The sequence below is a fragment of the Mugil cephalus genome, chromosome 8 (assembly GCF_022458985.1).
Source record: "Mugil cephalus isolate CIBA_MC_2020 chromosome 8, CIBA_Mcephalus_1.1, whole genome shotgun sequence".
Taxonomy (NCBI): Eukaryota; Metazoa; Chordata; class Actinopteri; order Mugiliformes; family Mugilidae; genus Mugil; species Mugil cephalus.
In genome coordinates this window covers 1,152,654-1,256,835 of record NC_061777.1, presented here as the reverse complement: position 1 = coordinate 1,256,835, position 104,182 = coordinate 1,152,654, and the positions used below count along the sequence as shown (strand labels likewise).

Below are 104,182 nucleotides of genomic sequence, written 5' to 3'. Positions count from 1 at the left end.
TTATAAAAATATTCAAAACCACGATGGTGTTTGTCTCTGCTTTGGTTTTACCAGGCTGGTGTTTTTAGCCGTTGTTGTGGCTTGTAGTATAACAGGGAAAATCCTGTCTCTACGACCGATTTAATGCAACAAAAACTAATCAGAAGAGCTGATAAACAGAATGTTACACAGGGGGCGGCCATCTTGGTAACTCAGCTCGGGGGCGGTGATGATTCTACGACTTTCTGAGCAGAGAATCAGACTTTGGGGGCGTTCAAGACTCGTAAAGTTGGAATTTCTGACACGCACCATAAAACCAGAGTTAAAGCCTCACCAGCGGCCCCTAGAGGCTGCTCTGTTCATTACAGGTTGCGATGGAATACACATCGTTTTAGTTTTTTTTTAATCTCCAACCTAAACTCTACAGCTACTACTAGTATTTAGTAATATATCTGTACACTTCTCAGTGTTTACAGTGGGTAATATGCGATTGGTCCACTTTTCTTCCGCTGCTTCTTCATCTCTGCAATTTTTGAATTCATCGTTTCGTGTGAATAAAGATGGAAGACGTGGAGAAAAGATTAACTGAGGAGATGAAAACATGTGAACGACTCGTCTTTGGAAAAACTTTGGGGAAAGTTTCAGAAGCCGTTTTGGAACCAGAAAACAGGAAGTAGAAACAAAAATAGATCCGACTGGTAAAAAGGACACGGTGCCACCTGGTGTTTGGGAGGAGTTGTTACAGAGCGAGACGGACTGATGAAGCACGAGTAGAAACGGCTGCTCGTTCAGGTCGATGATGTCTAAGAACAAACCAGACAAATCCACATCATTTCTGACATGAACATCAATGGGAAGTTTTCTTGCACACGTCTCTGCAGTTTTAGTGGATTAATCAGCGTTTCCCATCACTTCAGAGCTGTGACCGATGATCCACAGACTATTTTTAGATGTATTCTAAAAACTTGGTTGTTATTGGTAGTTTTTTTTAGCTTAAATACTGTTGTTTTTTGGTTTTTAATAGGTTACTATGATGACATGTTGTGATGTGACTCTACACATAAATAAAATAAATAAATATAAAATAAATAAAAATACAGCGTCTGCATCCTTAAATGAGCCTTTAGTTTACTTTACTGTATTTATTTAAACATTCATCTCTGGGAACTAATGACAAACACTAAACAATTAGAAATAGTTTTATATGAGTAACTTAATTAGACGGACGTGCTTCAACTCATCAGAAATAATTGCTGTGAATATTAAGGACTGATTCTCATCATGAGTCCGTATCCTAAACGTATCTGGGTCAAATATGTCCTGAGATATGCAGATGTTCTGGTCGTTCTGGTCGTTCCTTTTCCTGGTTTCACGTGTCCCGTCTTTTCTGTGATAAACCGTGAGAAAGCTGCAGATTTGCTGCTGGTGGTGAGATCAGCTGGTGATGTGTTCAGGAGCGCTGCGATGAATGACATGAGGCCTCGCCTTCTTTTGTTGTCTGTGAAACGCCACCGTGTTCTCTCTCAGAATGTGAAACATCTCTGCTATTGTGTCAGCGGAGCGATGAAGTCATCTCTCATTGAGCCGAATGAAGGACAGGTGCATGACTGTGCACCTGAATGCACTTCCGCCCGGCCGGCCTCTCTGGGCGTTTCCCACCACACGAATACCTCACATTCTTAACCAACCCTTTGTTTCTGTGCAGCAGGTTAAAAATAGCTCGTTAATGATTTACAGAGGAGTTACTCATGGATGAAGACACTTCTCTTTATTCTGATTATGCAGGAGCCTGGACTCTCTTCTTCTCTCTTTGAGTTTCATTTATTTTATTTTCATTCTCTTCAGGCTCATGGTTGTGAACTGGACTAGACCTGTTTCTGCTTCCTCCTCTGATGCAGACGGGGAATCTCCCACCTCCTACGACCCAGCTTCCCTGTGCTCCTCTCTTCTTTCCTCTCCTGGATCCAGCTCCCTCCCTCCCCTCCTCCTCCTCCTCCTCCTCTCTCCGGTTTGTTCTGGTGAGAGTCTCGATGTTTCCTGCCAACACAACAGTGACTCACTGTGTTGGTATGAGCAGAGATTGAGCAGGAGGAGGAGTTTACTCAGGTCGCTCCTCCTCCTCTCAGCTCCAAGAAAAACTCTCCAGCTTCTACATTTCTTTTCTGTTTCTTTCTATTTTGTGTGCAGGCGCGAGGAAACACGTCAGCGCGGAGCGGACGACGTGGCTGAAACAGGAAGAAGCTGCAGAGTGAAAAGAGAGAAACTAAACAATGATGTTATGTAACGAGGCCGAAAACACTCCAGATATGTTTGATTTAAAATAGAACGATTTCAGTGACGCAGACATTTTACTACGGCTGCTGATTATTTGGTTTTAAACCTGTGACGTACGTTTACATGTGACAGCAGTCAGCCACAACATTATGACCACGGACAGGAGCCGTGAACGACAGTTAAACCATCAATATAACGACACTTTAGGAACAACTCAAACATGAAGAACAGCTCAAAGTGTCGACCTGCCTCCTAATCCGTAACCAACCAGTCAGATTTTACAATAACCAAGAGTTACCCAGACGACTTTACAGCAAAGCCATGAAACAACACATAAACACACCAAATAAGAACACAGTTAAGTGCTTCAGTGATAGGAATAATAAAATAGAACTAAAGACTTCGACAAGCTTCATTTGTTCCAGAGTCAGTGAAAAGAACGATCGCCCTGATATTTATGAGGAAGCTGAAGACGATACGATCATGGAGAGTTCACATCTCTGACCGGTAGGAACCAGGCTGTTAATCAGGCAACTTAAAGGTGTGAAACTGAAGCTTGGCTGAGGCCAACGTGAAGCGATCACAGGTGTCCAGTAGAGCTTCACTTCAGCTCAGAGACAAACCTGAAAAAAAAAACACACAAAATGTTTCAGGTTTTCCTGTAACATCCACGTTACAGCTCCAGGTGTTGACCAGAGACCCCTCCCCTCACAGACCCCCTCCTCCTCACAGACCCCCCCACTACAGCGATGTGCGATACCACTATTTTACCTTTCAATACCAATGATATCACGATACCTCGTCTACATGAAAATGACTTTTACAATGAACGTTTGTGAACATCTAATACGTCCATAACAGTTTTTCTCTCTTCATAGTTCATCTCCAGCGCAACACATACGCAGCATTCGTTTCACCACAGATTTATTTATTTATATGGAGGTAAACTGTGGTCATGTAGTAAACACATCACAGGATACACAGAACTCACAGCTGGTTTTAAGAAAGAGATCAGAGGAGTGAACAGAAACCTTGAACGTCTGTATGAGAATTAAACAAGCTGCCAAATGTCAGAGCAAATCACATTTAAACAAAATCTCCCTCAAACAAAAATGAAATAAAGAACATATTTATTATCATATGATCCAGGATGTTTGACTACAAAGGTCTCATTCCACTTTCTCTGTCATTTATTTCCATGTTGCACGCTGCCGTGACCTTCGTATAAAAGTCTGGGCTGGAGTTTCCTCTCTGAGTTTAGGGGCTTCCATCGCAGACGTCTTCCACTCTCTCACTTCTTACTTTTTCCGAACTGATTCAGTGCCTTCATGAGAGTATTTATATTTCTTTTCACTTGGTTTCGATATTTTAGTTGATTCTAAAAAACACACGTCTGATCCAAAGTATCGACATTTCTGTATCGATACTCAGGGTCCTGCCCCGCTAACACCCTCCACACCCTCCACACCCTCCACACCAGGTTTTATAGGTGAAGAAGTATCAGTTTCCAACAGAGAGACTCCAGACCAGCGCGGTTTAAACCCTCTGGGCTCTGACTGGTTGCAGGATTATCCAGTCACAAAGCTTCCTGCTGAGTTGTGTGGAGGTTCATTAGAGGAGGAGCAGGAAACTGAGCAGGTCTGAACCTGCGTCCAGGTTTGGCCTCAACAAACCAAACATCCAGGCACACGACAAAGAAACGGCCCCGGACGCCGTGTTAGATCATATGGAGTGTGTTTGGAGTAACCGCCTGTTGTGTTTAAGCTGCTGTCACGCAACCAAGAGGTTTTCCTTTACGTGTGTGTCAGTGTGTGTGTGTGTCAGTGTGTGTGTGTGGTGACCTCAGCTTCAGATTAGCAGCTTTTTAAAGTTTATTTTAACGGATTTAAAGTCAACTCTAGTGTCTCTGCAGCTGTTTGTTGAACATGTGGAACACGTGTACTGCTGGTGTGTGTGTGTGTGTGTGTGTGTGTGTGTGTGTGTGTGCGTGTGTGTTGACCCTCAGCAGATACAGGCCGTGACTCAGACGCTTCACAGATGATCTGACAACGAGACGAACGGAGACAACACAACAACGCCTGCATCATTATCAACACAAACACAAACACACACATCTTCCATATGAGCGCATGCAGCTGCAACCAAACCTCAAGATGCCGTAAGACGTCCTCTGTTTACAACACACGGCTCAGAGCTATTTATAGCGCCCGCCTCGCTTCCATGTTTCCACGCTGCGATTACAACCTGTTGTCTTCATCATGCATCAGTGTTTGTGTTCTGGCTTTAGTGTCACCCTTCACTCTCTGGCTCCAAATACTCTTTAAAAACCCTCTAAATGAATCAAAACTCTGCAGAAAGAGACATCATGTGACTCCAGCCTTAGCTTCTCTTTATTTAATTGAATTTAAGATCCTCCCCCTGACATACACGGCACTGAGAGGCCGAGCTCCATCGTATCATAGAACCAGACTGTCCCAACGGATCACTACAGAGTTCAGGTCTGCTTGTGGTTCCTAGAGGTTCTAAAAGTAGAATGGGAGGAGGCTCCTCTCCTGTTTGGGTTCAGGACACAGATCCTCTGATCTCTTCCAGTTTCTGGTCTGTTCCTGGTCTGGCTCTAGAACAGAGCCTCCAGACTCTCTACTCACATCCTCTCCGATCGGTTCTCCAGAAACACGGCATCCCATTTCGTTTTTACGCTGATGACTGTCAAATATATTTCCCACTTAAACAAGCTGATAATTACTCTGCAAAACAACTGCTTTGCAGAAATCCAGGCATGTCTGGCCATGAACTTTCTGCACCTAAACGAGGATCAGACCGAGGTCGGTGCTGATCTGGGGCCTTGACACCAACAAGCAGAAACTGACCTCAAACTTGATGCACAGATTAAATCAGAGGTCAAGTCCAGGTTTTTCCAACTCAGACAACCTTAAGTGAAATCGTTTCTCTCTCATCACATCACTCTGGGATTTTATCACGACTCGTTCACATTGTTTAACTGGAACCAAAAGACAAGAACACGTTTCTGAACTTCACTGGTTTCCAGTTGGTTTCCAGGTTCATTTTAAATTTCTTTTCTGTCCAGTATCTGTCCGACCTGCTCAGGCCTCCGCTCCCTCACACTCCCTCAGATCTCAGGTCACACAGAGTTTTCTTGTTCCCTAAACAAACAGGAAGCTGAGAGGTGACCTCGCCTCTTCAGTCGCTCCTCAACCATCTGCCGATATCACACAGAATGACTCACTTCTTCTTCTTCTTCTTCTTCTTAAATCCTCCCTTCAGTCTCTTTTTTTTCTCTTAATCTTTTAATATAGGTTGAGATGTCAGCTCTTATTGTTTTTATTGTTTGACTGTTTGATGATTTCAGTCTTTTTATCTGAACTAATGTCTGCGTACAGCGCTGTAATGTCTGCTTTTATTGGTCAGCTGTGTTGCTTTTAAAGTCCTTTATAAATAAAGGTTGATTGACTGATTGACTGATTGATTGATTGACTGATTGATTGATTGATCATGTGGTCTCTACCAGGTGAGGACACAGAAGCAGTTTGTAAAGTCTGAACCTCTTTCTGCTGCAGCGTCGTGAGAAAAAAGTCCATGAAATAATAAAATAATTATATTAAAACCCATTAGAAACTTAAAAGCTACAAATATGTTTTGTTGTAATTTCAAAGAAAACCTTCAGGTACGTCCCTGCTTCTGCTTTATTACAACAAACGCCAGTTAAACTCTTTTCTTTACATGTGATGATTAAATGTTGAACTAAATAATGAGTGTTTTAATAAAAGGTGAAATCATAATGTTAAAAAAGCTTTTAAAATCCAGAGCCATGTTTCTCATTTAAATATATTTTTCCAAACTTTATCCTGAATAAATCCATCGTCTTGGCTTGTTGTGAGTTTTGTCTGTGGTTCATGTTCATTTAACTCGTGTCTTTGAGATGGAGAAAATGAAGAAGGAGGAGGAGAAGTGATGGAGGCGGCCTCCATTTTCATATTTTGTAATTAATCATAACTATAAAAAGGCAAAACCTTTGACACAATAAAGGGATTGAACCTGTATTACAGCACAGATATCGGCACATTAATCCTAATAGTTGGGTGGATTTTAGAACCGGTTTCTCTACCGGGAATAAAATAAATGTTAAATCACAGAATGAACAAGACGAATCCGTCACATGAACTTTAAAAGATGAGAAATGGAACTGAAACATTAAAATGTCTCCTGATATGAATTCAGTTAAATTGGTTGAGTTGTTTTAATTTAAGAACTGATCGTTTCTTTTTTATAAGGCAGCTCTGATCTCTCACTCTGATTTCTAGGTTTTTTTCTTTTTACACTTTTTAATTTTCCACTAAAGAAAAATAAAAACACAACGACAGCAACAATAGAAAGAAACAGAAGAACCATTACAATGATGCAACAGACACTTATTCCATGGGGCCGTTGGCTTATTTTCATGGTCTTTCAGGGTTGAAGTGTCTTTATCCATTGACAGTGGGTCTAGAAAGTCCTTCAGCCTCTTATATTTACTGTAGACGTGTCTGAGTATCTCCCAGTTCATAAATATCATCGTCTTCACAGAGAGAACAACTGCAGCAGTGACTGTGAGTTACTTCAGACCAGAACTGTTCCACTGTTCGCTGGATAAACCACGATGGATGCGCCAGGTTTTTACCTCTTTAGCTCTTTGTTTGAGTTTCATCCGGATCATCGGTGTTTCAGGAGGAGCAGGAGTGAACCGGTCTCTGCAGAGAGGAGGAGCAGCGTGGCCTCAGGACTCAGGGGCAGGTTGGATCCAGATCATCCTGAACAATGACAGACTCACACACAGGAACACACCTTCAGGGCTTCAGGGAAACCGAGTGAAATAAAGAGAAAGTAGCAGCGGAAGCTCCTCACATGGTCACGGCTCAGGCCTGCTCCAGGTCACCTCCTCCTGGCTCTAAATAGCTGAGGCTCCTGGTGGTGTTGTGGTGGCGCTGTGAGTCAGTGTGTTATCAGAGCGAAGGACAACAGTTTGTTGAGTAAACTGAATGTGTTCGACCTTGGCTACACAAACACACACTGATCTGTGCAAACAAACAGGAAGAGGAGGAGGGAGTGAGATTCGACGGCAGCTCCTTTAAACTGACCGACAGGAAGCAAAGGACACAAACACTATGTGACAGATACGCTGGGTTAGCTTTATTCTTTCATTCAGTGTTATTTGAGTTCATTGTGTTGTGTGTGTTTGAAACACACTCACCGGCCAAAGGTTGGACCCTTTATCCTTCAGATCTGCCTTAATTCTTGGTGTCAGACTTTCATCAAGGTGTTGGAAACATTCCTCAGAGAGTTTGCTCCATGTTGATACAGTTGATATCTGATCACATCTATGATGAGAATCTCCCGTTCCACCACATCCCAAAGGTTCCTCTGTTGGACTGAGATGTGGTGACTGTGGAGGCCATTGGAGAACAGTGAACTCATCGTCATGTTTGAGATGATATGAGCTTTGTGACATGGTGCATTATCCTGCTGGAAGTAGCCGTCAGAAGATGGTCCACTGTGGTCATAAAGGGATGGACATGGTCAGCAACAATACTCAGGTAGACTGTGGCATTTAAACCATGACCAACCACCATTACACCACCACCACCACCATTACACCACCACCACCACCATTACACCACCACCACCAGCCTGAACCGAACAATATTCCACCTTCTCCACCTTCTCTTCTTCTACTGTTCTATTTCCAGTAGACGTGACTCTCACATCATTTTATTATCTGCTCATAGATCTTGTTCATAGAAAAGTTTGGAGACGAGTCTTTGTGTTTTTTGTATTTTTACCTCTTCGTACATCATCAAACACAACTTGATATTTATCAGAGCTAAAAATAAAAAGCCAGAGCGTTCAGGAGCTGAATGAATTCCTCTCTGAGCTGAACGTTAATAAAGTAACTTTCCACTGTGTCTGTGTCTGGATGAAAACCTGATGAGATAACGAGAGTCGGACACGTTCAGACACGACCGGGTTTTTATTATTTAACATGTGAAGGTGGAGCTGGAAGAGGAGAAGCTTTAAAAATGTTCACGCTTCATCAGGACTCATGCTCCACCTGCAAGAAACTACATGTCACAATAATGAAGAATATTTATTAAGTTAAGTTTCTTGTCAAATTCAACAGGAGGATTTCGAGGGAAAACTTTAAGCTGCAGTGTTTTCCAGTGATTCCAGGAACAGTTAGTGAGCTCAGTGTTTTACTGGCAGATGCTTTTAGTTTGAGGAAAATAAACCACTAACCACTAAATTTTTTTGCAGGATGAAAATTAAATTTAGCTTCTTAACGGAAAAGTCTGCAGAGACTCCGGCTAAACATCTGAGGAAAACACTCAAACACTTGTCTGTAACAAAACAAGAAAATAAAAGCAGACATAGAAGTGTGTAAAAGTGTGTAAACGTGTTTCATTTCTTTCACACGTTTCTTCTGAGTTTGGACGATTCAGATTAAATCTCTGTCTTCACCTCCCTGTCTCTTTGTTTGTTTCCACTGATAGTTTTAACATGAATAAAAAGCGAAAGTTACAGACGTGTTTTGGACTGACACTGTTCTGCAGACGGGAGCTGAGTGGTGGAGATGTGGCGGCAGCTTCAAGCCGGTTCTACTTGAGGATTTGTTGATGTGTTCCTGGTTTCCCTGTAAACGCGGGGCAGGAAGGAGGAGAGAGCGTTACGGTTCACCTGAGCTCCGGCTTTAAATAAACTTAAAACAACGTCACATTCCTGAGGCTGTAGTCAGCCAACGTCCACGACCGGGACCGGAGACGTTAGGACGCACCTTCACATTCATTCTGCTTTATTCATTATGAGACAGGAAAACTGGTCATGTCAGAACAAACCACCATATGTTCCAGCTTTTCTCTCAGGTCATTTACACATGATTAAATATTTAATCTTTATATATCTGGATAGTTACTCACATACTTTCCTCTATATCATAGATTTATCCACTCACTTTATATCCTTTATTTTCTGTATAAGATCATTTGATACTGTTTCCAGTGTTTATATATTTTAAATGATCACATTATATTTTCTCATCCTCGCTCCTCTGGTTCCTCTCCCGCTATGATGGAGTGATGTTTGTTGGTGGACCACTCCTGTGGAGGGGAACAGTCGTCTTCAATCTGTCTGACTCTCTGTGGATTATTTGTGGCTTCCTGACTCTTTACAGATGGTTGTGGAACCTTTTCCAGCCTGATGAGCAACAACAAAACTCTTCAAATTTATAGAAACTGAGCAAGGAACTGAGTCTGATCACGTTGATGGAAACTCTTCTGGACTCATGGACTCTGGTTTGATCCAGGAGGAGCTCCTCTCTGATATGTAATATTGGCTCATTTTAACCTCCTGAGACCTGAGCTTTTATTTAGGAAAAAAAAGCATCATCTTTGAACAGGAAGTAGTAGTTTTTGAATAAAAGCTAAGTCCTCATATGTGGACACGGGGAGTATTTCATTACTTATATTATAATAAAAGAAAGAAATGTATAAAGCAGTTTATTTCAGTACCTGAATATGACTGAGCAAAACCAGAACAATGAAGTCCCAATGTCCTCAAACGAGTTCTTGCTAATTAGCGACGTTGTAGCTTGTTGCTATTGATAAAATGTGTTAAATTTACGAATCATATCAAACTAGAAACATTAACAAACATAAATAAATAAGTTTTAAGCTTAGAATTTGATGGGGTTTTGTTCCTCACCTTCCTAAAGCGTCCACTAACGAGGACACTGGGTTTAAATGAAGCAGAATAAGCCTCAATAAAAGCTAAAAGTTGATCCAGGTCTCTGTTCGGCTGCTCTTCTAATCCACATTATGGTGAGAACCACTTAACGAGGTTCCCTGACATCCACTAAAACCTCCCGAAGAGCTTTTCATGTCACATGTTGACTGGTCAGGAGTGTGTGAGGACTGGGCCTCCCTCCAGAACCAGTGGTTCCCAGTGGTTAAAAAGCTGCAGCAGGGCAGAAGAATAATTGGAGATGTGGACGGATGATGAGGTGTGACAGCAACGCCTCGCTGGTTGGTTGAAGTGGAAAGCCAAGGGCCGAGCTCCGTCTGACGATCGAGCCAGAAACGAGGAGAAACAATACGGGAGAGTTTAGCCCACATTCAGTCTGGTGGGGAAAATGTGATGTTAAACTAAACCCAACAGAACCCACATTAGACCTGGGAGAGTGTGGAGGTGGATTATGTGAACACAGCAGGAGTTCCCACGCCGCCTCTCATACCTGCTCCATGAGCCGCACACGAGGACGTGACTTCTACCTGGCGACGTCTGCATGGCAACGTCCAACACCAACATCAACAGGTCTTCCCCAGACGCCCCAGGGTGGGGGAGTGGGGGGGTGAGGGGGGGACACGTCGGTCCTCAGCCAGAGAGTCACAGTCACTAGAACCTGAGCCAAGCATGAGCTCATCTACTGTACATCCACAGAGAAACGTGTTGCTGTGAATTAATCATAAGAATAACACAGAGTTTTCAGACGCTGCTCATCCGTGAACGATGCCGTGATGCAACCTGTCGCTGCTGCAGGTCATGACTCAGATTCTTTAACCCGGAGGATGAACGCAGGAAAAAATGAAAGTTTTTAAGAGAGAAATGAGTCTGAGCTGATGCTGATGCTGGTCGACATATTATATGTGTGTGTGCAGAGACTCATCTATGGCTCTTTGTGTATTTACTGGTCGTGTGTTTCCTTCTGTCTTCCAGGTATCAGAGGATGTTTCCTGCAGAGTCAAAGCTCAGAGTCAAAGCTCAGAGTCAAAGCTCAGAGTCAAAGCTCAGGGCCTGTTCTCATAACCTACATCACCTTTAATCATCCTTAACCACAGTTCACTCAGTTCAACCTGCTTCACCTGCATCTCATTTTCACGTGCTTTTCATTTATTATTATTCTCATGTTTTATGAATTGCACTTTTTTGTAAGATGTTAAATTAAATGAATCATTACTATTATTAAACTCCAATCATTTAATTTAATCTAATTCTATTTTAATGGGAAAAAAATAAAAATGTTTTAATATATTTGCAGCTGTAGCGTTTATTCATTTTCAAATTCTACTATTTATTTAAAGCTTGTACATGATGCACATGTGTTGATATTGATCCGGTGCAGTTTATGTTCTGACCTTATTATTATAATACATCATGTGTATTTAACCCAACAGAGAAGAGAAGAGAAGAGACGGGCAACAGAAAATTCATTGAGATGTTTTTTTATTAAAAAATATTATTCAATAAATAGCAAATAGAATAAATAACTAAATAAGACATGTAGACGAAGACAACAGTAATAACAGAAGGAGAGTGTCAGTATCTATAGTAGTGACAGTTTCTAATAAGACACATTTCATCTGGTTGATCGTCCAGTCTCCAGCTGACGCAGGGTCACAAAGTTCAAGTTTTCAAGGATTCAAGTTTGAGTCTTTTTGTTTCGTTTCAGTTCACAGTTCTTTCTTTCTTTCTTTCTTTCTTTCTTTCTTTCTTTCTTTCTTTCTTTCTTTCTTTCTTTCCAGTCCAGACCGCTCCGCTCTGAAGGGGGCTGCTGGCTGGGAGAAGCCGGTGCATGGAGCTCCCTCCCCGGCTGCGCCGCGCAGGACGCACCGCTGCTCCAGAATCTGCTCGGGATCAGCTCCAGGTCTCCGGTCTCTTTCACCGTGGATCTCGGGCGCCCAGACTCGGGCAGTTAAAGTAGAGGGCGGGCGGATTAGTTGTCGCTGCCCAGCCTGTGGTAGACCAGCAGGGCCACCATGTAGCTCTTGCCGGCGCTCTGCTCGAAGGAGCCGCTGGTGTCGGTGTCCAGGCTGGACTCGGTGCAGGTGGTGTTCGGGACCTGCTCCTCACAGTCGCTCTGAGTGGTCGCCAGCAGCTCGGAGTCTGAGAGCTGCCGAGCCTGCTCCTCGGCTCCCTGGAAGCGGAACCCCTGGTAGTCGCTGATCGGGCTGTCGGTGCTTCCCAGCGGAGTCTCCGCGCAGGGCTCCTCCGTGTAGATCTGCCACAGCACCACCAGGCACAGGATGACCAGCCAGCGCTTGGCCCTGCTCTTCTCAGGGGGTGGAAGGTGCATGCGGACCTTGGCGGGGTACATGACCCGGGTGGCGCGCTTCTTGGGCCGGATGGGGACGTAGGAGCGCACGGCGGTGGCCTGAGCCGGGATCCGCTCGAAGGTGAAGACCTCTGGCTCCGTCCTGCGAGCCGCCATCCGGGAGAAGCCGAAGCTCTCCTGCTGAACAGTCACGCTGTTTGTCCGTGAGTACATTCTCTCTGGTTGAGTTTCGTTTAGTCTCGTTTAGTGTGTCTCTCTGTGGTTTCTCCTCGGCTCGGTAGAGTCAGATAAGTCCAGGTTGTCTCTGAGTTCTCTTTTATAAGGCTTCTTACATGAACGCCCATAACCGCAGGCCACTCCCTGACTTCAGCCGACGCATCTTATTGCACAAGTGGGAAAATAACAGAGATATTTGCATACCTTTTGGTTTGCGGAAGCCGCAGAGAATGCGGACGGATCAGGCTGCGGAGAGAAGCTGAATCACAAGACTCAAACCAAATCAGCTCAATTACAAATGATATGAAAGAATATGCAGGTTTTTTTTTTTAGTTTTGTTTTGTTGTTTCTGTCTGGTCACATGTGTTTGCAGTAAAATCAACTTTACATATGATTCTCCAGTTTACTGTAAACAGCTCACACGGTGCAGGATGTGCTCAGTCATGTGAGAATTACTCTGCTGGAAACTTCCTTCAGATCAACTACAGGGTGCTATTTATTTATGCATTATTATTTATTTATTCCTTATTATTTATTTATTATTTACTCGTTATTATTCATTCATTTATTTATTTTTACTGGACACAGAATCAGCGCACGGGCCGAGAGAAAGAAAGAATGAATAAACTGAATGTGATCCTGTTTGAGTTCCGCCTGCAGCCGGATGCTCTATGTGTCACAGATGATGTAAAACACATAGAATATATAAATAGGGTTCAATATAAAGGATGCAAAAACTTTTAATCATCCCTGAGTGGGTAGATTCTCTGACATTGAGAGGAAATCTCCTTAAAAGCATTAGTTTAGTTCATCTGGTTTTATTTTTTCTGGCATAAATATCAAACACGTCAAAAAGGAAATTAACACATAACAAACATTTAGAACTAAAAGGTCTAAAAATATCTCCACTTACCTAAAAATGGACGTGGAGGGGATGAGGTGATTAGGGTGGAGGGGTGGATGGGGAGTTTTGGGGTTTGTCCAACATGTGATTAGATTCTTCTTCTTCTTCTTCTTGTCCCTGAGCCGTGTGGTCAGTCCAGTGATGAAACCAGGTGACGTGAACGTTATGAAAGTTTAAACCTCCGAGCGGAAGACGTTGCATCGTCATGTGTAATCTTCACATGTGAGAGAGCGAAGGCAGAAATGGAACTGGTTCTACTGATACTCAGTTATTCATAAATTTGTGCAGCACATTCACCAGTTCAAGATTCCCATGAAATCGACCGGACGGGAACAAAAGCAGAGGCATGTTTGTGGATCCTGTTGCAGAAAAGACGAGGTGAAGAAGAAGAAAATGTATTGTTTGGAAATGAAGGGAGCAAAGAAATAATCGATGTAAAGAGTTGAAATAGAAGAATCAGAACCTCAGCGTTCGTATTTAATGCTGCGCTAAAAGGAATCAGCCTGGGTTCAGTATTTTTCCTCTGCTTCTTTCACTCATTTGTAATAAAATCATGTTAATTGATTTCATTACGTGACCATCATGATGAAAGTCTGTAAATGCTGCCTGTGGTTCGCTGGAATCTCTGTGGACTCTGCACCAACACGTCTGGTTTCACTTCACCTCGCTGCCAAGAGCTGTTGCAATAACTGATCTTTATTCTGCCCTGAAGGGAAGGAATTTTGACTTTTCTCTCTGAGGAATTCCACTTCAATCAGATAATTATTCATGTCAGAGCTCCCTGTAAATCTGGAAGCTGCAGTGTTACAGTTAATAGTTTTTTTTAGCTGCTGCATTTTTAAACACATGACAAAGACCACAGTCAACAACCAGCTGATGCACACACTCGTCCCCGGTATTAGAGGAATTTACTCTCCACACCAGCAGGTGGCAGTAGTGTCCATTCATATCCACCATTTAAATGAGGAAACTGGAAGAGCTACTGTTAGCTCGGGGGCTAAGGAGCTAAGAAACCTAGAGCATCAGAGCCGTTTCGTTGTCCACTGTGTTCAGAATCGCCACATTAAGCCCCGCCCCCAAACGATCTGATTTTTGCAGGAGCAGAATCGCTTCCTAACGGAGAGACTCCACATAAACTGTTCGCCCTCAGTGAATTTGTCGGTGGGGAAGTTGGTTCGAAGATGAAATAGAAGAAGAAGAAGAAGAAGAAGAAGAAGAACTTCCTGTGTGACCTTTGAACTCTGTAGTTTTTTTAATGTTTTCCGCCCCCTAGTGGCCACATTGGTTCTGATGCAGCTTTAAAACTTCCTCCTCTCCTCTGCTTTCAGGATTCAAGGATTCGAGGATTCAAGGATTTGTATTTGTATTTGTACAGAAGCGTGACATGCAATGAAACTATTCACTCGGGTCACAGGTTATTTCTCACACTAACTGTAGTAAAACAGTTCAGATGAGAATAAACGGTAAATGAAATGCAGAGTGACTTGGTGCCAGTTTTTCTGCAGATGCGGCTGCAGGGAGAATCAGTGAGAAGCTTCTGAAACGTCCTTTCTGTTCCTGAAACCTTGTGCCCTCATCAGCCGCGTTGGAGCAGTGAATCACCTCTTTATCTGTATTTGTAGAATTTGTCACGTGTCACTGCTTCCTGCTTATCAAGGCACACAAACACTTTCATGTTTCTGCTTCAGTCTGAACATTATTGTTTCATAAAAGTGCACGAGTAAGGAATTAGTTTTCAGATATATTGAGTCTCTGGGATCTTCCTCTTCGAATGTGAACGTGTGCTGCAGGTTTGCAGCTCCATCAGGAGGTCAGTGGAAAACCAGAAAGTCTTTTCTAAATGGAAAATGTGCTGATTCATCTAATCTGTTCAATCAGAGGCCGTAAATAAACTGTCAAAAGCTTCGTCTTGAGCCCTTTTCCACCCTCGTATCCGCTAACAGCGCTGCAGCGTGACGCAGCCCAGATCTGCTCTGAACGTGTTCTTAAAGAGATCAGAAAGTAAATGATGCACGAAATGAATCACATCTTTTCTTTTATTTCCCTCTGATAAACGCTTCTTTGGAATCCACTCTGACAAAACTCTGACTGGATTTATTACCCAAAACCAAAACAATCAAGCCTTTCTTTGATTCTACTGGGTGTAAAATGAAAAACTCAAAGTCAATATTAAAGTTATTATTTTAAAAGTTCAACAAGTAAAGAATAAAAATAAAGTGAAGCAGGATTAGTCGCTGTGCTCTGGTTCTTCTTCTACCAAACCATCTGCTTCTGCATGAATCTAAAAACCTCCGGTTTCTCCTCTGCTTCTCTTTCTTGTCTCTGGTTTCATGTATTAAAAGAAAAAAGGTGAATGTACTTTGTTGTTGTTGTTGTTGTTGTTGTTGTTTACAGGTTTAGTTCAGGATCGGACATTAAAGCTCCGTCTAAACACAGATTCTAAATGTTTGATTTGAGGCTCGACATCAGATTTTCACTTCACGATTATCGCGGACAAAAAACATCACGATAACGATATTATCACGATTTCAGAAAAGAAATGTAAATAATGATCCATTCTTTTCTTTATTTATGTCGTTCTGTCTCTTTTGGGATTTGAATCAGACTCTAATACTAAAATTTCATTTTTTTTTTTTTTTTTATTATCAGCAGCATGTTCATACTGTAGCTGGATCATATGAGGAAAGAGTCGTCGTTTCCCACCAGCTGCAGACATTCGACACTTATCCTACAGAATTTCTTGTGAAGCCGTTAGACGCTTCACTGACTCACGCGGGGACGTCTTACAGGAAACTCACCAGAATGTTCCTTTATGATTCCTCCGCTGCAGCATTTCTGGGCAGCACTTTTCTTCTGAGACGTCCAACATCAGGGACCCTGTTTGACTTGGTGTCTCCGGTGGAAAAGAAGGAGGGAGGGTCATTAGGAATCAGGGTCTAGTTGGATTTATCGGCAGGGATGGAACATGATTTGAATGATTAGTGTTTAATCGTCTGAACACAGGAATAGTTTCTAGTTCCCAGGATTTAAAACATACGTCTGCATCACGTTTCACTGAGGCCATTCACAAAGCAGCTCTAAACTAAGACTTAGTTTATTTAATGAAAGCAGACCTTTGGTTTCTTTCTATTTAACGATGTCTGGTGTCAGGAAGAACAAACTACAGCCAGCGAACGCTCCACTGATCCACAGATGAACAGATGCATGAAGAGGTTTTTCTGTTTCTGCTGGAAAAGACTCAAACACGATGGAGACAAACCTGGTCCTGTTTCTGTTTACATGGACGAACAGACGCTCGCTGCTCAGACTGAAAGACGAGAGAGAAGCAGATCTCTGACCTAACGTGAACCTTTAGAACCTCTGCTCAGATTTATAAATCAAGATTCTTTCACTGCATCATGTCTTCATGTCTTTAATTCCTTCAGTGTGAAGGAATGTCGCTGTCAGCGGTAACAACAATGAACAGTGAAACTATTTCATAACCGATTGACACACATCAGTGTTAAAGCGCGCGTGGCATCTTCTTCCTCTGGCGTTTTCTCTCCGTGTGAAAGTGTCCTTCTCCTCCCTCATGTTTCCGCTCCTTTTTTTTCAGCGTGAGCTTCATGTGCAACAATCAGAACAATCTGAAGCATGTGAAACATCTCAGGTGTTTAAGACGCGTGAACACCATCGACATGGCATCACACACCAGCGGGACGCCCTGCAGGGCACGAGGCTGCAGCCTGAGCACCGAACATCAAGTTCCCACAGTCTGGACCAGGACAGAGGCAGGAGGGTGTGAGATTCACCCTCAGCAAACATGGACGAGACGAGACACCGGCTCATCGTCTGAGGCTGCGTTCAAGAAACATCAGACAGACAGACACACAGACAGACAGACAGACAGACAGAGGTCTGAGTTGGAGGAGGAGGAGACGACGACAAGATTCAACAAGTTTATTTGCATTTTGCACACAACCAAATATAAAGGAATAAATACATTTAATATATCATTAGCCCAAAAAACACAATCTTTGACAGCACATTTCACTGATATTTTATTGATGCTGCAACACTAAGTCAAAATATGACTATATATATGAATAAATATCTACGTCTCTACTATCAATACTAAATAAAACCATTTACAGAAAACATGTTATTCTGCAAACTTCATACAAGGATATAAAATAAAATAATAAAAGAGAAAAAATCACCAGAATCACAGTCAGAATCACTTTATTGATCCCAGGGTTAAATAGTTTCATTACAGCAGCTCCTACTCAAAGTGTAAGAATGCACACATCTAAAATATATGTACGAGTATAAGTGATAACGACACTGACACACCGAGACATTAGGCTTCAGACAGCGTCATGGATGGTGTCACATGGTGTTTCCTTGTCACTGAGGGAGGGATGTAAACTCAACACTGTGCATGATACAAATATAAAGAAATATGCACAAAGAAAGTGAATATTAGTTATTGCACATCTCAGTGTAAATACAAGTTATTACACAGAAGGAATTTATCAACCGACTGACTCAGAGCGTCTGACGTGAACAATATGAAACATGTTAGATACTTCATGTAAACTCCAGCTTCGCTCTGTTTTCACACTCACACCTAAAAGATTAAAGGCTCAAATGAAAGGCTCCACAGACATCACCTCATGAAAGAGCATTAACGGCCTGAACATGAGCCAGCGCTGGCGAGTTTAGAGTCTAGTTTAATGTCTGTGTTTCTTCACTCTGTACCAGCGCGCGGGTCGGAGGGCGTGCTGGCTGGGCGAGGACTGCGTACGTGCAGGCATCGATCAGTGGAACCGGTTGTGTCAGACGTCTTTCAGGGATTCTCTGGAACCGTTGTGTGTTTGTCCAGGAAAGAGGACGCATCATTTACAGGTCAGAATAAACAGAGTTTATCTGCTGGAGGCCGTCGACGTGCTCCGGCTGCAAGATGAAATCTGAAGAGTTCAGTTGGTTTAAGCTTTATTGTCTAAAGGAGATTAAAGGCTTAAATTAGAACGTTCACCTGCACAAAGACGTTTCAGCGTGTGATCAGATGGTCGGATGGAAAAAGTCGTCTCTGCGCGACATATAAACAGTGTTTGTGTTTGGTCATTCGTCCGTAGATAGAGAGAGAGAAATGCATTTATCTTTCTATTTTTGCTGTTCTCTCAGCTGTTCTGTCTGCTGTTCTGTCTGCTCATCTCTCTGCTGTTCTCTCTCCTGTTCTCTCTCCTATTCTCTCAGCTGTTCTCTCTGCTGTTCTCTTGGCTGTTCTCTCAGCTGTTCTCTCTGCTGTTCCCTCTGCTGTTCTGTCTGCTGATCTGTCTGCTCATCTCTCTCTGCTGTTCTCTCTGCTGTTCTCTCTCCTGTTCTCTCAGCTGTTCTCTCTGCTATTCTCTCAGCTGTTCTCTCTCCTGTTCTCTCTGCTGTTCTCTCTCCTGTTCTCTCTGCTGTTCTCTCTCCTGTTCTCTCTGCTGTTCTCTCAGCTGTTCTCCAGCCTTTGGTTCATCTGTTTCTGGTTGTTCCTCCTCTGACTGAGCGTCTGCAGCAGAATGATCTCACAGCTCCGTCTGCTTCCTCTGCCTCTGTTCGGCTCCTGCCTCCCGCTCTCTCCTCTCTGTGTTTTCTTTTTTCCGCTCTTACTGTAAAGGATGACATGATTTCTTTTTCTAGGCTGCGTCATGTTTCTAATGGGACCCACATGCTGCGTTTTCACTTTCTTTCATGGAGACTCCCCCTGTGCAGACGGTTTGATCAGCGAGGCCCCGTCAGGCTCTGATGGGGCTCATTGTTTCGCTGTAATCCTCCACAAAGGAGCTCTTTATTGGCCGGGTGAACTCGCTGCTGGCCCCCGGCCACGTGAACCGGTCTACGTGCTGGACGGAGCGGCGTCTGGCCAGAGACCACCGGCTACAGAGGGAGGGTGGGATGGAAGAGGGGGGTTAACGCGACCACACGGCCCCTTATTTTACTATGTCCACACACACAAGCCCCTCCCACTACCTGGTCACATGTTCATTCCTAGATATCGGTTTTAGTATTTCACAGAGAGCTGTTTGCTCTGCAGGTTTCAGGCTCTGAGTTCTGACGCGACCGGCCAGAACCAGTTCACTGTTGGAATAAAAGATGGAAATAACTTAACAGCGTTAACAGAGTTAACAGCGACTAAAGCTGCCATTTTATTTCTTCCCTGTATGAGTTTAATAGTGTCACTAGACTGAGCGTCTACATGTGAAATGTTTATTTCTGTCTAAAGAGGAAATGACACCACATGAAGTTCTCACGCTTTTAAAGAGGTCTGAGGTTTAATTATTTATGTGTTGTGTTTGTGTTCGTCTGTTAACGTGTTAAATCTGAACAGAACAACAACTACGAGGAAATAGTTTAAATCGATTCCAGATTTAGATCATTCTCCTTCCTACGCAGTGTTTGTGTGGCAGCATTTAATACGAGTTTTGTTCCTGAATTCTCTTCCTTTTATAACGTGTTCATGTTTAAAGTGAGAACCAGCACAGCCCTGATTATTTCCAGCATCTTCTCATCTTCATCTGTTATTGTCCAAATGTTGTCATTGTTTTATTGTCAGTCACACATGAAAGTCTCGTATTTACCTTAAATTAAAATCTACTTGTTTCTACTTGTAGTTTTTTAGTTCTTGAACATATGTGGAGGCTCTTTGAGGCTGTTTCTCTGGTTTAATAAACTGTGTCAGGTCAAATGTTCTTGTTCTGTTTATTGTTTTTTTTTTACGGTGCAGATGCTTCTGGCTCCGTTCTCTACGTTTTGTTGTGTCGATGTGATTGGACGAGCAGCTCAGAGAGGCTGAGGGAGGGGCTGAGGGAGGGGCTGGGGGAGGGGCTTGGGGTCTCTGTGGGTGGGAGGACGTCTGTGGACCAGTTCCAGCTGTTCCTGTTTAGAGGTCTGACGGACACGCTCCAGAAACGTGCTGCTTGTCACAGCTGATCTCCAGACTGACCGATGAGTAACTCCGGCCTTCGTCACGGACGTCAGCAGCCGGGTCCTGACGCTTCATCCCAGTGGAGAAAACTCCACCGTGTCACTGCTTTGTTTTCACTCTTTTCCTTTCAGAGCCGGAAAATCCCAGAGGTCTGTGAGGTCGAGAAAGTTTGACCTGTTCATCATCTGCTCTGACAAACACATTTCAAACCTGCGTGTGCCGGTTTCTCCACTGTTACTCAGGAAGTGATGAAAACTTCCCTCTGAGCCCGACTTCCCCACAAAACACCGAAAACACAAGGAACTCCTCAGCTCCTCGGCTCAGCTCCTCAGCTCATGTTTGTTTTAACATTTACAGAAAAGTGAAAGTGGTGCAGTCTAATGTCTGGTTCCGATCCACTGACACAACTAGAAGATTCTCCTCCAGATATTTATGTGCTAGATATAAGCACATAAGTAAACGTAAAGTTTTCAGTGTTTTTAGTTCAGAGGATCTGGACAGAAGAAGAAAATTTCATTTTTAATGTCAAACTACTCAAAAACACATTTCAAGGTTTCAAACTGTGGAGTCCATTAAAAAAGTAGAAGATGTGTGTAAATGTTTTTTAGTTTAAAAAAGGTGTAAAAATAGAACATTTAGACTGAAGGTGTGTGATGAACGTCACAGATCATCTGTTTGTGTGTTTATGTTTAACAGTGACTGAATTTGGGTGTTTTTTATTTAGTTATTTATTCTGATGGATTTTATCTTAACAAATAGCCTAATGGCCTTAGAGGGTTACGAAAGGAGCAGGTATTATGAGGTTATCTTCTTCCTGCTCCAACTCAAAACTTAAAGACTTTAGTTAAATGAACATCGACCACTCAGACAAAACTCACAATAAGACAAGACAATAGATACTTCAGAAAAATGACTCAATCGAGTTCCATATCAAAAATATGTCATGATGATTGGACTTAAAGAGAAGAAACTCCTTTACATAACAGAGCTGTAATGTTTGACTCATTTAATTTCCCTCCAAATTTACCAAGCTGAAATCGGTTCGTCGTGCTTTGAAGTTGCATCACGGTCAACGGATGCAACACAATGAGGAAACCACTGACTCACATTTTCATCAGTTGTAGGAGCAATTGTCTTACACAACGGATGGAAACCTAACGGCTTCTCCTGGCCTCGAATCAAACCCTAGGTCAGATGTTTTTCTGTTAACTTCCAGATTTCAAAATGTGACCACTGATTTACACCTCCAGCTGAACCTCCATGACGTCAGGTCAGGTGGTTTCAGGATGAACTAAGGCTTCACCTGTTCATCTCACACTGATGTGTTTCTGTGTCAGTTTTCACGGCAGATGAATCGACTCACGTTTTCTCACCGGATAAAAAACATCACCAACTACCTGCAAGGAAGAGCTACCGTTAGCTGGGAGGCTAGGAAGAGCTACTGCTAGCTGGAAGAGCTGGAAGAGGAAGGGCTAGGAAGAGCTACCGTTAGCTGAGAAGCTAGGAAGAACTAGTGTTAGCTGAGAGGCTAGGAAGAGCTACTGTTAGCTGGGAGGCTAAGAAGAGCTACTGTTAGCTGGAAGAGCTGGAAGAGGAAGAGCTAGGAAGGGCTACCGTTGGCTGAGAGGCTAGGAAGGGCTACTGTTAGCTGATAGGCTAGGAAGGGCTACTGTTAGCTGAGAGGTTAGGGAGAGCTACTGTTAGCTGGGAGGCTAAGAAGAGCTACTGTTAGCTGGGAAGCTAGTCCCTGGATCAGCTGATCAGTTGCTCTACACCTTATTGTCCATGTTGTTGCAGAAAAGTCGTCCCTCTGTGTGGCCCTTTCATCACTTCTTCTTTCTCTCTCCACAGAGCGTTTACTTGTTTACCACGTTTACCACTTGGCAGTTGAAGCTTGTAAAGAAAAGTAAGAGGCTCATTCTGCAAAATGCATTCTGGGATACCTGGCTGTACCTGCTAGTTACCCCTCGGTGCCTCCAGCTCTGACTGACCCAGCAGATCAGTTCCCAGTGGAGAGATTCCAGATGACCTTTCCAACACAATGCTGGCAGGGGATTTTTGTCTGGTTTCCAGGTTAATAACTTCCCACGAGGAAAAAAATGGTTTCATGCACAACAACAGGCTGGAGGATTCAGGGCCGTCGGGGGACACCAGGAAGTGGAAAAAATCTTTTTTTGCATAAATCTAATGGGAAAAGTCAGCTTCCATCAGGGTGAAATAGTTGTTGTAGTGTCCACGTAACATGCAAATAAAAGACTCTGTCTGTTTGCAGCCTGTTCAGTGGAGGTGTCTGGTTTCGCCTGGGAGGATCCATGAGAGCAGGATGACATTTAACCACGGATCACTTTGAGAATTGTCACGTATCACTAACAGCTGCTCAGAGAGGAATTAACTGAGGTCGTTCTTGGTTCAGGTGAACAAAGGGAACTCCTGCTGTGACGTGATCCCCCTGATGCCTTTACTTAACTCCCCCGTTCACCTGTTTCCCAACTCTGAGACAAACCCGTACGCCCGCCCACGTGCATGTACTTCCGTCATATGTGGTTTCTATATTTGCATCTCTGCAAACAATGTCAACATTTTTATGATTTTTGCTACTGTGTGATTGACAGTTGAACTGCTCTGCGGGCGCTTTTCTGTGGAAAAGCCTGCAGGCGTTTCCAACTGTTACGGGTTTGCCCGTTTTCACGGAGTTGCAATCAGATAAGTAATAAGTTCATCATGCATTGATAAAAAGGTTGTGTAGTCATGCTTACAGAGTTTATCAGTCTGCAATAAGTAAGAGTTAGTAGTTAGACTTTTAATTTATACAGATTAAAGAAGCTGCATGTTATGAGTTTACAGCTGCAGCAGATTTTCCTGTGGGACTGATCTTCACCCACTTTAAGGACTGATTGGTTGGGGGTTCCCATTTAAATGTCACACTACTGGAAGAACTCCTGCAGTTTACCTGACAACTGGGAATCTGTGCTTACTGTTCTTCTGTTACTTCCAAACTGGTTGGTCTGTAAAAATGTAGATAATAAACACTTGGTTTTATTCTAAGAGCTGGACTCGGTCAGGTCCTGTTTGTGTAGACACACTGCAAAAAAGGGAATTTCAAGAAAGTAAAACTCCTCTTATCAAGTAAATACATCTTATATTTTCTGTTCAGAGACAAGAACTTTGTGCTTATTTTAGGAGTTTTTGTCAAGCAAAAACACCAGATAGTTCGATTGAATATGAAGAATATTTTGCTGCACATGTGAGTATGAGGCTTTCTCTTCATGTCCTTGATTCATCCTTTTCCAGCCTTAGTGCATCGATTTCTGTTGCCTTAATCATTTCACAGTAAACCTTTCTTAAAAAGCCAATTCCACCTGGAACCCTACCAGAGCTGGGTCCCAACCAACAATAAAAATGTGCAGGACATGCAACATGCAAAGCCGGACCCAGAAAGGATTAGAACCCAGAACCTTCTCGCTGTGAGGCATCAGCGCTAACCACCAGGCCTTCTCGTCAAACTGTCATCATGCTCTGGAGTGACGTGATATCTTTGTCTCTTTCTTTCTTTCTTTCCCAGCTACTTGGACTTTTAGTCACTTGAGAGTTTCACTGAGACTCAGACTCTGTCACCTCAGCCTGTAAACCTCTCTGGGCGCGTCCCTGTCGCTGAGCCAACCTCTTGCAGAATACAGCGTTCAGACGTGTTAAGACCTGGTTTAACGGCAACAATCGGATCAATAGAAAGTTCATTCAAATGAAGAAACGTGTACTTGTGAGTGTCTTTGTCAGAATGTGCCTCTGCTCGGCTCAGTGATCGTCTCCACCCGCTACTCGTCTACGGGGCCATTATCAGCTAATCCACTCTAGGGCATCAGCTGATGATGACAACTATGGCGAAACGAAATGCTGCAGGTGTCCGATTCGGCTGAGATAAAGCTGAAGTAGTGGGTCTATTTATAGGCGCTTTGTAAATCTGCTGCTGTTGACGCTCGTCTTTGTCTCGTTGTTTAAGCCTCGTGTGAACTGACGACTAATTACCTGCTGAATGCATCGCTAGCACAACATGCATGCACTGACACTGAAGCAGACTTTTAGTTTGGTAGCAGATTATTTGGTGTGTTATGTAATAAATTTATTACATCCAGGATACGGTATTCGGACATTCACAAAAAGCTGTGCAGATGTGACCGCGGTGAATGTTGATGCATCTGCCCAGATTGAGTGACGTTCAGGAGTCAGGGTGAAAAGTCTGGAGGCCCTGACTGGAGCAAACACGACTTAACTGCACCCTTTTTTGCACAAAAAAAAAAAAGATTTGCATATAACCTTTGGTAAGTGGGAGATTATTCCGTCAGCAGTTCTCTCACGTTAGCGTTCGTCTGTTAGCTCGGTAACTCAGACTTCTGTCTGTTGGTAAATGGTAAATGGTCTTGTTTCTATATGGAGCTTTTCTAAATGTTGGTTCTACATGTGCCACATTGTGGGAATTGAACCTGTAACCTCTCTACCTACTGAGCCACAGTCGCCTCTATTGTCTCCCACAAGAACCAAATCATCATCACAGTCATGTTGTGCTCCTTCAACTCACAATAAATCACCTCTATTAGCTGCATTTAATGAAAACATCGACAAATACTGCACATACGTCCAGAATTATTATAATAGATAATTAAAGAACACTTATGTTAACACATATACACACATAAAAGTACATTTACACCTATTTGAATGCTCTGCAAAACCTTAGTATGGGAAAAATGTGATAAATTCATTGGAACAGTTGCAGAGAGAATCTGAGTTAAGATGTGATGAACCCAGGCCAGGATCAGTCTGACCTCTCTGACTCTCATGTTCTCCTTCTGCCAATCAGAGCGACCTCTCTGACAGATTCACGGTGATGCAGCAGAAAGCCAGTGACGGGGGTCCGGCCGGTGCAGGGCACGGCTCCAACAAGACACTCAGAGACTCTCAGCAGACGACCACGCGTTGCTTTAATGGTCGCTGAGTCAGACCTGAGGACGTTAGGACTCGTGTTTCTTTGCCAGAGGCTGGAAACACTGAGACTGAACCAGAACCAGGAGCTAAAAGAGTCAACGAGACTCTGAGTGTCCTGGACGAGCGCCACATAAATAAACATGATCCAGTTCATGTCGCGGTTACAAAGTCTTAAAACGTCAAACAGTGTCGAGGGTTTTTCTTTGCATGTCTCGAAAGTAAGAACAAATACTGTCCATCAGTGCTGAGACGACGTCATGAAGAGTGTAAACATGGCTGACGCAGCGTGAGCTCATGTCTCATTACATCAGCAGATTCATCTCGGAGAGGGAACCGTTCACAGACAGGACCCTGGTGGCAGCTGCTCCATTACAGACGTGAGGTTTGTGATCAAACTGCTCAACAACATCGTGACATGAGACGACTTTATGTGAGTGACACATTAAAGTGTCAGACAGAACGTCAGCGTGAAATATTACGCATCCATACGTACTGACATCATTTCGCCTGGAGGCAGAGTGGAGGAGCTTCTTCTATTGGGGAGTCTCCAACCCTCAGCCTGACGATCCGTCAACGCCAAGATTTATTCATCATTAACTTGTGCTCAGGTTGTCTCTAACGCATCAGGTCGTCTGGAGAAACTTTTACACAGCTCTTATCTTATCTAATCTGACCACAAGTAATCAGTGCAGGTGTGAACGCACCCAGGAAGCGTTGAGACTGCATTCCAGTGGCAGGAAAAACTCTGGTACATGAACCACAGATCAGTTAGAAAAGCCAGCGTTTATTTCCTGATAATCAAGATTTTCCTGCAAAATTAGGTTTACAAGAATGTAGCGCTGAGGACATGCCCTGACCCGATAACATGAACCGAAACAAGGTTAGTAAAAAAAAGTGTAAAAATACACAATAATAATACAGTAAAACAGTAAATGAAAATCACTGCCTTCCATTTTTAATCTTATTACCGGCAAATTATTCCCAATAGCCTGTTCCCTCCATTTCATGTCATATTTTAACCGTCACGTATCGATGTGGTTGCAGATCTTTTTAGAAAGACGTTTTCATGGTGAACTTTGAAGGAAAAGACCGTCCAGCCCCGGTTCTAGCTAAACTGACAGGGAGAGGGAGACTTTTTCACTTGACCTTTCAGGAGGAGGCTCCATTCACAAAATGCTACATGAAAGATAAAAAAAACGGAATAAGTGTAAATGGCCTGTTGGGACGCTGTGTTCAACGTTGATGTAAACTGATGAAACATAACGTTAGAGAGAAGCTCCCATCACTATGGAGACATCCCAGACCCAACGCGACAGCTAACGTTAGCTAGCTAACGTGAACTAACTGAAGTCAGTTAGGCACTAATATTGCTAACATTCGTACATACCCGATTCGACGTTGCGCAGCCTGCTACAGTTTACCACAGACCGGGTCGCGCATAGCGTCCTCGGTTGAATTGAATAATTTATGGCGTAGACCGGGAAGTAGCGGAGCTATAAAAGCGCCATTTTCTGGTTTTGGAAAACCAAGGTGTTGGATGTGTTGTGGACCTCATCATTTAACCTGTCAGAGTTCGGCCTTGACCTCGACCTTGCTTACTTAGTAACGGTTGCTAGGGTGCATGATTGGACAATGACCGTTTGGGGGCGGGGTTTTGCGAAAGGTCAGTTGTTCGAAGTGAGTTTCTTGCATCAGTAAAGACATTCACTGCTGTGTGAGATACCAGTCTATGATGCAACTTTTACACAGCGTTGTGTATTATTGTGTATCCGTGTGATGTTGATGGTTTCTATAGCAGTGGCATCATTATGAGGTCAGAAAACTGAAGGCGGGCAGAGCGTGGAACATGCAGATTGTCCATGATGGAGGGCAGCGCAACGAGTCCCTGATTCAGAACGAGATATAGCTGCTAAGACGTCAGCTCTTTTGTCCCAGTGCTCCTGATAAAGTCATTAAGGCTTCTTTCTGAAAATCAATCATCCACCAGCGTTTGAGTGTGTGTGTTTACTCATTCTTAGGGCCGTCACAAGGAATGCACCGATAACACGATAACGCAAATCCCCTTTAGCAACACAATGTTTTTATAACATGCCACTAATGTGTTTAATGTTGTGCTATTATGAGCTCAGGCTGTCTCATAGTTTGGAATTCAGGAAGGGAAGGAAGCAGCAGTGAGGAAAGCAAACAGAATCTGAAGTGTGATCGTAGCAGCAGGGCAGTAATTAATAGATCCTGCAGCGTAGACAAAGTAGAAGAAGAAAAGGAGCAAAATTACACTTATTTTCAGTCCTGTCAGATGGTTCTCTGAACAAGTTAGGAAGGAAGGAAGGAAGGAAGGAAGGAAGGAAGGGTACAGATTCACAAGAAACATGAGGAAATGCACACTGGGAGTAAGATACAAAACAGGGGTTAAAATCCATTTTTTTAGTTACACTTCTAATTTAGGATATGTCAGCGTTAAAATAACTTTAGTAATAATTGGTTGATGTTTTCATTAAATGCAGCTGATAGAGGTGATTTATTGTGACCTGAAGGAGCAGAACATGACTGTGACGATGGTGATTTGGAGAGAATAGAGGCGACTGTGGCTCAGTATTTACAGAGGTTACAGGTTCAGTCCCACATACTGAAGTGTCTTTGAGCAAGACACTGAACCTCTGTGACTGTAAAGACCAATAGGTAGAAAAGCTCCATATAAAAACAAGACTATTTACCACCACCGGTAGACAGGATTAGCGAGCTAACAAATGCTAACAGACGAATGCTAACAGACGAATGCTAACATGAGAGAACCTGACTGCAGACGTCTCAACACTAATGGAACGTAACAGAATCATCTCCAGGTCAAACTCTGCTTCACAAACTTATTTGCTGCCTCCACAGATAAGATTAAAAAATATATATTTGACAAAAATAGTGATGCAGTTAATCATGTTTGGTTCATTCAGAGCCTCCTCTGTTACAGAGTCCAGACTTTTCACGCTGACTCCTGAACGTCTCTCAGTGTTTGTCTTCTTCTCCCATATATACACTCATGGACAAAGGAGTTAACGAGACACAGGTGCAACTAATGAGGACGGAGCCATGAAGAGGGATTAATCAAAGAGGAACGACAGCGAGTAAAACAAGACAAGAAGCGAAAAAGGAAACCAAACAGGATGCAGAAGTTTTATTAATAACCTAGATTTGCATAAAGCAGCATATCTGTTCATTCCGATCTTAAGACGAACATTAAAACCTGATTAATGTTCCTTCTAAGTGTGATTCACCTGCATTAATCACAAGTTGCCTATGAAATGAAGCCATTAATCACGATTACATAAGTGAATCTGGTGACAGCCGACTCACAGCGCTGCTTCCACCCATGCTGTTTGAGTATGTGAAATATTTGCACTAATGTTCTTATCTCTATTTTAATCCTCACTCATCTACTTCAGCTACATTGAAGTATTTCTATGAGGGTTAATCCCTGTGACATGTGCTGACACACCTCCTTCCTCGCGGCCAAACCGGCCGCTCTCATTACCTCTTAGGATGCGTAGGTGGAACGAGGGATTACCTCCTCTCACTGAGTCACAGCCCACATCTAAAGACCCCTCTGCTGTAAGGAAACACCCACACACTCAGGCCTCGCATACTTTCCCACACTGAGAGGCAGCGTTTCCAGACCGGAGATCAGGTTGAACCAGGAACCAGGAGTTTCTACTGTACCCCAGTGGAGAAACAAGAACTACAACTCTTTAGATAAACACACTCTGGTTCAACGCCAGAGAATCAGACGAATATAACACACAGAGAAAAACTGATTTCTAAGTAGAAATATTTCTTTATTTCTCATTTTAAGCATCATTCAATTTCTGCAAAACCTTCTACAGTTAAAACATATTTTACGTGTTGAAATGAACAGCAGACTTTCTGCTCTAGAATCTGAGCACGTCCTCATCTGCACCAGTTCACACGAACAGTTTGAGAGTTTTAGAGTCTCCAAAAAGCTCCAGGCACCATCACGGCGTCACGTCACAAAGCCGAGGCCGTTCGAGTGCGTAAAAGTCAGAGGCCGTTCACTGGAGGGAAATCTTCTCAGTGTCCCGTCTTTCTGGCCTGATTCAGTCTCCAAAATACTGTGCAAATAGAAAAGTCTCTCTCCTCTCCCTCATGCGACGACACACTCCATCTGAGGCTCTGGAGCTCCGTTCCCTGTGAGGAGGATCCAGGGCTCCTCCACTGTGCATCCCTGAGCCACGTCCTGGGGATGATACGCCGTCGGATCTGGGCACTGGCTCTGGAGCTCTGCAGCAGGAGAGAGGAGTTATTTACTCAGACTTTAGTCCAGGACATGCATGAGTTACTTTTAGAACAGCGTACGCTTGTCGTAGCTGTTGGAACTTGCTCATAGACTCCCCACCCACAACCCTTCCCTAAGAGAGGAGCCCTCTCTGCCCTGAGCCCTGACACATGAGGAGTGGGCCATGCGTGTCCGTCAAACCCACCTGTGCAGGTGAGCGTCTCCTCGGTGTAGATCTGCAGCAAGACGAGCGCCGAGAGGAGCTGGAGCCAGCGGAGAGCCTGGTCTGGAGCTTCTCTGAGGGGGGGCCTCCTGCTCCTGGAGGCTGGGTACAGGACTCGACGGGAGCGACGGAGCCGGGTGGGAGTGGGAGGCAGGGAGGGAGAGCAAGGAGGGGAGGCCTCCAGAGGCCCCAGGGCCACGGGCATCAGTCTGCAGGGGGAGGAGGAGGAGGAGGAGGAGGAGGAAGGCATGGTGGATTCTTCAGGACGTTCTGTTGAAGATGCCTTCAAACACATTTCTCCTTTCATTTCTCTGTTTGGGTTTTCATTTCATTTTATCTCCAGCTGAGTGTCCAGATGTTTTTGTACTCGGTCACCGTTGGCTCATGTGTTCAGTCCCTCTGCAGCTTCAGCTCCAGGTCCTCCACCCAGGATCAGACTCTCAGACTCTCAGACTCGTACCTCCACCCTTCAGTCTAGTCTGGTCCTGGATCCGTCCTCACACTCTTTAAATATGTGCAGAGTAGGTGTTGTCAGCTTGCCTTTGGCCAGTAGGACTCCACCCACCTTTGGAATTATTGTTGTTCAAATTATTTTTAGATGCACGCAAACTCCTTCTCCCCAACAAACCTCCTCCTCCTCCTTCTCCTCCTCCTCCTCCTCCTCCTCTTGTCTCTACCTTACATCAGGATTCACAGCTGCAGGGGAAACCCCCGCTGCTCCACTCATTCCTGGCTCCGTTTATCTTTCTCCATCATCACGATTCCTGCAGCAGGATAAAATGTGTTTGCTGCACGATATGAAAACAGAACGAGGAGCTGCAGAGGAAACATAAGAGACAACAATCAAGCTTGAAGAATATCTTTGTACAGGCTTCAGGCATCACGATAAAATCCTCCCTCCACCTCCTGAACCGTCAGCACCTGTGTGAATACGTTAATAAAACAGAGAACTCAGGCGCTAATTAGAAGTTTTCATCAGTTTTCATTTCATGAGACATGTGAGCACTGGCTGGTTTTTAAGGTGCATCTCTGCTCAGCTCAGTGACATTACACAGTATTTCCTGAGTGTGCAGCAAATAAACAAACACTTGAACACAACTGAAATAAATGGAAATGCTGCCGAGAAGAGAAAAAATTCTGTTTTAAAATGTGGTAAATGCGCCTCTCTTGTCTTTACTGCAGCACTGGTTCACAGGTTTAGAGGAGAAACTTTTTATTCATCATCCAAGATAATCTGCTGCACAGAGGAGGAATGTCTGCACTTAAATCTAACCGAGATGAACCATCTTAAATCAGAGCACACTGTGTTTTATCTTCTGAGATAACTCCTCTCAGGTGTTTTTTTTGTGTGTTTTTGGGCTTTTGACTCGTCTAAATTCTTCTTATCAGCTGCATGAAGTTGTTATTGAGTTTTTCTTCCTGGTTCTGTTACGTTGATGCTTAAAATAAGAACCATCACATTCCTGAAGGCTTTAGATGAACATGGACACGTGTGGCACGTAATGACTACTTTGTCAAAGCTTCTTATTTGAAGCATCTGATCCGTTTCATCTGTTCTCTTTCAAAACCAGATAATGAACAAATGGAATCCATTGGTTTATTGTCAGTGCACAGACGTTACATCATTTTAAAAGGCTTTTAAATGTTTTTTTTTTTTTAAATAATGTAAGCTGGGTTTTTACAGTGTCACAGCTTGGTTCATTCTTTAGAGGGAGCTGCTGCACAGAACACTTAGATTCCTAGTGTGTTTTTGTTTATTGTGAATGAAGCTGCAGTAATGAAGGAGAGGTCAAAGGTCTCCTCCTCCTCTCCTCGCTTCTCCTCGCCTAGCGTGAGGAGGTGACTCTTGTTTTTCTCGCGTCTCCTCAGGCTTCGACCACATAAACTCTAAGTAAAATCTCTGGAATGTTTTGGAGCCGCTTCCACTGGCTGCCTTGTCTCGTACCGCACGCAACTCATTCAGCTGTGTGCATTCAGCTCCCTGCACAGGACGGTTACCTCATAGCACGCCGTGCACGGGGATTTAACGCTCTGACAAAGAGGTGCATGCAGCGTGCAGTAAGAGGACAGCCGTCATCAGACGGTGGTTCCAGTAACAAAGACACAGCGCTGCCTGCTAAATGTCAGTCACAAACACACGCCGCGTGTTGTAAGTAAACAGACTTTCACCTCCATAGAAACTTTCCGTTTCTGCTCCGTTCTGAGGTCTCTGGGTTCAGGTTCTTTAAAAACACGATCAGTGGATGATCGTGTTGTGTCCACCTGATGCTGGACTCACTGATCCACTCAATATCTCTGTCTCATGTGCAACACATTTACTTCTTAATTCCCTCTTTTGTCTTTGTCGTCGTTCACTTCAGTTTATTGTTGGTGAATGATTCACGGAGCTCATGTTCTGTGACAGCGTCTCACGTTTGGACGGAGCTGGTTGAGAAGCGGCTCCTCTCTCTGCTTCATTAAATCTGGATTAAATCTGGACTCCAGCCATCACAGAGATCACACGGAGTCCAGACGGTCCAGGCCGATCCGCTCCAGCTGTGATTCACTGAGGGAGTGTCGGAGGTTCAGGCCCGGTCCACACCCACAGTGAATCAGCCTCAGTAAAAGTAAAGTGGTTAAATCAGCCTTGGTGGAAAAGAGTCAGTGTTTGATCTGAAATTTTTTTGTTTGAGTTTGAGGCGTCGATATAAAATCATCTCCAATAAAAAATGAAATATCTGGTTTCTGTGAGTGGCTCAGTGTGAAATCTGAACTGGTTCAGGTTTGGTCCCGTAAACAGAATGTGACTGTAAACGCAGGAAACCCCGCAGTCACGTTACTTTTTAACCGCGTGTGTCGCACACACGCCGATGTGCGTCAGCGTCTTCTGTTGTCACAGCACCCGAGGTCACGCTTTTGTTCACAAAACACGACATTTGGAAACAACAGACGGCTAAAAAACGCCGGCACGTCCTCAGACCAGCGACGTCCTTTTGTTTACCACAAGTATTGTGTGTCGCTTCAGGCGCGAGTCAAGAAAGGAAACACAACAGCAGCGCAACAGTCAAAACGAGGAGCTAATTTTAGCCGAACATTCCTCAGCAGAGTCAGATATAGTTTTACTGGTGGGGTTTCCTTCACGCTTCATTCATGCACACATCGGTTTTCTCTCCTGACACATGCAGCGAGTGGTTTGACTCCGAGTGGGAGCGACTGTATGAGAGACAGAAGCAGAGACTTCATGAATGGACACACTCTGTGAGTAGCTGCAGGGAACCATCACCTCTGACCTCTGACCTCATAGTGGAGCCATGATCTATTTTTACCTTTGACGCAGAGGGAGATCCACTCACGTCAAACCTTTGTCCTGTTCAGGCTGTGACGCTCCAAGCAGGTAGACGCCTGCAGCTTTTCAGTCGACAATGGTGTCAAAAACCACAGAGAAAGAAACAGGGAAATACGCTCACTGGGGCCTTGTGACTGTACTGTGTAATCATGTAGGTCACTCTGCAAAAAGAGGTGTCACTGGGTTTTTTACCTGGGTAAAGGAAGAGTAATTCATCTGCAGCTTCTCCACGTGCATCCCATACACAGTCAATCAAATACACAAACAGGCCGAGGAAACAATAAGTGCACGGGTGCACAATAAAACCATGAATAAATAACTAAGAAGAAAAGCACATGGATAAACAGAATGAATAAATAGATAAAACCGTAAAAGTTTCATCCAAAATGAGTGGGTCTGTGTTTAATAGCTGGAGGAATAATTCAAACTTAAACTAACTGAAACTGAGGCTAATCCACTTTTTCAAATCCGTACTAGTTCATATGGATCATTGTCGAGTCCGATTGGGATTAATTTGACTTGATAATCCACTCAGGGGGCGTGGCCCCAGGAGGAAGCGATGTCAACGTGTACCCTCAATAAAAGAATGCTAAACGTTACGTAGAATAATATCACAGACATTAAAAGAACCCAATTTCCCCATTAAATGAATTCTTTGCTGACCCTGTTTAACGCTAATCTCAGTGTCTCCTTTAGATTCGTCCTGTGAGTCAAACGTTCTTCCTAACTTCTTAGCATCCCAGCTAATAGCAGCTCTTCCTGTTTCCTCTTTTGAATGATGTCTCCACACTACTGCCACCTGCTGGTATGAGCAGTTATTTCCTCTCAGGTGTAGAAGGTATGAATCGTCTGGCAGGTGTCAACCATGAGGAAGTGCAAAAAAAACAGGTTCAGACTCCATGTCATGAAGGGTTTCTCCATAGTATAAACAGTCAATGGTCGTCGACTGTAGCCACTGTGGTGCATTCAATTCAGTTCAGTTTTATTTATATAGCGCCAATAACAACACAAATCGTCTCAAGACGCTTCACAAAAACCAGCCTGAAACCTCCAGAGTAGAAGCAGAGAAGATAGAGAGAGAAGAAGAACAGGAGAAACAAGATAAACTAACTTCAAGTGCAAGTGAAGTTCAAGTGCAAGTTTTTGTTCCACACATGAGACATAAGTTGATGTGGCCGCTGCCGCTGGTTCTTTGACATCAGTTTGGTTTGTGCCTGAGTGACTGAGATCAGAAACATTTTCCCTCCAGGATGAATTTCATCAGTTTCTCTTTAATTAAACTAACTAAACCACAAACTGTGAACAATATTAGGTCACTGTCAGAGTCAGTTTTAGGAATGAACACCCGAATTTGCAGGAAATCTGTTTCACAAAGTGAAAGCGGCCAACGCATCTGTTTGAACTCGTGAAGAATGTGGTGACTTTCATTGATGTCTTATAGGATCAAAGGCCAGATTACCGTCCTTCACTGCGAGGGATGCACAGTAGAAATGTCAGGTTGTTTGCACTGGTGTGGTAAGAGAATACCAAAGGCCTGGTTCACGCCTGCTGAGAGGAAAAGGCTCGGCCTCCCCAGGTACGAGGCGGAGGCGTGTTAGGGCTTGAAAATCACAGTTAGAAGAAGAACTAAAAGAAACAGACTCGTGTCGCCCAGAGATGCCTGAAGAATTAAACCAAATCATATTTTAGCATTCTGTCGCTAAGGAGATAAAGTCCAGCTTTGTTCCATCTGATGTTTTGACCTAGATCCATTATCCAGTTACACCAGACAGCGTCGCTGCCTATAGTTAGACATGAAAAATAAATAAATAAAAAGAGGGAAGGATCCGACGAGAAATTAAAAGTAAACTAGTTTATGTGTTGAGCAAAATGAAGATACTGTTACAATAGACTAAGTAGGAAAAACAAAGAAGAACGGCTAAATAAGACAAACCAAGATGTGGTCAATGCTCAAATAAGAGATAAAGGTGCAGGAGGAGAGAAAACAGGCGTACAGTCAGGCAGGCAGGTCACCAGTCATCCACAGAGAGTAAACCCAGCACAATCTTTACAAAACTAAAATGAATTTGAAAACAAATTTATTCTTTCATCGTGTACTTTGTTTCTAACTAGGAGACATTTAATTTTTCTTGTACCAGTGAGGCCTCCTCTTCCAAACCTGGGTGGTTTCTCCTCGGGAACAGTCTCAGTTTTAGGTTCAGTCTCTTCAAAGTCCTGATGCTGAGAACTAGACTGTGTTTGTGGCTAAAAGAGAAAGGATTTATTCATCATTAAAGTCCCAGACAAAGTCTAGTTTCACCACATTCTGCAGGAACAGTCACATGATCTGGTTGTTATTGTCTCTAAAGGTCAATATTACATTTTATTCTCAAAGTCCACGATGAAAAATGAATCTGCTTCCTCTCTTTTTTTTTTTTTTGTGTGTAGTATGCAGATTGCACAATTAATCCTGACTAAGTGTTTGAATCTACTCACAGCCTTAACTTAAACAAGCAGGAGAAACACAATGGCAGAATGTGTGCAGGGATGGGTGTTCCTCACTAAGCACCGGGTGAGTGTGTGAGTATTAATTATGTTCAATTATACCTGAGTCAGGACACGGTTTCTAATCTAGAGACCAATGATTATGATTAGAACAGGAAGTAGAGCTGTTAATTAAATGTTGACTGTGCGTTTACCTCCAAGCTGCTGTGGAGACGTGAGCTACAACCTCAGACGTTTTAAAGTGAAACGGTAACGTTATAGATGCATGTACTGGGTTTTATTTCAGTCTGCAGGCATCACTTCAGTCTCCAGTCTTAGCAGCACCACGCCTGCAGGAGGAGGAGGAGGAGGAGGAAGAGGAGGAGGAGGAGGAGAGGATTTCTGAAGCTATTTAACGGGCAAATTAATACTTGTGTGTGTTTACAGGTCTAAATGCAGACTGCCATGACAACACAATCATATTTAGTCGCTATTTTGACGACTGTTCGTGTGGACCTGCAGGCTGCAGCTGAGCTTTGTGTCTGTTGATCTGTTGCTGCTGCGACTGGAACAAAACAGTGCAGGAACAACGCCGGCCTCAGACGATCAACACTTCAGAATCCCTCCGTGAGCCCAATGTGATGCAGGTCATGGGACGCAATTAATCAAAAGCCCGCACACATGACCTGCTCCGTCTGCATCCATTCATCACAGGGATGGAAGGTTAAGATGCTGTCATGTATTTGTACAGATTTTGTTGATATCCCCGGCCCATCCTTTCATTATGCTTCTGCTTTTCCTACATAAGCTTATTAGCTGTTAGCCTTAGTTGCTTCTAGAAACAGACGGTCGTCTTGGTAACCATCCCACACTGGTGACTCCCCCAAAACAACCCCAAAAAATAAAACACAGATATTTCATTTAATGCCTCAGACCTGTGACTCTGGTGCCGCATGTTATTCAAAAACAAGTCGCCCGGATACAGAGATGATGAGATGGTGACGTCCGTCCGTAGTGAGCTAACATGCATCGGCCTACACAAGTCACAACAGTCTGGACAGTGTTGCTCTAGGACGGGGGTGGTTATTATTATTATCATTTTGCATTTAATATTAAGCTATTCAAATAATACACAGGTTCAAATATTCATTTTTTTAGTGTTTGAGGGGGAAACAGCAGCACAGAGGTGCTGATACAAGCTTTGGTTTCCCGTCATACAGATTAGTGTAACGCTCTGCTTGAACTTCTCCAGAACTCAGCTGCACGTGACGAGGACCAGAGAACGGGCTCATATTACACCAGGTTCCTGCATTAGCTCGCTGTGTTTCCAGGATTGATTGAAGGTTCTTTTACTCCCTGAGGTACTGACCTTTTAACTGTTCCCAAAGACAGAACAAAAAGCCTCATGTTATTACTATGGAACCTCAGGACCACTGAGCATGATGATGTCATTAAGGGCAGACCCATCGTTTAACTTTTATTCTTTTTATTATTACTTATTTATGCTCTTATTATTTATATTATTTATCCGTCTATTTATGGTGATTTTATAGTCTCACTGCTTTTAATTACAGGTATTACTGTTATTCTGGGGTGTGTAGTACATATGTGTACACCATGCCGATGCTGCTGCCGGCCTTGTTTTAAATTCTGGTGCCGTATAAGCTGCAGGTTGTGCTGTTCCTTCTGGAGAAGTGAAGCCACTTTCAACCGTCTCCGTCTCTTCCCTGTTGTCATTGATAAGTGATGTGAATGACCTGCTTTGATGTAAAGATTCTTCTTCTTCTCTCGTTTTATGGCGGCTTTTAGGAGCATTAACACCGTCTGGACTGGGACGTAAAGACTTGTCTCAGAAAGCATCGATAAACGCAGTGACCTGTTCTTTGAAGGAAACGATTTTCGTTGCCCGTCCCTGGTCAGACGCTGACTTTACAGAACAGGCCGAGCAGTCTGCAGCAGTCTGAGTGACTCAGGGAGGATTAAATGCACTTAGGTTTTGTTTCAGATCAAAAAATTATTAAAATAATTACAGGTCAGCAAAAATTTTGTTCACCTGCACAATGAAAACAGAAACGACCACTGGAGGCAGAGACCTCAGCTTTAACCCCGACTCCAGCCTGGATGGAGTCGACAAATGTAAAAAGGAAGAGAGAATGTAGTATTTTATCTGGTAGATGTAAAAAACTGACAGAAAATCCAATTGATGTGTAAGACTGAAGGTTTCAGTTTCAATCCAGCATGAAGTTGTTCCTGCGTGAGAGCTGAAGGTCTGAGCTCGGCTCCGCGGCTTCTCCTCGCTCCGGCTCTATTCTCGCATCTTCCTCCGTCTGATCCTTCCCTGTCGAGGAAACACATCCCCGGCTCTTCTCGTGCAAAGAGCGCATTATTTCTCTTCTGAAGGCGTCTTTCTCCCAGGGCTTGATGTGGAGGACATAGATGCAGCCAAGAAAAACAGACAGAGACGCGGAGACAGCTGAGTTACAGTAGCAGACGCCTCGGGCTGAATATCTGTGGGAGGCAGAGGTAGCGTGCAGGACACCTCACAGGTTATGACAATGAGCAGAAACCACAGCTATGAAAATGAATTACTGTACCTGGAGGTGTCCTCGGGCGGACGCATGCCGGGTCTAGTGAACTCAGGGTCAACTCACAGGCACATTCTGAATATCAGAAATGTTTTTAACGATCACATTTCGCTGGCATTGACACCAGCGCTGGGTCAGATGCGGGTTGAAGTTTTAGAAGCTTTGGAAAAATGAGGTCAAGCAGAAATAAACGGTTACAAAGGTAAAGGCTCCAGCTCCTGAATAAGACACCGAGCTTCTCTCCAGGAAACACAGCGGGTTCATGCATCTCCAGATTCACTCGGTGGTTGATGCAGGCGTTTTTTTATTTCCACCAGAGATTTTAAAGTATTTTTAAAAGCATTGAAATGTGTTGTTGTGCCAGGAGGAGCGTGATAAAAACAAACCGGAAACACTTCCTCACCAATAAAAATCATTCTGACCTTTTCCTCCGGAGCTCGAACTCTTTTAACTTCTACTCCAGAGCTGGTCTCTGAACCTTTCCTCTAAAACAAGATGCTATCAGCTCCAGTCCAGTCCTGATCACTATACAGCCATCAGCCACAACATTATGACCACCTTCCTAATATTGCGTAGTTTTCCTTTGTGGTGTCTCATCGGAGGATGAACATGTGTGTTGTTATTGGGGGCCTTTAAGAGGAGGGGCCTCTGCGGATCATCCCACAAATACTCGATCAGTTCAGGATCCAGTGAATGTGGAGGTCAACACCTTGAGCTGCTCTTCATGTTTTTTTTTTTTAGTTGTTCCTAAAGCGTTTGTGTGTGTGTGTGTGTGTGTGTGTGTGTGTGTGTGTGTGTGTGTGTGTGAGGCTGCATCCTGCTGGGGACGGCTGCTGCCATCAAAGAGTGTCATTGCTATGATGTGGGAGTGTCTGGTCTGGTCTGGTCTGGTTAAGATGGGTGCTACACGTCTAAGTAACATCCACATCATTGAAAAAAAGTTTCCCAGCAGAGCTGAACTGTCACAAGATGGTTTAAATGTCGTTTACTTCTCCCATCAGTGGTCACAATGTTGTGGTTGATCAGTGTACGTTGATTACCTGCACCGTAAACGTGAGGTTCAGGTTCAGTTGAGGTTGAGGTTCAGTTGAGGTTGAGGTTGAGGTTGAGGTTGAGGTTGAGGCTCAGGCTCAGGCTCAGGTTCAGGTTCAGGTTCAGGCTCAGGCTCAGTGCTGTTTGTGTCTGTCTGAGGCCAAACGCAGTAATTAAAGAACCGTTCGGGTTTGGGAGGGAACTCGTCTGTCTGCTGGTGCAGGTGGAGCTGTGGCTTCAGGAGGGAAAGAGAACAGTGATCTAATTAAAGAATCCTCCTGCAGGCAACGCACTTAAACCTTTACACAACCTCTGATTCCTGCACGGGGCAAACATGTTGTCTAACGTAGCGTCTAACCTCTGCTGTAGAAAGTTCAAATTATCTTTCACACAAGAGACAACCCCAAAGAAAAAAAAGATGTACATGTAAACATGTGAATCTGAAGAGGAGGACTCAAGGACTAAATCCTGGATGACCCCGACCACCTTCTCCACCAGATAATAGACATAACAACTTCTCCAGAAGACTCAGACAACTTCTGTCTCAAAGAACGCTGCAGGAAATCTTTGCAGCCTCAAACCACCAGCCTGAACAACTGGACTGGGATTATTATTATTATTATTATTATTATTATTAGAATTAGAATTACATTTGCATAATTTAGCATGTTTTCTCTCTGTATACTCCAGCTTCCTCCCTCCATCCAAAGACATGCTGGGTAGGTTGGCCTCTCATTTATGGTTAAATAAATGCAACAGCTTTGTGTTGTGTCTCAGTTTGAAGTCACATGTGTCGGGGCCCAGCCTCCTGAAGAGGACTGGATGCCTGATGCTGGACTCACTGCTCCACTCAGTATCTCTGTCTCATGTGCAACACATTTATTTCTTAATTCCCTCTTTTGTCTTTGTCGTCGCTCTGAGATTGTTCACTTCAGTTTATTGTTGGTGAATGATTCACGGAGCTCATGTTCTGTGACAGCGTCTCACGTTTGGACGGAGCTGGTTGAGAAGCGGCTCCTCTCTCTGCTTCATTAAATCTGGATTAAATCTGGACTCCAGCCATCACAGAGATCACACGGAGTCCAGACGGTCCAGGCCGATCCGCTCCAGCTGTGATTCACTGAGGGAGTGTCGGAGGTTCAGGCCCGGTCCACACCCACAGTGAATCAGCCTCAGTAAAAGTAAAGTGGTTAAATCAGCCTTGGTGGGAAAGAGCCAGTGTTTGATTTGAGTGATCAGTAGACGTCGATATAAAATCATCTCAGGAAAAGATATAGTTATAGATTTGGTCAGAAGTGGGTTTCAATTTGCAAGAAATTACACAGAAGTTGCTAATTTTTCCACTGGAAATAACAAACAAATAAGTCAAACTGGGTGAAATTTAATTTTTTAAATGATTTATTTTATTAAATGTAAACTGCTAATTTACTTGTTTTTCCTTTGCACTAAATCAACCTAATGCTATTTATAAATATACATCATTATTATTATCGTTTTGCATTCAGTGTTAAGCTTTACTACAATATGTTTGATTCAAGAAATTTAAATTTGTGGGGAAAATTTAAAAAATATAAATATATATAAAAAGTGTCTAATCAACCAAAGGCTTTGTGACCCCCCTGCTGTGCCTCCGCGGACCCCCTAAGGGCCACAGACCCCCTGTTGAAGACCTACGCTCTTGTCAAAATTCAAATGAAATTGAGTTGAACTAAAATGAGTTTGACCCTCCAGCTCCAGAGGAAAACTGGTTACAGAAAAAGGAAACGAATAATGAATGAATTTATTATAAAATTATTGTGTAAATAGATTTGTGTTTTACTTTTAAAATGAATTGATAGTTGCTGTTATATTCTGTAGAGGATGCTGAGGTCAAACCTTGATCCTGTCGACCCTGTTTTTGAAGGCAGCGTTTCCTAGCAACAACATCTTGGTCTGTTATTGTTTAAGTTTAAATAAATGTGCTTTAACATTAAAACGGTGGAAGTCAACAAGATAAACTAAACCAACTAAACACTGATCCATTTATGGATAAAAAGTCAAAGAGCATGGAAGATAAAACAGCTCCGGACAAAGAGAAGTCGTTGTATTTGACACAAATACGACATCTGGACGAGCAGCTGGAGAGGTACGACCATTAAGATCTCGATATAATCTGTAGATCTGCCTCCATGTGAGGAGCCTAAATATATATTAGTGTTCTTATAATATATACAGCAAGAAATACAACTAAAAAAACATAACTTTCAAAAGAAACTGTGTAAAATGTGAAGCTCCCATCTATTGGCTGAACTGCTTTTACTTTTAATATGTTTCACGTGGAAGTTTTAGTTTGTTTAAAAGTAGAAAAGAAAGTCAAGGTGTGTCCGGCTCTAAATGACTCCTGGGTTTAGACTTAGACTAAGATCGACTTTAATGACTTGTCACAGTAGTTTAGTTGCACATAAAATAAACACAACAAAAAAAGATAAACTAAAATAAACAGTGTAATCAAAAACTGCACAGAATGACAGAATACAGAGCCTGTTAACGACCTAAAACTAATCTCATTTAGAGGTTTATGCATCTTACATCTGGATTAACTGACCTCAGTTCTTTTACTGAACCTTTCCCTGGGTCTTATAAAGCGTCATGTCGTCCTGTGGGTCGTCTCCAGCTGCTGCTCAGTCACTGTCAGTCACTAGAGTCGATCCTCTTCCCTGCTCATCCCTCCTCCTTCTGCAGATGCCAGCGTAAAAGTGACGAGCTGAGGAAACAGAACAAGGACCTGGTGTCTCAGCACAGAGCGCTGGAGGTGGACAAGAGGGACATATCCGAGTACCTGGTGCACTCGGTTCCTGCAGAGCAGAGGAAAGTGGACAAGCTGGTGGAACTTCTGGAGCATCAGCGTCACGTCCACCAACAGGAGCGAGAGGATCTGGAGCTGCAGCACGGCCAGAAGAGGCAGCAGCTGCAGGAACACATCCACAAACTGACCTCTGAGAGCGAGGCACACGGTGAGGAAACGGTTACTGTTAATGCACTGATGCAATGAGGCCGTGGAAACAAGCACGGCTCATTATAGTCAGGGGTAGAACTGCAAAAATAAGAATGAAGCTCCAGCACAGACTCAGCAAATACTTTTCTTTTGCCTTTTTATTAAAGAACAGACAGAGAACTAGATAGAGGAAACACTAACAACAACCACTAAAATAAAATGAAATAAAATCGATAAATGAATCCCATCATTCACACATCCCACTCTGGTTGAGGCAGACATCATCTAATCAAGCATCTACTGTGTTGCGGGATCTTTGGGAATCCTACAAAATAAATTCCACTTTGCTGGTCTCCGACTATTCTGGCATCTTGGAGCCCAACAGCCCCAGGTTAATTAGTTAGTTGTTCACAGTCAACTGAGCAGTTAGTGGAGAAGTGCACTTTCCTGCCAATATGGCGGTGTTGTGGTTAATGACGCAGAGTGATGTCAGCTCCCAGAGTTCCTGGTCAACAGTTCCACAAATGGCAATAAATGGGCAGATATGCGAGTTTCAAACCCTAAAACAAACACATGTGCACAGGAACTTAAAAAACCTAATGATGGAGATGTGGTTAAAGAGATTTCTCCTTCAAGAGCATAGTTTCAGTCCCTGTTTCCTCCTCTTCAGTGGCCAAGATGCAGGAAATCAAGGAGCAACAGAAGCAGCTGAGACAACAGCTGCTCGACATGGAGTCAAGGGAGGAGCAGATGGAGACTCAGAGAAAAGAACAGAGAGCTGCCATCAAAAGCCTGGAGTTAGACTTAACGCAGAAGAGGCAGAGGTAAGGCCTACAGGTAGGACTCACAGGTAGGGCCTACAGGTAAGGCCCACAGGTAAGGCCAACAGGTAGGGCCCACAGGTAAGGCCCACAGGTAAGGCCAACAGGTAGGGCCCACAGGTAGGGCCCACAGGTAGGACCCACAGGTAGGGCCCACAGGTAGAGCCCACAGGTAGAGCCCACAGGTAGGGCTCACAGGTAGAGTCCACAGGTAAGGCCTACAGGTAAGGCCCACAGGTAAGGCCCACAAGCAGGGCCCACAGGTAAGGCCCACAGGTAAGGCCCACAAGCAGGGCCCACAGGTAAGGCCTACAGGTAAGGCCTACAGGTAGGGCCCACAGGTAAGGCCCACAGGTAGGGCCTACAGGTAGAGGCCACAGGTAAGGCCCACAGGTAGAGCCTACAGGTAAGGGCCCACAGTTAAGGCCCGCAGGTAAGGCCTACAGGTAGAGCCCACAGTTAAGGCCCACAGGTAAGGCCTACAGGTAGGGCCCACAGGTAAGGCCTACAGGTAGAGCCCACAGGTAGGGCCCACAGGTAGGGCCCACAGGTAAGGCCCACAGGTAGGGCCCACAGGTAGAGCCTACAGGTAGGGCAGAGACAGGTGGTTAGACTGAACCCGACTCGACTCTGTCCTCTCTTTCAGGGCTGTCCAGGAGTGCTCTGAGGTCATCGACGGGCGGATTAAGGCGACGGTGTCGGCCATCGTTGAGGAGGAGAGGGCCCAGCACAGAGACATGTTTGAGAAGGTCCAGCCCCTTCTGCAGGAGAACGTGGAGCTGATGGAGGAGAAACACATTCTGAAGCGCCAACAGTTTGAGCTCAGCGTCAAAGCCGGCGAGACGAGGACCAAGAACAACAAAGCTGTGCTGGACATCAGTAATCTGACCAAGGTACCAGGACACGGCAACTATGTTTCTGAGACTGTTGAAGGCACATGGACGGAGGAGTAGGGGGGTCACACAAGTTCAGATCTTAAACCCTCCACAGGTCCAGGAACTAGGAAACTTTGTCAGGGTCTAATGTGGTCTACAAGGTCCCCCTCTGCATAAACTCTGAGCAAAACTGGTTTATTAGGAACCATGAAGAAGAACAAGTGTCCTAATGTTTCTAATGTGATGATGTTTACAAGTGTCTGAATCAGCTCTGATGTTCTAATGTGACAAATACATGTTTAGATTACTTTAGGGACTGCAACCAGATATGGGACCAGGAACCAGATATTGGAGATTCATTCACCTGGATTTAATACATGAAGAAAGTCTTCTTACGTCCTACAATAACTTGGAAATGAAATTTAGAAGGTTTAGAAGGTTAAAGTCGACTGTCACCGACTAGTCTCTGACGTTGTCACAGTAGAAAGTAATGAAATCTAGATTATTGATGTGAATAAATACACTGAGAACATAGTTCATGTGCTCCACACTGTGACCTCCGGTTAGGAGAGGTGGAAACTGAATGAGTTGTTTTTTTCTGAGAGAGATCTTGAACTCCTCCACGAGGTCTGAAGATCAAACTCTGACTCAGTTTGTCTTCACTTTCACCTGAATCCGTTTATTTATTTATCTGCAGGAGGAGGAGAAGCTGATGAAAAGGAAGCAGAAGAACAAAGTTAAACTCGGGAAGAGTCGCTTGGAGGACGACATCAGGTATGTGTACGATGGGGAGTAGGTTGTACTTCTAGTTCTAGTGACACAGTCCAGCCCGGATTTACTATAGATGAAAATTAGACCACACCTCCATCTGGGTCAGAACAAAGACCAGCGATAAATACAATCCCCCCCGCAGTCAGTGTTTATTTTGTGTTGCTAGCATTTGTCGGCTGGGAACTGTTCATCAGGCATAAATAATGTGGTAACACAGGTGTCATACCAGGACATAGAACAGAGTGGAATAGAAAACCTTTATTTGTCCCTCAGCGGAGAAACTGCAACACAGAGCAGAAAAGTGGCAAGAATAAAGAGTGGACTGTGTAGAAGATAAATAATAAGATTAAAAAAGTAGAACAGAATAAACAATATGCAATTATTGGCAAATATACAAAAAGTAGTGAATTGCAACAGTAATTGGATTGTGAAAGAAATTACTGCATGACAAACTGAAAGTGTTGAATTGCACAACAGAGAGCTGCTGCAGAAAAATGACTGTATGACAAACCTAAAGTACTGAATGGCAACAAAAAGCATTGAACTGCAAACAGATGTATAACAGATACACGGGACTGTACGCGGCAGAGAGAGCAGTGAAGTGTGAGGAGTAATAATATCACTCATATCATGGATGAAACGAGGACATTTACTCTAATATACGACGTCTGTCATCGAGTCATAATCGTTACATGATGTGAAATGAACGAATGGTGACATGAACGCAGCACGAAGCTCAGCCAACGTTGACCCTTTAGTTAACGGAACTCTGTCTACGGTCATTTCAGTTCAGCATCAACATTCTTTACTTTTTAATATTGTTACTAACAACATTAGCTAATGATAGCATCATGATTTAAAGTGATTAAGTGTTTACGGTCACATCCACATATCGACTGTCAGGGTCCCACAGATTTCCATCATTTTTATTATTTATTCTTACGGCTAGAAGCCAGACATTTCTTTGTGTCCCTCTCTCTTGGGGGGAGCATAGAAATCAGAAGAACAGAACACAGCCCAGTAACTAGTGGTTCTGTGGTGAAATGATGAATCCAGCTATTTGAGCTTGAATCTTGGTGCGACCTGAACTCTCACATGCAACAGCTGATGAATGCATCGAAGCTGCTCCAATAAAAAACTATGTATTTATCAATATCTTTTTTAGTGTTTTAACTTTACCTGTAAAATCCTTGTAAATAAAACCTTCTTTGCACTGAAAAGGAGAATCTTGTTGTACAGGGGGCGTTACTCTCTTCCATAGTGTCAAACGTGTGGCCCGTGGGTCAAAACCGGCCGGCCATAGGGTCAAATTGGATGAATTTGCAAAGTGGGAAAATACAAAGAAGGTTGCAGTTTTCCAATGAAAATGAAAAATTTCTATTTCTGATTTGTAAACTGTTTTATTCAGAGAAGTGACGGAACACAACCCTGAGCAATAAACAGCAGACAGACGTGAGACATTTCATTCTGTTAAAGGAACGTTTATTAAATGTGAACATTCTCCTAATTCCTCTATTTAAAAATATGAAGTTGTCATTATTTATTGGTGATGCTATTATGGTCCTGAGCTCTGGCCCCTGAGCTGAGCTGAGTGTGGCCCCGTGTCGTAGAGGAAAGAGACAAACCTGAGTGTGTTTCTAGACAGCGCCTGGCGTCGCTTTCCGAGGATCGGCGGCGGATCATGAGCGCGGCGGCCGAGCTGGAGGCCGAGCTGCAGAAGGAGAGGAGCAGGAGGAGGCCTCTGGAGAGGGACGTGAAGGAGGCGGTCTCTGTTCTCAGAGACGTCGTCACGGTAAAAACACAAACTGAGCTGATGGTTAGCGGCGCAGAGAGGAGCTCCTCACATGTTCCAGTAAAGGTTCATCCAAATCCTCAGTGACCTCAGCAGAACTTTAAATAAACCACAAAATAGAAATAATGTTAACACCTGCACAACATCTGCAACAACTGAAGCCTTTTCCCAGAGAGTTTGCAGATGGATGTGGGAACAAACTCTGTGGACGATGGAGCCACTGGTGAAGGTCTGGGTGCTTCCTGGTGTTTCAAATGGTTTTAGAGTCTAAAATAACACAGAAAGAAATAAGAGGCAATTTATTTGTTTCAATTTAAAAATAATAATAAAAAATGCTAAACGAGTAAATGAACTCTTGGCCTTTTAATACAGTTTGAAACCAGGAAGAGAAGCTTTGACTTGTTTCACTTTTATTTTTTAAATCACGTCAGTAGAAAGAAAATTATCTGTAATATTATTTTCTTGTTTTTGTTTCAGACAGAATAAAAGGTTTTATTTTGTTTAAATCTAAAAATCAAACAGTTCAGTTCCAGTTTTTGTTTCATTTGAAACCATGTTCAGGTCTGATATTATTTATACTAATGTTACATGAACATGGGAACAGCTCAGGAACATGTCGTCATTTCTTAGATAAAAATAATTGCTTGTTTCTCTGGACCGTGAATCATCGGCGTCACAGGAACGACACAGTGACACGTTATGTGATTAATGTTCATTTTTAGATTTATATCTGGAATAAAAATAAACCAGCTGAGGTCTCCGTCCTCCGCAGAGCTCAGACAAAGTGTCCGAGGTTCAGTCGAAGACCCGGAAGCTGCTGCAGATCCTGGACAGAGACGAGCCCACGTCTGGACCCGACGCAGCCAGGTACCGGGTTCAGAAAAACCGATTCCTCACAGGAGCCGAGGCTTCGGGTCAGATCAGATACACTGATGACGGTGCTTTTTCTCCCGTAGAATGACTTACTGTAAACTGTACTGTAAGAGTTTCTAGTTGACTGGAATGACGTCGTCCTGCTAAGAGGAACTCCTCAGGAAACCAGTAGACTTCCACATCCACTTTTTTAGTTTTTTGGTAGAAAGCTGATGTTTAGACAGAGATGGAGCGACTTGAGTCCCAGAGCAGAAAATGATTTAAAGCCAAATAAGGCTTGAAGTAGGAGTCATTTGAACATATTCACATCAGAGGAAAGAGTGAGGAGTTAAAACAATCTGTTTACACAGTGAACAGTCCTCTACTGTCCCTCATGTTGACAGATCCCTATTTCCAGGAGCTCAGTTTAAGTCCACAATCATTCTACCAATATCTGCTCCTGTGACTGTAAAGACAATAAATATAAGAGATATAAGAGATTTAATGCACCACAAGCAAGGAACAGAGACACAAAGAGACGGAACGTAAAGCAGGAGAACAGACTGAGGACAACACTAAAGACACTAAAGACAGGAACGATGCAACAATGAACAAGACTGAAGATGTTTAGACAAGGAAAAAAAGACAAATAAATAAAAACCGTCAGACTCAAATAAGGTGCAGGAGAAACAAGTTGAATCAAAACCTTGAAACCTGAGTTTGTGAGAGTCCTCTGCTGCAGATCCAGTCAGTGGGAGGGATTTTTAATAAACCGAGGCCAGAGAGGCCAGAGAGGCTGGAGCTAATAAAAGTGAATCCGTGTTCCTGCTTGGTTCTAGCTGCAGAGCGCTGAGTTCCCTCTGGCCACGTACAGAACGTTTGTGTTAAGTTTATCTGTGGATCTTTGTGTAGACACGTGTGGAGCAGATTTCAGATTAGAGTTGGATGTTAATCATTGTTCCCCAGCCAAGCAGAGACCCAGGACCTGGACCAGGAACTGGACCTGGACCTGGACCCTCTGGTCCTGATGGCTCGCTGCAGGTCAGGTGACCTCGGCCTCGTACCTGGACCCTCCTGGAGCCGACCCAGCGGAGCCCATCAGTTCACTGGTCTCCACTGGCTTCTCAAAAGGTTTCAGAACGTGTTCCTCTGCCTCTGACCTTTAACCCTCAGCATCAGTTCTCCTCGTCTGAGAGGAGGTGACGCGAGACTTAAACCAGACTCTACGGGCTCATAAAGTCATTTGTCTCTGGACCCACAGGAAACGCTTTGAGTATTGGTTGTCGACCTGCATCAACGCTTCTGATGCAGCTTCTCAGCAGACTGATGCAGAGGCAGCAGCCGCCTCCTCCTCCTCCTCCTCCGACGCCTCAACAGAGGTCTAAAATAAAAGCTCCTGTCGTTTTAATCCTGCTCTTTGCTTTAACTCCTCGGTCAAGATAAACTTTATTCTGCCCACGGGCCAGTTTGTTGTGTCAGCATAAATAAATGGATAAAAACAAACAGTACACACACACACACACACACACACACACACACACACACACACACACACACACACACACACACACACACACACACACACACACACACACACACACACACACAGTGGGGGAGGAGTGGTGATCTGTTATAAATCTGTTTGGGAGGGAACATCTGGGAGCTGATGGAAGCAGGTTATAGAGGATCAGCACAGTCACCTCAGAAAAATAAAAAAAATTATTTTGTCCAGATTAAGACCAGAAATTTTAAAAGGAAATGAAAAGGTTCAAACTGGTGCAATGAAGGAAGAATAAAAAATCTTTATAAAACAACTGTTAACATTAAAGTTCCTCAGGATTAGCATCAAAGTTATTGTCCACTGAAATCTTTGTCCTGATGTCCCACGTCTACACGGGGGACGGAAGAAGACTTCCTTCTGAAATCAATAATCATTTGTCCGGTTTTAGAAACGTGTGTATTTCATCTGATGTCCATCACATGTCCCTCACCAGGCAATAAAGCCTTACTAGAAGAAGCTAAATATTCTTATAATTAATCAAATCATCTGTCAGTGGAAACAAATCTGCCCGAAGATTCAGCTTCGCTCGCTTCACAAAAAATCTGAAAAAAGGAAACCAAGTTGTTCTCTGAACAAAATACATTTTGCTTTCTTGAAATTCCTTTTTTTTGCAGAGAACAGCCCAAGGTCTGTTCAGGGTTTCATTTACATGTTCTTTAAACATGTTTAAACTTTTAACCAGTAATGTGAAACATGGTTCACTCTTCAGCTGCTGCTCCACTCGACCTCTGACTCAGTTCAGCTTTAAAGGCTGACGTGCAGATTCACTAGTTTGTTTTTTGTGCTGTTGAACTTCAGTTTGGTTTTTACTTTCCAAAAAAAACAGTGTAACAGATATTATCTCTTAATATGATGAAAAGTAAACGAGGCGTCGTTTCTACAGCGTCAGCTGGTTCCTAGGATCTAGAAAGAATAACGAGTCGATCGTCTGATCAGGATGACGTACGTTCAGCCTCCTGCTACTGTAGCTGGTTTCATCTTTACCCGCCCGTCTGTTTGTTCAGGATGGACATACGTCATCCAGCCGACTCTCCTGATCACTCTTCAGTGACTGGTTTCATCAGCAGGTGAGTGATGCCCCCCCCTCCCCACACACTGAATCCACTGGTGTTCTTTGAGGCTCTTGGATCTCAGCCCATCGTTCTGCTGCAGTGGACAGGAACTTAACTCACTGTTGATACGGGTCCTTTCACTGTAAAACATCCTGGTCAGCGTGATGTGACTGAACTACAAAGGAAAACACGTCAGAGGCTTTGATGCAATGTGATGAAGCAGCAGTTCTCAGGTGGAGTGTGTAAGTCTGGATTTTAGTCAAACAGGAAGTTGAGGCCAGTGTGGAATATCCAGCTGACACAGAGGAGACGTGAAACAACTTATCGAACGTAAAACAAGAAGAGCCGCTCCACGTTCCTCACCCTGGTCTCTGTGGACCCTGGTCTCTGTGGTCTCTGTGGTCTCTGTGGTCTCTGTGGACCCTGGTCCCTGTGGACCCTGGTCCCTGGTCTCTGTGGTCTCTGTGATCCCTGGTCTCTGTGGACCCTGGTCCCTGTGGACCCTGTGGACCTTGGTTCCTGTGGACCCTGGTCCCTGGTCTCTGAGGTCCCTGGTTCCTGTGGACCCTGGTCCCTGGTCTCTGAGGTCCCTGGTCCCTGGTCTCTGGTCTCTGAGGACCCTGGTCTCTGTGGTCTCTGTGGTCCCTGGTCTCTGTGGACCCTGGTCCCTGTGGTCTCTGTGGACCCTGGTCTCTGTGGTCTCTGTGGTCTCTGTGGACCCTGGTCCCTGGTCTCTGTGGTCTCTGTGATCCCTGGTCTCTGTGGACCCTGGTCCCTGTGGACCCTGTGGAACTTGGTTCCTGTGGACCCTGGTCCCTGGTCTCTGAGGTCCCTGGTTCCTGTGGACCCTGGTCCCTGAGGTCCCTGGTCCCTGGTCTCTGGTCCCTGTGGACCCTGGTCTCTGTAGTCTCTGTAATCCCTGGTTCCTGTGGACCCTGGTCCCTGTGGTCCCTGGTCCCTGGTCTCTGTGGACCCTGGTCCCTGTGGGTCAGACTTCAGTAACATTGTGTGTATAAACCAAAACGTTTCCCGTTTTTTTTCCTGTCTTGTGTTTCCTCTTGGTGTGATTTCCCTGATGCGTCTCACCTGTGTCTTGTCGTCCCTCCTGTGTATTTCCTGCCTTCCCTTTGTTCCTCGTCGTGTCATTGTGTTGTGCTGCGCTCACGTCTTCCTGCTTTTTGTCTCCATGTCCTCAGTTCTTTCTGATCTTTGGATTTACCTTCCTTCTTCAGCGCTTTGAGTTTCCCCTTTTATTTTCATTAAAAAACCTTTTCCCCGGATTCCCTGCCTCCTCCTCTTTTGTCCTGCATTTGGGTCCTCGCCTCTATATGATCCTTGACACTCATCCATCCACCCCTGGACTAGACCTGGACCCAGAGTTTCCAGAACATCACAAAGCTCACATGTTCTCCAAAGTAAAAACAGAACCAGGTCCACTCTCCATTTGCATCAAAGCAAAGAACCCAAAGTGTTCCTCCTCCACGTCGGGTTTATAGGGGGTTGGATGCCGGGACAAGTTTAACATCGTTTAACCTTCTGAGACCCTTCGTCCACATATGAGGACATCACGTTTTAGGTTTGTAGCAGCTTATTCTGCTTCATTTAGACCTGATGTCCTCATAACGCAACACTTTAGTTTGCTGTAAAAACATGACAGCGGACAAAACCTCATTGAATTATTTTCATCAGTTGAAATTTATTTACACTATTTTTTCTAGTTTGATGTAACAAATTCCATCAACAGTGAGGAGCTACGTCACGTATTAGCAAGGACTCGTTAGAGGACGTTGGGACTTAACGGTTTGAAACTGTGTCTTTGCCGTGATCACACATGAAAACAGTTTTTTAAAAAAAAGATTGTTACGTCTCCAGAGGATGAGGGGAGCAACAAAACACACGAAATACACAAACTAAAATAGACTCACACAAAACTGGAGGAGACGCAACTCTATTACACACTACAGTGGTTTCACAAAAGCTAACACTGGTTACACACACACGGCTCTATGGTCGGATGGTTGGTTGGTCGGTTGGTTGGTTGGTCGACCCACTGGCCAACACTTTCACCTGTGGCCCCGAGCAGCAGGTGAGGCGAGGGGCGGAGTTTGGTCCTGAAGGGTTTGGTGCATGATTTTATTGGAGGGAACAGTTTTCAGGATCACACGGAGTCTACGTGTCCACGCAGAGGAGGGAACACGCAACAACAACAACAACAAGCCCTCTGTGTGTGTGTGTGTGTGTGTGTGTGTGTGTGTCCTGCACAGGCAAATGAAATGAAGCTGCTCTGAATGAGGTCAATGCACTGAGGAAACCCTCCTCCGTCCTCCTCTGTCCCTCATGTTGTCACACGCAACATGACAGAATGAAAAGGATTCAGCGCCGCTTCATAGAACCTGAAGAGAAACACGAGGTTTCATGTTCATGCAAAAGGAAATGATCCAGTAATCTACAGGCAGCGTGGTTCTACTCGGCGGAGAAACAAAGCTGCTGGAAACAGAACAGAAGAAGAAGACGGCTCCCATCTTTGAAGAGCAAGAAGGAGGACGATGACATTCGTCATCCGTCCACCTCAACACTCCTGAGTCACTTTAAAGCTGAAGCACAGTCACAAAGTTCCTGGATGCCCCACATCTTAACTGGAAGCAAGCTTTGTTTTTTTATTCAGCTGAACTGTGTCAGACAGTTGCACAACTTCCCTGTTTCTACTCAAACATGTTGATGTCAGAGCGCCACCTGCTGGTGGACAGTGAAGAATTTACTTTAGATTTGATCGTTTAGGAAACGGCCGACAGGAGAAGGTTCCTCCTCCTCTTCATTCCATCATACATCCTTTATTCTACCACTCAGAGACCGGACATCCCTTCTCATTTAATGTTTGTTTTTTCCTACATTAGGAGGTGAACCCTGAAGACATCAGAACGGTGAATGAAACAAACCCACCTTCAGCTTCACAAGGTCGTCCTCGCTCCTCCGGTTCCACTCATGTTGGTTCAGGCAAAGGTTCCACTGGGCAATGAAAGTCTCACTTTAAAAGTTTCCTTCACACTATTCATCTAAACCTTCTAAACCCGGCCCCGGTCCTGTGGCCCCTGCTCAGCATGTTTTCGATGTTTCCCTCCTCCACCTGATTCAGATGATCAGCTCGTCATCCAGCTCTGCAGTGGCCTCATAAGGAGCCATTCATTTGAATCAGGTGTGTTGGAGGAGGGAAACATTAACAACATGCAGGAGGACCAGAATTAGGCAGCACTGATCTAAACCAAGGAACTAAACTAAATAAAGTGTGGCTGGACATTCAGGATGTGCAAACATTGTCTAGGTTGTTACTTATATGTGCAGATGAACCAATCAGGTTAGGGTTTTAAAAAGATCAAATCAGCTGTTCTGAGAGAATGAAAACATCGTCAGTTCTACATGTGCTCCTTTATACTTTCAATGTCTTAAGTATTAAATCTGAACCCAAACCACAAAACATGAACGTCTTATTCCTAAAGGGAAGAGAACTGATAGTTTCCTCCAAGTCTTCAGGGTTTGATGCCTGGTGGAGGGTTTAGGATTTTATTAGGAACACCTGTGGGTGGTGTCCACCTGAAACTCCTCAAATCAACGACTGGACTCCACCAGCTCCAGGGAACTGGAGAAACCTCTGGGATGAATGAGAATCTCCTCACTGGTCTTTACTTCGTGAGATTTTTGTGCCAGTTTCTCATGTGTAATGAGGATGTGGAGGAGCCTAAGATCAGAGAGGATCCATCAGCAGCACTAAAAAGATGTCATGCAAAACCTTCACAGCTGTTTTTTTAACCTGCAGGAGGCGTTCGCCCACAGATGCATCAAGATTACAATCATTACGGTTTTAAGCAAATAAAAGATTTTTTATATGTTTTATAAAAAAAAAAAGATGCTGCAGACCTTTTATTTTTATGCTTTGCTTCATTTTTCATGCATCAAGAAAAGAAAGATTCCAGATGGTGATAATTCTGTCTGATAAAATGAAAACTGGCCAAAGCGTCTCGTTCAAAAGGAATTTATTCAGGTCAAACAAGACAAACGTGTCGACAGTGCAAGCGTCGCTAAAATATTTGTATAAATATATAAAAATCATTTCATTTATTTTACATTACACAGTAAAAGGTCAGAGCCTAAAACACACACGACATAAAAAGAAGAGAGAAATAAAACAACCGCGGCTTCGTTCTCTTTTAAAACAGCTGGAGATAGTTTCATTTCAGATCGATTTGCATCAGGGAAAGTTTCTACTCGTCACCAGAGCAGCCTCAGACCAGGTGAAGGCTGTTTTACCTGAACATGAGCCGTCGGCTCAGACATGAGACGCTTCGTGGTTCCATTCGTCCAGATGTTCAGAAACGCTCTCGTCCCTGTGGATCATGAACCGCGTGGTTTCCATTTACACTATTCAACACTACCCGCATGCAGACGCACCACCAGGGCCTCAGAGGAAAAAACATCATTTACTCTTCTGAGGAAAACAAATTCCCGCTGTGAGCGTCTGTGAGCGTGCGCCGAACTGTGGCTCCGGGTCATTTGCATGACTCCTGTTGACAGTATTTGGTTAAGGGAGCGAACCAGCGGCTCCAGCAACAGGAAGTCAACAAGTCTGTTACAAATAAACAGAGTCTGAGTCTCATGTTAAAGAGCTGAAAGCTGCCAGAAGACGTGAGAAGAGGAGGAGGACGGCGCCACCTGGTGGCCGGGGCATAAATATTACATCTGAGCGAGTTTGGTGGAAAAGAAGAAGAATGTTTTAGTCCCTGGAATCAAAACATGTCTCGTTTCATTCTGACCTGGTCCTTAAATCAAATGTCTATGCTCTTAGAAAGTAAATCTGATCAAACAGCTTTGTAAGCTGGCACATGTGAAGCAGGTTAAAGTGATGAGAGATGCTGCAGCATCGGGCTGAGGCTGTTCTCAGACGCTCTGGTGACAGTTTGAACTTTTTGGCACAAGTTAAAAGTTAAGAAGCTGATTGAAGTCGCTACATGTTCAGCTCAGGAGTGAGTTTCCATCAGCTTCAGTTCCCAGAGATTTGATTTAAGAGCTTTTGTTGCACATCTGGATCCATTTTATCCACAGCAGGCATCAGGAGTTTTAGTGTCTCGTGTTTTTAAACGATGATTCACAGACGGAGGCGGGACGTGACGGATCCGCTGCGACTCACTGGACGATGAGGAAGATGATGATGCCCGTCAGCAGCACCATCATCATGACCACGGAGGTGAGGAGGGCGGCCCGGCACAGCGGCCGGCCCGTCACTCTGAACAGGAACCCGCCCATGCCCGTCGGCTGGCTGGGGCCCCCTGGAGGCGGGCTGGGGAGCCCCACGTCCAGGCTGCGGTTCATGGACCTCAGAGACGTCATCGACCTCCGACCCCACCGCTGCTCACTCTCAGAAGACCTTGGTGAGGAGAACAGCAGGTTATTGGTCAGACGGAGCTTTCATGCTCAAAATATTAATTAAAAAAAAAAAAATTAGAAAGTAAACACAAGAACTTATCGTGGACGTGGATCAATATATCTGATAAAAAAATCACCTCAGATAAAAGTGAACTTTAGCTCCAATGATCAACTCAGTGTAGTGGCCACATCAATACACTCAGGACAAATACAGCTTTGATAAACAGCCTGTTTTACATTCTATCAAACATCTGACATAGATACATAGATACAGGCCTGTGAGCTCCCTGGTGCATTAAGTTTGGTCTTGGATCAAATGAAGCTTTAATATATTACTAAAGAAGAAACCTGTGGTTATTAGATTCATGTGAAAACATAAGTTTTGTAGAAGGAGAAGTTGTTTCCATCCGTCAGTGGTTTCAATAACCTACAACTCCTGATATTTTACATTTGTTTTGGTGCAAAGAAGAATGTTCAATTAATTAATTAATTATCCTTTAAAACATTAATTTTCTTAAGAAGAAAAAGTGTACTTTGGGCTCATGTCTAGGTCTGGGTTCTGTTCTGTCCAGGTCTCTGAATAATAATTAGATGTAGAGTTTTATGACTGAAAAACCAATGGAATTACAAAATGTAATGTTTGAAAAGTTCATGCTGCGGTTCATAAGTCTGACCCGTGTGGTCTAAACGGAGCAGGGACGTGACTGTGGAACAACATCCAGAAGTAATTTTAGACTTTGACACGAAGGATCTGGAAACAGGTTTATTTAGACCTGGACCAGAGACACGTCAGAGACGTGGACCAGTTCACCGCTGATAATACTTCCTGGTTCATTCAAGGACAAGACATCGCCTCAGGAGAAACGACATCAAGTCTCAGGTTAACTTTCTAATTTACACTAGACGGCGGAATTTACCCATTTCGTTTCCGTTTTAAAGGAAAACTTGTTCAGCCCGTCTCCCTCTGCTCCGTCTACAGGGTTCAACAGGCCGCCAGGAAGCACGAAGTCCTTTAGAAGTTAAAATACTAAGTGTGTATCCTGGAGCCTGCACGGCAAATCATCTGGTTCTTTAGAAGTGTTAAATAATTTGTCTTGTTTTAAGAGTTAATTTATTTCAAGTGTTTAACTTGCTTTTTTCTCGATTTAGTGTTTTTATCTTGTTTTTATCCCCCCTCCCACCCTTTTCTTATGAGTCAGATTCCTTTAAACGTACATAGATGGATCCAGTCTGACCTTTTGACCTGCAGCTTCCCTTTGTTGCGGACGAAGCGGATGCTGTAGACCCTCTGCATGGCGGCCGGCAGGTAGGACAGCACGTCTGAGTCTGTGGTCAGCTTGGGAAGGCCGAGGGCGGGCAGAGGCGTCAGGCTGCGGCACAGCGGGCACTGGATGGCCGAGGGCTCGGTCGACTTGACGTTGATGCGCGCCAGACACTCCAGGCAGAAGGTGTGCTTACAGTGCAGCATCTTGGGGCAGCGGAAGACGTTGTTGAACTGGCTGAAGCAGATGGAGCACTCCAGGTCCGGGCAGGACTCCTCGGAGCACTGGGAACGGAGAGGAGACTGGTGGGGGTCTGGGGACTGGATGATGACGGAGACCTGGTCGGGGGAGGGGGAGGGGGAGTGGGAGGGTGCTGCTGGAGCCGGGTAGGGGTTGAGCGTGGAACCTGGAGCCGGACTGAACTGAAAACTGGATCTGAGACCGAAGCCTGGAAGCTGCAAGCCCGAGCTCGGTAACGGCGGCGCGGCTTGGTCTGATGAGGCCTGACCGGGTGGAGGCGTCTGCCTCCAGGTGGAGCTGTGCCCCGTGGGGATGACCGGAGCAGACGGGACGGAGGATGAAGATGGATCATGGACGTAACCGAAGGGAGCGGAGGGTGAAACCAGAGGGCGGCTTGGTCCGACGTCAGCAGCAGGAACGTCGTCACCGGGACGAGGGTTGGGATCTCCGTAGGGATTCATGGATGGGGGGAGGCGGGGGGGACGGGTCCAGCTCCAAGCAGCAACAGAGGAGGACGACTGGACGACTCAGCAGCCTGAAGGGACAGGAAGCATCAAACGAGGCTTCACAGCAGCCAGGCTGGACTGGAGGCAGGAGGGGGTGGAGATGATCCTGGTTCAACCTCAGCCTTCAGACCACGTCGCCCTGATCAACACTCTAGAGAGGAGAGGACGCGATGAGAGCACTGAAAACCAACCCTCAGTCAGAATTAGGAGAAATTAAAGGAGGAGGAAGCTTTTTTTTTTGTCTCACTCGCTTTAAGGAGACACCAACCCCACCTAAAACCCGAGCGTTCATCTGGAACGTTCCTCGTTGGCGCGTTGGTGCAGGAGCTCTTTATGAGAACAGACACCTGCAGGAAAAGCCCGAAGCAGAGAAGTGTTGGCTGATAGCAGCACACACTTCTGCTGTTAGACAACGCACTGCATCGGCCACTTCGATCGAAAACCTCTAAAAACACAGGGAAACTCAAGATTAAAGAGCTGACGTACAGACCCAAAGAACCCTGAGAACAAAGAGAGACGTCACCTACAGTGGAGGACTCGTCATGTTGCTAACAGAGAGTTATTATTATTATTGAGTCCAACACATCAGCTCTCTGTGCTCAGACCGGATCGTTTTTCCATCGGTTTGCATACGTAAAACTGGACTCTGGTCTGCGTCTGAATGAGCAACACTGTACCACCACACGGGATTTGTGTTCCAATCTAGCGGGAGAGGAATTTGCATTGTCCGTTTTATTTATAAAAGGCAAATAATATGCAAAGCCTGCTGCCTCGTGCTCTGATGCCTGGACGCTCCCAGCAGGGATCAGCTGACAGCGTTCGCTCCTGAGGTCAGCGGTGGTTTGGGTTTGAGTCGGTCTTCAGTATTTTATCAGATATTTGTGTTTGGGGTCACACAGGACTGAGCTTAGGTTGAAAATCAGTAAGAATCACTGGCACATATCATCATCACCAGTAACTGAACATGAAAAAAAACTGAACGCTGAAACATCCACTGGAGCTGGGGCTGCACTGAAGAACGGTTCTGGAAGCAGAGGATGATGTTTTCTTTTAATTTTTGCAAGAATTCAATTGTGTGAGACATTGAAACAGCCTCATGTTGCACTTGTTCTTGTTTTAATCTAAATCCTGAGTCTTGGTCCTGGTGTATTTATCGTCCATGTAGTTTAATGTTGTGTGTGAGTTCCTGTTTGTTCCTAATCATCTTCCTTTGGTAAAGAGGTCATTGTATCTCAGCGGGATCGACCTGGTTAAATAAAGGCTGATATAATTTACCAGACTCCAGGAAATGAATCTGCAGTGGGATTTAAAATAGTGATCAAGTCTGGAAACACTGTCTCTTTTTAAACATTTACAGTTCTAATAAACGTGCCGGTTTAACACATTTATCTTCAGGGTTTCCACAGTGACAACAAGCTGAGATCAAATCAGCCTAAAGTCAGTTTGTTTCACTTACTAGAAACAATTTGTCATTTTCACCTTCATTTCTGACCATTTTAAAATATCCGTTTTCTAAAGTGTTTGAGCACCAGCTCCCATATTCATCTTATTCATCTCTTACTCTGTTTACCCTGAAACGCCGACTCATTTTGTCATAGGAGACAAAAACAACAACACTTTCCAGTTCCTGTTCTAATCATCATCATCAACCCCAGAAGAATAAAATGTTTAAGGCTGAGTTTTAGCCAGTACCCAACTTCCTACGACAATACTTCCACTGCCACGATCTTCTGAGCCTCGCTGAGTACAGTCACCTCCAGAATGTGTAATGTACCCGACTGTCCATAAACTAAACCTGGAACTTCATTCCAACCTTCCTTCCTTTGCACCATTATACTTCAGGGCGTTGATGGAACATGCTGAGGAAGGAACAGGTTGCATTGAAGTTAAAAAAAAAAAAAGATATGAGGCGATTTTCATTGATTTGAAAAAGGCCTTTGATACAATTGATGAGATTCTAATGAAAAAGATGGATGTTTATTTAAAACTATATCCAGAATAGGAAGTAGTTTGAACATGTTGATCTGAGTTTGCCAAGTTGCACAAACATTACCTCTGGTGTCCCACAAGGGTCAGACCTGGGGCCAAAATAGTTTAATGTCTATGTAAATAAGATGTTGAGGGTCTGAGGCACTGAAACTGATATTTTATCAAATATTTTTTATTCTGCACAGGATTTGCAGCAGGTCTTAGATGTGACAAGTTGTGAACTGTTGAAATTAAAATGTTGGTTTAATTCAAATAAGCTACAATTAAAGTAAAACAACAAGTGTATGATTGGAAATTGCAAAAAAAATACAAAAGCTTATATGAAAATTGATTGAACACAAATAAAGAGTTTATGAAATGACATTCCTCACACACTCTGCTGGAAACCTCACATAAGACACATACGCACAAACATCTCCAGAACCGTTGGAATAATGAGAAAAAACAAGACGTATCTTAGATCAGAAACCTTTATAAATGTTGCACTTATCGTCTCCTTTCTGTCCCACTGTGGAGACGTTTAGGGAAATACATATAAAAGCAGGATTTACGCGCTACATAAAGAGCAATAAGGACACAACACTGAGTATCAATCACCTGCTTTAAAAGTCTCACATCCTGACGTTTCCAGACCTGGTACAATTTGATACTGGTCACATTTTATTTAAGCTTTGAATGACGGTCAAATCCAGAACCGCTGTCTGTATATCTGTATACTACAGAGACCGGTTCTCAGATTCCAGTTTGTGGGGTCAGAATATGGAATGATATGGAGGAGGAAATAAAAATGTGCAACGTCATCACAGCGTTTTAAAACAAATGTAGGTTTTTATCTAACAACTATAAGAGCTAGAGAATTTTTAAAACTAATTTAGAGTCTTGCATAGAAATGATCTTAATTATGTTTAGAACGTTCAGAATAATGTATGACTCAGTTTTTTTTGTGTTTAATAACCTGATATAGAGGAAGCAGAAGAAGAAAAGCTTCATCCCTTCTCAAACTAGATTATTATTTTATTTTTTGTCTTTTATATTGTTGTTGGAAACTGATGAAACTTGTACTTGCTTTTACGTGTTGGTGGTTTGAGAAAAATCAAGACAGATCACATGGAGCGCAGATCTAAAAATGTCAGTTTTCATCTTCAAGAAAAAAAACTAAACTAAAAATCAACTATCAACGTGTTTAACTTGTATTTTATTCTACCCATTTATTTCCCTCAATTAACGCTGCATAGAGCTGTTATTGTATATTGACTGAACCAACTAATCACATGAAGCAGCAAACTGGGATTAAAATCTGTCTGTTTGTTGTTGTATGTAAAGATATCTGGCCCAGATTAAAACCGGACTAAGTAGCTTCCTTGGGGTGTCCTGCTTCACACGTTTAACTGTTGCAATTGACCAAAGGTCCCCAGTCTTCACTTAAGACAGAATAAAAAAAAAAACAAAAACAAAAAAAACAAAAAGGGGGATTCAGCATTTAAAGGATTCTTTGTATAAAATGACAAAATAGAGTGAAATAAACTAAACATTTACTTTTTGACTCTTCAGTCTCTGTATCTGGATCCATAACATTTGAACCTGTGCACAATGAATTATATTTAACTGATAATATGCTAAAGACGAGTTTTCCAAGCAGGAACTCTCACCAAACTCCATCCGAAAATCCAACAATTTAGTGGTTAACGCGTTCACTTCATTTATGTTACTCCAACGTGATGGACAACAGGACTGCGTGACTTTACTCGGACATTAAATTCTCCTTGTTGGAAATCACCCAAGCTGAATTTGACTTAAAACACACTTGAGTCAGGAATTACCAATAATTAGTCTTTATCTACCAGCGCGCCATTGCAAACACATGGGAAACACATAATAGTGAGATTTCCCAGTGAGGTTTGGTGCACATGCAGACACGCTCGTCTTACCTCCAGGATCACGGCCGCTCGTTGTCCTCTCGTGCTTCATCGTGAGCTCGGTGTCCCGCTCGAAGCCTCCAGACTTCAGCTCTAACTGTCTGACCTCAGTCTCTCCAGCTCAGCTCCTCTGACGGGACCGAGCGCATTTGGATAAAACGAGGAACAGGTAGAAACGGGTTTAGTCAAATCACCTGCTGGCCGCGCCTCCATGCAGCACACCTGAGCGAAGTGACGCTGATTACCTGAGAGTCAGAGGCCCACGGACACGGAGAGTCCAGACCTCACCTGCCCATCTTAAAATACCTCGTAGACACCTGGACTTAATTCAAGTGTGTCTCCACATGTGTCCCCAGCCAGCATTTCAGATCCGATCTCCGTTTGTGTGTAAATGAGCAGCAGCGCCACCATGTGGTCAGTAGAATATTGTATCAGCTGCTGTCTCTGATGGATCTCTACCTACCACTGGACCAGAACCAGGACCACATGGAAGGAGACTTGGAGACATGATCCAGATTTAGGAACCTGAACAACAGGTCTTTTAATGTAATGCAGTCAGATATTGGAGACATTTATTTATTCCTTATTCCTTTATTTATTTATTTTATTTATTATTCTATCACAGGACTAACATTGAGACAAACAACCATTCACAGTCACACTCACACTCACTCCTAGGGTTAATTTAGAATCAGCCTAACGAGCATGTCTTTGGAGGTGGGAGGAAGCCGGAGTACCTGGAGAAAACCCACATAGACACAAGAAGAACATGCAAACTCCGCCCAGACGGACCTGATCTGGACTCGAACCCGGACCTTCTCGCTGGGAGGCATCAGCGCTAACCACTCAATACTGAATTAGAAATAAAATCATGGTTGGACAGAAATAAATCGTTAAATGTGAACAAAACAAGAATAATACTTCTTGGTGATTACAGAGCGAACATGCAACTACAAACTCAGCTGGAGGAGGTTAGTGCTGAAAGGTAAATGAAATCAGATTCTTAGGGGTGATAATAAATGACAAAATCAGTTGGAAATCTCACATTAAATATGTACAAAACAAAATCTCAAGATTCATCACAGTATTAAATAAAGTAAAACAGGCAGTGGATCATAAATCACTCCACATATTATATAGTTCACTGGTTCTTCTATATTTCACTGCTGAAGTCTGGGCCAATAATTACATAAGTGCATAACATTCACTAATCATTTTACAAAAGAAAGAAATACAGATTATTCATGGGGCAGGATATAAGGATCACACAAACTCACTATTCACACAGTCAAGACTCATAATAAGAAGAATAATTTACTGGAAGAGAAGGGGCTCATTATTTAAGGGGAATTAAACTACAGAACAACAAGGAAACAAGGAGGAGTTTTTGTGTTTCAGTTAGTGGGTTAAACTATGGAACAGTTTGGAGGAGACGCTCAAGGAATGTTCAAATATAAAACAGTCTAAAATATATATGAAGAGAGGATTCAGGTACAGTTTTTTTCTTATATATGTATTTTGTGTTATCTTTGGTAATGTGTGTGTATATATGTATTTAAGCATATATGTATAGAATAAAGACTATAATTATGATACTGACAGGAAGTGAGTGATACATAAATCATTGAACTGTTAAAAGGGGATTAAACAAGTTTATACTTCCTCCTACTCCCTTTAGGACGTGTAGAAGACGGAGTATTTAATCTGATTATTTATTTTCTCATTGACTGTTATGTTTCTATATGATTTTTTTTTTTTTTTTTCGAAATAAAATAAAACTAACCATTTTTACTGAGCTTTTAAACTCAGTCTTGTGTCATTGTTGCACCTGGGAACAAATAAAGTTTTCTGAATTAGACTTAGATTTGTGCTGGAGAATGAGCTAGTGTTGTAGTGGATGGATGGATTGTCCATGATGAGAACAGTTTATCCAGAGTCCTTCCCCAACTTTATGTTATTTTAAATATATTTTAAATAATTCTCCCTGTACCTGTCCTCCTCTCTCTTGTACCTTCACAGTTTTGTCCAGCAGGTGGAGCTCCAACATTAAAAGACCTTTCAGATCCGCAGTGACTTCATTTTTCCTTTTTTAGAACATGAGAATATAACATATATATATTTAATATTAGATCTCATTTTCTGCTGCCAAATGTATTTGATTCATTTATTATTGTTTTTAATCATGTAAAGTAAGAGTTTGTTGTCTTTATAAAATCATTTCCTGTTGGGTGGAGTCAGTCTGTCTTTTTTAGTTTCAGTTTCACTCGATGATTGTCAGCAGAATTATTGTGTTAATACTAGGATATGAATCGGTGAGTAGAATTTGATGATGGAATGTATAGAGTCTTGTATGATGGATGTCTTTATGATAACTGATGGATACTCTCTCCCTGAATGAGACGAGTACTTTCTGCATCTCATGTAAATTTCAGCGAGACACCGCATTTCAGAACCGTTATATTTGTCGTCTACTTGGTCAGTTCTTCAGTCCTGAACTAGAATCCACCAAATAAACCCTTAATGTACTAAATTATTATTTGACAAGCTTAAACTCGAATGAGTTTTTTCATTTTGTAACATTTTAATTTTATAACATATAATCCAGCTGACAGACAAAGTAACATGGTTGACAGAAGTAACACAGTTCACTGGACAGAACAAGAGTAACATTTGTCCCAGATTTCTTCATGCAAAAACATGTAATTTAGTATTAATCTAAAGAGCAAAACGGCAAATCAGACAGTATAAAAACAACAAATTCCAACATAATATATGCATTTTTCCAAGAGAATTATGGGATCTGTTGACTTTTTCTGTATTAAATAAGAGAGAAATGTGCCCCGATGTAAAATGAATCATGGCTTTGAGAGTGAAAAATACAGCCTATGGACATGACATGTATCCCTCATTATAGAATGACCCACAAGCAAGCAAACTTTTTTTGGCTGGCTCGTGACCTGAGAGGAATTTATGGTGGAGAATCCGTCTCATTAGTGCCACTACACCAGAGAGGATGGAGTTTATGTACAGTGGAAATGAATAATAGTGTTGTACAGTCATGTATTGATGTTTTTATTTTAGACATGTACCAGGTTCAGGCTGTACAAGCTTTTATAAACCTACATGATCATCTGGTACCAACATCAACATTATATCACATGATAATCAGCGTACAAGCTGTTCACATTCATGTTTTTATTTTAATCTAACGAGTGATTCTCTATTAGTTCCACTGTCATTCATTAACACACCTCTCATCTTACATCCCTTGAGTTCTTTTGGTTGAGTTACTAAACGATATATATTGACTCATCAATGTCCACACACTTGGTCTAATAATATTCTGGCCTCAGTAGGCGGCTGGTGTGGACAGGAGCTGTAGTGTTGATGGGTTTTTGTTGTGTTGATTTTATTCATTTCAGTGTCTCATGTCTAACATGAGTCTGAAAGTCTGGAGCAAATGTCTCAGTGTGAATGACTGTAGATGAGAGCTGATGTTTCCTGATGAGAGCAGACATCTGTTACAGTTACTCTGCATCATGTGTTGTAGTGAAGGAACATTTAGAACCAGACCTGAGTCCTGTATGTTTGGAGGAGGAGGAGTTGGTCTACATCAAACTTTCACTTCATTAACAGTTTGTCATTTTCTGCCCTAGATTCTTCAACCCACAGTGACACTATGGGAGCCTCACCATCAAGTGAGTTCACTAACACACGACAAAAGACTTTCAGATAAACAGAGTCAGTCATGTTACTTCACTGATCTGGAAATGGTTCGTTCTGTCTGTTAGATTAAACGTAGAAGCAGACAAACCCGTCTGTTGTGTTGTGTATTTGTGAAGAGAGACGCACACCGATGTTGAGCATCTATGACTTTAATCTTCAGAATACAGAAAAAACACAGACGTCGCACACACCAAGTCCACACTGCAACTCTCCACCAATCTACATGAAAAAGATTAAATTAAAACTCACACAACCACAACAAAGCTTCACATTATATATGAAATTTCCCAGTTATTGTACTACAAGCACAACATGCAGGGCACAACTTCATGAAGTCAGCCTGAAAGAGAGAGGAACGGAGAAAAAATGTTTCAGCAGGCGTAAGATTCTATTTACGAGTTATTCATCAATTAAGATTTGACCAGCAGGTTCATTAGCATGTTACAACACAGTATTCAACGACATAATGTGGTTCTGAATGGAAAGAAAAATAATAATAACTAAGACAATGGAGAGAATGGAGCTTTATAACGTGACTCACCAGCTCTGAACCACTAGGAGGTTAAACGCCAAAATAATAACAAAGGGAACGAAGGGCAAATGATGAGAAAATCATCTATGAACATTTTTTTTTTTAAAATTATTATTATGGGGAAGTTCATAACACAAAAGAAATATTTTAGAGAAAATACACAAACAAAAAAAATAAGAAAATTTAACTCGGTTTCATGTGCAGCTGGAAATTGAATTGTGTGATGTATCATCTGAAGTGAGATTTTCTTCTTTTTGCAGTGGAATAACTTATCATCCAGCCTCTGCATGTAGCTTTAAAGGCTTCCAATATTATTTGAAAAGATGGGCCTGAATTTAAGTTAACTTCAAAAACTAAATTTTCCCTGTAACTGATGAAATAAACTCATCATCTTTCAGAAGAGAATGATTGAATCTCTATTGTTTAATTCTATGTGTATTAACTAGAGGAGAAAAAGGAACTGATATGGTGCATGGTCAGATATGATAATACTGTGAATCTGAGAATCTAGCGCACTCTCCATTAAGGCTTTCAATACAGCAAATAATCTATTTGAGAGAATGAATTATGTATCCACAGGTATTAAGACTCTTTACTGGCTTTACATAAAATGACACGTGTTACTGAACGTTAGCCTCTCACTGGAGGAACATTTAACTCCATGATAATATCTGAGATGACACACACTGACAGGACAGAGAAAGAAAGAAGTGAAGCAACAAGTTCATGAAGAAAGTCAGAAGAAAACAAGAAGAAATAATGTGGAACAACACGATCACAGAGTTGGAACTAAAACCAACTCTGTAGTAAAGTTCAGATGAATCCAGATGATAAGACAACAGACAGAAATCACATTGAATCCAGCTCTAAAGAGCAGCCTTCAACAAAGACTCCTTTACTTTCTACTCTGTAGTAAAATGAAAAGAATAGAGAAGCTTTATTCATGATGTTGAATCATACACATCTGTGTCCTTCAGTCTGTTAATGGAATCAAGTCATTGTTAATTCTTAAATGTGTTTGTCTCTTTCAGCGATGGAGGAGGAGGAACGTCATCATCGTGGTGAGTCCAACTTGTCTGTGGTTGAACAGTTTTCATGTTTCTTAAGATCAGAGTTTAATATTTCTATATTTATTGTCTATCATCAACAGTCAGTAGTGACAGTACAGTGATCTTTCAGTCTCTCATCATCATCACTCTCAGCTGTAGATATTTTCCTAAATAACCTCCATCTATCATCAGAACTATTCCTCCATTCAGACTCCTATTTAATCAAACAGTGTTGTCATGGAGCTCTGAGGTCAGTGTCATTTAGAAGGATGGAGAGTAACTGCAGCCAGTCTAATCATTTCACTCAGTCCACCAACTCCCAGTGAGCAAATGCTGCTTCCAGTCCCTGGACCATACATCTCCTCAGAGTTCATCAAAGTGCAGTGCTGCTTCACTGCTGGCTGATACTGGCTGTTATGAACCTCCCCACCAACAGAGGTCAGGGTAGCACATCTTTCTCCATATAAAGGTAGTTAAGGCTTCTATCTGAGGCCTTTAACAAGTGGACTCAGTAACAGGAGCAGCTCTCCACAGTCCCTGAATGCAACATTCCTCATCCTGGTCCTCCTCCATCTGGTTAGGAAGCTGGAGAGAGACTCTGGCTACTGGTTAGATGCTGGATATCAGCGAGGCTTTAGGAGAGGAAGCAGCACCATAAGAGCAGTAAATATCAGTAGAACCATCATGGAGCTGAGCAGAGGCCTGTATCATGAAGCGAGCTCAACTTATCCAGCTGAACTTATCCAGAACAGTGACGATCTGGACAAACGGTATCATGACGCTGGTTATCAACTCACTATCTCAATCCAGGTTTGTCTTGTTGTGAATCGGTGAACGCACACGTAAAAGGGCGGGTTCCAAGGCAGCAGACCAATCACAATCATGAGGCTGATCCACCAGCATAAAGGAGCAAAGACTGATTCTCCTCAGATATGAAGTGGAAAAAGTAAATCTCACTCGAAATCTCCAAAAGTCAAACATCGCGGCTGCTTTGAAGAGACGCCATAAGCCATGGTAAAGGACTGCAGATTAAATAAGTGCACAAATTACACATCAGTGGCTCAGTTAGTTTAGATTTAGCAAAGCCATGAAACCCAATCACTGAGCTGCATAAATGAATGGCCTGTATGACAATTTGTCTCATTCCCCCAGATGTAACAGCTCTGGACTAAAAAGATAAAAACATCATTTCATCTTCTTCATTCTGTAATGTTACCTGGGCGACAGTAAAGCTGGAAGCTGATGCCACAGTTACATCATATCAATACATCAGGTTGTTGTCCTGAATGAAATGATCCTGATTCTGAGCTGTGTTTGAGCTAAAACATCCTCTTCTTTGTGTGATTATCTCCTGGAAGATGCGTTGACGCCGTAACGCTCTTCTAGTGATTTGGGCTCCAATCTCAATCAGGTCTTCAATGAAAGGGCACGTGATTCTTTCCTGAACAGCTGATTGGCCGGTGGGCGGAGCCTTTTATCGGCTTCAGATAAATCCTGAAAGTTACCCTGACCTGAAGCAGGTTAGCTGTTCAGAGTAAGTTACCATGGTAACGTAGCTCCATAAGAATGAATCCAGCTTCATGAAACCAGAAACCCAGAGTTAACCCTGAAGTTACCTCCATAAGTCTGTGATCCTGCTTCATGATACAGGCCTCAGGTGGTGGAAATGACATCAACAGGAAGTTGAATGTCTTTGAGTTTTTAGGAGAAGTAAAAAGACAGAAATCACATTGAATCCAGCTCTAAAGAAAATCCTTAGAATAAAGACTCCTTTACTTTCTACTCTGTAGTGAAATGAAAAGAATAGAGAAGCTTTATTCATGATGTTGAATCATACACATCTGTGTCCTTCAGTCTGTTAATGGAATCAAGTCATTGTTAATTCTTGAATGTGTTTGTCTCTTACAGAGGAGGAGGAACGTCGTCGTCGTGGTGAGTCCAACTTGTCTGTGGTTGAACAGTTTTCATGTTTCTTAAGATCAGAGTTTAATATTTCTATATTTATTGTCTATCATCAACAGTCAGTAGTGACAGTACAGTGATCTTTCAGTCTCTCATCATCACTAGTACAGTGGTAAATGTCTGTGTTGTGTGTAAAATGGGACAGTTTGTATTGTTTCCTGGTCAGAAGAAAGTAGAGCACATGTGATCAGATCACTACTTTCTTCATCTGGTTTACTTTGATTTCTCCAGAGTTCTGACTTCACTCCAAAACAATGGAGGTGAATTGATGGAGTTGATGGTGTTCAGGTCTTGATCATCTATCATCTGATGAACCAGGAGAAATAAATAAACTGAGACTAACAGGCAGCTGTGATCACATGAACCTAAAAGGAAGAGACGAGCTTAAAGACAGGGTGTTGTGTGTCGTGAAGAAATGGGAGAGAAGGAACCCAAGCGCAGGACTCAGATGTTCAGGCTCAAACAGAAGTTTTAATAACAAAAGGATCTTGAGCAAAAATTCTAATACAAAAAATACTACGATTCCGGAGGTTAGCTGGAGGACTGGCAACTGGAAGAACTCGCAGTGAATGACAGAGTGCAGAGTCCTTAAGTATGGTTCAACATAGCGAGAGATGTGGAACAGGTGGGAAGGCAGCCCAGCCGCAGCGTAGCAATCAGCAGCTCACTCCACACACCTGAGGTGAGAAAAGCAAACATGAAAGTAAACCAAAAGAGGGCAACAAGGTACCTCCTAACATAACCCCCTCTCAATGGGCGCCTCCTGGCGGCCCACCAGGCTTATCAGGGTGCAAGCGATGGAAGTCCTTCACCAAGCAAGGGCTTAGAATGGCAGAGCGTGGAACCCATGACCTCTCCTCTGGACCATAGCCCTCCCAATCCACAGGGTACTGTGGGTTGAGCAGGCTGCTGGCGACTGGCTTCAGTTGAGACACATGAAATACAGGGTGGATCCTCATGGAAGGAGGGAGAGACAGCTTGACCGTCACAGGATTGATGACGTCAATTATAGGGAAGGAACCAATGAAACGAGGGAAGAGCTTGTGGGAATCAGTCTTAAGAGAAACATTTCTACACTGTAAACCCTGATAAGTTCAATTAACACAAAAAAAATTGTTGAAATGGATTACATAAAAGTTTTTACTCACATTTTGCGTTAAAAAAGCAGTACTGATTAAGTATGCTTTACTTGTAATCTTAAGTGGCACTAACTTACTTTGGTAAGTTTAACAAAACTTATCATGATAAGTATGTTTTACTAGTTATTTTGTTTTCACAGTAAAAATAAATACAAGTGTAGATAACTTGAATGTTCTTATAATTGTAAAACTGAGTTTTTCGCTTATGTTTACTTAAAATGTTCAATTCAATAGAAGCTCTACACTAACTCCAATACAAGCAAAAATCTTGCTCAGTTTAACTCAAAATAAGATCAAAATCTCTATGTCGTACACCTACAGTCAAAAACACATTAACACCGTTAGATACAAGTCAGTCTTTATTGAGTAAACATACTACAACAACAAACAAATTGTTTTCTAAAATTCTACACTTGAATCACAAGATTACTCTCAATGAGAACTGAACCCGTATCTGAGCAGAGGAACGTGGCATCAGTTGAACTGTCATGGATCAAAGCCAGGCTGACTGGTACGTCATCAATGTCCAGTTCAAGGGACTCCACAGGCTGGAGATGAGAGAGGAAGGAGAAACACCTCTTAGTGTGCAACAATACAAACTGACTGCACCACAAGCTACAGCATCAAATGACCACAGACCATTTCTAGAAAATAAAACGGATTTTTAAGCAGATTTCTTGCCTGACTTTATTAAACTGTTTTAGTATCAAATTGCCAACTTGATGTAAATTTATATTATCTCCTTTTGCTTCACTAAAAAAGTATCTTTCCAGTGAATTTCATAACATCAGGGGAGTTCTTTTTTTGATCTATGAACCTACAGAGCTTACTTCCATAACATACCCTGATCATGTTCTTCAACACTTTAAAGTGCTCAAGTAAAGGGACATTATATTCAACTGTTGTTGAATATGATTATGTGACGAAGGGCAGCCTGACAAGAAATGTCAGTCAGTTAAAAATGTGCAGAAGTACGTCCCCTACTGTCAGAAAAAAAGCTACTGAGTTAGTCAGTGCAGCAGGGAGAAGCATGCCGATGTACAGAGACTGATGGGCAAATTACTGTTGCTGTTCCTTTGATTTTGTGAGCTAGACCCTGTGTCCATTCATTGTCCAGTTATTGGGTTAGCTAATGACTGTTAACTGCTAATGATAGGAGGTGAGAGCATTCACTGTTCATATACTGTATAGTGACATGTTTATACTGACAGTTATTTGTTGTTGAATAAGGCGTTTAATTCTTTATTTCTATGACTTGTTCAACTCTATTAGTAGTTCTGATTACTGTTCTCTATTTCTGCAACAATATGTTGCTTGTTTTGCATCCCTTCTGCATACAATAACAATTGATGGTAATACTAAATACTAATTCTAAACTTAAACTAAACTAAACACCAGAACCTTCAACCAAGGTTTGATGACAGCAGAGGCCTGTATCATGAAGCAGGATCACAGAGTTATCCAGGAAACTTCAGGGTGAACTTCGGGGGTTCTGGTATCATGAAGCTGGATTCATTCTTATGGAGCTACGTTACCATGGTAACTTACTCTCCTGGAAGTAACTGGTCATCACTTTCTGTGTGAACAACCTCATTCTTAAAATCTGAGACATCATAGTTTGGATTAGTCCTACTTTTGTGGGCATTGAATGAGGAATACACGTTAATACGATGGTGACAACTTTTGAATGGACAATCCACTGTCTGTGTGTTTTTTAAATGTGATCTCAAATGACTGAAAAGATTTTTATCATTGAATGACTGCTTGCATCCACACTTGGGACAGATAAATGTCACACATCCCACCTGAGTTGGTCCAACTGTCTGCGTATGTATCCGTGTTACATGAATTTCCAATGCATTTATTGACTGAAATGTGCAGATGCAGTCATCATACACACATGGCAACGGACTATTTGAGGAGAAGTTGCAATGATGCAAACGTTAGTGTTGAAGCAACTGTGCCTGTTCATAAAAGGCAGCAGCACAAAGCTTTCCCTTCCAAACCATTGGAAAACTGAGTACTTTAAGTAAGCTGGCAATGAATGTCTAAAACATCTACATACCAGCCTGCAGACTCCATGTAACATCCAGCTTCTTCTACTTCAGCCTAAAAGAGAAGATTTACAGACATACAAATCACTCAACTCTTTAAATACTAAACACAATTACAAAAACATCATTAGTATTTCATTGTTAGGCTGTGAAGGGAAAATGACTTGAAAAGGCTGTTAACTAAAGATGTTTAGAGTAAATCCTGCAAGACTTTGTGGAGGTCAGGTCAGTTACCACGTGGAGCCCACGTGCAGCTCTGCAACCAGACCAATAAAATATAAAACCTTCTATTTATCACTTTCTAAACCGTCTTGGACCAGACTGACCTACACCGTTTCGCTAAGCCCCGCCCCCTGGTTACTGTTGCTATGTTCAGTTACAGCCACGCAGTTGAAGGGCTACACAGCGGTTGTAGACACGTGGAAGGGGGAGGGGGGCTACATGGCTAATATGATAAGCTATATTGTTTTTGCCATAAAATGAACATGAAACTTATCACTAATATTTAGCCTTGAAGTTACCAGCATGCCCAGACATGCACAAAGAGTAAAAGTTTTGCAGGTAGCCGCTGTATTCCTTGTGTAATTACCAAAAAAAACAAAAAACGACCTTAGCTCAACACATTAAATTCAAAAGGATAAAATAATTGTTTTTATTCAAAAATAACAATAATGATGATTAGCTAAACACCGAGGTAAAACGACAACATCATCTCACCAGAGAGGAGTCCTCAAAAGGGAAAAAAGAGAAAGTAAAATTTATATCAGACATTTGAAAAACAAGTCACAATGGAATTAACTCCAGAAGTCGTCCATGGTAGCAGTCCAGAAGCGAAGTTCCTACTAGAAAGATGACTTTTCGTACAAATATATATCTGAATTATACTGTTGCTGCAAAGCTCAGCGCAAGCGGGAACCGGAACCTTGGAACGTGGAAATGACGTCACAGACGACAAGTCAAACAGTTTGAGTTCATTGACAAAACTGAATTAAAGTTTTTGAGTATTGTGCACTTAAAATTGAAAATCCGTTAAGATAACTCAAAAAATTAGCAGTCAATTAACTTTTTTAAAATTCTGAGCTTATACAACTAAATCGTTTTAACGCACTTTTACTATTCAGTTTTACAGCGCATAATAGAGAGACTGTGGTTATGATGTTGAATCATACACATCTGTGTCCTTCAGTCTGTTAATGGAATCAAGTCATTGTTAATTCTTAAATGTGTTTGTCTCTTACAGCGTTGGAGGAACGTCGTCGTGGTAAGTCCAACTTGTCTGTGGTTGAACAGTTTTCATGTTTCTTAAGATCAGAGTTTAATATTTCTATATTTATTGTCTATCATCAACAGTCAGTAGTGACAGTACAGTGATCTTTCAGTCTCTCATCATCTTCACTCTTTAAAATATATTTTTAAAGTCAAACCTGAGACAGTAGTGTGGTGGTTAGCACTGATGCTTCACAGCTGGTTTGAAGGAAAAAGGTAATAAAACCAAATACTGATGTGATTTAGATTCATCTTCTGTTCCCTCACTTTCCATTGTGTAGTAAGTGTCATTATACCAGTGAAACACATAGAAAACTACCTGCTCAAGTCTCCTGAAGAGCATCATGTAACTTGACTGTGTGTTGCTGTGAAGGATCAGAGTTTGTGTTTCCATGTTTCTATGACTGTTTCTCACTAGTTCCAGTCGTGTGTAGCCACAGATAGTGTGGATGTCATCTGTCCAGGTTTGGACAAAGTCTGTTTCCAGCAGTGTTGATTTTAGCAGCTTTTAGATTCAGTCTGAGTCTTTTGGATGAAAATGTTAATTAGTTCTAGTCACATTTCTGTCATTTCTATGTGTGATAGTTTCAGTCAAAAACTCAAAGGTTTTAGTTTTCATTAAAACAATAGAAAGAAGAAAGAATTAGTCTCTCAACTAATGAACTTAGGTGAAATAATATTGGAAATGTTGGATCAAACATTGTAGTTCATGAAACAACAGTTAACATTAACACTGTTGTACAATAACCAGATTCCTCCCAGATTTCCAACAAAGACTCCTTTACTTTCTACTCTGTAGTAAAATGAAAAGAATAGAGAAGCTTTATTCATGATGTTGAATCATACACATCTGTGTCCTTCAGTCTGTTAATGGAATCAAGTCATTGTTAATTCTTAAATGTGTTTGTCTCTTACAGAGGAGGAGGAACGTCGTCGTGGTGAGTCCAACTTGTCTGTGGTTGAACAGTTTTCATGTTTCTTAAGATCAGAGTTTAATATTTCTATGTTTATTGTCTATCATCAACAGTCAGTAGTGACAGTACAGTGATCTTTCAGTCTCTCATCATCACTAGTACAGTGGTAAATGTCTGTGTTGTGTGTAAAATGGGACAGTTTGTATTGTTTCCTGGTCAGAAGAAAGTAGAGCACATGTGATCAGATCACTACTTTCTTCATCTGGTTTACTTTGATTTCTCCAGAGTTCTGACTTCACTCCAAAACAATGGAGGTGAATTGATGGAGTTGATGGTGTTCAGGTCTTGATCATCTATCATCTGATGAACCAGGAGAAATAAATAAACTGAGACTAATAGGCAGCTGTGATCACATGAACCAAAAAGGAATAAAAAATCCATCTCTTCATCATTTTCTACTGTCACACTGTCATGAGATAAAGGTGAAAGGCTCTGTGCCTTCTCCAGCTTTAAATACTCTACAATGGGACCAAAGCTGTCAGATTAAATGAATTCACTGACTTGTAGAAACTTTAGAAACTAACTAATTGTGTCTGGTTCCATCATCAACCTGCATCAATGAAACAGTGACTGACAACAGAACAACAATCAGGCATGTCAGCCTCTTCATAGCACACAACACACCTACAGGTCAAAGCAACACACTTATGTGTTAAATATGTGATTGTCTAAAGACACACAAGACATCCCATCTAATCACATTCATCTGCTAATGGCCTTTACAATTTCACATGAAAAATCAATGAGTAAATTAATTATTTTGATGAATCCAGATGATAAGACAACAGACAGAAATCACATTGAATCCAGCTCTAAAGAGCAGCCTCCAACAAAGACTCCTTTACTTTATACTCTGTAGTAAAATGAAAAGAATAGAGTCACGTTATGTTGTTCCAACGTTGACCCACTTTTAACGTGCTGAGTACCAGCTGTACCCTGTTATCAGCTGACTGTCAAGTTTTTCCTTTGTCGAGCTTTAAGCGTAAGGTCATGGATGTTATTCCTGCTTGTTCCTAACGTTGAAGTCAGAGCAAAATTTACGAGTGATCCAGAGCTGTCATAAGAGTCACATGAAATGAATCTGCTACTTTCAAATCAAGTTCTTTACCCATTGATTGTACATTTAATTAGTTTGGAGTGTTTTTAATAACAGAACGGGCCTACTACAAAATTAACCTGAGGATCTGAAACTACAGAATGAAAGAAAAGTGTAATAATGGAAGATAATCTGACTGTGGCTTACATAACATGAAAAAGGAAAGAGTAACCAGCTGCCTTTTGGATGCCCTGGTCAGGCACTAGGAACACAGTGTGCATTTTGTGTGTATTTTGTGTGTGACTTATTCGCTGGAAAAAATCTTAGCAAGTACATTTGTCTCATTTCTAGTCAAAATATCTCATTACACTTAATATAAGACACAACTGCCTAACAAGTACCATTTCAGCAAGATATAGGGACTTGTTTTAAGACAATACATCTTGAATATCTCGTTAAGTGAAAAAGTCTTGAAAGCATCTTGTTTTGAGTCACATGTCATGAAACAAGCTTTTTTGAGTTGTTGTTTTCAGCTAGTCTTTTATGAGACATGAGGACAGACATAGTGTAGAGAGCGTCCTCTAGTGGTAACTTTGTGTCCAGGTGCTTCTCCTGACTCTGTCTCCACCTGCAGTCTGCCTCAGTCCACACAGACTATCACAGGTAGTGAGGTGGAGCTGCTAGATGTTGACACAGATGAAGTCAATCAGTTATTGAGCTGCTTGTGGACACCAACAATCACAGGATGTTTAGTTCTGACTATCACACTGATGACACACTTCACACAAACCAGTCAATCAATGTTTCATCTTTCTGTTTCTCTACAGGACCATATCAACCACCACCATCACCTCTCAGTAAGTTAAAGTGAAGAGTCTCATCAATCTTCTATGAACATGTAGAATTCCAGCAGTTTGTAGACAATAAGTCACATTTTGTTGAAATGTTTCCAAGTTGACTGGTGAGTTAGAAAGTTTCACTTGATAATGACGGACAGAATCTCTTCAGTCCACCTTAAATCCTCATAAAATTTAAATTTTCATAAACTGAAAAGGAAAAGTAGCTGTTAGAAAGAACCACTTTCAATGTGTCCACACACATGAACACATGCTGACAAGAAACATGGTTCTAGTTGATAGAGACACTTTAGCCTTGATCTCAGTCACACAGCTCTGGAAGTGAAATAATGAAGTTAGAGACACAGAATCCAGAGAGAAGACGACAAGAAGAAACATCAACTCACACATGATACATCAGATAATGAATCTACATATTCTCTCTCCCTGCAGTGATCCCTCAGGCGTCTATGAAGCTCAGCAGCAGCCTTGAACTCCTTCCACCTTCCAGTAAGTTACAGTGAACTTAGTCAGAACTGAGTCCTACATTAACATGTAGGATTCCAGCTTTTCTAGTCACTAGATTCACATTAAACTTTATTGATTCAATATCTTTGCAGGTTCAGGATGAAATGATAAGTTTCAGATCAAAATGTCGTCTTAAAGAATGACCACCTCCTCACTCATTGTTGATCCACTTGTAGTGTTTCACTGTGATTCTCTGTGTTACTGTGTTTTCTCTCCAGTGTCTGAGCTGAGGGTTGTTCTTCTGGGGAACAGCTGCTCTGAGAGGAGTTCAGTGGGGAACTTCATCCTGGGAGAGAACACGTTCAACACTGAGGAAGAACCAGAACGTTGTCTAAGAGTCAGAGGACTGATTAAAGACAAAGAAGTAGTTCTCATCAACACCCCAGATCTGCTTCTCTCCAGCATCTCTGAAGATGAGCTCAGAGAACATGTAGGAACCTGTGTGAGACTCTCTGCTCCTGGACCTCATGTGTTGCTGCTGGTTCTACAGCCTGAAGACTTCACTGAGGAACACAGACAGAGACTCTGCAGAGTCCTGGAACTCTTCAGTGATCGATCATTTCATCATTCACTGGTTCTGATATCAACACCCAGAGAGGAGCAGCCAGGCTTCATGGAAAAGTATCGACAACATCCACCTGTAAAAGAAATGATCCAGATGAGCAGAGACAGAGTTTTATTGAAGAAAGAACTTGAACTTAAAGAGCTGTTAACACGGTTTGGACAGATTGTGGAAGAGAACAATGGAGAACATCTGAAATGTTAATCAGTGTCATGACACAACTTTATTTAACTGTTTATGTGATTAATATGGTCGTTAATGTCAGTATAAATGTAAACGTGTACAGTGTCATGTTGTATGTAGAGAAGTTAATTATAATGCACATTTAAAAACACACAGGTGGAGTTTGTTGCAGTTTAACTGACTTGTTGTCATCTTCAGCTGGACAGCGCTGTAGCTGTGTCATGACTGAGAGTGACATTAGGGCCCGATTCACACCACTGGGAAAAGACACTCAGACACTAACCCACCTCCCCCTTTCCTTGATTTTAGACAATAAAGATAATATTTACCAAAAAACGACTCCTCCTGACATCCACACCTCACCTTATGTTCTCCTGGTGTTTGCGTGGGTTTTCCCGGGTACTCTGACTTCCTCTCACCATCCAAAGACACACAATGAATCTTACGAGCATGTTCGTGGATGGTGGGATCACACCGTGAGTTTGTATATTTCCTGTTTTGGGGCAATTCTTTATTTGCATCTCAGAGAGAATTCAGTGATACAGTGGTCATATTGTTGCTGCAGCCGTCTTATGGAAAATTGCTCTCAGAGGAACAAGGCTTTCATTTATCCACCTGCAGTCGTAATGTGCAGAGCTGGATTTCTTCTCGGTTAAAACCCTTTGAGACCAGAAAGGAACAAATGGCACAAACACACTTAGGGACCGTTGTGTCAAATTCATGACCCTTGTAAAACTCAGTCTTTGAAAGATTCAGCCTGGAGATAACTTCTCTTTGGAGTCTCAAAAAATCATCATCAGGAGTCTAAGTCCAGAGCATCAGAGTGATATTTATTGCAGGAAACAAAGCAGAGCAGCATCACAGGACAAACAATAATCACCACGACTCCGCTCTGAGGTGTGAGGGCCACTGTCCTCATCTTTTATACCTTTGGGACGTCACAAGTCACACCCTTGTCCATCCCCTACATGGGGCAGACCCTCACCAGCCCCTTATTTTAACCAATCATACCCTTAGAAATTGTCTTCATCACTGTTGATGAGCCATGTGGCTCTGGAGCATCGTGATCTGCTCCAAATACCTTTTCTATTTTTTCCCCTCAGGTTCAAACACCTGCATTTACATCAGTAGTTGTGGAATTTTCCTAAGTTCCCAGTTTCACAGTTACTCCCGTCCATTTTACACCCTTATCTTCTAGTCCACTCTTAAGCTCATTATTTTTTAAAAATAATAAAGTTTATTGCAAACAAACTGTGAACTTTACCAAGTGTGATAAGCACAACTATCTTCTACATGCACACGTGCTCTTGTGAGAACAGTAGATTTACTTTTGGTTCCAGTGTTCTGCCTCTGTGTTCTAGTAGCATATGTCTGGTGAAGGCATCATATCAAACTTAATGTTGTAATCAAGCTAATGACATTATGATCAGACATATCATTGTAATTCCATCATAACCTTATAATCAAACATGACGTCATAGTCATGCTGCTTGTATCTATTTTCCATTTATCTTCTTTTTACAACATCACAGACTTTAAAATGTCACTACAGAACAACTAAAAAATCACCAACAACATCCTCTGTGGGATGATCCACAGATGATCCACAGATGATCCACAGATGATCCACAGAGGCCCCTCCCCTCAAAGACTGCTCTGGTTTGTCCTGAACTCATAAGAAAGTGTGCAGCAATCATTTACTAATTAAACTAATTCTCTTGAAGTGAATGTGTTCTGTGATTACTTTACAAACACATCTCAGAGATTTGAGACATTTCTAAGATGAGATGGGATGAGATGAGCTTTATTCATCCCTCAATGGGGAAATTGTCATTAACAGCATGAGAACGTTGTTCAAAACAAACACACTCTTTCATATATGAATCTTATCAACACAAAAGACGAGCGGGAGAAAAAGAGGAAAATGACTTTCAGAGACCAGGAAGAAGAACGACTTGCTGAAAAATTACAAGTCTGGTCTTTAACATCAGTGTGAATGTAGATGGACTTCTGACACATGTAAATACCAGGTCTGTGCACACCACCAGAGCCTGGTCCAGACTAGTCTAGTGCTGAGTGAACTGGTGTCCAGCTTCAGAGAGCTCCTGTGTACATTTCTGACTGAAAGGAGACATCCTCTGCCCCCATTTATCCATTCACTACAGTATGTTGGGTTCATGTTAATGTTAATTAAAGACAATTACATTTGTGGGGAAAAAATAATGTGAAAAACAATTGATGAAGCAACCAAGACAATCACATCTGAAGACGTCTGCTGTAGACCAGTATGTTCCAGAGAGATGTTAAAATGTTGAGACTAGAGTGAATCTCTCTCATTCATTTTTAAAGCTCTGTCACTTTTAAATACTGGGCACATTAGACTAGAAGAAATATGATATTTAAAATTCATAAACATCACCTCTCACACGTTATTTTCTGTCATCAGCGTTTGTTTGGTTCTTTAGGTACGAGGACACATTTAGGCGTCCTGATCGATGTCCATGGCATTCACTTGTCCATGTCTTGTGTGTATGGGATGAAAGTCATGTCATAGTTCAAAAGGTAAACTCAGTGTTCATGTGCATGTCTCTGAAAGCTTTCATTTATTTGAGTTTCCTGCTTCATTCTGGGATAGATTCAACCCAATAACTGTGACATGTGGTTGGACTGAAGTTGAGCATCAGATGAAAAACAGAGAGACTGAAAGCCTGAATCCCTCTATTTTTACATTGTCTCTTCTTCTTGAATACTTTTGAGTTAACTGTGATATTTCACAGATAAAAAGGATGCATTTGAAATGGTCTTCATGTATATGGGACCTGCATGGATAAAGTCATTCATTCTAAATTTTATGAAGAATAACCAGGATGGCATTCTGTGATCAGAATTAGATAAATATGCACTACCCTCAGAGTCTCAGGATGTTACGCAACAAACAGATGCACAATACGTTGTTATAGATACAATATATTGTTTGGTCAGTTGTAGAATATTGTTTATGTCATTTCATCTTATAATATTGTGTAATTTTAATGTTATTAAGGTGGAGTTTGAATATAAGCCCACATGAGTTATGACATATTTTTATATTTGCCTCCCCTAAAGGGAAGATGATAAAAGCAGGATAATCGTCCCATAGGCGACTGAGACAGTGGGAGATAACAGCTTTGTTCTTCTGCCTTGAAAAGTGTCAAAGATAAAGTCAAGACTGAGACGTTGCAGTGGAAGAACTGTACATGAACTAGACATACAGTACGGAATCTGCACCAAACAGGAAATATAACCCAAAAACAAAAACCCACAACCAACCAACCAACACTAAATATCTAAATATCGATAATACCAATACCAAGGCCAACATCTGTATCGGGTCGATGCTAACTTCTCTCCAAGTCTGTGCGCGACAAGAGCTTCTCCGTCCTCATCTCAAGTAAAAGGTGGGATACACACAGAGTTTGACGCTCATATCCTAGCATCATAGCACCATAGCGGCTTCTCTGCTTAAATATCTGTCATGTATTTTATCATAGTCATAATAAACTAATTAAAGGCAAAATTACGAAGTTATTCAAGACATTTCAGAAAAGGTATCGGTATGGGCGCTACTACCCCAGTATTTACTTGTGGATCTTTGACATTACAAGCAGACCCACATTCAGAAATGAGTGATGTTGAAAGAGAACGGGACAAACCAAGGGCGTAGAGTTGTGTAGAGACGCTAGGGACATGTCCCTACCAATATTAAACCGCTACTGTGTAATCACCATCAAACTCAACACAACCGCTGTCCTCAGTGTTTAGTCAGTATAATGATTATGACACACAAAGGGTCAAATGTCTGTCTCTGCTGGAGGTCCCGCCTCTGATCCAAATATCGCTCTCTGATTGGCTGTCCCCGCTGTCACTCCTACATTCATCCTGCTGGTTGGACCGGACCAGAGTCAAGGCATGAATCTGAAACCACGAGTGGAAGTTGTTCAGCATTTGTTCTGCCTGGGTCACGTCAGATAGATGGATTTTAATATCAGTGACGTCATCTTCAGTTTGGTTTGTATCTGTTTGCGTGCGTGTGGATTTGAAGGACGTCAAAGAAAAGAAAACTGGGTGTAAGATACTTCTTTTCAGATGTTGAATAAAAGGCCATATTTAATGCCAAAGAGATACACTATTTTTTTTATGATCATTATTTATTCTTGTTTTCATGTAGTATTTCTGTGGAAGAAGCAACTGTTTAGAAGATCGGCGTAGGCAGGAACTAGTGGACACTAATCTGCTTGTATTTGAGTATTAGTGACAGTGTCCCCACCAATGTCAAAACCAAACCTACTGCCTTGCTGTTGAAGAATACATTAAAACAAAATGTGATGATTCCTTTAAGGAGCTGATCTCTGACTGTGGAGGAAGATACCATGTGTTCAATAACTATAATAGAATCAACCAGCAACAAGTCAGTGAGCTGATAACAAAGATTGACACCAGTGTGAAGGAAAATGGAGGCAGCTGCTTCACCAATGAGATGCTCATCTACAGAAATCTACAGAAAATACATGAAACAGAAATGACTCGTATGGAAGTTTTTCTGTGCCATCAGAGTTTGAATATAAAAAACATCAACATAAAAAAAGTTCAACTTCATCAAATTCAACAATAAAAAATCAGCCTAATAAAATTTAACATAAAAAAAATCAACCTCAAAGATACAACCTCCAACTTTCAACCTCTAAAAAAGCTGAACTTAACTTGAGCAGGGAGAAGCCTTCAGTCCTCGTCTCTATTCATCCATCATTCTAGAAATCAGGTTAAGCTCCATTGGACATGAGGCGACACCGGCACATAGGACAGAGCCCTGTTCTGGAAATAAAGCATGTTCTGTCACCTGATGGTTTCTGATTATTTGCACACATTAAAATGACTATGCCAAATAAGAGCAACACTATGATAATTATCAGATATAGAAACTGCATGTCATAGAAAAACAGTATATTACTAGATGACTGTGTCAACAACATATTGTGTAATTGATGGGTTTTATGATGGAAATGTGGTGACAAAGCAGCAGTTTTCTGTGCTTGGAACTGGTAACAGGTAGGTACAGGAACAGGTAAGATGTCAGTAAGCAATCACACAATTATATTCTTGTGTTTGAGATGTAAAGATGACGATTAACTTCATGAATCCTAAAGATTGCATTTAATCAGAGGTCAGACAGTTCATGATTATCTTATTGAAATGCTGTAATTTACATTTCACAAGCAGTGTTCAGTTTAGAATGTTGCACATCCTTCATTTGCCAAGTGGAAGATGTAGTTTCTTGTGCATCCATTTGGTGTGCCTGAAAGATGGAAAAAATAATAAATAATAATAAATAAAAATTAAACACATAATGTTTAAGAGCTACCGAACCTGGAAATTTATGGAAATGCACGTAACTTTTAGATATAAGCTTCAACATTTGAATCTAATCTTTAACATTTAGATATAACATTTACATATAACATAGTAAATGTGATAAATCTTAATGTTATATCTAAATATTAAATGTAGCGCTGGGAGAAACTAAATATTTAGCTGATATGCTAATTGACGGTGCTTCAGCGGAAGTAGACTACCAAAATAAAAGCTTCATAGTGAGCAGTGTTCTGGTGGGACCGTCCCCGCGCCGCTGTCTGAGGTTACTGTCTCTGTGCTGCCTCACTGACTGAATGTCTCTGAACGTTACAAGAGCGATTTGTGACTGAAATTCAGATTTTACGTTCGGGTGCAGCATGACGACTCCTTCCAGTCTGAACCACTACAGCACCGGTAAGTTTGTCCTCCCAACAACATGGAGCTAAAGCTATCTAGCTAAAACTAGCAGCAGATGTAGCCGAGTCTTTGCTAGATTAGTTAGCGACCAACGTGCAGAGCGTATTCGTTGTGATTCTGCAGCGCCGCACTGTCTGCTGGACATTTGCAATCCACACAGTCTTAAAGCTAATACCACTGTGTCTGGACAGAAATGTCTCCTGAGAGACAGTAACGTCCACTGTCACGACCAGGACAGCACACTTCAGAAACTGAACCGGCTGGGCTTTTAATCTTTGAGATGTTTCTACTAGTAGCTATTTAAATACCGGTGTTCATCTATAAACCATGTTTTATGGTTCTCTTGTAATGTGTGTTAGTGCATTTCAAGTAATTTACAGGTTCTTGTGCATCTGAAAAACTGTGTATTTCATTATTATTATTTTTATCTTTCAGGCAAACCAATGGATGCACAACAAGATTTAACATCCTCCACTTGCAACGTTTTAGAAACATTGGTTGAATGATGTCTACAATAATTGGTGTGCAAGCGGCAGAACCACCTGTGTTTCTATTCCGATGTGCAGTATATTTTAGTACTAAACTGTGTCAGGGGAGATTCTCCAAGTACATGGAGAATCTCATGAAGGTGATGTGCAGCATTCTCAGCTGAAGAGTTAAAGGAATGTAAATGATAGTATTTTTATAAGATAACCAAGAACTCTGACCAATTAAATGCAATCTTTACATCTCAAACACAAGAATATGATTGTGTGATTGTTTACTGACATCTTACCTGTTCCTGTACCTACCTGTTACCAGTTCCAAGCACAGAAAACTGCTGTTTGTCACCACATTTCCATCATAAAACCCATCAATTACACAATATGTTGTTGACACTTCAAGTACCTTACTTGGCTTCCAGCATTAAAGGTTTAGCTGAAGTAAGATGCTGGATATTTCTATCACATTCAGTCTCTATATCTGATAATTGTTACAGTGTTGCTCTTATTTGACATAGTCATTTTAACGTGCGTAAATAATTAGAAACCATCAGGTGACAGAACATTTAAGCTTTATTTGCAGAATACTCTTTGGGTTCCAGTTCATAAAAATGGGTGTGATCAAGGCTTCAGTTGTTCAAGTCTCTGTTGAAACCATCAGTCCTTTGGTTGTGGACATAATAACACAGTCATCGCTCATGAAGTTTAACTGTAGCTGTTCTTCTCCTGGATGACGCTCCTGCTGAGTCCATCCTTCACAGTCATGGTCTGAGAAGATGAACCACAGTCTTTGAAATTTGTTGTTGAGGCAACATTGTTTATCCTGAGGGAGCCCTGACGAGTTGATAAAAAATGATAAAACACCAACACAGTAAGTTTTACAATATATAAAGTATGACGAGAGTGAGCTCTTAATGCCTTTCAACCCTGTTTGTTTCAGCTACACTCATGATGTTCCCGGTCAAATGTGATATTTAATCATAAATCATCTCCTCCAGCTCTCTACTGTCTGTCTCCTTACAGAAACATGTTGATGCATAAAATCACATGATCATCTACAATCTGAGGTTTTATTGTATTTTCACCACAAAGTATCTGTTTTTTAAACAGTTGCTCTTTTCCACAGAAATACTACATGAAAACAAGAATTTTAAAAAGTGTATCTGTTTGGCATTAAATATGGCCTTTTATTCTACTTGTGTATTGTTGAGCCTCTACAGTTATTTACCCTTGAAGTAACTTTAACCCTTTGACTCCTATACAAGTCTCTTATATCCACTTTTCTTTCTTTGACGTCCTTCAAATCCACACGCACGCAAACAGATACAAACCAAACTGAAGATGACGTCACTGATATTAAAATCCATCTATCTGACGTGACCCAGGCAGAACAAATGCTGAACAACTTCCACTCGTGGTTTCAGATTCGTGCCCTGACTCTGGTCCGGTCCAACCAGCAGGATGAATGTAGGAGTGACAGCGGGGACAGCCAATCAGAGAGCGATATTTGGATCAGAGGCGGGACCTCCAGCAGAGACAGACATTTGACCCTTTGTGTGTCATAATCATTATACTGACTAAACACTGAGGACAGCGGTTGTGTTGAGTTTGATGGTGATTACACAGTAGCGGTTTAATATTGGTAGGGACATGTCCCTAGCGTCTCTACACAACTCTACGCCCTTGGTTGAACAAAACACACACACAAAAAAGTATTTTTTGTCATTATATGTTTTCTGAAGCCATGTGTGGACATAGTCATCGAATTGCACGACAAACAGAATTATCTGCGTTTTCTTAAGAGAGAACACTGTAGGAGGGTTAAATAGTTTGTTAGAGCCATGGTCAGAGCTGGTGAAGCCCTGAGGAGACAAGACATTTCTGTCCTGATATAGTAGCACTAGCTTTAAGATGAGGTGGACTACAAATGTCCATGACAGTACAGCGCAGAGTCAAAAACAAATGCTCTTTTCACGAAGCACGCTGATCGATAAGTGCAAAGTCTCTCTTGTACCTTCACAGTTTTGTCCAGCAGGTGGAGCTCCAACATTAAAAGACCTTTCAGATCTGACTTTATTTTTCTTTTTAAATCATTTATGTATAATATATATATATTTTAAAAAATATATTAGATCTGATTTTCTGCTGCCAAACCAATTTGTTTTATTTAATAGTGTTTTTTTAATCATGTAAAGTAAGAGTTCGTTGTCTTTATAAAATCATTTCCTGTTGGGTGGAGTCAGTCTGTCTCTTTAGTTTCACTTTAACTTTTGTGTCGCAGCAAGAATTTAATCTGGAGGTTGAACTCGACTAAAGAGAAAGAATCAGGTGAGTAGAAGTCTTGTATGTGGTAGATGTTTTAGTGGAGGGTTAAACATGATGGATACTCATACTCCCTGAAATGAGACGATCCGTCTCTTCCTGCATCTTCATGTTAAACTTTAGGCCGAGGACACAAGACGCCATTTCAGAACCGTTATATTTGTCGTCTACTTGGTCACTTCTTCAGTCCTGAACTAGAATCCACCAAATCAACTTTTTGTGTGTGTAACGCGTGAACATTTGGCCTGTTTCAACACATGGACCGTTAAATATAAGCAAGAAAACTTTTTTTTTTCTTGGCACTCAAGTGACCACAGTCATTTGAGAACAGGAAGTAAATGAGTCAGTGTGATCTGATTCTGATATGTACAGAATCCATCATTAGTGTCACTACACAGGGAGGATGGAGTTTATGTACAGTGGAAATGAATAATTCTAAAATGAAATGACTTATAATATTGTTCCACTGGGCCGTGCTAATAATAACTTCTCTATGATTGTAGTCATTTTTCTTTAGGCCACTTCCCCAAACTGATAGAGATACTGATAACATACCTGGAGATAAGAAAGACTAATGAATAAACAGTTTTGACTCGTGTCAGATGAAAAACTATTAGCAAGCAAACATTTGCTAAAAATCAAGGTCAAACAAAACTATTTGATATATTGATATGAACATCACAAAATTAAAGCCTCATAGGCCTGAAATACTTTGTATCAGGTTTAAAAGTAAATGAAGTGAAAAAGTGCATTACATAAGTTCTAAAAAATAAATAATGCACTGACACTAGTTGGAATCAAACATTTCTATGCTAGTTCTATGATATTTTATACTATATGCTGTGGTATTTTCTTTAAACATTTATTGCACTCAGCCAGCGAACTGATGCTCTGACTCTGATGTATCTGCCTGTTACATTCTGACTCTACTTCCTGACAGACTGTATCATTGTAGAAGCTTCAGCTCAAACACAAGTTTTGATCTTCTCCCATAAAGACTGATCTCTGAAGGGCAGAGATTGTTGTTCCTTTGTTTTTAAGTCAAACAAATCAAATATGTTGTTACACGATGGTTAATGGAAGCTCATAGGTGAACGGTGACTGTGTTTATATCCATCTTGTATTCTGATCTCCCACACTTCATCAGGCTCAGTGCAGGACACAGTGATTTATTCTAATATCAGCAGCTTTTAGAAAGAGCGTGGGTTTGACCGGTTCATTCTACACATCATCAACAAACTAGAACTTTATCTGCAATGTACGCGATGACGTATGAGCAGCTCTCACAGCGGATCGACCCAGTATTTTCAGACACGACTTGACTCTCCTTTGGTGCTTTCACTTGTCAAAAGACCCGGGTCAGACCTCCACCTGTGAGAGCTGCTGCCTGTTTTTTCCTCTCTCATACGACATCCTGTACATTGCAGATAAAGCTGCAGTTTGTTGATGACCTGAAAAATTGACCGGTTGATTATTATACCATGCAGACGAAGGTGTTTTGTCATGTTTGTTGTGCATCCTACTTTGGCAGTGTTAAGTTTTTCACAGGTGTTGCCAAATCCATCCTTTTTTAAATTAAAATGAAGCCAGACTTTCCAGCTGCGTTTTTTGCAGTCCATGTTCAGAGGAGTGATGCTCTTCTCTCTAGCGGAGTAATACAAACCCTGCATTTAGGAACCGGATGTTAGAGTTCCTAAATGGGCACCAAGAACCGGTTCCTATTTGGAACCGGTTCTTGGTGCCCAACCCTAGTGGTCAGTCGACCTTTCGTATTCCTGTGCGCCATGTCGAGCAGGTGTCAGTAGAGGTTTATAACGAAGACGTTTAGTCCTCTAGATTTTCAATTACTTACTTTATGCACGATATTCAGTGAAATGCTCTGCAGAGCTAAACGCTTCACTTCCTACTCCATAACTTGCTCCACAGCCTATTGTTGCTCTTCACTCAGTGTGTAGTGGTAAATAATAGAAGAACTTTTGTTGATTAGTTGTGTTAAAATGATCTAATTATCATAATATAAAAATTTAATAACTTTTAGTATGTTGATTATGGTCAGTGTCATGGTAATTGAAATATAGGAAGATTTAAACCTACCCAACAACACTGGACCACAGGACAGAAAAGCTGCAGCTTTGAGAAATAACTAGGTTACATGGAATCTATCAGTCTGACCTGATATTCATGAATAGAAACCATTTCTCCAGCAGAATAAATGAGAAGTGTGACTGTTGTTAATACGTATGGAGCTGCTAGATGTTGACACAGATGAAGTCAATCAGTTATTGAGCTGCTTGTGGACACCAACAATCACAGGATGTTTAGTTCTGACTATCACACTGATGACACACTTCACACCAACCAGTCAATCAATGTTTCTACTTTCTGTTTCTCTACAGGACGACGTCGATCACCATCACGTCTCAGTAAGTTAAAGTGAAGAGTCTCATCAATCTTCTATGAACATGTAGAATTCCAGCAGTTTGTAGACAATAAGTCACATTTTGTTTAAATGTGTCCAAGTTGACTGGTGAGTTAGAAAGTTTCACTTGATAATGGCGGACAGATTCTCTTCAGTCCACCTTAAATCCACATTGACTTCATCACAGGTTGTTAATAAAGCTAATATTCTTTTTTCCCCTAGTACCTGATCTGGAAGATAAAATGTGTGATGAGGACACCAGCATGTCTAACAGTAAGTGACTGTTTTCTTCTCCAGTTGTTCTCATCCACTCTCTCAATATAAAATGAATCAGGGTTCAGCTCCACCTTAAACATGATGATGATGATGATTGATTTCAACTGCCTTTCATTTTATATTAAATTCTGCTGCAGTGACTCAGTTTAGTTTAGTTGTTTTCATCTGTCTCATCAAAGCAGCATTTAAGGTCTTACTTTCTTTTATTTCAGTGTTTCCAAGTTGACTGATGAATTAGAAAGTTTTAGTTGATACAACTGTCAGGATCTTTTCATCCTTTTTCCAGAAGGACTTGAACAGTCATTCTGTAACCGGACCAGTAGCTCTGCTTGAGATCTTTGAAAGAGGAGAAATAACACCTTCTTCCCTCATTTCATTTTCATTCCTTGAGTTACCTATAGAGGTTTGTTGTTGAAATGTATGCGTTAGAGCAACAGAATGGTGAAAAGAGATGAAGAGAGAGAACAACGGGGCACAGTCGGAGTTGTAGGAAAAACGAGACCCCACCAAATCCATGGATGAAATAAAGATCATCTGATCAACATCACAAATACTTTACTGCAAATAAACGCTAATGTTAAATAAATGTTAAATAGAAAATAAAATTAGATTAAATTAAAATACAGAAAAATGAAATTTCTCACTTTAGAAAGATCAGCTAACTGGCAGACTGACCTAAACTCTTTGTATGATTCTATCTCTAGTTTGAATTGAGTTTTTGACGTGTGAAGTGTGTTGCTACAGCAACGTTTAATAGAGACGTAGTTGCATCTCACATTACTTATGTATTGATTGAATGAAATTCTTTCCCATTCATGTAACTGAAGTCATTGTGTGGTTTTATTGCGATGTGGGTCAATGACTCCAAATTATGTCTGTGAATCTGGCAATGGCTTGAAATCCTCATTTAATTTGGGTTTATTGGTGATATCTGTTTGGAAACTGGATGTAAAGTGGAGAAATTATTTCATCAAACACTGATTAGTGTCGACTGTAAAATGCCACATATGTCTCCAAACTCTCATGTTCTGGTGGTCAAACATCCCAGGCTGGACAGTAGCTGGATGAACTCTGGGAGGCTTTGGTGCATTTTGTCTCTCGCTGCAGCAAGAGTTTTAAATAACAGCATAAATCCATCACTATGTTTTTAGGGAAGTGGTGTTGAACAGGTCAGATTAACGCTCTTTGAAAATGCACAGTTCTCAAAATCCAATAGTACAAGATACAGCGGGTAAAATAAGTTTTGAACACGTCACCATTTTCATAGCAAACATATTTCTAAAGGTGCTGTTGACATGAAATTTTCACCAGGTGCTGGTAACAACCCAAGTAATCCATATATAGAAAGAAACCAAAACAAAAAGTTCAGAAATGAAGTTATGTGTACTAATGTGAAATAACAGAGGGAAAAAGTATTGAACATGCTAACTGATATTTATTTAATACTTTGTCCAAAAGCCTTTCTTGGTAATGAAGCTTCAAGACGCCTCCTGATTGAGAAACTAGTCTCATGCTGCTCAGGTGTGATTTTGGCCCATTTTTCCACACAGTCTTTAAATCTTGAAGGCTCCATGAGCTTCTTCTATCAACTGAGCTCAAAAACAGAGCAAAGATTTGGTCTACTCCCAGTTTTCTTGTTGGTCTCCCTGAAACTGATCTCTGAAGGACAGAGATTTTTGTCCATTTTTTCAATCAAACACATCAAATGTGTTGTAACATCAACAAGCGCAGGTGAATTAACCCAGACATACATGACATTGAGGGGCATAATTGTTTATTTTTTCTACAAAAAAATCTGCATTTGGTGAAGGTAGAAATACATGACATTCAAGCAAGAATTTCTTTATTAGTCTCACAGAATTATCCTAATTAGGTGAACAAGAAGATCCAAGTTGGCAGAACTCTTTGCAGAACTTGAAAACCTTAGTTAAGTCAACAACAGCAGGCAAAAGTTGAGAAAATTAAAAATCTCTTGCATCGTGTTGCCTTAATATTTTACGTTTTCTCATTTTTTATTTTTTATTTTTTTTGTAACAGCGTACGCCATGTTCAGGAAAATGTACCGATCAGGGAATATTTGCGACTCTTTACACACTGCTTGTATGGGACACTTTTTTTTATTGATCATGGCAGCGCACTGGCAAGACCATGAGATCCATGAGCTTTGGTGGCAGATACTGGGCACTGTGTGGGACACAGTGATTTATTCTAACATCAGCAGCCATTTGATAGAGCAGGAGTCATCAACAAACTGAAAGAATAAAAAAAAAAGCTCCTGATAAATGACTGGATGAGCAGGAGGCACCATGTTTACTACATCAGAGGTTAGATTCTACAGTGTAACCCTCTGGGGCGGATGTGCTATGTTGAAATAAATGTCTTATTTCCACCATTAACAGGCCTATAAATGTTATTAATATGTAAAAGGTCCTCACTTAAATATCCCAGCATCTCCTTCCTTTAAATATCTTAAATGAGCTGTAAAATACTTTGTAGCTCAATCACCTCATCAGTCATGGAGCTGTATTTACCTTCTCCTCAGTCTCCGTGTTCATCCATCACTGTTAAAAAGATCAAATTACTCGGAAAAATTATAAATATTATTAAACTAGCCTTACTGATATTTAGTATCATTGTAGCATTAGCATGCTAGCCATAATAACGTAACTGAGGTAAAATTACACGTCAGTTAATTGTGTCTGTTTACATGGACATAAATTACATGAACACATGGGTTTCACAGTATATATGACGCTAGCTGCTATTTTTCTAAGCCTTTAGTCTAGATAACTAGCTAGCATAAGGTTAGCATAAGGCTAGGCTAACTTCAAACTTCAATTCATTTGTAAAGCGGTGTGTTTGAGATCAAGGTTCACATTAATGATGGTGTGACTTTATTTTTCTATATTAAATCTTAACAAATGTCAAAGAGACATTGACATTTACCTCAACACAAAATAGTGAGAAATCAGTTTGACATCCAGTTCTTCCTTTTAATCTTCTGCTCCATAACTTTCTCTGTTTTTGTTCACTGGGGAAACGGTGGAGTTTCCTCCGTGTTTTCCTGATCCTGTGCTGGAGCCGTAGGCTGAGCACTGTGGCATATTTTAACTTTTAATCCAACTTTATTCTCTATTATTGCCACTTCTCTGTGGATGAATATTGGTTAGATCGATCCAACATGGCGCCCATGAAACACGTGACCAGCTCAGCACCAATCAGCATAGAGGGATGGATCAGACGCTCCATTCCCTGGTTGGACAGACTCTCTCTGATATACGGCTCTGGGACGCACTATGCTGTCCATTGTTTACTTCACAGTGTTCCAGTACACTAATGTGTAATTATGACGTTGTTGACGCGATGACGTATGTGAGGGAGGAAAAAAAAAAGGCACTCAGTTTTCACAGTGGGAGGTCAGACCCAGGACTGCTGGCAGTGTGAAAGCACACCAAAGGTGTGTCGACATACGTCAAGTCTTATAAGAAGCAGTAAACAAGTGGGTCTTTAACTGTGAATACCTCAACAGAACATGCCTGCCTAATGTCTGGAGGAAAACTGTTCCATAACATTGGTGCACAGTAAGAGAAAGCACGCTCACTCTTTTTTTCTGACTTTGGGAACATTCAACAACCCAATTTCCTGGGAGTGAAGTGCATAAAAGGTAACAAGTTCATTCAGTCAAATAAACTGGTGCAATACCATTTATAACTTACCTGACAAGGGAGACAGTGAAGACAGGCCAACACGGGTAATGTGCTTGTATTTACCCACTCTGGTCAGAATACAAGCTGCAGCATTCTGCATCATACAGGCCTCGAAAACTTTTTTTTTTTTTTGGCAATCCTGACAGTAGGGCATTGCAGTAATCGAGTCGAAAGGTCACAAAGGAGTGAATAAGGACCTCAGCATCCTTTGACAACAGGATTGGTTGGATCTTTGATGAACAAATCAAATGCAAGCGTCTGGTCAAAAATAACACCTAGAGTTTTCACTCTGTCTCTGCAATGAATCACACAGTGATCCAGAGATAAAGTAAAATCATCAAACAGATGATGCAGTTTCTGGGGTCTAATAATCATTATTTCCGTTTTAGCAGAAATCAGGAATAGGAAGTTATTGGACAACCAGGTTTAACAGCCGCCAGATCGGCTTCAAGTTTGGACATGTCAGACCATTTTCAAAAGTTACTGGCACATATAACTGTAAATCATCCGCAAAACAATGGAAGGCAATTCCAAAAGAATGTAAAATTTCACCAAGTGATGTGAGATGTAAAGAGAAGAGCAGAGGACCCAGGACAGACCCTTGTGGAACCCCATGTCTAACTGCACAAGACTCAGACAGAACATTATTAAACAAAATGCACTGAGATTTGTCTGACAAATATGACTCAAACCACAACAGTACCTGGCCAGAGACGCTGAAAAAGTGTTCAAGTCTGTTATGTAGTTTGCCGTGGTCTACTGCATCAAAAGCCAAGCTGAGGTCCAACAACAATAAAACCCAAGCTTTATCGGAATCTACATTTAACAATAAGTCATTAACCACCTTTGTCAGTGCTGCCTCTGTGGAATGATTTCCACGAAACGCAGACTGAAGGGGTTCAGACAGATCTATTTTTGCTAGATACTGGACAACCTTTTCAAACACCTTTGACCAAAAGGAAAGGTTTTTGAGACAGGTCTGTAGTTTGACAGTGAGTCGGTATTCAATCCAGGCTTCTTTAATAGGGGATTTACTACAGCAGATTTGAAACAGGCAGGGGAAACCCCAATGGACAATGAACAATTCAAAACAGATAGAATATAAGGGCCTAACGTTGGCCAGAGTTCCTTAATGACCCATGATGGGTGAGGATCCAAGGAGTAAGTTGTTGAGCGAGCTGCCCTAACAACTTCAGATAACTCAGTCAAAGACAGAAGCTCTAAATCACCAAGACTTCATTTACTGCTAACAGGTGGAACAGCAGCACAAAAGAAATCACAACTAAGAGACTGAGTGTCAGGAAGTATGTTTAAAGGGGAGGACCCAAGTGCAGACAAATGAGGAGGAGATAGGGAATCCGGGAAAAGGGGGTATTTAACAAAAATAAAAGGGAACAAAAGGCGCTGCAGAAGGCAGGATAATCCAGAGACTAACTAAACCCAAAATACATGGCACGGCTAAAAAGGACAAAATTCACAGGAACATGGGTAACACATGGAAAAACACAGGAACACACATCAACGACGGGCCGGGGAACAAAGGGAAGGCAGAGCTATAAATACAGAGGGATGACAAGACACAGGTGAAACAGATGAGGGCAATCACACCAGGAGAAACCAAGTATTCAAGGGACAGACACGACAGATAGGAAATTACCAAACTTAATAAAATAAAACAGGAAACTCAAAAGACCTGTTGTCTTCAACAATCTTATTAAAGAACCATAGAAAATTGTGTGCTGTCAAGTGGGAGCAGCTGACCACCTCATCACTCTTAGTGAGTTTAGACACAGTATAAAACATCAGTTTAAAGTTTTTCCTATTATTCTCAATTAAATGAGAGTAATAAGACCTCTTTGCAGACTCATAAGTGGCCAGACTATCTTTCCAGCACTGATAGAATACTTCCAGGCTGGATTTGGTAACTGATTTTCTAATGTCAGCTACAGTCTGTTAAAAATGAGAGTAAGCATGGCTCCCTTGGCCTCCAGTAGAAAACGCCACTGCTTGGGAAGTATACAAATTTAACCAAACCAAAGGTGGCCTATGATATGGGAACTGGTAGCACACTGTAACACCCTCTAGTGGCTATAGTAGCTGTGGTTCTAACTTTGTCACTCAGGCTACGATGCATCACAGCCAGAAATACACTGTCAAAGTTTTACAGAGCGTCCCCCAACATCTCTGTGATGAGTAGCTGGTACCTTCAGAGGTCCCCAGCAAGCCAGTGAAGCACGGGATAAAAATCAGTTTCTATTAAACGCACACATACATCACATATATCATACAACCTTTGTCTTCTAAATGAAATGCTAATATTACAGAATGCATGGAATGAAGTTATAAAGTCTATAAAGTCTATATGATGCTTCTTTTTTGGTGTCCTGAGGGAGTATCTGACACTACATAGAAAATAATGATGCAAATCAGTTTTATTGCTAATCTTTGACATATCCAGGACTCAAATCAAGCCCCATCATCCTACTGTTTATTTTATGGAAAATAATAAATAATTTTTTGGTATAAAACATTTAATACTTAGTATTTTCAGACTGGCGTTTGAAGGGTTAAAATCCTGAAACTTATTGAAATTGCAGCAGGTCTGAAGTTGTTTAAGCGATTTTTGGAAAACAAGTAGGAAAAAAATGTTGTATTATGGCTGTACATTTTTTGCCATAAGGTGTCCAGAGGGGGCAAAATGCATCACGAGAGTATCAATGACATGCAAGAGTAAAAGACACTGGATTTCAAAAACTTGACTAAAAGTTCCTGCAGAAATTCAAACCACAAGCTGTAACACAGCTAAAATGATCACCAAATGAAAAAAAAGTTCAAAGAAATGTACAAAAATGCGTGAGGAGAAAATAAGGATTAAAGTACTCTGTTAGAAGAGAGGACTGTTAGTTTACATGCAAGACTTTGTGTCAGACAGAGAGTGACAGGACACAGAACTCATTCATTTAATGATTTTATTTATTAATCTTTGTGTCTCTGTCTTTACAGTCACAGATGATCGGCCTCGAAAGCGCCGCAGCAGCCTTGAGTTTCTACCACCAGACAGTGAGTTTAACTGATTCTGAACTTTTCTGTTGGTGAATAAAAAATCTGATCATATCACACTCATGCGTTTACATGCATAGGTTAATCGAGCTATGCTCAAAATTCGAACTTTCTGACTACAGTCCTTGTCCCAGTTTACATGCAGCGCAAGAAAATCTAATAACTGTTCTCCTCCTCCAAACTAGGGGGCGATACGTGTCTTTTCAGCAGGTCAATACCAAGTTAATACAGCCCGATTTCCGGGTTGACCTATTACATTTATGACATTTAAACAACCAGACGAATAATAGAACATTTTTAAATCTCGTAAGTAATGTTCGCGCTACTTCTGATGCAGGTAAGATCCGCGCTATCCCTCAGACGGTTCCGTTTCTCTTCTTCTTCTTCTGTGATCGGCTTCTTGGACGTTTGTTCCGGGTCACACGCCAGCGCAGCGGTGGTGGAGCATGCGCACACGCATTATCCAATTGAAAACTCCGATTCCAATCACATTATCTGGGCGTCTTAATCGGACAGTGAGAACTCTGATTTTAATCGGAGTAACGTATTTACATGCACTTAAGTTCTCCTGTTAGAGTGCGATTAAGGCAATAATTCTTTTTTTTCACGTGCATGTAAATGCACTGACTGAATCTACATTAGTTCCTAGAGTCTTATGATACAGTTTCATTCAAGACTTTTTCTGCTAAGATCCTGTGTTAGTGGAGAATGTTGAGATCCACTTTACAGTTCAGATGGTGAACGTTACAGGATTTAAATAATCAGTTCATCCTCCTATAGAAACTATAAACACACATTAAAACACAGAACTGAAGCTGCATGTGATAAGTTGATCACTAATAGATTCTCTCTAGTGTTGACATCAATAATCTAGTTGTTCTTTCTCTTCTTTCAGTGTCTGAGTTGAGGGTTGTTCTTCTGGGGAACAGCTGGTCTGAGAGGAGTTCAGTGGGGAACTTGATCCTGGGAGAGAACACGTTCAACACTGAGGAAGAAGCAGTATGTTGTCTAAGAGTCAGAGGACTGATTAAAGACAAAAAAGTAGTTCTCGTCAACACTCCAGATCTGCTGCATCCCAACATCTCTGAAGATGAACTCAGAAAACATGTAGGAACCTGTGTGAGACTCTCTGATCCTGGACCTCATGTGTTGCTGCTGGTTCTACAGCCCGAAGACTTCACTGAGGAACACAGACAGAGACTCTGCAGAGTCCTGGACCATTTTAGTGATCGATCATTTCATCATTCACTGGTTCTGGTATCAACACCCAGAGAGGAGAGATCAGTAGAAAACTACAAGAACCATCCTCTATTAAAAGAACTGATCATAAAATGTAGATACAGATACTTGAAGAGGAGGGATATTGATCATTCAGAGCTGTTAACACGTTTGGGTCAAATAGTGAAAGAGAACAATGGAGAACATCTAGACTGTGAAGAATATGAAGACGCATCAGCTGATCTACCAGGAGATAATCAGACACAACACAAGGAAACAAAGACTTCTATTTTCGGTTCAGTTAAATCTGCCGGTAAGAGAATGAACCAGGAAATAAAAACTTATTGACTTTATTGGTTTAGAGCCAAAAATGATTGATGTCATGTTTTCTTCAGGTCTGAATGTGATTAAAGAAATCACTGATCATCTCCCTCTCTCCTCGAGAAACACTTCATCCCACAGTAAGTAGATTCATCACAGTCCTGATCATGTGTTTAAAGAAAGATGTTTGGTTTTATCTTATAAATGAATAGATCCAACAATTATTCACCACTGAATAGAAATAGAAGGAAATCCTTCATTGTTTAGTCTCTTATCTGTTACATTTAAATGTAAATGTTTTACAGATATAATGACTTCTCATTGAACAAAGTGATGAACAGTGAATTGTTATTCTCCAGTGATTTCAGCCTCATTAGTTTGAACATGTTGTTCATATGTGATCACTGTAATAATCAAGAATCATATGTATCATTGTGTCCTTGTCTCTGTTATTTTACAGCATCTGATTTCAGGATTGTCCTGTTGGGGAAAAGTGAGGACAAGAAGACAAAACTTGTCAACTTCATCATCAGACATCAAGGTTTTCAACATAAACATTTACCAATCAGACACTGTGTGGCCTCCTGTGGAAAGTGGAGAGGAAAACCAGTGACTGTGGTTAAAACTCCAGACATGTTCAGTCTGTCTGTGGAAACATTTGCAGAAGAGATTAAGAGCTGTGTGAGTCTCTGTCCTCCTGGACCAAATGTTCTGCTGCTGTTAGTGAAGCCTTCTAATTTCACTGAGGAGAACAGAAAAACTATAAAGTTCATCCTGAGTTTGTTTGGACGAGACGTCTTTAAATATTCAATGGTGGTCATCACACGTGAGGATGAAATGAATGTCTCTGTTACTGAACTCCTTAAAGACTGTGGATGGAGACACTACAACATGTTCAAAGAGGATCACAACCAGCTGATGGAGCAGATTGAGAAGATTGTTGATGGAACCAGAGGAACCTTCCTCACCTTCACTGAAGAGACCATCAAACCAAAGTTAAACCTGGTTCTGTGTGGGAGGGGAGGAGCAGAGAAGACTTCAGCAGTCAAGGCCATTTTAGGTCAGACAGAGCTTCATTCAGCCTCCAACTCATCAGAGTGTGTTCAGAATCAGGGAGAGGTGTGTGGACGTTGGGTTTCCCTGGTGGAGCTGCCTGCCTTGGATGGAAAACCTCAGGAGGCAGTGATGAAGGAATCATTGAGGTGTATCTCCCTCTGTGATCCTGAGGGCATCCATGCCTTCATCCTGGTCCTACCTGTGGCTCCCCTCACTGATGAAGACAAGGGAGAGTTAGAGATCATCCAGAACACATTCAGCTCTCGAGTCAATGACTTCACCATCATTCTGTTCACTGTGGAGTCAGATCCAACTCATCCAGCTGTTGTTAACTTTGTAGAAAGAGACAGAGACATCCAGGAGATCTGTCAACGTTTTGGAGGAAGATCTTTTGTTCTCAACATCAAGAACAAACAGCAGATCCCACAACTGTTGGAGACTTTAGTAAAAGTCAGACTCTCCAATGATGAACCAAGCTGCTACACAACAGGAACATTTGCTCAGGCTCAGATGGATAAAGTCTTACAACAACAGGATGAACTTGAGAAGCTGAAAAGGACCAAAGTCTCCTGTAAGTCCTTTAATTTCTCATGTGTCTCTTTGTCCATACTCATGTCTCTACATTACAGTCTTGAGTCGACAGTAAACTGTAGCTACTGTGAACCTTTAAGCTAACTCCAGATGTGTGGATGTTGTGTCTCTTATTAAGAAATGGAGGAAAACTCTCCTTAGAATCACTTTGTTCATGACCCACTGACATAAAATAGAAGAGTACAAACTGAAAAGAAGAATCAATTAACAAACTGCTTTTTAACTCTGTTCCAGCTGCAGGTGATAAAGAGAAGCAGAGTCCAGAGAGTCTCAGGATTGTGTTGATAGGGAAGACTGGAAGTGGAAAGAGTTCTTCAGGTAACACCATTCTAGGGAGAAAAGAGTTTAAAGCCAAATCAAGTCAAACATCAGTCACCAAACGTTGTCATAAAGCTCAGGGTGAGGTGGACGGTCGTCCTGTTGTTGTAATGGACACTCCTGGTCTGTTTGACTCAACTTTGTCCCATGAAGACGTCAATGAGGAGATGGTGAAATGTATCAGTCTTCTGGCTCCAGGACCACATGTCTTCCTGTTGGTGTTACAGATTGGAAGATTAACTCCAGAGGAGAAGGAGACACTGAAACTCCTCAAGGAAGCATTTGGAAAGAATTCAGAAAAGTTCACCATCATTCTTTTCACAAGAGGAGATTCACTGGAACATGAGGAGATGACCATTGAGAAATACATCAAGAATGAATGTGATGATTCCTTTAAGAAGCTGATCTCTGACTGTGGAGGAAGATACCATGTGTTCAATAACTATGATAGAAACAACCAGCAACAAGTCAGAGAGCTGATAACAAAGATTGACACCATGGTGAAGGAAAATGGAGGCAGCTGCTTCACCAATGAGATGCTGCAAGAGGCTGAAGCAGCAATAAAGAAAGAAATGGAGAGAATCCTGAAGGAGAAGGAGGAAGAGATGAAGAGAGAGAGAGAAGAACTAGAAAGGAAACATGAGGAAGAAAAGGAAGAAATAAATAGAAGAATGGAAAAAGAGAAAAAAGATATTGAACAAGAGAGAAAACTAAGAGCAGAGCAACTTAAAGAAATGGAGGAAAACATCAAGAAGGAACGAGAGGAAAGAAAGAAAGAACAGGAGAAGAGAGAAGAAGAAGAAATGAAAAGAAAACAGCATGATGAACGTCAACGACAAAAGTGGGAACAAGAACGAGAAGATTTGGAGAAAAAAATCAAGTTAGAATCAGAAAGAAAAGAAATGATTGATAGAAAGCTGGAGGAGAGCAGAAAAGAGATGGAAGAAAAACGAGAAGCCTGGGAGAAAGAACGAAAAGAATGGTGGGAAAAACAAAGAGAAGAAGATGAACAGAGACGACAGGAGGAGAAAACAAGAATGAAAAAGATGGAAGAAATGAAAAAAAGTATGGAACAACAGAGAGAAGAAATTGAAGAAGAAAGAAAAGAGAGAGAAAGACAATTTAAAGAAATGGAGGAAAAGATCAAGAAGGAACGAGACGAAAGACAAAGAGAACAAGATGAGAGAGAAGAAGAAGAGAAGAAAAGGAAACAGCAGGAAGAAGAACAAGTACAAGTGTGGGAACAAGAACGAGAAGATTTGGAGAAAAAAATCAAGTCAGAATCAAAAGAAAAGGAAACGATTGATAGAAAACTGGAGGAGATGAGAAAAGAGATGGAAGAAAAACGAGATGCCTGGAAGAAAGAACGAAAAGAATGGTGGAAAAAACGAAAACAAGAAGATGAAAAGAGACGGCAGGAGGAGGAAACAAGAATGATAAAGATGGAAGAAATGAAAAAAAGTATGGCACAACAGAGAGATGAAATTGAAAAAGAAAGAAAAGAGAGAGAAAGACAATTTAAAGAAATGGAGGAAGAGATCAAGAAGGAACGAGAGGAAAGAGAGAAAGAACATCATGAGAGAGAAGAAGAAGAGAAAAAAAGAAAACAGCAGGAAGAACAAGAACGACAGGAGAGGGAACGACAACGACATGACTTGGAGAAAAAAATCAAGTCAGAATCAGAGGAAAAGAAAAAGACAGATAGAAAACTGGAGGAGAGCAGAAAAGAGATGGAAGAAAAGAGAGAGGCCTGGGAGAAAGAACGAAAAGAATTGTTGGAAGAGCAGAAGAAACAAGAACAAGAAGATGAACAGAGACGACAGGAGGAGAAAACAAAAATGAAACAACTTGAAGAAAAGTACAAGCAGGAAAAAGAAGAATATGAAAAGAAAAGAAGAGAAGAGGAGCAGATCAGAAGAGAACAAGAGGAAAAAGAACGAAAACAACTGGAAGAAAAACTGGAGAATCTGAAGAAGACGCATGAAGAGGAAGCCAGAAAGAAAGCTGAAGAGTTCAATGAATTCAAAGAGAAATATAAGAAGGAATTAGCAGATCAGAAGCAACAAATGAAAGACAAAGATAAGAAGTATGACCTGTTAAAGGCTCTTTCAGCCTTCAATGAAAAAGAGAAGAGGGAGAAACATAGAAGAGAAATCAGTGACTTGGTGAAGTGTGTGACTGAAAAGAGAGGAAACATGAAAAAAATCAAAGAGTTACTGATAAAACATGAGAATCAAATGAAGGACATGAAAAACAAAGAGGAAAAAGAAAATCTGCAAAGAAAACAAGAAGATGAAATTAGTGACTTGATAGAGGAACTGCTGAAGGAAAAGTCATCGTCCTGTAGCATTTTATGAGGTAAACTTCTCATCATAAATGGTTTATTAACAGCACAGTTTTGGATTCACTTTCTTTTCTAATGCTAATTCAACATAAAACATAAAAGTAACCCAATGTTTCCTAAAATCTTCTCAAACACAGTTCCTTCTTGGTTCTCAGTCAGTTACTTTAACATCTTACCGATAGCAGCTAATAGACACCTTTGTTACGTCACATTTATGCTTCAGTTCCCTTTACTGAAGTCAGACATGAACTAATTTCCTCTCTGTATCTATCCAGCAGGTTGTTTTTGGCTCAGTGTTCCTCCTCTTGTTTCACCCGGACTCCTCATCTCTGTCCTTTAGTTCCTGATTGTGCTTCAGTGAAAAATTACAACTACTTGTTCTGGTCTCAGATCTCAAAGACTCGACTGCCACAGAGATACTGAGTGATGTTTCTGAACCTGGTTTATCTGAGATGTGTTCCAACATAGTCAAACTAGCTGTTTATCCCAAACGCGATGAGGCAAAGCTCTGTCATAACTGGTGTGATGATATATACTGAGATTTTGCATCTCATTTGCAAATATTGTAAACATTATAAATACTGTGCAGTCCAACTTGGTATTTTTCTTTGTACCATCTTTTCTCCTGTTTTTGGTTAGGGAGTGACGTAAGAAACCTGTTTTTTTATTTTTTTTTAATCTTATTTTTGGGAATAGGCAAGTGGGATTTAAACCCAGCTTGTTTTCTATTATTTTAGGCCATGCTCACCCTGAAGTCTTTAATTTCGTTTGGGTAAATAAATCCCCGCTCTTTTGGAATGAATTCCCTGTGTTTTGTGATTTCTTTTTGTAAGTGTGGAAGAGGGAGAGTTTTTCCATGTTATGTTTAGGTAATCCCTAGGTAGAGCCATAACAATCCAATGAAGCTGTGTCTACCTGCTGATCAATCAGACCTTGTAGTTTTTACTCTTTGAAACTCTCCAAATGGAGCTGATCTTCATTCTGGATTTTCTCTTTTCAGGTTTGTTCAAATCAACATTTTATGGTGGAAACATTTGAGTTCTTTTCTTTCCTGTTTTATCTCAGACGTGTTAATGTTCAAAGAGTTGATGCAGCCAGATGCTGTTCATCCTGCAGGAAACCTTCATCTTCTGTTCTCTTTGAGTCTTTGTTTCTAAAATCCAGAGACATGAATGAAGAGGAAGCAGCAGGACTTCAGCAGGAAGCTCTGGTTTTCTTTACAACATGATGGAGAAATGATGTTTGTGATTTGAGTGAAATAAAATGTTCTGAAGTCACAACATGAACTGAACTATGAAACACATGAACATCTTTAACCTGATGTGCAGATATCAGACTGTAGAGACAGAACACATTTTCTTTTTTATCCTGCTTTGATTTATTGAGTCTTTATTTCTGATTATGTAATGTAGATAGATTTCAGTGCATGTATTGATCACCAGATTTTTATCTTGATATTTGATCCAAAGAAACTTGTAACCATGAGATAAACTGTCAGATGTGTCCTGATAAATAGAGTGACATTAGAAACATGTAGAACATCTGTATTTAGACGTCTTCTCTCCTTAACATCTCCACAATCTGTAGCTGATAAGAACTGATTTTACATTCTTGTCCAGTTCATTATTTACTAACCAGAGTATATGTTGAATATCTGACTCATTTTATTGGTTGGTACAGTCAACACGTTACCGGTCATGTACCTGAACAAAGTTTGACTTGTGAATCTAATGGATTTCCCTACTACTTTCCCTTCGCCCTTTCCCATGACATGTCTCCACACTTGATAACAAACTCCCAGGACATGGATCAGATAGAATAACCACTGTTCACTAAATCAAACACACATTTTTGTCCTGATCCAGTCACACCACAAACACACTATGATATTTCATTTATTACATGACAGCACAGATCAATGTTCATTACCTTCATAGAATAAATGATATATACTGTAAATTACATATATTAGGATAAACTGACATGGCTGAAGTTAAAAAGGTAAAGTTCTAAATGTTGTATATAACCATAGACATGAATGGTTCTGATGAGCTTTGAGATGAAAACACAACATTCATTATTACAAATAGATTTTTCACAATAAATGCTTCAGCGGTGGACTTCATAGAATAACAGTTCTAATTTTACTGTGAATAAACCACAAGTTGGTCAATAAGTTTCATCAGTTGAGATTTAATTTGTAATTCAGTTGTTTATTTATTATTTTAAATAAAGCAGAGAACAAAAGAAGTGGATTCTTGACCAGCATCTAGAATTCATCAAATGGACCTTTTCCATATTTCATTCACTATATTCCACTATATTTATATTAAAGTGTGTAATTTTGTTCAGTTTCTATCAGAAATGACCTGTATCATAAATACATTTCTTTCAGAGGAGACGTCCTCATTATTCAGTAAGAAACTGACTAAACACTGGAGGAGGGCGGGACACAGCTTTTTGTTATTTATTTTTCCTGTCGGTGGTTTTAATGTTATGGCTGATCTGTGTATAAGACACATATGAAAGGTTCTCATATACATATGACAGATGCTTTTGATTGATGGAAATGCATCAAACACAAATGACTAAAATCAAACATCTTGTGTTTTTACTGAAACTGCTGTGTTTGTGAGTGTGACAGATTATTGTGAATAATGTCTCTAAGCCCCTCATTGTTACAATCCATCCTTTCAACACAACCAAATGTCAACCTTTCTTCCACTTTTCTGTGATCGAAGTGATCCTCCACCGTTACACACACACATACATTCAGTAGCTGAGCACGGGGCTGGAAGGGGAGATGTTTGCCCATTGAGTTCGGCTGCAGGGATCCAGAGAGGAGAAGCATGGGAGCTAGTGCACGGCTCAGAGAGGGTTTCTGACAGATGAAAGACCTGAAACACCTGATGACCCCACGGTTACATCACTGATGTGTTCAGGTGCATCAGAAGATGTATGCAAGAACAGTACAGTCTCTGGACGTATGAAAACCATATCTGTGTGTGAGACTGTTTAACAGAACTGTTCGATCCTTTCAGGCTAAATGGAGCTGATCTTCATTCTGGATTTT

At 41.7% G+C, this 104,182-nt stretch overlaps 5 protein-coding genes and 2 long non-coding RNA genes across 15 annotated transcripts; 4 read left to right on the top strand and 3 right to left on the bottom strand.

Moving 5' to 3' along the window:
* Positions 1 to 11,506: 11,506 nt before the first annotated feature.
* On the bottom strand, positions 11,507 to 12,656 carry ier3 (immediate early response 3). The gene has a single exon (XM_047593000.1). It carries the CDS (start codon positions 12,563 to 12,565, stop codon positions 12,014 to 12,016), a length of 552 nt encoding a protein of 183 aa, XP_047448956.1. The 5' UTR covers positions 12,566 to 12,656; the 3' UTR covers positions 11,507 to 12,013.
* A 28,627-nt stretch (positions 12,657 to 41,283) lies between these two features.
* LOC125012800 (myosin-11-like) lies at positions 41,284 to 48,801 on the top strand. The gene is made up of 9 exons (XM_047592948.1): positions 41,284 to 41,442; positions 42,039 to 42,310; positions 42,962 to 43,115; positions 43,759 to 44,005; positions 44,685 to 44,761; positions 46,400 to 46,550; positions 47,323 to 47,417; positions 48,369 to 48,533; positions 48,664 to 48,801. The coding sequence occupies exons 1-9, from the start codon at positions 41,342 to 41,344 to the stop codon at positions 48,785 to 48,787; spliced, it is 1,386 nt and encodes a 461-aa protein (XP_047448904.1). The 5' UTR covers positions 41,284 to 41,341; the 3' UTR covers positions 48,788 to 48,801.
* Positions 46,389 to 53,168, bottom strand: LOC125012842. Its single transcript, XR_007113326.1, has 3 exons — positions 52,956 to 53,168; positions 46,686 to 46,817; positions 46,389 to 46,527 (listed from the first exon to the last, which is right to left on the bottom strand). It is a non-coding gene; the product is annotated as an uncharacterized LOC125012842 (long non-coding RNA).
* Positions 53,169 to 54,026: 858 nt separating this feature from the next.
* On the bottom strand, positions 54,027 to 61,725 carry LOC125012808 (RING finger protein 223). Of its 3 annotated transcripts, XM_047592961.1 has the most exons (4): positions 61,589 to 61,725; positions 61,356 to 61,473; positions 56,666 to 57,589; positions 54,027 to 55,431 (listed from the first exon to the last, which is right to left on the bottom strand). In XM_047592961.1, exons 3-4 carry the CDS (start codon positions 57,391 to 57,393, stop codon positions 55,191 to 55,193), a joined length of 969 nt encoding a protein of 322 aa, XP_047448917.1. In that variant the 5' UTR covers positions 57,394 to 57,589; positions 61,356 to 61,473; positions 61,589 to 61,725; the 3' UTR covers positions 54,027 to 55,190. The 3 variants fall into 3 exon arrangements, with proteins under 3 accessions (XP_047448917.1, XP_047448916.1, XP_047448918.1); XM_047592960.1 differs by lacking the exon at positions 61,589 to 61,725 and having other exon boundaries at positions 61,356 to 61,549; XM_047592962.1 differs by lacking the exon at positions 61,589 to 61,725 and having other exon boundaries at positions 56,666 to 57,467; positions 61,356 to 61,549.
* A 2,590-nt stretch (positions 61,726 to 64,315) lies between these two features.
* On the top strand, positions 64,316 to 78,441 carry LOC125012815 (GTPase IMAP family member 2-like). Of its 4 annotated transcripts, XM_047592969.1 has the most exons (8): positions 64,316 to 65,041; positions 66,633 to 66,662; positions 68,559 to 68,582; positions 68,844 to 73,066; positions 73,989 to 74,009; positions 75,909 to 75,938; positions 76,371 to 76,427; positions 76,664 to 78,441. In XM_047592969.1, exons 4-8 carry the CDS (start codon positions 73,027 to 73,029, stop codon positions 77,209 to 77,211), a joined length of 696 nt encoding a protein of 231 aa, XP_047448925.1. In that variant the 5' UTR covers positions 64,316 to 65,041; positions 66,633 to 66,662; positions 68,559 to 68,582; positions 68,844 to 73,026; the 3' UTR covers positions 77,212 to 78,441. The 4 variants fall into 4 exon arrangements, with proteins under 4 accessions (XP_047448925.1, XP_047448928.1, XP_047448927.1 ...); XM_047592972.1 differs by lacking the exons at positions 64,316 to 65,041; positions 66,633 to 66,662 and adding an exon at positions 66,670 to 67,664; XM_047592971.1 differs by lacking the exons at positions 64,316 to 65,041; positions 66,633 to 66,662 and adding an exon at positions 66,670 to 67,664 and having other exon boundaries at positions 68,559 to 73,066.
* Positions 78,442 to 82,832: 4,391 nt separating this feature from the next.
* LOC125012838 lies at positions 82,833 to 83,730 on the top strand. Its single transcript, XR_007113323.1, has 2 exons — positions 82,833 to 82,992; positions 83,431 to 83,730. It is a non-coding gene; the product is annotated as an uncharacterized LOC125012838 (long non-coding RNA).
* A 1,909-nt stretch (positions 83,731 to 85,639) lies between these two features.
* On the top strand, positions 85,640 to 101,911 carry LOC125012762 (restin homolog). 4 transcript variants are annotated; one of them, XM_047592893.1, is made up of 9 exons: positions 85,640 to 85,805; positions 88,196 to 88,222; positions 88,441 to 88,491; positions 95,205 to 95,261; positions 96,157 to 96,792; positions 96,875 to 96,940; positions 97,261 to 98,427; positions 98,682 to 101,123; positions 101,388 to 101,911. In XM_047592893.1, exons 3-8 carry the CDS (start codon positions 88,461 to 88,463, stop codon positions 101,120 to 101,122), a joined length of 4,398 nt encoding a protein of 1,465 aa, XP_047448849.1. In that variant the 5' UTR covers positions 85,640 to 85,805; positions 88,196 to 88,222; positions 88,441 to 88,460; the 3' UTR covers position 101,123; positions 101,388 to 101,911. The 4 variants fall into 4 exon arrangements, with proteins under 4 accessions (XP_047448849.1, XP_047448848.1, XP_047448851.1 ...); XM_047592892.1 differs by having other exon boundaries at positions 101,385 to 101,911; XM_047592895.1 differs by lacking the exon at positions 95,205 to 95,261 and having other exon boundaries at positions 101,385 to 101,911.
* Positions 101,912 to 104,182: the final 2,271 nt, after the last annotated feature.

What these genes read in the sequence shown, in the direction of transcription:
- ier3 (XM_047593000.1), bottom strand. Translation starts at nt 12,565, where the DNA reads ATGTACTCACGGACAAACAGCGTGACTGTTCAGCAGGAGAGCTTCGGC.
- LOC125012800 (XM_047592948.1), top strand. Translation starts at nt 41,342, where the DNA reads ATGGATAAAAAGTCAAAGAGCATGGAAGATAAAACAGCTCCGGACAAA. An exon ending in TTCTCAGAGACGTCGTCACG is followed by an intron (nt 46,551 to 47,322) that starts GTAAAAACACAA and finishes CGTCCTCCGCAG; the next exon opens with AGCTCAGACAAAGTGTCCGA. An exon ending in TCTGGACCCGACGCAGCCAG is followed by an intron (nt 47,418 to 48,368) that starts GTACCGGGTTCA and finishes ATTGTTCCCCAG; the next exon opens with CCAAGCAGAGACCCAGGACC.
- LOC125012808 (XM_047592961.1), bottom strand. Translation starts at nt 57,393, where the DNA reads ATGAATCCCTACGGAGATCCCAACCCTCGTCCCGGTGACGACGTTCCT. An exon ending in GGGAAGCTGCAGGTCAAAAG is followed by an intron (nt 55,432 to 56,665) that starts GTCAGACTGGAT and finishes CTCCTCACCAAG; the next exon opens with GTCTTCTGAGAGTGAGCAGC.
- LOC125012815 (XM_047592968.1), top strand. Translation starts at nt 75,827, where the DNA reads ATGTTTAGTTCTGACTATCACACTGATGACACACTTCACACAAACCAG. An exon ending in ACCACCACCATCACCTCTCA is followed by an intron (nt 75,939 to 76,370) that starts GTAAGTTAAAGT and finishes CTCTCCCTGCAG; the next exon opens with TGATCCCTCAGGCGTCTATG. An exon ending in TGAACTCCTTCCACCTTCCA is followed by an intron (nt 76,428 to 76,663) that starts GTAAGTTACAGT and finishes TTTTCTCTCCAG; the next exon opens with TGTCTGAGCTGAGGGTTGTT.
- LOC125012762 (XM_047592893.1), top strand. Translation starts at nt 88,461, where the DNA reads ATGTGTGATGAGGACACCAGCATGTCTAACA. An exon ending in TGAGTTTCTACCACCAGACA is followed by an intron (nt 95,262 to 96,156) that starts GTGAGTTTAACT and finishes CTCTTCTTTCAG; the next exon opens with TGTCTGAGTTGAGGGTTGTT. An exon ending in GAAAAGGACCAAAGTCTCCT is followed by an intron (nt 98,428 to 98,681) that starts GTAAGTCCTTTA and finishes ACTCTGTTCCAG; the next exon opens with CTGCAGGTGATAAAGAGAAG.